The sequence below is a fragment of the Simochromis diagramma genome, unplaced genomic scaffold (assembly GCF_900408965.1).
Source record: "Simochromis diagramma unplaced genomic scaffold, fSimDia1.1 OVJJ01000466.1, whole genome shotgun sequence".
Taxonomy (NCBI): Eukaryota; Metazoa; Chordata; class Actinopteri; order Cichliformes; family Cichlidae; genus Simochromis; species Simochromis diagramma.
In genome coordinates this window covers 1,022,255-1,144,150 of record NW_024387287.1, presented here as the reverse complement: position 1 = coordinate 1,144,150, position 121,896 = coordinate 1,022,255, and the positions used below count along the sequence as shown (strand labels likewise).

At 41.6% G+C, this 121,896-nt stretch overlaps 7 protein-coding genes and 1 long non-coding RNA gene across 14 annotated transcripts; 3 read left to right on the top strand and 5 right to left on the bottom strand.

The window, feature by feature from the left end:
- Positions 1–679: 679 nt before the first annotated feature.
- Positions 680–25,103, bottom strand: kiaa2013 (KIAA2013 ortholog). 2 transcript variants are annotated; one of them, XM_040003673.1, is made up of 4 exons: positions 25,075–25,103; positions 4,877–5,722; positions 3,507–4,360; positions 680–1,020 (listed from the first exon to the last, which is right to left on the bottom strand). In XM_040003673.1, exons 2-4 carry the CDS (start codon positions 5,685–5,687, stop codon positions 970–972), a joined length of 1,716 nt encoding a protein of 571 aa, XP_039859607.1. In that variant the 5' UTR covers positions 5,688–5,722; positions 25,075–25,103; the 3' UTR covers positions 680–969. The 2 variants fall into 2 exon arrangements, with proteins under 2 accessions (XP_039859607.1, XP_039859606.1); XM_040003672.1 differs by lacking the exon at positions 25,075–25,103 and having other exon boundaries at positions 4,877–6,204.
- On the top strand, positions 10,116–39,323 carry plod1a (procollagen-lysine, 2-oxoglutarate 5-dioxygenase 1a). Its single transcript, XM_040003668.1, has 19 exons — positions 10,116–10,492; positions 11,476–11,567; positions 11,841–11,974; positions 14,072–14,235; positions 15,900–16,012; positions 18,633–18,696; positions 23,835–23,932; positions 25,098–25,199; positions 25,337–25,468; positions 27,808–27,929; positions 28,102–28,206; positions 28,362–28,487; positions 30,081–30,216; positions 30,313–30,426; positions 32,202–32,267; positions 32,537–32,641; positions 34,073–34,219; positions 37,918–38,043; positions 38,351–39,323. The coding sequence occupies exons 1-19, from the start codon at positions 10,402–10,404 to the stop codon at positions 38,504–38,506; spliced, it is 2,193 nt and encodes a 730-aa protein (XP_039859602.1). The 5' UTR covers positions 10,116–10,401; the 3' UTR covers positions 38,507–39,323.
- On the bottom strand, positions 39,304–52,586 carry tpx2 (TPX2 microtubule nucleation factor). Of its 3 annotated transcripts, none has more exons than XM_040003669.1 (17): positions 52,495–52,586; positions 51,841–51,992; positions 48,699–48,821; positions 48,482–48,605; positions 47,787–47,849; positions 47,507–47,611; positions 45,574–45,683; positions 44,572–44,717; positions 44,251–44,422; positions 44,016–44,154; positions 43,077–43,299; positions 42,884–42,979; positions 42,636–42,809; positions 42,409–42,555; positions 42,224–42,335; positions 41,386–41,570; positions 39,304–40,353 (listed from the first exon to the last, which is right to left on the bottom strand). In XM_040003669.1, the coding sequence occupies exons 2-17, from the start codon at positions 51,950–51,952 to the stop codon at positions 40,243–40,245; spliced, it is 2,142 nt and encodes a 713-aa protein (XP_039859603.1). In that variant the 5' UTR covers positions 51,953–51,992; positions 52,495–52,586; the 3' UTR covers positions 39,304–40,242. The 3 variants fall into 3 exon arrangements, with proteins under 3 accessions (XP_039859603.1, XP_039859604.1, XP_039859605.1); XM_040003670.1 differs by having other exon boundaries at positions 41,386–41,552; XM_040003671.1 differs by having other exon boundaries at positions 47,507–47,575.
- Positions 52,587–53,738: 1,152 nt separating this feature from the next.
- On the top strand, positions 53,739–66,623 carry rhoaa (ras homolog gene family, member Aa). Of its 2 annotated transcripts, none has more exons than XM_040003707.1 (5): positions 53,739–53,852; positions 59,501–59,656; positions 61,758–61,878; positions 61,972–62,102; positions 64,321–66,623. In XM_040003707.1, exons 1-5 carry the CDS (start codon positions 53,754–53,756, stop codon positions 64,492–64,494), a joined length of 681 nt encoding a protein of 226 aa, XP_039859641.1. In that variant the 5' UTR covers positions 53,739–53,753; the 3' UTR covers positions 64,495–66,623. The 2 variants fall into 2 exon arrangements, with proteins under 2 accessions (XP_039859641.1, XP_039859642.1); XM_040003708.1 differs by having other exon boundaries at positions 53,744–53,830.
- Positions 66,028–84,844, bottom strand: tpk2 (thiamin pyrophosphokinase 2). Of its 3 annotated transcripts, none has more exons than XR_005691855.1 (8): positions 84,658–84,844; positions 84,335–84,576; positions 75,741–75,804; positions 75,530–75,660; positions 75,294–75,412; positions 69,505–69,637; positions 67,594–69,394; positions 66,028–67,539 (listed from the first exon to the last, which is right to left on the bottom strand). XR_005691855.1 is itself a non-coding variant. In XM_040003706.1 (8 exons), exons 1-8 carry the CDS (start codon positions 84,737–84,739, stop codon positions 69,174–69,176), a joined length of 915 nt encoding a protein of 304 aa, XP_039859640.1. In that variant the 5' UTR covers positions 84,740–84,841; the 3' UTR covers positions 66,028–69,173. The 3 variants fall into 3 exon arrangements, 2 of the variants coding, with proteins under 2 accessions (XP_039859640.1, XP_039859639.1); XM_040003706.1 differs by having other exon boundaries at positions 66,028–69,220; positions 69,298–69,394; positions 84,658–84,841; XM_040003705.1 differs by having other exon boundaries at positions 66,028–69,394.
- LOC120716257 lies at positions 80,421–83,875 on the bottom strand. Its single transcript, XR_005691856.1, has 2 exons — positions 82,694–83,875; positions 80,421–82,436 (listed from the first exon to the last, which is right to left on the bottom strand). It is a non-coding gene; the product is annotated as an uncharacterized LOC120716257 (long non-coding RNA).
- Positions 84,845–87,418: 2,574 nt separating the features above from the next.
- Positions 87,419–95,256, top strand: gmeb2 (glucocorticoid modulatory element binding protein 2). Its single transcript, XM_040003773.1, has 10 exons — positions 87,419–87,693; positions 88,140–88,302; positions 88,798–88,877; positions 89,093–89,217; positions 89,292–89,395; positions 91,915–92,072; positions 92,664–92,732; positions 92,829–92,966; positions 93,069–93,191; positions 93,315–95,256. The coding sequence occupies exons 2-10, from the start codon at positions 88,160–88,162 to the stop codon at positions 93,935–93,937; spliced, it is 1,563 nt and encodes a 520-aa protein (XP_039859707.1). The 5' UTR covers positions 87,419–87,693; positions 88,140–88,159; the 3' UTR covers positions 93,938–95,256.
- Positions 95,257–96,608: 1,352 nt separating this feature from the next.
- pdyn (prodynorphin) lies at positions 96,609–98,858 on the bottom strand. Its single transcript, XM_040003775.1, has 3 exons — positions 98,648–98,858; positions 98,265–98,388; positions 96,609–97,937 (listed from the first exon to the last, which is right to left on the bottom strand). Exons 2-3 carry the CDS (start codon positions 98,385–98,387, stop codon positions 97,371–97,373), a joined length of 690 nt encoding a protein of 229 aa, XP_039859709.1. The 5' UTR covers position 98,388; positions 98,648–98,858; the 3' UTR covers positions 96,609–97,370.
- Positions 98,859–121,896: the final 23,038 nt, after the last annotated feature.

The following is a 121,896-nucleotide window of genomic DNA, read 5'->3' as shown; positions in this document are numbered from 1 at the left end:
TGAAGTGCTTCAGTAAAGATAGAAAACAGCAGAGCTACAAGTTACTAATGATGTTGTCATGGCCTCTGACACTGAGCTCTGTGCAGACACTAGAATAAACTGTTGGCATTAAAATAGTTGTGCTGGTCTAATCTCATCTGTCTGATACATCATTTATCTGAATGACGATTTTTCCTCATGCACGAGTTCTGCAGGATTGTGTGTTGGGACCAGTACTTTCCATATTCTACATGCTTCCCTTAGAAATTATTATAATGAAAGTGTTATTATTAAATTATTAGAAACACGTACATTGCACATGATACCTAACAGCTTTTCTGATGAATAAAATGTCTACCATCATCCCCATTTGAACTTAAAAATGTCTGTTCGACACCTTTTCAATAGAATGTCTTCTGTCTCATTACTGACAAACAAAACCTAAAGTGCCAGAATTATTTGAAAAATGCAAGAATCATGTAAACTCAGGTAAACTGACTCAGCTGTAGCTTAAATCTTATCATTTACTTTTAAGAAGCTGGTACCAGAGGTTTGGTCAAACAGCCACAACTCAAAAGCCAGCAGCTACAATCTCTGGTCATAAAAACTGGGAAAAAAAAATAAAATAAAATAAATTATGTGTGTGTATATATATATATATATATATATATAAATAATCTTCATTTGAGTTTCCTTGTTGTTAGTCACAGTCACTTTAACCAACACTGACGATTAGTACTAAACTTTTGCTTTCACTTAGTTTTTGGATCACTGGATCATGCTTTGGGTTTATGAGCTCTATTTTCTGGGTTACCTGGTTGAACAGTCCCATTTCAAAAAATAAACTAAATTCCATTTTAACCAGTTAGTTTTACAGGAGCGCTCTGCAGCAGATGACGGCTGTGACTTACAGGTCAGCACATCCATGTTAATACCCCCCCCCCAAGCTCAAGCAGAACCACATGTGTGTGCATCACACTGCTGCAGCATTCACTCAGTGTCCAAGGAGTCATGGCAGTTATCCTCATGTTTGCTGGTCACCTGGTGAAGTCAGAGGGAAAGGTTAAAACAGCTGGCTACCCCAACCCAACAACTCCACCCAGGAGAAAAACAGACATGCTGAGAGTGACAGGACCCCGACCAAAGCATAGGAACATCTCACAGAGCAGCAGGGAAAAAAAGAGTCAGAGACAAATCCACATATTTCTCATCATTTAATTAAGTGATTTGATATAAAACATCATTAAAACGCAGGGGGAAAAGGAACAGCAGAAAGAGACCTGGCAAAGAAAGCACACGGTTCATGCTGATCTGAGAAACGTTTAACCTGCCTCTCTTGCAACTGTCCAAAAGTCCAAATGTCCAATTTTGGTATTTTATGCTTCCAAATTGATGTGTGTTTGTTTGTTGTGCTGAAAACGTGAAGAAACGAGGAAGAAAGAAATGAGCAGACACCATCAGACAGCAAAGAAAGCTCTCCTGAAATGCCGATAACACCTGACTGCAGAGCTAACACGTTAGCCTTTCATTTGTCTCCACTTAGGTTTGTCTACAAACCAATAAATAAAATGAGAGAATCTACATATTCCAGATCGATATGATACCGATTTGCAGATTTCACAGTTTAACATTTCCTTTCATTATCGGAGCGGTGCTAACGTTGGCTCGTGTTTTCTGTGACTGCCTGTTATTTGTTGTGTATTGTTAATGAACAGAGCGTTTCTGGGCCGATGGTTTAGTCCAAAATGAACTGATGAACTTGTTTCAGTCAAACATTATACTGGGAGCATAAAACTGCTTTTCAAAATGAAAGCACTAACCTGTGGAGTACCTGTCACTGGTTTAAAAATCCTCAATGTTTGACACATATACCCTATAATTACTTTACATGAGCAATGCACTCTGGGTAAATGATGTAAACTGATGGCACTTCAGAGCAGTCTTTATCAACTGCCACTTAACAGGTTACACAAAGTATAAAACATGGCACAGTGTGCTACTTTTGGCTTTGATTTCAAGCTGAAAGGAATCAGGGGAAGTGACACTGGTCTCTTTCTTATTAGAAAGGATTGTGGAAGAAGACAATACCCACAACACTTACTGTGGTGTTCTTGGTACTAATCACCTAAAAGAGCAGACAAATGGCAGATAGAGTCCAAACACCCTTGAATAGTCTGAGAAACATGAAAAATAAGAAATGCTTTCCTGCTGGGTGGTAAACCAATCACAGCCGCAGTTCCTGTTCCTGAAAGCAAACTGGTACTCATCACGACCCTGATCACAGAGGCAGCAATAACTGCAGAGGTTTAGCCAAGTTCAATCAGCTGGTGTATAAAGTATAAGGTGATCATAAAATGATGACCACTCTTCCTCTCAGCAGGGCAGCAGTGGCTGCACTGACATTCTCGCCTTGCTTTAATGTCAGATATGTCTTCCAGCTCAGTTTGAACCATCTGTTCAATTACCCAGACTGCAATGCAACTTAAATAACAATGGCGGCTTGTTATTATTATATCAGGTCTTAATGTTAGTATATCAGGCTGTGCACACATTCAGCCACGGTGCCTTTTAAATGTGAATTCATGTGGGAGGCTGTTCGATTATTGCTGCTCCACATTTAAAACACATGATGTCCTGTCTAATGGACAACTCTCCAAGAGGACTGTTCAGTGTCATGGAACAATGAAACCATCATTTTCATTTCATTCAGAGATCGTTCATCACTACAGGAATGTGGGTAATAAACATGGCATGTTAAGCCTATTTTTAAAAGAAGGGATTATTTGGAAAAGGAGCTCCGAATTTTTGACATTGAAAAGTTGAGAAAGAATTGAGAAAACTGAGATCACATGGTTTCAATTTCAAACATTAAACCAATTTTACTAAATCCAGGTTGGATCAGAAAAATCACAGCACAGATATCTGTTTGTACATTTATTCATTTTTCCTATTCTTTTTCATTTCCCGACTTTTTGTTACTGTTTAACCTGACAACAACCATAAAACTCATTATTGTAGGCGATTAAGACACCAGCCTGGATTGATGGGTAAGCTAGCAGGAGAAAAATAATGAAACAGTAGCCCCTTGTGCTCAAAATCTCACCATTGTAATCAACAATGTTTTACATTCCACAACGAACATGAAGTGCAAACAGATGTGCTAAGAGGACTGCAGACTAAATGATTTACTGCAACTCTGTAAGGACGCTACTCTTTGTTGCTACTCTGCTTTTAACTGAGATCTGACTTTGCCTTCAGCCTCTTAGAGTAAACGTGTGCAGTGAAAATCTTTATCAAGTCATTCAACATGAAACAAAAACTGTAGAAAGAGCTGGAAAGGAGAGGTGTGTAATGTCATTATGCCAAAACGATCCATGTGAGTTTAGAAAACAGTTCATTGACAGAAAAGGTTAAAGTCAAAACTGAGAACCCATCCCACAGAGAGAGCACTGAGCCAGCGACACACACACACACACTCGAGCAGAGAACATCAGGGTTCAGTTCTGCTTCATCTCTGCTGTTTATACCTTGCTCCTGAAGAGAGGCTTAGCTCCGGGCCCACAGTACTCGTTGTATATGAGCTTGAACAGGAAAAGGTGGAAGAGAGTTATGAGCGAGGCCACGCTGAACCAGAAGAGGAAGGGCAGGCCTGGGTACCTGTTGGCCATGTGTTCCTCATGAGCGAGGATGGCCTTGAGGTGCAGAGTGTGGCGGAGGTCCTGCAGATGCCGCAAGTCTGTGGAGATGTAGAGCAGCGGCGTGATGGGCTGCGTCACCATGACGGGGAAGGTGTGGCCTTTGATCTCTGAGGTTAACTCCACGGGCTCGTTGAGGCAGCCGGCCTCACAGGCATACAGCTTCACCGGCTTTTCCTGCGGCTTTACCGACACGTGGAGAAAAGGCTTTCCGTCCACATCCAACAGCACCGCCAAGTTGATGAGGTCCTGGTTGTAGTGAATGCCTCTCAATGCGTAGCTGTTGTGCAGCACGTCTGGGTCGGTCTGGAACTGAAGATGGTTCTCTGTGAACTGAAGGCCACCAAAGCTGAGCACCATGCCCTGCATGACTCCATGGGCCCCAGCAGCTACCAACACCTTGCAGCCTCTTTTGTGCAAAGTCAGAGTCCACAGCGTGACCAGCTGCAGGATCTGAGCAGTGCTGCTTACTCTCTCAGGCCACAGGTTTTCTGCATGCATGGTAGCGTGGCCGCTGAAGCAGTGGTCAGCGTAGTTGAGACTGGATTCGAGACTGGCGCGCTCCTCGCCATTTAGCCTTTGGTCCAGAAGCGGAGCCGCGGAGGAGGACAAGATGTAGTAGAGGGTGGTGTTCACAGTGCGGCTCGATGGCGTGTGGGAGTCGATGATCTTCCTCATTTCAATACCTGAATGGAAACAAAAAGCAGAGTTATAGCTTCACATGACTCCCTGGGCCCCTTCTGAATAACACAGCAGGTGAAAGTAGCTATTGAAAATACATTTAACTGTACACAGAGAGACACTATTGGCTGACAGGAAGCTTTAATAAATTAAAGACAGGGTCACTCACATCCTATTCCAGTGGTAGCTGCTGATTCAGTTCATTTGTTAGTCTTGCTACTTCTGTGTTATTTTTGGTATTTTTGTAGATTCGACTAAAGAAATGGGAACAAATGTTGTGTTTTTGTGACTGCCAATAAAAAACTACAGACACTAAACTGGGTCTTTGCCAAGTCTGTTATAGGCAGACACAATAGTTACTAACTTTAAAAAAAAGCTTCACCTTTGGACGACTTGCAAATCACTGCACTGTTTTTATTTAGCTTTAAAGGAGGTTTGCTTACTCTCACGCTTGCATTATGGCTGTACAGTGACACCATCTGTGATCGTTTTTGGTGCAGCCAGCTACTGCTACTCCTCACCTGAAATGAAGAGCTCCCTCCAGGCTTCCTGGTGGTGTTTGACCAAGTCATCCTCACTGGTCCTCAGCAACTCTTCCAGCTCCTTTTTGGCTCCGTCTTTGAGGGTGCTGAAGGTCTCCTCCAGCATTGAGGACTCGATGGACTCTGAGGTCCACACCACACTCACAATGTTGTCTACGTGCTCTGACTTAGCCAAAACATGGATCCTGCTGCTTAGCTTTTTGGTGACCACCACGACCAGAACCATCCTATTTTTTTCCACCGGCACCCTGCCAGAGGAGAGGACTACCTCTCTGTCCTCCAGTTTCTCCACACTGGTGGAGAACTTGCTACCGAAAGAGGGATTTCCAGACGATAAGTCCAGGTTAAGCGCCCTATCGGAGGGATTGTTGATATGGATTCGCTGCAGAAATACGTTAGGTCTGCTTCTATGAGCAATAAACTCCTCTCTAATAGTGACACAGTCTCGGGTTGACTGCAGGGTGGCTGGTGAGGCGCAGCGGACTGACAGGACCGATCCCTTCCGGAACCACAGCATGTTAGCCTCAGCCTCGGCCAGCGCCCCATCCAGGCTGACGGTGACTCTGGGAGAGTACTCAGTCTGGTGTACCGGAGCCGAGCCGGGCTGTGAGGATGAGGCTACCCAAAGTTTGTTAGACTCAATATCAATCAGAATATGGCCGTTTCCAGTTACAAAAGGCGTGTCTAGCCGTTCCCGAGGTGTGCTGTATATGCCTTCTCCTCGGTCTACCAGAGACCTCCACCTGTAGATCTCAGTCAAGAGACACTGGCCGGCCGCCCCTCCGGGCATGGCCGAGCCACCGAATAACCTCCATCTTCGCTCGGCTCCCAGGTACCAATAGAAAATGAGGAAGAGCAACAGTCCTATAAGGAGTCTTCTCGCCCAGCTGCTCGATAACAAGCCTGGTAGCCCCTTCAGTCGTTGCTGTAGCCACATTTTACGATCAAAACCCGGCTGTGAGTCTGCTAAGGACAGCACCCAGAGGGCTCGGGGTGAACACGCGAGGATGTCTCACATGGAATTTCGCTCGTACTTTCTCCAGGAACGAAAGCTGACAAACAGGATTCAGGCTAAATGAGCTCGTTAGCTAGCACTGTGGACAAAAGCTGCACAAAATGTGCGGACGCTTCTCGCATTGTAAGCTTCTCTCGTATCCTCAGAAGTGAGACATCAAGATCTCCGTTTGACTTCAACTAGAAAAAAAGCGAATAAATAATTAAAACAATTCTCTCCAGAAACAACTTTGCCATAGGCTGACACTTCTGGTTTGTCAAAAATGTCGTAAAGCAAATCGGCAAAAAAAAAAAAAGATCGGCAAACATAACAACCGGAACTGTCGCAAAAACCAGTAACTTTACGACAAACAGCGCTGGACAGGAAAACCCTGCGGAACTGATCATTCAACATCTCCGGCCAGAGCAAAGTGGAGTTACTGGTGCTTTATGCTTGCTGATGTTTGGGTACAACATGAATAACGACAGCTGTAGTCAGAGGAGAGGAGATCAGCGTTTACTTTCCATAACAGCGACTGTCTGTCTGAACTGACAGAGAGAACATGTCAGGTGGTCTGCAGTAAACTCGACTAAGGAACACGAGTCTTCATTTTTATAAATATCATAAAATTATGATATTTCATACCTCAGCAATAATCATTTACCCCAAAAATAAAATGAAAATAGGGGAGATGGACTAGGCTGATGAACAGGATGTTTGAGATAGAAATTAAACTGATGGAATAATTCATATTGGTCTGTTGTCATTTTTAGAAAAAAAAGTTGACTTTTTGGACAAAAATGTCATCTTTTTAGAAACTGTTTTGGTGACCTGTGTGTGTGTGTGTGTGTGTGTGTGTGTGTGTGTGTGTGTGTGTGTGTGTGTGTGAGAGAGAGACAAAATGTGTTGAACCATAAAAAGAAGGTTATTTTTGATTAAATCTGTGCTTTTGTAACAACAGAGGGCAGTGAGGATGGGGGGATTTGGAGGCTGTGTGCTTCGTTGGCTTTGATTTGTTTCATTTGTGTTTGTTTAATCCAAACAAAGAAAATCAAAGTCAGACTTACACACACCTTAGCGTGAGACGGTCGTACCTGAGCAAGGATCCCCAAGTCACACAGCAGCCAGTGTGGGTAAAATGAGGATGTCTCTGACTCACAGTGCGACCCCAAAGCAATTTCAGAAAAGCAGGATCTCACTTTGCTCTCCTCCAGAGAGTGGAGGAGGCCTGGGTTTAACCTGATCCATGTGAAACAGCTGTTTGTGGGGGGATATCTCAACCCCAGCGACCCCGAGTGACTGGAAGTTATTGCTTGCCTGACTTTCACCAACTGGAAATATCCCCCCGACTGTAACCCCACGGCCACAACCTCGAACTCCTCCCAGACCGTCAATAAAGTCATTACAGTGAGTGTCGCTTCAGCCACTGAAACACCAGGGGATGGCTTTGATCTGACCAATGAGCCTAATTTACTGATGAGTGAAGCGTGCAGAGTTTTTGAAATCAACGAAGACAGCTTTGCAGATTCTCCAGAAATACACAAGTCCTTAGCAGCTGCTCCATAACTCAGTATGGTTGGTCCCCTCACCACATTCAGCTGTTTTTCCACTTAAAACATCGCACTGTCAGATATTTTTTGATAAACTGCCATTTTTACCCCCCAGTACAGAAGACTGAGCCTTTAGGTCTGATCCAGCGCACCCAAGGAGAGCAGCGCACAAATGATTGTGAAGAAGTGAAGGACATTTGATGGCAGGTCCTAGCTAATCGTGAGTTATTTTGTCTGATGGTGAAAAGCACAAAGGCACTGTGGAAAAGTAAAGCTGTGTAAGTTCTCTAAAACTGTTTTGTGAACACTTTTCTAAGATTATTATGCTTTGAAAATGTGACACATCTAATGTGATCATCAAAGACTTTTTAATTAACATTTTATTACTATGCTTTGAAACAATGTCAGATTTTCATATAACATTTATTTGTATGTTGTAATGTTTTTCTTACACCGCATGTAATTTTTATAGAAACCTTATTCATTGTATGAATGTGTAATCATGTATCTTTGATAAATAAAATATTTCATCTTTTATTTGTTTACTTTGTGGTTATTAAATAAAGATTAGTCACATATCGCATTGATAAACACAGATGGCAAAAGCAAACACAGTGTTGTGCTGCTAAACTTTGAGGTTCTAAGTCACCAACGTTCAAATAAGAAAAGATCAAGAGGAGACGAGCAGCCCTGAGTCTGCATGTAAAACATGAAAACTCCAAAGCAGCCAACCCAGGTGGCCTTGCATGGAATGGGAAGGAACAGACTCAACACAGTCGTTATCAGGGAGTTTTTGTTCGGCTCCAGCCTTGAGCCCACAGCTGGCGCCGAAGGGGTAGCTGGATTATGATGGTAACATCTTATATCTATTTCCAGGGGCGAGAATGTTGTATGTTAGATTTTGTTTTAAATCAGATGATTATGGGGTAAATTGCAGTACTGAAGGCAGAACATACATATAATACTGAGTGCAGAAAGAGATGGTATCATTTCACAGGTGTGCCTGTCAGGGTTCATTTGTTGCCTTCTTAATGAGGTTGGGACCATCAGTTGTGTTGTGCAGCAGTCAGGTTGGTACACAGCTGACAGCCCTATTTGACAACTGTTAGAATTCATATTATGGCAAGAACCAATCAGCTAAGTAAAGAGAAACAACAGCCCATCATTACTTTAAGAACTGAAGGTCAGTCAGTCTGGAAAACTTTGATTGTGTCCCCGAGTGCAGTCGCAAGAACCAAACGCTATGATGAAACTGTCTCACATGAGGACGCCCCATGAAAGGAAGACCCAGAGTCACCTCTGCTGCTGAGGACACATTCATCCGAGTCACCAGCCTCAGAAATCACAAGTTAACAGCAGCTCAGATTAGAGCCCAGATACATGCCACACAGAGCTCCAGTAGCAGACATCTCTCTACATGTTCAGAGGAGACTGTGTGAATCAGGCCTTTATGGTCAAATAGCTGCTAAGAAACCACGACTAAGGAAAAGCAACAAGCAGAAGAGATTTGTTTGGGCCAAGAAACACGAGGAGTGGACATTAGAGCAGTGGGAATCTGTGCTTTGGTCTGATGGGTCCAAATCTGAGATGTTTGGTTCCACCCGTGACACAGAAAAGATTAACTGATAGTGTCTACATGCATGGAGAAGGAGGTGTGATGGTGTGGGGGTTGCTTTGCGGGGACACTGTTGGAGATTTATTCAAAATTGAAGCCACACTAAACCATCATGGCTACCACACCATCCTGCAGCAACATGCCATCCCATCATTGATTTTTCAACAGCACAATGACCCCAAACACACCTCCAGGCTGTGTCATGGCTGTTTGACCAACAAGGAGAGTGATGGAGTGCTGTTGGAAAACCATTTCAGGTGATGACCTCACGAAGCTCATCGAGAGAATGCCAAGAATGTGCAAAGCAGTAATTATAACAAAGGGCAGCTATTTCGAACCATCTGAGATCTAAAACACGAAGGAAGGATTAATGAGGGATTAATCTCCATCTCATATGTTTCCTCCATCAGGTTAGGGATAGGAATTAATAAGGATTTGGCAATTCCGATTCCATTACCAACATCACTTATCAATTCAATTTCCTGTTGATTATCTTAGCACTTCTCACTGGGTTCTCGTTGGCTGCACTTTGAGAGTGGCCACCATTGTTAAACAGCATAACAAAGACATTACATTCATGCAGATGAATTGCATGTTCTGGGTCGAATGTTTGTACATGTTGGAGGTTACTTAAAAACGTCATTAGTACCGATTTTTCTACCTCTAATAACCTCTAGCTGGACTTTAATGAATGCAATAACACTTTTTAACGTCAATTAAATTAACCACTAACTAACAAAGAACTCGTATACCAGTATTCGCAAATATATCGGATGTCAACACCACATTAGATATACCTCTGTCTAAACTCTTCATTTGGGTTCTAATGTTAGGTTTATGATTACTTTGGATAATGTGATTGGCACTGATGTTTAACATTTCCTTTCTTTCTTTTCATGGTCAAGATATAGTGAGAGCTTTAATTTAACAAACTGAGTTTACCCATAGTCTATGTAAGAAACGTATATACAACCACCGTTTCAGGCTACGTGCAGATACTCATGTCTGCGGAACAGCAGGATCCCCATGTGCACAGTTCTCTCCTGCCCACTGTGGAAGTAGGCGTTTGCGTGCGATTTTAACAAGTGGGCTACTATGTTATAAAAGAGCCTGGATGGCAAATCTTTACACAGATGCCAAACTGCTGTTTTACTACTCTTATTCTTCTACTGTAACTGCTGTATAGACAAATACACGGTTTGTGTGCACACACTGAGAAAGGAGGAGAGAGAAAAGGCAAAGTAGGGAAAAACAAGGCGAGTTAGAGAAGGCTGAGCTGGCAGATCCAACACAGTCGTAGTTGACGTTCGTCCGGTTCAAAAACAGGGACGTTAACCTGGCAAAAATGAGACTTTCATCTTTGCTTTTATTTTCAGCTATTGTTGTCTGCGCGCTTTCCGCTCTGGTAAACTCCGAAGTAGAGGGAATTCCTGAAGGTAAGTCTGGAATGCTGGCAGAGATAACGCTGTGTCCGCACCCTACGGTGTTGGTGGTGCAGTTTGTAGCAAATGTGTAAAGAGACGAGTTGGGCCAGTTAAGCTCGACACAGGGAGACTTAGTTCATTTGATAAACTGGCTGAAAAAAGCTGTGCTGCAACCACGCGTGTCACAGAAATGTGTGAGAAAGAGTTGAAGCCGAACTACAGACAAAACAAGACGATGGCGACAAATTATCTGACTGCATCTTTATGAAAAGCCCGGATCCTTGGATCAGTGTTAGTCTGTTAGAAAAACCGAGATTTCCCCACTTTGTCTCGTAGTGCTTGATGCATGTCGAAAAGTTGTTTTTCAGTTTTCCAAAATAAAAATCACTGTTAATAAAACATGAACGGAGTTTATTAACGTTTCGTCAGCGCTTTCCAATTCAAAGCAAACTGTAGTCGCTCCGGGCTGAGGAGGGCTGCCATGCCGCTGACGTGGACGATGCTCCTCTGAACTGCTGTAATCATTGCCTCTAACACATTCACGTTAGCCTGTGGGAAGCCTATATTATTAATAGTTGCAGGGGATGCGGACTTGATTCTGTGATACACCCACAAAGAATAAAAATCTAAGTTTAGAGACTTTTTTCAGGCTTAATTCATAGCGACATTAACCCTGAGCAGTTCACTGTTACATCGTAACCATAACCATCTTAAAGCCTTTATCACAGCCTGTGCAAGAAACGTATTTGCTCCTCTGTAGAAATGTAACTACATGTCGACATAATCGCACAAGTATAGCTCTGTGTTTAAGTGCAAATATGCGAGCATCAAAATGCCATCATATTACTAATACAGCGCCTCTTCTTTCTGCTAGGTTATTGTACACTATAGTTCACAGTCATACACGCGTTACATAAATACTCTTTATGGTGGTACTGTAAAGTTTTGTCACGCTTAAGTCATTCTGAATTCCTCTGTCATGCTCTGGTTTCCAGACAAACTTCTAGTTGTGACTGTTGCGACCAAAGAGACTGATGGCTACAGGCGTTTTTTGAGGACAGCGAAACACTTTAACTATACTGTCAAGGTAAGAACTTCTGGGACAAAGTTTTCGAAAAAGTTTATTTCATGCTCTGTAGACGTGAGGGCTCACAGTCTCTTTAAAACAAGTCCCTGCTGTGTGCTTTAAGGAGTTTTATCCAAACACAAAAATTGGTCCTTTTCAGTGGATTTCAGTCATACTAATATGTGTTGATAATATAAAGCAGAAAATAAGGACAGACATAACCTTAATGGCTGTATTATTAAAGGATGATGCATTAAAATCTTTAAACGAAAAGATGAGGTGTATGTTTTTAAGGTTCTGGGCCGAGATCAGAAATGGAAGGGAGGTGACTACATGTCAGCCCCAGGAGGAGGCCAGAAAGTACGACTTCTTAAAGAAGGTCTGAAGGAGATGAAGGATGATGACCAAATAATCCTTTTTATTGACAGGTAGAGTGTCTATCTGGATACCTATGCCACTATAATACTGTGTTAGTTATTCAGCTACTGGTTCAATTTCATTTCATGTTACATGAATCTGCCTTGTTCTGCCTTTTGTGAGCACACGAAATATAGTAATGTGTAGTTTGTAATTTTACAGCTTGATGACAAATTAAGGAAGAACTGTATTAGTAGGTGAGAAACATACTCTGTTTGGAAGCTTTTCAGCACTGTGGTGCTCTGCAGGCTGCAGTTAACATCCAGTCATTCTGTGTGGCATTGTGTGTGTAAACTCTAAGCAGGTTGATTCTGATGTATCAAAACGATAAGAAGAAAAGAGCTCAGTGACTGTGACATGACGGTTCACTTTGTGTTTCAGTAGGAACAGTGACTAGAAACACATCTGCATTTAGACATATTGGAAGAACATCAGTCCACATGGTTAGAACAACAGCAAACATTTGATGAGCGTGATATTCGGCATTGATACGTAAGGAAAACATAGAAGCACTAAATATTAGTGCATGATGTAATCAGGCTGTAAGTATGAATAGTCAACAGTTAAAGTGATTGATATTGAACAGCTGCACTGCATTTAACTCTCTTTGTAAAGATGAATGCACATTTGTGACTTCATCATTTGAATAGTTGTGTACAACATGAGTATAGAAGTAAAATTAACAGTAACAGTATTTTGTCTAAGTCCGCCATTGTAGAAATCCATTTCACCGAAACAATAACGTGGCGCACGGTGTGACATCAAAAAAGGCGCACACCTTTGACGCTGCGTTTTCTCCGTTTTCCTCGTTCACACATAAACGCAAAAATGGAGTTTTCGAAAATTTCCACCCTGGCAGTAGTTTTTAAAAATCTCAGTTTTCAGTGATCGAAAACGCCGTTTACGTGTGGATGAAAGGTGCACTTTCGTCCACACGTAAAAAAATCACACTTACAATTATTTCTATTGTGCGCTGCAGTAGATGTGTTTTAGCAGACCTGCAGCTCTTTGTGGTTTTACAGAACTGAATTCAGCCATATGTAAGCAGATGTTTCACGAGATATCTTGGCTGATTGTCTCCCTCTACACTGACAGCACAATGTTTATGCTGGACAGTCTGAAGCTGCTGTGAAGGTGGACTTCAGTGAATGAATCTAAGCATCATCACATAAAATTCATATTATGTAACTTGACACTGACCATGAACACCACAGCTGCTGTGCACCCGTCCAGTACAGTGCTTTACTTAGAATCCATTGTATGACTCTAAGCTAACCTGTTTATCCTGCACTAAAGAGCAGATTCAGTAACACAAAGGTCAAAGGCTACACCTCAGTTTGTCTTGTAGGAAGCCTAAAAAATAAGAAAAAAAAAACAAAAGGTCACATATGCAGAAGCCAGTATCTGATGTAAAAATGAGGACTTACATGTAAACCTAAAATTTCCAGTATATTAAATACCACTGAGCAGTCTTTACCTTTAAATATAACCTCTCTTCTCTTCCACATTTTATACCAAACTAGGCCAACTGACTCAACATGTCCAGTTCAAAATAATGCAAATATCGAGTACAGGTGTATAAGAATAGCCTCGGTATAACTTTAATAGCTACTTATTTAAAATACATTAGCAGTTCTTAACTGTTTCTGCTGTTTCTCTAGTCTTTTAAGGTAGCGTGCTTTGAATTGAGTAACAAGCTCCACTTATAGCAGTTTATTTGCTGCGTTACGATGTTATGAGTCAGTATACTAAATTCAGAAGATATTACTGTTTCAGTGTTTATGCATATTTAATTTAAATGACATGTTTTTGTAGCACATTTGATGCACTTTAGCTGTACATGGCAGCTAAAGGAAAAGTCCTGACATTTTGTAAAGTTGTTAAATTCTTTATGGTGAAGCAAATAATTATAGTGAAATCAAGAAAGTGTGTGTTGTTTTTGTTGCAGTTCCTTTTCTGGTAGTAAACATAGTCACAGGCAAATTAACTCTGGCTGGTATCATATAATAACAACGCCTTCATTTGTTTTAACTGTGTCACTGGCTTCACACAGTGCTGAGCTGCACTGTGTACTAACGTTTTCTGTTTTCACTCCCTTCATGACTTAGCTACGATGTGGTTTTCGCCTCGGGTCCCAAAGAGCTACTCAAGAAGTTCCAGCAGACCAAGCACAGGGTTGTGTTCTCCTCTGAGACCCTCATCTGGCCAGACAGACATCTGGAGGACAAATATCCCCATGTCAGGGAGGGCAACAGGTTCCTGGGCTCAGGGGGTATGTTTATCAGTCTTGTTGTTTCTTGTACTGCTGAGAAAAGTAATATTGCTGTGTAATTTCTGTCTGTTTGTTTTTACCTAACATGAAGTATTTATTCTGAGAAAAAACAATATTTTTATGTCATATTTTTTTTATTAGAGACACCTGCGTCACAGTGTAGCCATGTGTGGAGGGTCACGTAATTTTAGGATGCAGGACACAGCACACAAAGGATTTTTCAAAAAGGGAGCTCTTTAATAGCTAATCCAAAGTGAATCATTGTTCAAGGGAAAAATCCAAAACACAAGAAATTAGAAAACAACAAAGCACAGAAAAGTTACAAAGAACAGTGCATACAATGCCAGAGTGGACAAAGCAACTACAGTTCACACTGTACAGTACTGCTGTATGTAGCCACACTGAGGGCTGATGAAATACTGGAGGCCAGCTCGGCAATGAGATAAATCTAAACATAATAAACACAGGTGAAAACAATCAGGGCAGTCACACAGCAGGGACAGGAGACATCACAGAACAGCCTTCACAGTAAAACAGGCACATTTATAGCATCCTGAATACCAACTCCCACTACCTCTCACTACAGAACAAGGAAACACAAAAAGACCAACGCACAGACACAGAATTGAGACAGTTTCAACAGATTTTGTAATATGTGTTCATATGGGATGGGAATCTATTGGAATTTAGCAATTCCAATTCCATTGTTGATGTCACTTGTCCATTCAGTTCCTTACCAATTATCTTATTGATTCTCTACATAAAAATGGTAAATGGCCTGTATTTATATAGCACTTTACTAGTCCCTAAGGACCCCAAAGCGCTTTACATATCCAGTCATCCACCCATTCACACACACATTCACACTCTGGTGATGGCAAGCTACATTGTAGCCACAGCCACCCTGGGGCGCACTGACAGAGGCGACAGAGGCATAATAGCTCTCTAACCTCGAGTACTAGAAGTTAAACTCAGCAGAAAGCATTTATTAATGAAAATCAACCCAGAGACTGAAGTAGCTCACTAACATACGTAAACAGATCCAAATCCAAATGCAGTGCAGCACTGCACTTAATGTTGTTTTAGTACTTTATTAATCAGTACTTTCTTAACGTTGTTTCAGCATTTGCATACTTAGTCAACTGGTGCCATGTAAGCAATTATAAAAATGTAAATTATAAAAAATAAAAAGTTTTCAGATGGTATTAAATGTTAAGCTGTTGCTGTATCTCTCACATCCAGCAGGAAAACCTGGAAAGTAAATGAACTGGTTCCTATGTAGTGCTTTACTACTCAACCTCAGCACTCAAAGCTCTTTATACAACATGCGTCATTCACCCAATCATAGAAACACTACTCCCCACTTGTGTAAATAAGCAGGTTAAAAGGGTCACTCACCTTCTGGGCTTAAGAAGTACCAGAAAAAAAATCCTTAAAATGTGAGGCTCACAGGTTGCTGATAGATGAGATAGGGCAGATGGTTTTATAGCAGGTCGTTAGTCAGCACTGCACTGGTGACATAAACCTGGTAGAGCTCATTAGACATGCTCCTCGAAACACACGCCTTAACTTTCCCTCACTGTGTCTACATGAAGGTCATGAACAAATGTATACTTCTAATATATGTGATTATTTCCTGTCTCATTTCTCTTGTCTCTTCACAGGTTTCATTGGCTATCTTCCCAACATCAAAGAGCTTGTTGCTAATTGGACAGGAGACGACGGTGACAGTGATCAGCTGTTTTTCACCAAGATTTACACTGATCAATCAAAAAGAGTAAGACTTGTTCCACTGCTGTAACTTTATGAAATTCCACTATTTTTTCATGAATGCCTCTACAGCCACCCCTGGCGTCGTTGCCCACCTCTCAATTTTGAATACACGTAGACATTGAGGGCTAGCAGGAGGGACTATGCGCTTACCTGCTGCTCTCTGGCAGGTAGCTCCATGCCCTCCTGGGTTTTAATTGCACCTTAGAACACACATGCATCAACACTACAATGAGCGGGTGGAGGGAGGTTTGGAGTCTTCTCTCACCCCTGTTCTCTGCGGCCTGCTGGAGCGGGGGGGCTAGGAGGAGGAGTTGGCCGTCCGACTGCGGTCTGGAGTGTGGGGCCTCCCTGCTGCTGCGGAGTCGGGGCGGTCTGCCTCTCCCCACCGCAGGGAAAAGGGTAACACCACCTGGGTCTGGGTGCAGTTCCCCCCTCCAGGGGCAAGGGTACCTAGACCCGGTTCGTAGAGTACGCTTGGGGAGTGTGACCGTGTGTACAGCGTCTCTTTATGTCTGTCTCCATGTTGGTTGAGTGTGGAGTAAGTGCATATGAGAGCATGAGGGTGGGAATGGATGTTTGTGTCTGTGTGTGCCTGTATGTCTGTGTCTATATGTCAGGTTGGGTATCAGACGCCACCTCTCTGGGGACATCTCAGGCCCTCCAAGGTTTGGAGGCCTATCTCCACCCACCACCACTTCCCCTGCCAGTGGCGGACTCCCTCAGGTGTCGGTGCGTTGGTGGTTCTTTGTGTCTGGGGGTGGGCGTCCGGGTACACACCGGCTCACTCCTTGGCGGCCGCTTATCGGGGCCTGGAGCCTGGGGCTCACTCGGGCCACTCCGGAGGTGGGGTGCCCCCGGCCTCTCGGCCTGGGGCTCGGTCACTCAGGCACAGCTGGCTGCCGGCGGAGCTCACGGGCGCGTCACTGCAACTCCCCCTGGCTTCTGCTCCACGGCTGCTGAGTGAGCCCTCATCTGGGACTCTCTTCAGCTCTTACTGGGACAGTGGCGCGGCTGCCCCTCTGTTGGTCTTTCTTGGTCTCTTGTGTTCTGGGGGCCTCTGGATGTCTGGAGTCTTGATCTCCTCCATACCTGCTTCATGCCCTGGAGGACGGGGCTGTGGCTCCCCACACTCCCTAGCAGATCGTTACATGGAGAAATCTTTGGAATGCAAGCATGCTGATCCACACAGGTATGCACACAGGTGTACACACGGGTATTCACAGACGCGGACTACAGCTTTCTTGGCTGCTGCCTCAAAGCACATTGTGCGCTGTCTATCTTGCGTGCTGCACAATATCGTTTATTATTTAGTATCTACTGATATCTACTGCTAGCTAGTTTATTGTGATGGTGCCGTTTTTTTTTTATTTATTATGTTGCTCTTTGTTGTTTGCTTTCTCTTCTGTTTTTTTTTCTCCATACAGGTGACCCAGGAGTTTTGTTCTTTTTTTTTTTTTTTTTTTTTTTTTTTTTTTTTTCTTTCTTCCCCCCCTTCTCACCGTCTCTTCTCCCATTTGGTTTTCTTTCTCTCCCTCTCTTTCTTTCATTCTTTCTCCCTGTCCTATCCTCCAGTCATGTCTGTCCCGTTTGTAGCAACTGAAAATAAAATAAATTCATAATTATAATAAAGTTCAATCAAATGGACCAATATGGCAAGGCCATGACGATCCACTTGGTAAAATAAATCCGCTTGGCATCTTTCTTGGCCTTAAGACAACAATTCTGATGGCTATAGATCCAAACGGGACACAAAAAAAAAAAAAAAAAAAAAAAAAAAAAAAATGAATGCCTCTACAGCACTGTAATTACATGAAGTGATGTTTATAACATCTCCTGCTAACTGAAATTCAGCACTTTCTGTCCACATGGTTCAAATTACAGGTCTTTTAGCTCATTGGACATTTTCCTGGTTCGTGTTAGGCTTTTAATTTGAAACATGTACCAGGGGCTTTTTGATGGTAATGATGAACAATACACAAAACAATAGTGCTGAAAATACATCGTTTTCATGTTGAATGCAGCATAATTCAGGGCAGTACTATTCTGATGTTAGCTATCATGTGAAAGCAGGTAAATATACGCTGCTCGGTGTTAAATGTCAACACTTCACCGAGTTCTTTTGATTCCTCAGAGGCATCCGATGGAAGACAACACACTGCTCAGTAGACAATTTAGCACTTTATTTCTCTTTCACATTACTTCTAGAAGGGAGATGCGTCCTGCATGACACATTGCCGTGGATCTCCAAATAGTGGTGCGCCCCTAACAGTTTTATTACAGAAGCTCTCTATCTCTACTCTAAACAACAGTGTCTCAGTAACTTTCCACTAGAGATGGTCCCCTCTTATCTACATTTTCCCAGGCAAGCGTGAGTGAGTCTGCAGCTTTCTACTCCCCAAGGACACATGGTCTCATGCCTTTATTTTCAGGGCTGTGTCCACTTAATACTACACTATATAACTTTATAACACTTATTAATAAAAAAAAAGCATAGCATTGAGGCACTGAAAAATTATTTATTCCCAACATCGGCCTGAAGAAGCAGCCACAGTTTGTTTGTTCCTGTAGAAGTTTTCATCTTATTGGATACATGTAACATAATAGAATATATTTCTATTTTTCAGAAATCTATAAATATCACCCTGGACAACAAATGCAGACTCTTTCAGAACCTTCATGGAGCACTTGGTGAGTGCATTGAATTTTGTTTTCTTTGACCAGCAGGCCAAGGTTGTTGATAACACACATAACACTGCCCAGCATCTTCTCCTGCTCTTGTTTACCATGCACATTATAACGAAAAATGATAAACAACAGACAATAAATCAGAAAAATCAGAAATCAGAGACACTTTACTTATCCCAAAGGGGCATTTAAGATACAACAGAGCAGCATGACATTGAAGATAAGGACAGGGCATAAACAGGCAATAAGAATGAGAGCGTTGGGTTCATGTCGAAGTGATGGAAACAAGTCTGAAAATCACAAAAATGAGGAAAAGGAAAAGAATACAAAATATACTGAGTAGATGGCGAAAAGCAACAACGAAAAGATCACTGAAGTTAGAAAACAGTAACAGAGTAACAACTTTAACAACCTTTTAAGGAACTTATTGAATTGTAGCATTTTCACTTTGACCTACGGATACATAGATGAGGTGATATTTTTGGATAATAACTGAAAATTCATACACTGATGATGAAGTGGTGATTGTTTTAATACCCCAAAGGTGAAGGGTATAATTATGGTTTGCCAAAGTAATTTTTGTGGCATTATTTCCTTTGCTGAAATGAACAATCATTGGCTACCTTAGCAAGGTGCATAAAAAACAAAACGATGTCAGCAGATGTGGTATGGTGACTAAACTATACACTTCATTTAGATGTTACATTTATTTCCTCTGTTGACAGGTCTGTAGTCACATTGTAAAGTCTCAAGGGGAGTGCTCCATTTACTTTTAATGCATCACCAAAATGTACAAAGATCATTGTAAGAATGAGAGAGTTAAAGTGTCTTTACAGGAATAACAATCATACTGTTTACAGAACAGTTGTCTAGTTGGTGGCAGGTAGTTTTTTGTGTGTAACTGAACAAGTCTAGTAGGGAACACATGTCACAAGGTTTGGCAGGCAAGGCAATATAAGGAAGTCCCTCTCTGGTATTGTGTGGGATCAATTCAAGTTTATTTATACAGCACCAAATAACAACAACAGTCGCTCTCAAGGTGCTTTATAGTGTAAGGTAGAGGCTACAATAATACATACAGAGAAAAAACCCAATAATAATATGACCCACTATGAGCAAGCACTGGTCCAGCCCTAACTATATGCTTTAGCAAAAAGGAAAGTTTGAAGCCTAATCTTAGAAGTAGAGATAGTGTCTGTCTCCTGAATCCAAACTGGAAGCTGGTTCCACAGAAGAGGGGCCTGAAAACTGAAGGCTCTTCCTCCCATTCTACTTTTAAATACTCTAGGAACAACAAGTAGGCCTGCAGTGCGAGAGCGAAGTGCTCTAATAGGGTGATATGGTACTACAAGGTCATTAAGATAAGATGGGGCCTGATTATTTAAGACCTTGTATGTAAGGAGCAGGATTTTGAATTCTGGATTTAACAGGAAGCCAATACAGGAGAAATCTGCTCTCTCTTTCTAGTCCCTGTCAGCACTCTTGCTGCAGCATTTTGGATTAACTGAAGGCTTTTCAGGGAGTTTTTAGGACTTCCTGATAATAATGAGTTACAGTAGTCCAGCCTGGAAGTAATAAATGCATGAACTAGTTTTTCAGCGTCACTCTGAGACAGGATATTTCTAATTTTAGAGATGTTGCACAAATGGAAGAAAGCAGTCTTACATATTTGTTTAATATGTGCATTGAAGGACATGTCCTGGTCAAAAATGACTCCAAGGTTCCTCACAGCGTTACTGGAGGCCAAGGTAATGCCATCCAGAGTAAGGATCTGGTTAGAGACCATATTTCTAAGATTTTCCCCAGAGGTATAGTCGTTTTGGGGGGTTGGGCTATTATCAGCAACCATTTTTGCTAATAGCTAAGTGTTAAGGTATGGAGTCTGTTTCTTTCACTGTTTGCAGAAAGCTCAGGTATATGATGTCTATAGCTGGATATCTATATTTTACTTGGTTCAAGCAGATTGTAATGTTGGTCTGGTGAGGAAGGTCCCGCGGGCATTTGGCATGGAGGTTAGCCGGACAAGTCGGAGCCTAGGCACCAGCCCATTACAATGGGAAGGTCTCTCTAAAACACATGAGCAGAGAGCAGCATGCTCGACTGTAATGGCTGCACTCACACTAGGAGACTCTCCAACTACTACAATAATGGGAAGACACCCCATAACGGTGTTATGCCATAATAATGGTTGTTACAAGATGTAGGCCTTGAAAAGCTCTCACTGGAGCTCCAGTGGTTGCAATGCTCCTATATTGGTCCCCACGTCTACTTCTGTGACTCCAGTTCTTGCATATTTTCATTGTCGAGGAGTGGTTCTTATTGCTTTTTTGCTCAACTGTAGAGGACAATCGGCAGTACCTTCATCGTTTCTTTGTAGATGAGGGTGCATCCCACCATAAGTATGGTGCCATGGTGAGGACACCTTCTGTTGGTCTTTTGAGGAGTTATCTTGATGAGGTGTCACTATGAGAAGGCTACATAACCTTTATCCAGGTGTGGATAAGTTGAGTAGCACAGGTTAGAGCAGAACAAAAAATGTTATCCATGACACACAAGTCATCTTTTCTGTATGAAGTATAAAATGACTTGGTTACATTGGTCTGACAGTAACAACGTGTGAGTGTGTTTTTTGATAAAAGTTGACGTCACTGACATCAACATTGCAGTCCATTTTAGGGCTATTTCTGGGCAGTATTTAGCCAGTTTTTATCCTAACTAGTTCTAGATTGCAGATGATATGGACAGTGGGGTTTCTGGTCAATTCACAGTTTGGTCATTACCTGCCAGTGAAATTACTTCCTCTCTCTGGCATTTCACAGAGCATCAGAACTGATGCTCTGTGAAATGCCATCTCTGTTGCATCTTTCTGGAACAGAGATAAAGTCGACTTTTCTACAAGGCCACACTTCTGCTAGCTTGAGAAGATATCTACACATATGTGTCACACTTTGACATGTGAATGAATAGACCCCACAGTTACCAGCTGATATGGAGTGTGGGTAAAAATGTTGCCAGTTGATTTGGTAGATTTTTACACCAGGTATCCTCCCTGACACAATCTTTTAGGGATTTATGTTTCCTCATGCACCCAAGCCAGGGATCTTCTGCTTGATACTCAAATACCTTAATCACTACACTATGGAGCCACTTGCCCTGAAAGACAAAAATAGTCCACAGTAATCATATTTCCCTGTATGGCATTTGCTTATTATAAATAACATGGCATTCAGACAACAGGGGGTAAGTGTGGGTGAACTGTGGGGCAAACCCATACTTATCCCAGTCTTTTGGTTGCCCACAGCCAACTGTGATAGGGGCCCGTGAAGTAAAACTACTCCTAAACTATTAAAGGGCGAAACTGCTATGGGCCCTTTTTCTTTGCCACACAGCCAGAGCTGCCCACTGTGGGCTCACCGGGCATGTTTGCTGGGATTATTTCTCGGTCTAGTCTAGATTTAAATTGAATTACTGTTATAACACCTTTTCTATTTTCATGAGACACAGGATATTGAGGGATCATTGGAAAGTCTGTATTTTTCTTTAATAGTATCTGTACAGGCTCAGCAGATCTGATCTGACTAACATCACTAGACACAGAGCCGTACTGATGTAGGAAGAGTGGAAACTATTGTGTCATAAAGCTCCTCTGTGAACTGACTCTGATCTAACAGTGTGACAAGTGTGTTGTCCTGGCTGGTTTCAGTAAGTTTGCCGTTCAAAGTATATCATATAACAATGTCTCTGTCACCCTCGGAGGATGGTATGTGTGTATTCCTCAAGCTAAGGTACTCTCAGGTACTGAGCAGTATCTTAGCTGTTCCTAACACTGTGCTCTCCCATGGATAGAGACCTTGGATGTTGTAACTGGAATCTGCTGGAGCCACTCTTCCAGTTTCGTGTTTAGAAGCTAAGGGGGGAATTCCAGTGTGGTACTGTGTGGATGAGTTCTTGAAAACACGTTCAAATCTTTAAGGTGTTTATATCATACCTAGAAAATTAAATATCTATGAGGCTTTTAATCATTTCCTCTCATTCATAATCAGCTGTACCATAAATGCTGTCTCTGTATATATTCTCCACCAAATATTATAAATTCTTATTTATATTGATGAGCCAAAGAGAGGTTTAGAGTAAGTGGGGCTGGTTTACACCCAACTAATATATAGGACAATATATAGATCTCTCCAAAACTAAGATTTTACAAATTTGTTATAAAAATGCTATTAATATTATATTTGTCAAAGGATACTGATATGAACTCAAAGCGTTTGAAGCTTTATAGTCCAGCTATGTATTTGATTAATTCCATGCTGCTGTAACTTCAGCTCTGAAGACAAACAGCAGACGACCTGACAGGAATGAAAGAAAACACACAGACTAAATGCACACAGGAGGCGATCAGGGCAAGTGGAAACACCCGGGGAAACAGCTGACTAGAATGAACATAATGACGCCACGGAGGAAGTGAAACTAAACACAATGAACATGGGCCACCAGACCTCTTCAAAATAAAATAGGAAGCATAATGAGACGCAGACATGACACAAGCTTGACAACATAGGACATGCAGACATGAAAGACATGACAGACTAAGACGCGGATTTACCATGGTGGACTGACGAGGAACGCGAACACCATAAAAACTTACAGAGGATGAAAAAGGGACTGGAGATGCGACATGGACATAACTAAACACGATGACCGGGGGAAAGCACACGTGACAGAAGGAATGGGTCACAGGGGGAAAAACACGTAAACAAGAAGAGGAAACGGGAGACAACACATGAAGGGCGAGGGAGACAGGGGGTGATAAACAAAGAACTAACATGGCGACCTCGTCAAAATAGAAGGATCTTCAGATAACTAAATGAGACTAAAACATAAACAATGAATATCAACATACAAGGAAACACAAAACACTGGGTCACATGACCTAGGACCATGACATACTGTCAGCAGTAACAGTATTGTGTATGTTTTGTGGTAGCTAGGTCTTACAGTAGTTAACTTGTTCTTCTGTCTATCTGATCTATTTATCTTCAGTGTTCTCTTGAAACATTTAAAATGTAAATGTGTAGTTTTGATATTTCAAATCTTAAAAACAAGTCTGATAGTTGTTTTACATCTGTTTATGTTTCCAGATGATGTGGTGCTGAAGTTTGAAGATAGTCAAGTACGAGTCAGAAATGTGTTGTATGATACTCTGCCTGTCATCGTCCACGGGAACGGACCAACAAAGGTACCAACTTATGTGTTCCATGTTATTAAGCTGTAGTCACATCGCACAGTTTTTAATGGAAACAATAAAACCTGCTCGAAAAGTTTGAGTTTGTATTCTCTCAGCGGTTTTCTCAGCTGAAAACTGAAGGCTCTGCCTCCCATTCTACTTTTAAATACTCTAGGAACAATTAGTAAGCCTGCAGTGTGAGAGCGAAGTGCTCTAATAGGGTGATATAGCAACAAACTATTTCTCCAGGCTAAATGATGATCTTCTAAATTTGTGACACGCCATTTCCTCTCCAGCTTACGAGTTATCTGCTTTAGGCTATGTGTTTGAGAATTATACCACGGAGTCAGGTACTTCTGATTTGAGACCTTAGTTTTCACCGGAGCTACAGTATCCAGAGTCGTACGTAGTGAGGAGGTAAAATTATTAACAAGATAATCGACCTCTGTTGGGGTAGCGTTCAGGTAGCTGCTCTGCTCTATGTTGGTACAGGGCATTGAAGATGATAACAGTGGGTGGATTATATTCTTAAACTTAGTTACAGCGCTTTCAGAAAGACATCTACTGTGATAAAGTCTACTCCCCACTGCTGTGTAATCAATTATTGTAAATGTAAATGTTATCAGGAAATGATCAGACAGGAGAGGGTTTTCAGGAAACACTGTTAAATGTTCAGTTTCTATGCCATATGTTAAAACAAGATCTAGAGTGTGATTAAAGTGGTGGGTGGGTTCTTTTACATTTTGAGAGAAGCCAATTGAGTCTAATAACAGATTAAATGCCATGTTGAGTCTGACATGTTTGGTACCTGCCTATAAGGCCCGGGTGGACGATGAATAACAACAAATAAAACCGTTTTTTTTAGTTTGCCTTCTTGGGTGGACTGGGTTAAGTATCAGGCTTTCAAATGAACTGAAACTGTTGGTGTGTTGGTTGATTAATAAGTTGGGTTGGACGATTGTTGCTATCCCCACCTCAGCCTGTGCTTCACTGATTCTGATACATAATATGTATGTAGGGGTCGTTCCAGTAATCTAATGGTAATCTACCTATATGTCTGAGATTCTGAAAATCTGTTACTCTCATCTTTTAGTACGACTAAGAGATTACCAGTGTTAGACTATTAGATATGAGATTGATATAAAATGAACTACAAGAGCACACGACTGTTTTCCAGCTCCAGATCAACTACCTGGGGAACTACATCCCCAACACATGGACATTTGAGTCTGGGTGCACAGTGTGTCATGAGGATCTACGGTCACTCACAGCTCTTCAGGTCTGTTTACATTTCCTGACAAACTGTATCCATATTATTTTCCAAAGCTACCTTTGATGCCTGATAAAAATGGCATAAAGCCTCATCCTGGTAGAACATGACACTTATTTTTTGTTTAATGTGTGTGTTTCTAACAGGAAAATGAATACCCTCTGGTAGTGATTGGCATCTTCATTCAGCAGCCCACTCCATTTGTTACAGTGTTCTTCGAACGGCTGCTGAAGCTCCAGCATCCCAAGAACAAGATCAAACTCTTCATTTTTAACAAGGTAACTACATTTTCCTGACACTCAGCAAAAATATGTCTGATGTAGTCTGACACAAATTAGCATCACACCAGAATACCTCACTAAGATGTAAATACGCTGGCTAAATGAAATACTGTGGAGTTTATTTCATAAAGCTGCTACTTCTATATATATGTACACACACACACACACACACACACACACACACACACACACACACACACACACACACACACACACACACACACACACACACACACACACACACACCAGGTGCTAGTATAAAGTAAAGAAGGATCATTATGTGCTTCACAGCTACTCCAGCAGTCTGTGAATAGAAACTTGCTCTGTGGGACTGTAGTTTTATTATCAGACAAAGCCTTTCAGGTTATTTTACAGAGAAACCCAAAAGTAATGTAACGCGTAGTGTAACAAATTACCTTCTCCTTGGAGTTATTAAGTAATGTACTGTAATGCACCGGTCCCCAACCTTTTTTGCGCCACGGACCGGTTTATGCCCGACAATATTTTCACAGACCGGCCTTTAAGGTGTCGCGGATAAATACAACAAAATAAAACTAGTACTGGTACCGAAAAAAAGAAGATTTATTCATAACACACATGAAAAGACCCAGGAAAACCGAGTTAACGATAAAAACGATAACAAAATAACGCTGAAAAACGATAAAAACCCTGAAAACCATACATTTCACACCTGAGCCTCAACTCTCGCGGCCCAGTACCAAACGACTCACGGACCGGTACTGGTCCGAGGCCCGGGGACCGCTGCTGTAATGTACATATTACACACAAAATGTGTTGTGTGTAATATGTGTAATACACTACTTGCGTTGAATAACAACACCAACACTGATCACAACGAAGAAAGGAAAAACCTCAACAAACACGCACAAACATTTGACCGCATAGCGTGCAAGCATGTGCATGAATGTAATGCTGTTGATGTGTTGCTTAGGGACGGTGGTGACTCTCAAAGCAGAGCCAGTGACAGTCGATAAGTGATATCGATAATGGAATCAGAATGGTTACAGTATCTACTCTTATCACAGCTGCATGACCTTCTTACTTTGACGTTTTTGAGGACTTCTCTTCACATGAAGGTTTATAAGGACATTTTCAGTCCTTCTAAAAATTCTAATTCTAAAAATTATTAACCTGCTGGATTTAACGTAACTTAGTAGGTAATGAACAGATTGATTTAGGCAATTTTAACAGAAGATGGGTTCATGATTTTCTCTGTGACAAAGTCCATGAAACTAGGAGAATAGTTTGTTAGACTGCTGTGTGTGGAACCCAGCAGTGCGTTCAGCCACAGAGAGTTGGAGGGAATCAAGTACTTGTGATTTGTACACAGTGTCCTCAATGTCCAGGCAGCAGTTATCCTTTGGCGCCTCCCCACCTTTGCCATATGAGTTAACCTTTATGCCCTCCTCAGACATTTCTGTACATTCTTTTCAACTTTTTTTTTTGGTTTGGCAAACATTTAGGTGGTGTTATAGCCTGTGACATTTTTGCAGGAAATCTTTTGTCAAATCTTTGAAATCGAGTGTCTTTTACTCTTACATGTAATGAATACGCTGTTGATGCATTTTCACACTCTTTAGACACCTCAAGCAGTTCTGCAGAGCCTCGCTGGCTTCCTGCTTCCACCTCCTTGCAGACTTGGTGGCAACAGGAAGTCTTTAAACAGCAGGAACATACTGAGGTGCTAACTGGACAAGAGTGTGGTCTGATCCACTGAGTGGGAGGAGGTTTATTGTCCCGTGTTTTGCAGTCCACATATTACTGCAAAGTGGGCAGACTGGAGTCCAGACTGGTGTGATTAAACCAGTGATGGTGATTAAAGCCTCTGCGTGTTTATGCAGTAGGTCAGCAACAGTCATGTGTATGATGTCAAATGCTGCTGTACCATTGGCTAATGAAGATCATTTGGTCTTCTGCTTTCTGATTGGCTGACCTGCTCCCTCCACCCCCAACCACCATGCTCCTCACCACTGCCTACAAGCTCGAGTTTTACCACACATCACAGTCGAAGTGCAGATTGTGGATTTGTGACTTGAGAGGATGCAGTCAAGCACTTTTATTGAGATTTGTGATTATAAGAAGTAAACAAATAAATAAATATGAGCAAAATTTGAATTACAAGTTTGCAGTTCTAGTATATTTGTGAAAACATCAATCTATGCATTTTTTCTGTAACCGTAAATTTAAAACACAAGCGTGTAAAAAACGTACAGGTTTCTACACATTCTCACTTTTTATTCTACATTTTGCAACATATTTATCTTCACAGCAATCTTCCTGCTCTGCATATCTTTGTGTTTTCCTTTTCCCTCCAGGAAGCTCATCATCAGCGTCAGGTCCGATCTTTCCTGAAGGATTATGGAAGCCTGTATGAGAATGTCACAGTCATCGAACCTGAAGAAGAGATGGATGGAGCTGCCTCTAGGAACCTAGGCCTGTGAGTACTGTCCAACCAGAACGTGACACATCTTCATTTTAAAATGTTTATCAACTGAGTTGCAGAAGATGATGTGTACTCTTCATTATACAGTATTAAGGTCAATAACAGATTGCTCTTTAAATTCTATTATAATATATGTGCTAATCTATCAGTGTGTTTTCTTCTTCAGCGATCTGTGCCGGAGGGACCAGGACTGTGACTATTTCTTCAGTTTGGACATTGAAGTGGTCTTAAAGAACAAGGATACACTCAAAATTCTGATTGAACAAAACCTGTAAGGAAATGTTTTTATACTGAGTCATTCGCTGATGTGCTGGCAGTAGTCACAGTCACATTTAACTTCTTTAGCTCTAGTGTATTTATGTGAGTTGAGTATATGTCTAGATGAAGAAATGTAACACATAGCACTTCTTGAATGGCCTCCTGCAGTCCTATTGTAGCACCAATGATAACTCGAGCTGGTCGGCTGTGGAGCAACTTTTGGGGAGCCCTCAGTGGAGACGGCTACTACGCCAGGTCTGAGGACTATGTGGACATTGTACAAGGACGGAGAGTGTAAGTTGCTTATTTGCTCCCTAAAACCTTTGTCAGCATTTAGAATTTTTTTTTGCATTCCTCATTTTTGACCATAAAAGGCTGAGGGGGTATTGTCGTCACCCGTGGGTGGTACAGATACCCAAATCTGTGCCTGCAATAACTAGTGTGTCTAGGTGTATCTAGGAAAACTCTCAGACAAGTTTGAATCCTGGTGACTTAAAGGTCAAGGTCAGAGGTCAAGTTTCCAGAAAATCTTGTGAATACAATAACTCAAGAAGGAATTGGGATTTTCAAACTGGTGCTATATGTTCATCTTTTAAAAATCGAATGAGTTTGATTCTCAGCAACCTTAGCCCCAATGTTCACAAGTGTGTGTGAGCACAGGAGCTGGATGAGAATTTAAAATAAATCGAGAGTTTAGGAGAGGTGAGAGGCAGACCTGTCTTGATAAAGATAAAGCGTTGGTAGAAGTTGTCAAATGGCAGGAACTGCTGCGGCTGTTTGTAAGTACAACCCACCTGGACCTTGGCTAGATCCACCTTCACTTGATCCTTCAGAATAATAAAGCTCTGGGATGAAAGTGTGTCATCATGGAGTTCACACTCTGTGATAGCGCAGTTCAGCAGGAACCGGAGAACAGCAACAAAAACCTCAAAACATCAATGTCTTTGAGAATAAAGCAGAAATTTCAAGATTGATGTCTAAATGCAATTTTGAGAAAAAAGGTGAAATGTGGAAATATGGAGATGTTGTATCTATAAAATGCTTTGACTGACAGCATCTGACAGCGATTGTGCTCCCTCTGCTCGACCGTAAATTCAGCTTTCTTTGGCTCTCGTCACCTGTCTGGAGATAGGAGGGATGTCTGATCTGCTGACAATTAATAACTGCAACAACATCAAGAATAAATGAGTATGTTCCTGTAGGATTTCTTATGCTAGAACCATTACTTCAGTTCAAGAGTGAGGCTTCAGGTGAGAAGGGAGAGGATGAGATGGGGATGAGGATGGGAGAAGTGGTGGAGAAGGCAGATGAGAAAGATTAGAAAGAAAAAACTAGAAAGACATAATAAAAATATAACTGTAAGATTTTTAAATGGTCAAATATTATTTGAAACAGATACTGGTGAGTTTAAAAATTGAAATAACTTATAACAAATTCTATGTATACGATGAAGGAGAGGTATAAAAAGATTCTCCTTCTGTCCTTGATGATTGACAGCTGAGTGTAAGCAAGGTGGGCAGTGATCATGTTTATGTAAGAAATGTAGGCGTGATTGGACGTGATCGCCACAGGTTATCACGTCCAACATGGTGGACAGCTCTACAGTGATGTGTGCATTAGTGTATTGTGTTCTTTGCCTCGTTCCCCTGAGACGTTACATTCTCTTTTTTTGTTCGTTTCACGTGTCACGTTCAACATACATCACCAACTAACAGTCAGCTTGCATCAGTGATGACATTTTGTTCAACTCGCCACAAAAAAAAGCACAGCAGGCCTGACAAAAAGTGCCTGTAGGGTGGGCTTGTTAAATAATGACCAACAGAAATTTGTAGCAGCTAAGACTTAATTGGAACATTTGTTGGTACATCAATTATCTGTTGTTTTTAGGGGCGTCTGGAATGTGCCATATGTGTCCAATGTGTACCTGGTGAAAGGCGGCCTCCTCCGTAGAGAGCTGAAAGACTACGAGCTGTTCAGCTCCTCGGACCCTGACATGGCTTTCTGCCACAACATACGCAACAAGGTCAGTAAGAGAAACAGGAAACTGTTTTTTTTTTTTACCTAAAGAAAAGTTCAAAACTGTCCACAGTAGTGACTGACCTGTTGTTTTTGCTCTCAGGGAATCTTCATGTATGTAACCAACATGCACACATTTGGCCGCATCCTGTCTACAGAAAATTACCAGACCGGTCATCTACACAATGATCTGTGGCAGATCTTTGAAAATCCACTGGTGAGATGGTTGAAGAAACACCTGGAAACATTACTAGCTGCTGTAGTGTTTGTGGCAGGCAGAATGGTTATTGCAGTGGCAGAAATGAAGTTGGTGGAATTAAGCTACTATGTACGATATAAAAGCTGTTTTAATTTTATAGTGATGTATAAATGTTAGCTACAAAATCAAAACATTCATATAAGTACACAGTATCTCACCACTCAGACACTATGTGTTATATAGGCTCAGTAAAGGATCCCTGTGTTTATATAAAATCAGAATCACAAATATAAAATGAGACAAAATGGAAAAACAAAGCAAAGGAATAAAACAGTGTAACATATGAAGAGTGTTTAAATAATTAATGTAGTTTGTGTGAATGTATAGACAGTGGGTTTTTAGGTTGGGTTTAAAGAAACACCGCTTGCTATTTTTTACTAGGACACCAAATGATGATATATATCTGCGAGAGAACGTCCACAGTTCCTCCTCGAGGAAACCTTTGATAAACCTAATCTAAAATATGTCGGACTAGCTTAAAATTTCAGGGGAGTAGTTGCCATATCTCAATTTCACCAGTGTATTTTTGCCATGCCACCAAACATGCTAACGTTTCAGTTTTATGACCTTCATCAGAGCATGACAACATGCAGGTCATATCATTTATGTACTGCAATATGGCAGGTTTAAAAAGTCACATGGTAATCCACATCCTGGTCTCATCGGTTTTCCTAATCATTAGATGGATGACAGATGAACACTTCATTGATCCCAAAGGGAAACTGCTGTGTTACAGTTACAGTAAATAATAAATAAACAACAAAGATAGTAAAGGTGCCACAGATGCCTGGTAAGGGCCTCTTATACTATGAGATACAAAAATGTAAAAGTAAAAATGAAGTTAGCTACAAACAGTAGACGTAAGACAGACATTGTGCAGGAAACAAGTGCAAACTGGATTCATAAATCATGTGTTCATGAAGGTATAATACAAAATATGTTTGGGATCTTAAGTGTGACAGGTGTGTTGTCTCACTCTGGTTTGTCTCACTCCCATTTCTTCCTGTTCCATGTTGAAGCTCCACTTGGAACCTTGTTAAGATCCAACCATGCAAAATATGAGTTTTCAAGTGGTCTTAAACTTTTGATCAGGACTGTATCATCTACAGTACACATCCACTTAAATTGTTAAGTATTAAAATGCTTTGCCATGTATACTGTAAAATAAGAGCTATGCTTATTTCCTCCCTCTGTGCGCTTCTTCAGGCACAGTGTCTTCAATCATCTTAGCTCCACACACATATTTGGAATATTTCTCAGAAAAATCCTGAAAAGAAAAATGAAATTTAAAAGTAATTATCTACAGAAAACTGTCTGAGAAAGTCTTTTGTAATGTTCACAGTGAAATTCAGTTTGTGTTTTTTGTGATGTGATGGTAGATAAGATATATTCACAGGTGTGCTGAACCAATCTTCTTTTTTTTTTTTTACAACATTATACGACTTCAGCACAAATGATCCATGAGAACATTGTAGATGTCGTTATAGGGGATTTCCGTGTTACGAGTGCCGACATCAGCATAAAGTATCAAAGTTTTAGTATACATGTCAACATCAACATTACTGAAACAGTCAGTTTAAACGTTTTTTAACGTTACTGTCTAAGCTAAGCCACCGTCTGATCTTCATATGTAAAAGAAGGCAGTCTAGAAGAATTTCTGCGTCTACACGAAGGTTTGATGAGGACACGGTGTGATTTGCAATGAGCAAATCTGTATGTTATATTTATTTCAGGACTGGGAGGAGCGCTACATCCACGAGAACTATACCCGCATCATGAAGGACAAGCTGATTGAAAGTGTAAGTTTAAACTCGAGCTGAGCTGGAGTCAGATTAACCTACTGAATGAGCTGTTGTGTTTAGAAGAGGCAAAAGCAAATACATTGAACTCCTATCAACTTCCATGTTTCTTATAAATATTGTGGCACAGATAAGAAGTTAGTTCAGTTACATCTGCCATAACCAGAGGAACTAACACCGTCCTCAGTTTGTAGGACCTTCCTTTAAGAGGCAGTTCTGTTACAAGCTGTTACTCGGTGCTTAATGCTGTTGTATCTTCTGCCTTCCAGCCTTGCCCAGATGTGTACTGGTTCCCAGTCTTCTCCACTGTTGCTTGTAACCACATGATTGAAGAAATGGAGCACTATGGAAAGTGGTCAGGAGGGGGCAATGTGGTAAGGCATCTTGTTATTAACATTAATCATGTAGTCATGATTATTGATAATAACATGTCAGTCATGTAATAAGACGACATCACTGAGCTCCAGTGTTCCTTATATTCAGTCTTTGTTTGCATTATTTGTCACAAGTTCATGTCATTTGCATCTTCCAGCTACATACCCAACTCTGAAAACGTCGGGACAGCTGCTCGTGTAAAAAAATAAAAAGTGAATGTTGTGATTTTCAAATTTCAGAAACTCATATTTGTATTCAAATAGAACAAAGAAAACATATCAAACGCTTATAAAATGTGCCATTTTAAGAAACATACTAGCTCATATTTAATTTGATGACAGCAACATCTCTCTAAAGGTAAAGACAGCCACTGTGTAGATTCCCTCTTCTTTAACAACAGTCTGTATTTCACTCGCTGAACCCACGTCCTCATTTTAGGTTTTTTTAGTAGATAAAGGCTTAATCAAGAATTGAGCTGCTGTTTGGTGAAGGCCTCGATGGGGCCTGGCGGTGGCTCCCGGGCCTGGCAGATCCCCGCGTACTAATGAGAAGTGAAAGAATTAAAAAGGGGAGGGACGGCTTGTAGACCTGGGGGTAAGACCTGGAAGGGGCGTGTTTGGAGGTGTGGCCCTGCTGCTGAAATTGAGATCATTTATCTCCAATTAAAACTGAGAGTAGTTTAATAATAAAAAGCCAAACGGTCTCTTTTCACTTCAGACCAGAGCAGCATCCATGTTTTCTTCTGCAGTCTGTTTTAAAGCTGCTTGGCCCAGAGAGAGACCTGAACCTGCATCTGTGGACAGCACAGTAAACTGTGTTTGCACTGATTTTCACACAGATTTATCCAGATTCTCTGAATCCTTCGATGATATTCTGTACTGATAACAATTTCAATTTTCACTTCAATTTTATGTATAAAGCGCCAAATCACAATAACAGTCGCCTTATATTGTACTCGCGCTTTATATTGTACAGTAGATCGTACAATAATAACGAGATCAGTTTTGTTGAAGGACATTATTCTGAAGTTGTTTCACAATTTATAGATGCAGTTTTTTGCAGACAGGTAAACCTCTCTCTGCTCGTCTTTATTTGATGTCACTGACCTGTTACTTATTAACCAAGTTCATTCAAATTGTTCCAACAGCTCCAGTTTCTTTTCAGTACTACTTACTTTTTCAGCCTGTTGCTGTCATCAAATCCGAAAAAGGCCATAAATGTCTTTTTTATAAAGTCAGTTTCCCAGTTCATACATTTAATGTTTTCTATATTCTGTTGTGAATAAAATGTGGTTTTAAAATATGGAGATTTACAAATAACTGTATTTGTTTTTATTCACACTGTACAGGCTCCCAACCTTTCTGGAATCTGGTCCTGAATACCTCCTGTACTTTAACTATATACCTGATAGAAGTTTCTTGTTTTTACAGGATAACCGAATCACTGGTGGCTATGAGAATGTCCCCACCATCGACATCCATATGATTCAAATCAACTTTGAAAAAGAATGGCAGAAATTCTTAGTGGAGTATGCGGTACCAATCACAGAAAAAATGTTCCCTGGATACTACACCAAGGTAAGACCATCACTACACACACTTGTGAAATGTTTCAGAGAAAATTCAAGAATCTCCTTCCATGTGAGATCTGTGAAGGATGTTCTCAGCTTTACTGAAGAAGCACACTGTGAACACATTCTCAGCTCATTTACGTCACCTGCTCTTGACATTTTGGTGTCACATGCACTGATTCATTTTTTTTTTATCTTTAGTACACACATATACCTGAGTGTTTGTAGAAACAGGAAGAAATTTCAAGCAATGGCACATGAATACTTCTTTAAGACACTCCAGCTAGGCCGGCCACATCCCACAGCTTACATATAAAACAGCTGACAGACATGAAACCTGTGATCATTTGGTGTGCATGTGTGTACTTTGTGTGGTACCGTGAGTGTGCAGTTCAGTGTGTGGTGACAGTGTGTGTCCGTTTACCTTTGTGGTGAGAACCTTTCTCCGTAGCCTGGCAGGATTTCTGTTACGACCTTTCTGTGTGTCACGTGTCAGCCGGCGAGTGAGAGCTCCCCAGCCTGCAGGACCAGCTTCCCACCCGGCTTTTATATATATATATATATATATATATATATATATATATATATATATATATAAATATATATGTAAGCATTTGTAAAAATATAAAACCATAATATACATAAAACACAATTACTTAAAAGAAATCAATAAATTTTGTTTTGAACTTCAAAGATTTTAAGTTCAATTTTATTTAATCATTTACCATATAGATTAAATAAAATTGGAGACAAAATCCCACCCTGTCTAACACCATTGCTCACACCAAAGGGGGCAGAAATACTGCTTCCTCATTTAACCTGCATGTTCTGATGAGCGTACCAGTAAGAGAGAATCCTCACGATGTATTGAGGAACTCCCCGTCTCTTCAATTTATCAAAAAGTTTTCTGTGGTTCACTCGATCAAAAGCCTTAGAGGCATCAATGAAACACATGAGGACAGATGAATTTTTAGCCCTATACAAACTGACTATTTCCTTGAGTGCATATATGCACATGTCAGTGCCGTGCTTTGGTTTGAAGCCAAACTGATTATCCAGAGAAGAGATGAACACACTAACTCTGTCAAACAAGATTCTTTCTAACACCTCAGATAAAATACTGGCTAGTGCAATCGGCCTAAATTATCCAAACAGCTCACTTTTGCAGCTTTGTCCTTCATAACTGGTACCAGTAAAATACACAGCATTGAGTCTGGTAATATGCCATGAATCATAAACCCAGTGAAACAGAGTGCTAGAAGAGGAGCTAGCCTTAAACTAGCATGTTTTAAATGTTCTGCAGTGATGTGATCCAAACCAGAAGCTTTATTATTAGATAACCTATAATGGCTTCATATACTTCATATGTCCTTACACTTATTGTGTCATTACTCATGTCAAAATTGTCCTCATGTGGTTCACTTTTTATACAGTTAAACAACGCACTGTAATGCTGTCTCCATAATGCTGCAATGTTATCTGCCCCAGAAACACCTTCAACAGTTGATGGTAGAGATGGTTTACAGTTATTAAGTCTCTTTCCAAAAATCTGTCATATTATTACACAGCATTTTCCTGGCCAAAGAATCTGCTCTCAGCATTTGCTCATTTTTAGTTATAAAGCGAACAGCGTACTTATATCTGGCATTCGCACATTTTTTCTGTTCCAATTCTGGGCCTTGTTTAGGTCTTCCAGCCATGGCCCAACATTTATAAGCTATGCGAGCTTCATCATGGTACATGGATACATGTTCTTTCCAGCCAGGTCTGATGTTAGTTCTCTTATGCTTATATTGTTTATCAAGCAGTGTACCACTTTCATACAGAGCAGTCACTATATCATCATACATGGAGCAGAGTAAATGTTTATGCACAGCATTCTTACAGTTGACATCCTTGCACAAAATAGCTTCTTTGGGTAAAGAAATGTTGTTCAGATGTATATCGGTATTACTATGATAAGCTAAGAAATCTTCACTAAATGCTGACCAGTCTAATTTTACACTGGTAGCAATATTAGCAATATTATTTCCAGTTGTTGCTGGCATTTGTTCCACTTTCACAGTAAAACCAAAAGGTATATGGTCTGACACAGTTACCTCATACCTAATAGTCATGTTTGCTAAAGCTGCATGTCCATCAGCTGTACAGCCAAAGCTCCGGCTCCCTGCCTTCCGCGCGGGCCGCCTTTACTTCAACTCCTATCTTATTCATAGCCTTTCCTTTTTTTTGTTTTTCTTTAGGTCACGAGCAGTTGTCCAAGCATTTCACTACATATCGTACTGTGTATGACTGTGTACGTGACAAATAAAATTTGAATTTGAATTTGAATTTGAACTCCCCCACCGCTCCTCTGCGTGTTTCCCCAAGGGAAAGTGGGAAGCAGTCCCCGACCCCCGAGCATTCAGAGTAACAGGCTCAGCCGGCACCTCAGACCTACACTCAAGAGCAGTCACACGTTGGTCGACCTCCACAGCATTGGTCATAACTTGCTCGCAGACATCCGCCTGTAGTTTAACTACATGTTTTAAAGCACCCACCTCAGCGCACAGCTGGTCCATTCGCCGTAGTAGACAACACACATCCATGCTGGAGTATGTAACAGGCGGCAAATCATCCAGGTGATGAGAGACAAATGTTGGGATATTCTCCCCACACTCATTCAGCACTTTAAGACAGAGTTTAATATTGTTGGCGTCTTTATGCTGTCCTTTATATCCAACGCACCGCTGTGAGGTAGTGGGGCAGAGCTCAAACAAAACTTTCTTGGAGGCTTCAATCCCCTCGGATTCAAATGTGTTCGTGGCCAACAACACAATTTCATCCTGACTTAAAGTTTTGATTTTTACAGCAAGGAAATTAAGTAGTTCATCCTCTACAATTACTCTTCCATCAGTTGTTTTATATATCTCTGGTTTTAATCGTGACCGTTTGAAAGTCGGAGCTACGTCTGCACCACCACCTGCTACATCCGCCATCTTAATCATTAGTCTGTTTGGGCTGCCCACGCCATCACGGGTTTACCTGGCCAGTGGGACCCGGCTGTAGCTGATGCATTAGCTCAGCGAGCAAGAGCTTCTCTGTCCTCCTAGGGGAGCCCGGCTTGTTCTCGTGTTGCGAGTTTTACTCAGGCTTCCCAGGTCATAACACATCAAGCATTCCATTCACACCACCATTAACGATAAGAGCAGTGGTTTGGGAACGCTTATATGTAAGCTGTGGGGCATGGCCAGCCTAGCCGGAGTGTCTTAAAAAAGGGCCATGACAGATGTAACTGCATCTCTTCTGAGATGTTGGAAAGTACTGTGTAATGATCAGGTGATGACCAATGATTTTGATATCTGGTTATTTAACTGGTAGAACAACTGGAGGACAAAATCAGCCGTTAAATGTTATGAACTTGTTGAGTAAAACAGGATAACAGTCGACCTCTCATTGTTTCTGTGCTGCTATCCTGTGTGTGTATTACTGACCAGCATGTCTTATCATCAGTGTGTTACACTCCAGTCGATTTAGTGTAGTGGGACAGAAACCTGACCCCTCTCATGCCACATCATGACAGCTACACATTCTGTTCCATCTCTGGAGGTGAATGCTGGACCAAGAACCAGGATTCTGCTTAATTTCAATAAACTAGAGTGTATCTGTGTACAGGGGGCTACAGGCAAACGTTTGCATGATTCTTTTCCCTCTGTGTGTTTGCAGGCTCACTTCGAATTGGCCTTTGTAGTTAGATATAAGCCAGATGAGCAACCCTCCTTAAGGCCGCACCATGATGCCTCCACATTCACTGTAAACATTGCACTCAACCAAGTAGACCTTGATTACCAGGTGAGTGTCAAGTGCTCCATTTCCACCTACGTTTCAGTTAACATGTATTTTGGTTTTATTCGCACAGAGACCAAATCATTACAAATTCATTCTTTTGATCACAGAATGAAATAAACCCATTCTTCATGCAAACATTAAAAGACAAACAGCTGGTTTACCAGCAGCCCAAATCTGAATGTTGATTGTTCTCTTCAGTTTGTGGCAGTGAGGCATAGAAAAAAAGGCTTTTGTATCATTTCTGTTCATGAAGAGCTCAGGAAGTTGTTGAAGGGTTGTTAATGATCATAAAACTGTTTCTTGGCTGCAGGGTGGTGGATGCAGGTTCCTCCGCTATGACTGCTCCATTCAGGCTCCTCGTAAAGGCTGGGCCCTTCTGCACCCGGGCCGCCTCACCCACTACCACGAAGGTCTGCCCACCACCGCTGGTGTCCGCTACATCGCAGTGTCCTTTGTGGATCCCTGAGCTCACAAAGATGGCTGAACTTGACCAAGCGGGACACATACTGACCACATGGTCCAGCATCATTCTCTGCATTATCCGATTTAAAACAGAATTGTTTTTGTTTTCATCAACTCATTTCCTTTAATCTGATATGGCTTCTGTCATACTCACACAGTGATGAACTATTAGCTGCATTAGACAAACTTTTCTGTAGTGAAACATGAAAAACACACAATTTTATCACCACTTAAGATGAGAACTTTTATTTAAAGTGATCTTTTGCCCATGAGTATTTTTCAGCAGCAGTCTGCAGGTGTTACCTATCATATGCTCATTTGTATTCAGGCCAGTAACTATCAAAGGTGTAATTTGAATAATTGTTGACTGGCTCACTGAGGTTTGAAAGGCCTAAGTTACCTATTTGTTCATAGGTTTTGTCATAATTAAGCATTTCTGGAAGGTGCACCACTTCTTGTCAGGTTTTTGAACAGCTTCAAAGGGATATTTAAGAAACCAATAGGTGATGTCACAGCTCACACACTTCTCATGTGAAAGGAGGAAGTGAGGTTGTGGAAAAGCGTGCACATAAAGACGTCACACATCAAGAAAACACATCAGGAGATGACTTTTTTAAAAATACATTTTATAATATGTTCATTTTGACTTTAGAATACTTGCAGTGCTGAAATCACCAAGAGCTCACAGAATGGCAGCATCTGTTGCTGGAGAAGCTGTGTCATTCAGCATTCATGGTGCTGGATAGACGGACAGCTGGATGTTTAATTGGTTTATTTTGTATTTCTTTGATCTCAGTTCTGTTTTTTTTTTTTTTTTTTTTTTTTAAAAGAGGTAACGCTGCAAAAACCAACGTGGGTCAGGCATAGGAAGCCTGTAAATGCTTGGACCCATTAGTTTTATTGGGCCATCCAGATGGCAGTTTGTGTAGTAACACAAGTCATGTCTTCAGCTGAACTTCATTGCAGGCAGCTTACCTTTGATTTGTAAAAATAAGTTGTTTTGCTTGATTTTACTTCAGCAAATATCTCTTTACTGTAGCTAAAGCAGCTTTATTCAGACACTCCAAAGCCTGTTTTGTACTGTATTAGATAAAAGCCACACTAAGAAGTTTCATATTGGAATCACAGCTCACTTTTATTCTTGAAACGGATGTTCATGAGCTTAAATTTGTAGGACAGTGAGGTTCAGTCTCACTGAACGGTCTGACCCAAAACCATCAAGTTGTGTGTATAAACATATTTAAGAATAATGATGATTAAAAGTCTCAGCAGTGCTCAGTGAGAGGGCTCGTCTTATGAAACAGCGCCTCTGGTTTGGTGGTTCAGCTGAGAACACCATCAGGAAACCAGCCAACCAGGAGAAGTCTGATGCCAAGTGTTAAAATTTAGATATTAAACTTTGTAATAATTCTTCCCCATGGACGCACAAGTTATTTTATTTGTATAGCACTCCAGTTCCTGGCCAATCACAAAAAGAGCTCTTTAGCAAATAAACTGGCAACTTTGTGCTGATGTCAAACAATCTGACAGAACAAACTCAGCAGTTAACAGGCCAATAACTATTGGTGGGTGTAGATGACATTTTATTCTGTAATTTAAAACAGTCACATTAATAAGTGTACATCAAGCAGTTAAAATACAAAGCTAAAAATGGAAAAAAGAAAAATGTAAAAGCAATGTAAAAACAACATTTCAGGTCAGAGATTTCTGTGGTAACGTTACATTTCACAACAAAAGTGGTCACAAGCGGAAGCGATCAGAGAAGTTTGGAGACTCCGGGACTGTAAGAGGAACTTCGCTCTTCTTCACAGCTACAGGTTTGTAGTGTCTGATGGGCTGAGCTTTGTGCACCTGCAAAGTGTGACATACACTGTGTCAGACCACAGACAGGCTGTAAAGTACTGATAGAGCAATAACATACAAGTACACAGTATCATTACACGGAGCCCTGTAATGACTGTGCAGCGTTTCACACGACCAGCTCAAACTGTCTGTCACACAGGTCATCCTACTGGGACGTGGCACGGCCTTGTGGTTGATATTTGATATGAAGCACCTTGTGGCGACTGTTGTGATTTGGTGCTGTGTTAATAAAATGATAGATAGATTTTTTTTTAAGGACGACATCTCACCATTATTTGATGTGATTTTATTTCGAGTGATACGACAGGGTTTATAAAAGTATGCTCAGGCAGAAGCTATAAATTAAATCTATTTGTTCCAAATCTGATGAAAAGCAGCGTTTCCATATTAAATATTTCCAATATTACATCATGCCACTTTCTATCCCTCCTCAGCATCAAGTGAGGAACATGACCAAAATATATGGTCTCAAAGTTTAGAGGTATTTGTGTTCTGAATGTCAATGCAGCTTACGTTTTGGGAAATCCCAAAATACACGGTCGTGGTTTGCATCACCTGAACTGCATGGCTCCAACAGAATTTGGGTTCTTAGATTTGTCTTAATGTGGGGTTTTGAAATCTCTGATTACGTTCTTCCAGCAGTGCTCTGTCCAAGTCAGAGGGTTCGCTGAAGAACACTGGAATGTGCAAATGTTACCAAAGACTTCCTCTGATAGTTTCCCAGTAAAGGTTTTAATGGTGACCACAGGAGCAGCGCTGCTGTTTTGGATGATCGTTTTCTTTCACTTAACCTGAGCTCAGCGTCTCAGTAGCAGCTCCGCCTCTTTGCAGTGTATAAACAGACTGTAGCTGCACCTTAAACTGTGCCAGCGTCATCATCATCACTGCTGCTGTTGTGTTAACAGTCTTTGTTCAAAACTGGGGGCTGTGTGAGCTGCCAAACGTGCATTTTTCTATCCATCTGTAGCTCTATATCTACACACACCAGCACCAGGCGCTGCTGATACTTTCTGCAGTTACCTGCTCTTGTCGCAGCCGGGCAACCTCCTCCTTCTGTCTCTGCTCTTCTTCTCGTCTCTGCTCTGCCTCCATGTGCGCCCGCAGAACCTCCTTCTCACTGGTCACTCGCTCGTACTCCTGCCACTCTCGGGCACGCCGCTCTGTTGCCAGTTCAAAGGCCTCTACAACTATGGAAGAATTATTGCCTTCAGAGTGCAGTGACAGATGACAGTGAAGACAGAGGACACAGTGAGTGACAACCTTGAAGAGTGGTTCAGCCTCAGCAAAGCTGAAGCACTCTTCAAGACACATGCAATTTTCAGACAGTATTCAACACCAGCGCTGCACCTGCCCATTACTTTTATCATCCATTAGTCATTCTCAGATCAATCAGACAATAGTGAGATATTTATCAAGAGCCAGTAAATGTGGCTCCAGTGTTTGATAATCAAACTCAAAACTACTTTTCTGATAATTGCACTGAATACTCGCAGCAACAACAAAGTGCAGACATGTGGCTGCAGCTGTATCGCAGCGTTCTACATGTCAGCTGAAGATGGAGGTGAAGCAAACACCTCTGTGCCTAGGTGGAGTCTCCAGGTAATCTGATTTGCTAAGAGCAATATAACGCTCATATTTGTCATTGACATTCCTCAGAGAGAGAAATAAAGCAGTTTATGCTTTATAGTTTGTCAGACTGTCATTTGAACATTTTGGAAAATGTGGCATTCAGCTGAGGAAAGGAGATGTGACAACAGCACAACAGACAATCTCTATACAGCTGCAACCTCCCATCATGCATCACAGCAATGATAATAAACACAAAGGATCTGTTTTAGTCTAAACTGAGCGTCCTTACCCACTGGAGGCCGGGCCTCTTTCTTGGGCCTGAAAGGCTCCTTATGAATGACTGTGTTGGGCCGAGCTTTAAATACTGCTGCTTCCTCTTGATGTTTCTGTTCTTCTTTCACCTGTGAGGTACAGATGTTGTGAGTGTTATTCAAATAAAAAAAAATGAAAATAAAGTGAAAAATCCCATCATACCATCTGCTCCCAGCGACTGTTCTTCACAGTTCCCCGTTCATCCAGAAGCAGCCTAAAAGGCTCAGGCTTGGTAGGCTCCAGCTTCTTTTTCTCTGGCAGGACGACACTGTCAAAGTCAGGCAGCGGCTGGGCCTTAAACTGTGGTACCTGGAAAATATTCAGGCGACAGAGTCACTCAGTAACTCTGTACTGTGAAACTCTCGACGACAGACTGAAAGTCAGACTACCTCTTCGTTTCGCTTTTCCTCCAACTTTTTCTCTCTCAAGGCTTTTCTTTCACGCTCCCTCTGCTCAAAGGAGAAAGGACAGACCTCCACACGGTGGTTCTCAGGTAGCCGGGGCTGAAAGGGCAGGCCGAAGTGAGGCACTGGGGGGGCCTTAACTGGTGATGGCTGCTTGACCTGACAAAGACAGTTTTATGGGTATAGCTGCAGTAGATGGTGCACAGAGCCATAGCAAAGACACACGTCCTTACCTCCTCGACCTTGCGATCTAGTCGAACTCTCTTCTTGAGGGCAAAGGCAGGAGACTCGGGAACAGTCGGATTTGCAACTTTCTTTTCTGGCAGTCCCTGTTGATGAGAGGATTCTTAAAACCGTATTCCCACACAGTAAAATCTGCCTTTCTGCAATGAAAAAACAACTTTGAAACTCAGTGTTTAAACTCACCACAACTCCTTCCAGAACCTTTTTGGGCAGAGGCTTGGCTTTAAAGTTCTGGGGCTTTTCGTCATCCTCCTGGGGCTTCTTTGTGGCCTGCCTCTCCTGGAGCCTTTTTTCAATCTCCAGCTCGAAGCCTTCGGGTACGGTGGGCTCCTTCACTGCTGGCTTTTTTAGGTCCTCTGCACTCTCCAGTATCTTCCTGTTCAGCTCCAGCGCCTTGATTTTAAAGCTGCGTTTAAAAGCCAACATTAGTCAATGGTCACTGGATCAAAATGTAATGCTGTCACAGTGAAGTGACCCAAACGTAGCTTCTGCCACAAACTACAACTGTAGCGGCAAAAACACGTCACATCAATCAAGACATTTCAGCATTTTGGCCTCTGTAACTGTTGAAGCTGCAGCCATGCACATACTGATCCATGACTCCTAAATAATCAGCTGTATTTTGTATAATAACAGTCCTTAAAGAAACCCTGCAATGCCACATTTTCCATGTGTTAGCAAAAGGAGGAAGTTTACAATGGCTCATCTGAAACATCTTAGTGCATTTATTATTTCTATGCTATTGTAAGTCATTATTGTCAGGCTGTCCTAAACACTGCATGAAAAACCTTCAGTTGATGCCAAATACTGCACCAAAAGTACTGACAGGGACTAGAAAGTAAGAGAGCACACACTGGCTTCTCTTTAGTGGCTCCAGATTCTGATTTAAAATCCTTCCCCTCAAACACAAGTTTGGATTCAGGAGGCAGACGCTCTCTACTTTTAAGATTAGGCTTCAAACTTTCCTTTTTGCTTATAGTTAGCACTGGATCAGGTCGACCGAACACTTTAAATACAACGTTTTTTGCAAAACACCAGAAATCTGTTGTGAAACCACGTTTCCCAACACAAAGTGACGGCACATTACAAGAACCTCCAACCAGAAAAAGCCAAGCTTCTCACTTTGCAAGTTTTTCCGCCTCCTCAGCCTCCAGCTCAGCAGAGCACTTAACAGTAGGTGGCCGGCTCCTCTGACGAGTCATCAGGTGTGGGGAGTGGGGCTGAGTGAGCTTCAGGTGGTTCCCCTTTGCTGTGGCGGGTCCTGTTGAAACAGGACGCAGATACAATGAAAACCTGCAATAATGTTTTTTTAAACCCTTATCTGAAGAGTGTCACAGAGAGTCAGCATGCACCACACCTCTCTCTTGACTTCTACGACTGTGCATATGGTAGCGGGTGGGGGTTCGCTTCTGGAACTGCTCGATCTGCTGGGCCATGGGCACATAAGCGCTCGCCTCTTCCGCCTTTCTCTTGTTGCCTGTTGACAGGTTGAAAGGTTTGGGCACTGTGGCACCTTTCCGAGCCTTTGCCTGAAAACAAGTATAATCAGGTTTTTTTCCATCTCACCTTAGCTTAAATATGCAGATGTTTCATCACGTTTCTTTTAGCTGCTGTTAACAAAGATGAACTTTATAGTGGGCTGCAATGAACTGGCAATAAAGCAAGTTGTGCCACTTACTGGGGAGGACGGTTTGCGAAGCTGACTGACAAAGTCCACTTCCTTCTCTGCGTTGCATGAAGTGGAGGACTTAACACGGGTATCTGTACTGAAGTGGAAGTCTTTGGGCACAGTTGTAGACAGGAACATCTTCTTTGGTGGTGGATCTGAAATGACAGTGGTCTGTGGTTTGGTTTTGTTTTTTTAAACCAAACAAGTAAAGTGAACACTTTTAACCCCCAGAACTCTAAACTCAGAACTGCTAACAGGAGTCATTTTGACCTGCAACAACAGTAATGGCAAAGACAGCGCTTCTGGGTCATCTCAGATCCTTTAAAAATGCACATGAGAATAAACCAATAAACAAAGGGTACAACACATAAAACTGACACCTAAACAATTTACTTGAATAAGAACATTATGAAAAGTTAAACATGTGGTAGTACTTGTGCTGAAATAGAGGTGTGAAAACACTGTTAAACAGACCGATCAACTCATTGTCTGCATTGTAAACTTAACCACAGAGCAGGTTACAAAAATGTAAGAAACATTTAATTTCTATAAAAAGTAAAACAGTCAAGTTTCATCCGTTTCCTTCACATCGTCTTTGCTGATCGGACCTGAAACACCACCCACACTGCAGCTCAGTTCTGACACATCTGCTTCACCATCTGATTGGATTAGTTCTCCACACACTTGACTGCTCAGTTCACCCAGCATGCCTAGCAACACTTTCATTTTACTTTAGTCTCTATGGGTCACAATGACATCTTTGACAGTTCAGAGTATGAGTGGTCGTACTATTTCTCCCCTCTTAAAAAACAAATTCACAAAAAAAAAAAACCCAACAAATTTTAGGAATATTTCTGGAAACACAGGCTGATGAAAAAAAAAAAATGATGGGGTTTTATTTTTCACAGCTCGTTTTGTTTAAATGCCAAAGGGTCAAACGTACCCGTTGGCAGTTCTAGAGTTAGAGTGTTACTACTGGCTGTAGCACCACAGTCTGAAACATGTACTCACTCCCAGCTAGAGCAGCCTTGTAGCTGGCCTCATTCTTCTTCCGGTGAAGAGCAACTTCCTTCTGAAGGTTCCTGATGCGCTCCAGCTCCAGCTCCTCAGAGGTGCTCGGCCTGCGGGTCACAGATTTTTGTAGATTTTAATCTTTAGTAAAAGTACATCTGTACCCCCGTCTCTTATTTAGAGGCTCAACATGTCAACGTTCTCTTCATGACCCTACTACTAAAAAAGGCGACTGGCTCAAGCTCCTGCTACCCTATCATCCACCTTCCCACATGTTTGGGTGGGGTACTGTCTTAAAGAAGGATTCCTACAATGTGAGTACTGGAGGTCAGCCCAGTACTCAGAACAAACCTGAACAAGAGAAATTCAAGCACTTCATGACAGACGAGCCCTCAGACTGAGGACACAGGACTGCAACCATTGATCATCGTAATTATTAAGCATCCTATCCTGTCAATTAATCACATAATCAGACAAGAAATGATTTTTACTTATGAGCAATAATCAAAAGAGAAAAAAGGGTTTAAAATGAACTGCTCATTGGTTTCCATTTTACAAATGTCAGTCAAAGAACAGTCAAAGGTCAAAATCAAATAAGGTATACATAAAATCTCTACTCTGACACAAAATAAATGTCTATGGCATTTGGCTGTTCAGCAGCAGACGGATGCAGAGCGACACAGGGCGAGCTTTCTGATGTGAGGGGTTTGTGACATTTAGTGTAATCATCTGTTTTTTGTTTTTTTTTTCAAAACAATGAGGCGACTCCTGAATGTCACAGATTGCTAAGAACCAACCAAAGGCAGGAAGAAATATATAAACACCTGTTTTTGTGAGGCCTGATGTGGCTGTATCGCCTGATACCCGTCCATGAGGAGAACTCTGCAGCGGTTACCTGTGCCTCAACAACAGCCGCACACAGGAGTGACTGATACTGCAGCAGTAAGCAAAACGACCGGGCTGGAGAGTTCAAACAGCTGGAGACCAACTAACTCTCTAACCCCACCCCACACGCCAAATCACACAAATCCCCGTTTCTCCACAATAACTCAGGCTGTCAGTAGCAGCTCATTTACACTGTGGGAATGATTTACCTGACAATGGAAAAATACTTATGACACGACACTAATGTGACAAATGCAAATTTTCTGGCCATACACTGTAACAAAACACAAGATTAATGTATGGTGGGTCTTTTAGCCATTATGTAGCGCTTACCTTTGCTTTAACAATGAACAATTTGTTGTTCCCCTCCGACACGGCGGCATTATTTACCCAGCCAGATCCAAAATGCATGTATCTGTCCCTGCTTTCAAAGCTTTAATCCTGGCAGCAGTGTAAGGTGAGGGGTGCTCTACAAGCTACATGGTGGTGACCAAACTGGTGAGACTCTCACAGAGACATCACAACTTTCAGGGATTCAAATAAAGCTGCACAGTATGATCACAGGTCCCTGAAAAAGTTTCTCTTCACATCTTCATTTTCCCTCCATGGACAGATGATCCAAGCAGTCCGTCTAATACGGTATTTACAGTCATGAATAATGTTTTACCCACGAGGGTAGTGAGTCAGGTCATGTGACTGAAAACTGTGAACACACTTCTCACAAGTCCAGATTCTCTGTTTATAACCACTTTAAGACCGACAAATATCTGATTTTCACCCTTTTCTCTAGTTTTATACTCTCCAGCCTTCCTTCTGTTACCAGTATCAGTTCACCCTCCGTCCTGGTTACAAACTTGGAACCTGCCGTCTATTTTTAGCTGTCTTAAAACCGCTCACTCTACCATGAAGTAAATACATACGAGCCAGTTTTACTTTATCATTCTACACAAATGCTGAACATTTCCAGCCGAGAGCATTTTAACATTAATTTCAAGTTCTTTCTCATTGTACATTCAAGGATAGATAAAGGTGTAAGGCACAGTCTTACTCTGTGAGTGTGGAGGTGGAAGCTGCTGCGTGGGTCTGATGTTCTCTCTTTGAATTTAGCCGCTCACTCCTGCGGGGACCAAACCCGGAAATCAGATGCTCATTCCTGGATTTTTGGGCAACAGGACATCTGCATTAAACAGCTGTAACTGAAAACTCTAAGAAAAAAGCTGAAGGTGAAGAGATGGTTTCTTAGCTTTCTAACTGGTAGAAAGTGTGCATGTGCTGGACTCTCAGCTTTTTCAGGTTTAGAATGATAACAGGATACTTCTAATACTCACTCTTTGCATTTCTTTGATGGCGGTACAGCTGGACCGCTGGTCATCTCTTTACGCTTTGAAACTCTAAAATAAATTAGAACAGAAGCAGTTCTCAAACTTGAACCGATTACACACAGATGCTGTTCTATAACCATCGTGTTTTTTTACACAGGGGCTGGATCAGACAGCGAAGCTGCAGTGTTTAAGGTTTGGACTCTGCATGGTACAAAGAGTACTGCACACCCACTTAGAGGAGTTGCCAATACATACATGCAATGCCACACATTTATATAGTATTTATTAATGTATTTGCACTTGTCTCTTCCACAATGTCAGTCTTACTTTTACTGTTTTGAACCAGCTTCATTTTCACCTTCTTTCCTTCCTGCACTCAGCACCAGTGGCACTTTTATTGTGACGACTATTTTTACTCTTTATCGTTCTGCTGTAACAAAACACTTTTCTTTGTGGGATCAATAAATTATCTGTCCATATTTATCATGTAGGGTTTGTGTAGAACCTATTTAATACAAATGATATACAACAGGAAACTGTCAATGAATGACTGGATGCCAGAGTTTCATGAGTGCCGTCTCGTGTACAGCCCCTTTGGCAAAACCCAACAAGTCTTCTACTGAGTGCATCATGTGGGAAAGAAACCTTTTGTGTGAAAGTTTCACATGGTTACACAAAAGTAACAACTACACCAACTGTACCTGCGTGGCTGTGCAGGGACTTTAATAACAGGCCTTTGCTTTGAACGGACATCGTTCTGTGTGCGACGTTCAGCACCCCAGGACGTCACAATGTTTGCAGGTGGAGATGCCGATATGCTGGGACCTGGAACATAAAAACAATTACAGATAGTCACACATTAACCAAGTTACAAGGACAGAAAATAATGACTAAAGATGCACGGGTGTGTTGACTAACCAGAGTCACCGTCAGTGTTTGTTTGAGACAACATCACATGCTCAGGCTCATCACTTGTCAGACGCAGCTGGTCCGGTCTCGAAGGTGTGATAAGATGATCACTTTCTCCCACAGCGTGCATTTCTGCCCACGAGAGATTCGATGGTCAAAACTTTTCAATTCTGGTCACTAGTACACTACAGGTTCGATTGTAAAGCCCCACTTTTTTAGTTAGAAATCCCACCTGAGGGGCCATTCCAGTTTAGGAGAAAAAGAAAACATTAACCTAATAAAGTCGGACTTTAAATGGAACGCTTAGTCATATCCTCAGGACTGACGATCAAATAGAGCAAGCCTATTCAAATGGTGGCAAACAGGCTACATGCAGCCCAGAAGCAACCTCTGAGTGGCCCTGCCTGTGGTCCTGGCAGAATTTTTTTTTTCCTACAGCATAGTGTAGACTGAATGCAACACTCCTAGTAGGCTAGCAACATTCAACCCACAATGCAGCGTGATGTTGTAAACATTAAGCTATCATGGCACCAGTTCCCTAATGTTAAGAAAGTAGCAGTCGTTATCCTCATCCTCTGTTTAGGTCAACGTACACATGTGAATCAAGCTTTTCACACATGAACTCAATAAAAAGCAGCTCTCGTTGTTCACTGACTGACACTTCACCACTGCCTTTGGATTACACTGACATCTTACGAGCCAAAAGTTGCCGCTCTTGTTCAGAAAAAAGTCACGTCTCCCATTAATAATGTAAGAGGTAACTGTAGCCTACATATCAACATAATGTGGGATGTCTAACAAGCCATGCCTAATTACAGGTGTTGATTTAAAACAAACCTGTATTCCCTCAGTGTGCAGCAGTAAATGTTGTATTCATATGTGTTACTGCTATGGTTTGTGCATTTGATAGGATTGATTGTTCTTTTTTAAATTCTGTTAAATGCTCTTTAAGATGTGTCTGAGTCACCAAAATATTTATTTTATTTTGAAAGGGAATTATCAAAACTTCTGTTGTTTTTTTTATAATTTCAAATGTGAAGAAAAAGTATTGCTACTACTGCAGACGCTATTCAGTTATAGCTCATTTAATGTTTTTTATGGACCTTTAGGTGTGCATTTGTGAGAGGTCACCAGATTTAAAAGGAACAAAGTGAATAAACATTACTTGTTTTTCAATACATTTGTGTTGGTTTGAAATTTATCATGATCTGCTGCTACTGGCTGCAAAAATATCTCTACAAAAAAATTAATAATAATCTAGCCCACATAACTTTTTAGTTGAATAGCCGTGAAATAGAGGATCAAACGCCATTAAACAAAAAGACACTATAGTAGTTTGTTGACCTCGAGTGCTGCTGATCTGACCCAAGCTAAAAACGACTCTTCCTCCCTCCTATTTTAAATATCACAGTCAGGACGTGCTGGTTAGCTCAGTGAGAGACCAGCAAACCATTGGCCACATGGCCAGAGTGCAGCGATGCATGCTAGAGCTGCAGCCCTTTGCTGCATGTCTTCACCCCTACTCTCTACTTTCTTGTCTTCATTGCTCATCTATCCAGGGCAGCTGTGGCTACAATGTAGCTTGCCATCACCAGTGTGTGAATGTGTGTGTGAATGGGTGAATGACTGAATGTAGTGTGAAGCGCTTTGGGGTCCTTAGGGACTAGAAAAGCGCTATACAAATGCAGGCCATTTATCCAATAGAGGCACAAATGCACAAAAAATATTTTTAGAAAACAATTAAAAAAACACCACAGTCAGGACTAACACGTGGTAATATTCCCTAGTCCTCTGGATTACAATGGAGACCCTGCTCTGCAGAAGAATGCCAGAGTTACCAATCTCACAGTTAGTTGTGACAGTTTGTTGAACATGCTTCCTGGAATAGAGCCCTGTTGATGTCTTTGTTTTGGTTTTGCGACCATTATGAGGCAACAAACCACAATGCATTGCCATTCCAAAAACAATCACTGGTGTGTGTTTATATACATCATCGGGAATTCGATGGGGATGTGGCAAACAGCACCTAGAGGCCAACTTCAAGTCTGTAGCACAAATTACCATCAACTGTGGGATTTACCAATGAGATGCTCTGTCCCCACTGCTGTTCTTCACAGGCCTGAACCCTCTCAGCCCGACCATTAACAAGACTCGCTAGGGATACGGACTACAGAATGGAGCCACCTTCGCTTCATGGAGGACACGAAGCTGTATTCAAGGAGTGAACGTGGCATTGATTCACTGATCTATACAACAAGGATCTACAGTAGTGACACAGGTATATAATCCAGACTGCAGATGTGTCGTTGGATGGTAATAAAGAGAGGGGAGGTAGTCAGAATCGAGTGGGTTGCACTACCAGAAGGCAACATTACAGATATCAAGGAAAGTTAAAAGTACTTGGGAATCCCACAGGTAAATGAACGCCACAGTCACCAAATACCCAACATGACAAATCTGAATTTTAAAAAACTGGACTAAATTTCAATAAAACTCATTTTCAATGTAAAAGATACGCACAGGCTACAAAACAGATCTTTTTTTTTTAAAATATATATATATAATACAACACTCTTAAAATACATATGCAGGGACACTGAAGCTCTTGTAAATATGAAATTAAATAGTAAAATGAGGAACTGACTGGTTCATATACAGCGCTTTTCTGCTCTGAGCATTCTATAAAACCGCCTCATTCACACAAGCAACAAATATCAAACATTAGTACCCCAATGGATGCATCAGAGAGCAACCTGGGGTTTGTATCTTGCCCAAGGATATCAGGCAAACAGACTGGAACAGCCCAGCATCAGAGCACCAACTTTCCAACTAAAGATGACCTGCTCTACCTCCTCAGCTTAAACTCTCTCTCTACATTCAAAACACTTGGAGATGACAATATGACCTGCGAGTGGACACTTTGGTTAAAACTGTTAGCCAACATCCTAAGATAAAGGATACTGGCAAATGGTAGGAATGACGTACACAAGTTTTTGTGAAACAAGTCACCAAAATGCCTTCTTCAAAAAGTGATCGCTGCCTGTTAGATCCGCTTTTGTAGCCCTCCATAACAACACCCACTTGCTGTATGCCCAACAGGGTATCCTTTAAAATGCATATTGTTGGATAAAGATGTCCAGAGGACACTTACCAAACCACTTGTCGTCGGTTTCAGCATTCACTAGTTCTTTGAAATCAACGACGTGGGACGGGGCATCAAACTCGTAGCGCTCCGAAGTATCCCCGGACTCGTTCTCGGCCATGTTTTCAGGTTATTTCTTCGACAACTCACTAAACAAGAAACTACGAAGATTGCAAACTTCAAATTATCAATCTTTCAGACAAAAAAACAATTTTATTTGCAACAACCAAATTGAGGTGACTTGCACCCACATAAACCACGGCTAGGTTGCATTCTATCGCTATGGCTTCATGGGAGACTATTGGCCGTGTTAGCCAAGACAACAGACCAAACTGGCTGGAAAAGGTCAAAAGCATTTACTTCTCGTCTCCTACGAGAATTTTTCCCACAGTAATGTCACGTTAGCTTTGTAATTGCGGTTCCGAGTCGCTTTTTTTTTTCATAGAAACAGAATATAAACGGTAACATTGCTGAGAAAGAAACAACTGCCGAGCTAGCGTTACATACGTCTTCACGAGAAGGTACTATTAACATAAATCCAACTATAAACTCACTCCATTATACACATAATAATATGCAACACCATATATTTTTTAGTGAGCTAAAAAACTACATCTGAAAATAAGGCAGCAATAAATAATGTAAATGAGTGCAAAAACTCACCGTCTTTGCTCACTGCGACTAAAAGGGAAAACAAACAAGCCGCGCAGCGCTCAACGGAAGCGTTTAAATTTGCCACTGTTTTGAACCAGCCAATGACAAACGTTGTATTCGCCAACTTGTCACTTATTGGCTTATGCAATGTAAAAACGTATTACGTAACCACGTAATCACAAAACTTAAAATCTGCGTGATTTTGTACAGTGATGTGTGTAATTTTGAATACGCCGGCTCCAGTCCACATAATACGGAATATACGTTGTTATTTTTTAGAAATACACACCCACAAGTTGTTAAATCCAGTGTCACAAACTGAATCATCCAAAAGTACAAATGTTTAATATGTGACTTTCTTTTCGTTCTCTAAAAGATCGTTAAATAGGCAGCCACTTTTCTTCCTCCAAACTTTTATGTCTTATAAACAGTGTAAATGGGTACATTCATCAGCTAAGGAAAAAAAATGCAAAAACTGATGGAACAATAAATAAATAAATAAAAAATCAGCAAACGTTACAGTTACACATCATGATGTCAGTGTATGATAGCACATACAGATAAACGCACACAACTAAATTATAAAATAATGAAATGCACGACTGATTTTGTTCCTGCCTATGTGTTAACCCTGCGACAGACTGGCGACCTGTCCAGTGTGTACCCTGCCTCTCGCCCACAGACAGCTGGGAAAGGCTCCAGCGCCCAGCGACCGTGAAAACGATAAGTGGTAGCGAATGGATGGATGGATGATTTTGTTCCTTCCTATTTTTCTTATGACCATGAAGTTTTCCAAAAGTAATGCACGTTCTTTTCAATTTAGTCCCCAAAAATATGCAACACTATATACCGTTTATTAAATAAATGAAATATTTCATCACAGTCTTGACTTTCAGTCACTTGAAAAAATTCATATGTGCTCTCCAGAATTTTAACTTGTGTGGGTAATATACAGGGTAATACATCTGCAACACAAGCTATCAGCGGTGACCCTTCAGTATATTGAATCAATAACATAGAACTTCAGAAATGATGAAGGGGATACTGTGGGTGTCAGCTAACCTTGTTTCATATAATTTAATAGATAAATGCTTTATATACCAACTGCGCTCTAAACACGAACATCCCTGGGAGGCTGTACTCAGGGGCACAACCTTCAGCCTCTCGGTTAGGGCTAAACAATGTATGGAGACTTTTCATAATATATTATTTTGGTTGGCTAAGTTGCCGTTCACTCATGACTTCAACGTATCCTATTGGCTGAAAGTATGTGGTTTGGCCGGGACAATCCTCGTAGCGCTTTCGGGGGCGGGACTGTTAGTTCTGACAGGAAAACTAAAGAAAGGCGAGTATCTCGCAGGAAAAAGGTAAAACTCTGATTGCTTAGAATCTCCCTTTGCTTTTTAAAATTCCTAGCGTTGAAGCTGGTATCAAGTAATATGCTTCATTCTCTAAAGTGTGTGTGTTTAGGTCGACAAGAGGCCAGCTATCATGAAGAAGTAAGCAAAGTTAGCAAGCTAGTGATTAGCTTCCGTAGACGAAATGGAAACTGCAGCTAGGTAGAAGTTAGCCGACACTCTGGTGACCTAAAGAGGTCAACGGGCTACTTCAGAACTGAAGAAACATTAGCGTGCCAAGTTTTATGTAACTTCATTTCACCAGCGTTGAGCTGAGTTACAAGTGCCCCCTCCATCGGAGGGACGTATCATTAAGGAAGTGAAGTTCTAAAGCAGCATAATATTACAAAATCCCCAGATAACCGAGGCTTAAACTCTCAGCAGTGTATAACGGTAAACTATCTTGTTGTGAAGTAGTTAATGGTTCTTATAGGTATTTACAGAAAAGACTAGTCGTTTATAGTATAACTGGAAAGTTAGTTAGGAGATCGATGTACTCAAAATATGTCTGCCTTTACTGAACTGCGTTTGAGCGGACGTCTGAACCTTCAGGAAATAGTGATGTCACAGAAATACATCCTGAAATTACTGCTTTGGATAAAGAAGAGTCACAGCGCTTGAATGGGTTTATCGAGACAATTTAAAAGCCAAATTGTGGCATTTGTGAGCCAACGTATTTATATTGGGTGCCATATTTAGTCAAAAGGACAGAAACTTGGTCTTAACTATCATAACTGTACTTTATTGTGTAGTGATGTGTTCAGTGTTATTGACACACACACACACACACACACACACACCAAAAATACTATAAGAAGTTTCATTTTTGACATGGTTGTCATATGTAATAAAAACATGTCCACTAATGCTTTTAGCAAAACTCATAATTATTTATGTAAGAGATTAGTTCAGTAGATTCATTTTTCTAAAAAGGCAGCTTGGTCCAAAATAACTTGGAAAGTTGAAAAATAAAATTTAGTTTTTAATAATTTCAATTATCAAGGGGAAAAAAAAAATAACCCAAACTACCTGGCCCTGTGGGGAAAAAGTTATTGGCCCCCTTGAGTTGAATTCGGTTTCACTCACCACAGGGCCTGATTACTGTCAGGCCAGTTTAATCAAGAAATTGCTTAAATACAACCTGTGTCATAACGTGAAGTAGGCTAAAAGAGATCTCAAAAAGTAACAAACCATGCCAAAGTCTAAAGAAACTCAAAAAGAGTTGAGAAACAAAGTAACTGACATCTGTCTGGAAATGTTTACAAAGCCATTTTTAAGGTTTTGGGACTCCAGGGCACCACAGTGAGAGCCATTATCCGCAAATAAAGAACACTTGGAACAGTGGTGAACTTCCCAAAATTGACAATGGGCGATATATTTGCACATGCACAGACTTTTTGATGGGCAGAGCAATGTAATCATGGACTGATTTGCATGTTTTACAATACAGAAGAAGGCCAAACATGGACAAACTAATTTCCCCCCAAAATTAGGGCTGTCAGCCCTAATGCGGTCATCACGATTAATGCGATTAAAATTTTGAATGCGCTCAACCCATCTGGAGCACAGAATGAACAAACTTTGGACTAACTGCTGAAATGCGTTGATAGAGACATTTCAGGGATTTTAATTCAGTCTGCGCTCCAGATGAGTTAATTGTTCATCGCGTTGGTCGTGATGATGGCACGTTAACGCTGACAGCACTAAAAAAAATATATATAAAGTCGCCAATTTGGGATTTCTTTGGCTTTAAACCAGATGACAGAGGTAAACCTAAGGATGTAACCAAAGCGGTGTGCCGCTTGTGCAGACGTATAGTGCTCAAACACGGCTAACTTACATGAGCATGTACGTGTCCACCATCTGGCTGAGTATGCTAGGCTATCACCAGCTTCTGCAGCTCCATCAACAAGCATTTGGGCGCACTCTGAGGAGGGGGCATTTGCTCACAGATGAATGAGGGTGCTGTTAAAGCAGCGCTATTATTTTTCTTTCTGTTGACTGCTTCTATTAGCTCCATCATTATTAGCAAACTTACTCATAGGCAAATCAATCAATCAATCAATAAATAAATACTTTTTTTTTTTTTTTTTTTACGGATCTTGGAAGCTAGCTGACCAAAATGAGTAACATCCAAGCCATCAATACATATCGCCGACTATTCATCTAATGCCCATCTCCACTAGTAAGGTAGCCGCAGTAGAAGATATGTCACTGATAACAAGAACTCCTCACAGTACTTGCAGGTCTTCACCTGAAGTCAAGCTCTTCGAGCCTCTGCGAGCAATGGAAACAGGCAAGGTGAGGATTAGTAAGTGTCAGAACTGCAATCCTTGATGAAACAACGCATTCGAAATACATCAGGAAGATGACCTCCTGAGTTTAGCTGCTCCAAGAATGCCTAAGACAGCTGAAGATGGAGAGTGATGAGGAAGAGGAAGTATGGATGACTGAGCCCCTGCGTGTGATGTACCATTGACGGATGAAGGAAGTGGATGACATCAAGAAATCCTACCAGTTCCTAGAAGAGGCCGGCCTACAGGACAGCACAGAGGCTGTGATCATGGCACATGCCTCTATGGATCTAAGCACCAGATCCATAAAGGCGGCTGTCACAGCTGACAGGACCCAAGTTACAGACTGTGCAAAGGGACCCTGGAAACTGTGAAACACATAGTACCAGGATAAAACCTGGTGAGTGTTGTTCCTGGAATCCAGCACATTCCAGGAACAACATCTGAGACCTCTTTCCAGGAGAAGAGCGCAGTCCTAGGAACAGCTAAGATACAGAACGCATAATAGCAGGATGTCAAGTTGGGACTCAATATGCCTCCTGTCTGGAAAAACTAGTCACATGCATTGTTCAGGTGTGAGTTGGGCCCATTCTTCAAATTCTGTGGTGGTCCTTGGCTCTTGGACGACACTTCTGATAAGTCTTTTCCTGCAGGGAACCATCCGATCCACAAAGGATTGGATGTTTCCCAACATCTGGGAAGAATTTCATGTCAGTAGCGCCTTTACAAATATATTCCCTTTGAAAACTGGTGACATGTTCAATACTTATTTTACCTGCTGTATTTAAAAACTAGTCCACCTACCTAGATACAGCAAACTTCTTTATTTTATTTTTTTAACAAACCTGTGTTGTGCCTAATTTAGGGAAAATATGATTCAGCACCACTTTCCTCCTTGGGACCCTTAAAGGATGTTTTGGAATATAATTCCACTTTTCTTCCATGTTTTCATTCATTGTGTGGTTGAACTTCATGCAGCTGTACACTTTTTTTTTTTTGGTGTTACAAACATACATCACAACGCACGGTTTTCAAAGCTCAACTGTTGAGGATTGACCATGACATGTGTGAGTGCTCACACTCTGCAGGAAACCATTATTTTGCAGCACAAGCAATAGAAAAGAATGTGTTTCAGAGTGTGTGAACGGGCCTATAGGCTTTAAATGTTTTACAAATCCCTGCATTCCATTTTCAGGCAAAGCAGTGGCTCTCTGATACAGTTGTGTCTGGTTTAGTTACAGAGGGACATTAATAATGTCCTCATCAGGCACTCTACCTGCAAAGACAGGAAATAACCACAACTGATGCTACCATCCTTGCGCCTCTCGTGGGGAACACCCCACACCACATCAAGAACTCCACCGACTTCACCGACAAGGTTCAGAAACTTACCCTGGATCCAGATGAAACCATGGTGTCCTTTGATGTAGTCTCTCTCTTCACTTGCATACCCACCACGGAGGCCGTGGAGACTGTCAGAAAACGACTACAAGAAGACAGCTCCTTGGAGGACAGGACCAACTTCACACCCGATCAGATCTGCACACTGTTAGACCTCTGCCTCACCACTACATATTTCAAGTACAACGAAGGCTTTTACAGACAAAAACATGGCTGTGCCATGGGCTCCCCCGTGTCACCTATTGTAGCCAACCTTTACATGGAGGAAGTGGAAAGGAAGGCTCTTGGCTCTTTCAAAGGAAGAGTACCCAGCCACTGGTACAGATATGTGGACGACACCTGGGTCAAAATCAAGACACAAGAAGTGGAATCCTTCACTGCGCACATTAACGCTGTGGATAAAAATATCAAGTTCACCAGGGAAGACACAAAGGACAACTGTTTGCCTTTCCTGGACTGCGCTGTGCACATTGAAGAGAACGGCAAACTCAACATCGAAGTTTACCGGAAGCCCACACACACGGACCAGTACCTCCTTTTTGAATCCCATCACCCTCTGGAACACAAACTTGGAGTAATTAGGACCCTACACCACCGGGCAGAACATGTTCCCTCTAAGCCTGAAGGAAAAAAGAAGGAACACACACATGTAAAGGAAGCACTCAAAACGTGCGGCTATCCTAAATGGGCGTTCTCAAAGTCAGCAAAGAGGCACAGAAAAGAAGACCAGACACCAGCGAAGGAGGATAAGAAGGACAGACGCAACAACATTGTCATCCCCTATGTAGCCGGTGTATCAGAGAAACTCAGGAGAGTTTTCTCCAAGCATGACATCCCGGTGTATTTCAGACCCAGCAACACACTCAGACAGAAACTGGTTCACCCGAAAGACAAAACGCCAAAACACAAACTTAACAATGTGGTGTATGCTGTACAGTGCAGCGAGGAATGCTCAGACCTCTACATTGGAGAGACCAAACAGCCACTTCACAAGCGCATGGCACAACACAGAAGAGCCACCTCCACAGGACAAGACTCAGCAGTCCATCTGCATCTTAAGGATAAAGGACACTCTTTCGAGGATGCCAATGTTCACATTTTGGACAGAGGGGACAGATGGTTTGAAAGAGGAGTGAAAGAAGCCATCTATGTCCACTGTGAGCGACCATCTTTGAACAGAGGCGGTGGTTTACGACACCAACTCTCTGCCATCTATAATCCAGTTTTGAGATCCCTTCCCAGACGCCTTAACGCCCACTCACACCCTGGGCCATCTGACCTCAGGAATTCGCATGATAAGGTGGGGCCAGGTTTCACAATGAACACACCCGAAACTCTGGCTGATTGGGTCCCACACCCAATTTCACACCTTGGCTCAGGCGATTAGAGGATCATCAGGGGGTCCTTTTGTCCCTCTGTGGGGGGTCACTCCCACTAGGTTTATATCTGGGACTCTCCACCATTTGACCTTAGAACTGAAGAAGCTTCTCGGATGAGAGGTGAAACGTCTTCAAGCAACTTAAAGAAGTCCAGACGCTTTTCTTTGCAAGCTCCTTTGACTACGATGACCTGGATGACTGAGAACCTTCACAGACATAACCACAACTGACAAAAGCTAGAACTGTTTTGCCTAACGTTCAAAATAAGCTGTGATGAAACATTACAGTTGAAGTTATTTTGTGATTGTTGAGAAATGTGCAAACATTTTAGGGACCTTACTTCAGCTCTGTCCAAGCACACATTATTTTCTTCTTAGTTTTACGTAGTATTTTCTCACCTTTTCAGATTTCTTATTTCACTGATTTTGTGTTTTCACAAGAGCTCAAACCACTCACCCTAACAAGTTTGTCTTTGGCAATAAACCTTTGTGTTAATTTAAATCTCTAGCTTGGCTGATGGATTCTGTACTTTGACTTTTTTCAGATGGCGGCAATCAGAAAGAAACTGGTGATAGTCGGTGATGGAGCCTGTGGCAAGACTTGCCTCCTCATAGTGTTCAGCAAGGATCAGTTCCCTGAGGTCTATGTTCCTACAGTGTTTGAAAACTACGTGGCAGATATTGAGGTGGATGGTAAACAGGTAAGCTGTTCATTCTAACAATAAATGTCAGATTGTTTTATATTTATTGTAGCACAGTAGCATAGCAGTGTGTGTGCTATGTGTGAGGCTAAGAGTTTTAAGACAGGACATATCTAAAGTACTTTAACACTAGCCAATTTCATAAATAGCACATTATATTGTAACTATTGATTGATGTATGTACGTTAATATTGAAGCTGAAACTAGCTTTAATTATTTTCTCTATCTTGGATAGCTTTATGAGTGTTACTATAGATATAGCTGATAGAGTTGTGTTATTCATTACTGCAAAATTTGCTTTTAACTTTTTGGTCAGCCACCTGCACAAAATGCAGCCACACGGATGATTTCTGTGGTTAATAAGTTCAGAGTTGACTTTAAGTACACCTTGAGTAAAGCTTAACAATAAATAATTTTAACATGGCAGTCTACCACTAATAGATAGTATTAGTCACATGCATTGCTCAGGTGTGATTTTGGTCCATTCTTCCACACAAACAGTCTTCAAGTCCTGAACGTTACATAGGCCCCTTCTATGAACTCTGACCTTTAGTTCTTTCCAAAGATTTTCAGTCAGGTTCAGGTCAGGTGACTGGCTGGACCATTTCAACAGCTTTATTTTCTTTCTTTGAAACCAGTTGACAGGTTCGTTGACAGTGTTGTCTTGCTGAAATATCCACCTTCATCCTGGTAGATGGCAGCAGATTTAATCAAGAACGTCTCGCTTCATTTTTCTATTCATCTTTCCTTCAGTGACATGAAGCGTGTCAGTGCCGTATGCTGAAAAACATCCCCACACCATGATGTTCCAACCTCCAATTTTCAGTGTTGGTATGGTGTTTGTGGGGCGATATGTTGTGACCTCCCAGCATGGTGTGTAGACCAAGTTTGGTATCATCTGACCAGACTAACTTTCCCAGTATTTCACAGGCTTGTTTAAATGTTGTTCAGCAAACTTTCTGTAGCTCCATAAGTGCTCCTTGGCTCTTTGACAACTCTTCTGATAATTCTTTTCACTCTTCTGTCTGAAGTCTTGTGGGGAGCATCTGGTCGTGGCTCGTTGATGGTAAAATGATGTTCTTTTCACTTCCAGATCATGGCCCCAACAGTACTTACTGGATCCTTCAGTAGTTTAGAAATTCTCCTGTAACCCATTCCATCAGTATGGTTGCAAAGGTCTAAAAGAGCTTATTTTACATTATATACATTATTTATGGACATCAGTGGTTTGACTTGTTTGTATGTGTGGATTGGATGGTTACCAACATCTGGTAGGAATTTCTGTCAATAACAACTTTAGAAATATATTTACTTAGAAAATTGGTGACATGTTCAATACTTATTTTACCTGCTGTATGCGAAGTGTTAAGGCCAGTCAAACTTCGATACAAGAGCAATGAATTTAGTTCAGCATAATGAGGCACATCACAAACTAACCACCTCCTATTACCAGTTTTAAATCTCTGTTTATATCTAACTGTACATACTCGTGTACATACCCTTTCAAACTGAATTTCTGTAATACTGCATCTCACTTGCAGTATCTGTGCGGCTCACGCTTTGGATTGACTGATCAAGCAAAACATGATCTGGAGCCGGGTCATAATTTTACAGCTTAGCAAGAAAACAAACAAAAATGAATCCATTTCCCTCCCAGTTGTAAAACTGGAGCGAGGTCTGTCCATCCAAACTATCTATGAATGCAAAATCAAAACAATTATCAATGCATTACTCGGTATAGAAATTACTTGTAGATCACATTAATCTTGAGAGAATGTCTGCCTCCTCAAACAAGGATCTTGGGGGCAGATGTCACCAAGAGGTTGGTGGGTTGTGCTGCTCTTTTCTTCTCTACTGTCGCCCCCTTAAGTTTGTCTGCACCTTCATCAGTCGAGTGCTCATGCCCTCGATTTTAGGACTCTGTGTAAGCTAGAACACTAATCAATGATTTACACCTCATGCACTTACATACATGCCTGAATGGCTTCCATCCACCTGTCTTCATAGCATGCTGTTACATGATAAAAATGGGCCTGTGTTTGATGACCCTAAGCAGAATTGGTGTGTGTAGTAGGAATTAACTATAGTCCCTCTCCTGCAGGTGGAGCTGGCCTTGTGGGACACAGCAGGTCAGGAGGACTATGACCGACTGCGGCCTCTGTCATATCCAGACACAGATGTCATCCTCATGTGCTTTTCCATTGACAGCCCTGACAGTTTAGGTGAGCCTGTTTCTGTTGGTTTCATTAAAAAAAATTAAAAAACTCTTTTATATCTGCTGCATGTTTACCTTGTCCACATTGTACCTGATGCAGAGAATATTCCGGAGAAGTGGACTCCAGAAGTGAAGCACTTCTGTCCCAATGTGCCCATTATTCTTGTGGGAAACAAGAAAGACCTGCGAAATGATGAGCACACGCGCCGAGAGTTGGCTAAAATGAAACAGGTCAGTGACGGCATGCACTCATACAGTTTCATATTAATCCCACCACACAAACACTACACTAACATAACTAATGACAAAAATGTCCATAACTTTTGTGTGTCAGCCTTTAGTCTACTACAGTTTCCACTAACATTCATTAGGTTTTTTTATAGGGCTGCAGCCACTGATAATGAAGACAAATATATTTACTAACTTTTGTTTTGATATAAAGTGTGATTTAAGTGAAAAGTTTGGACACAGCTTCTCATTCAATGGTTTTTCTTTATTTTCATGACTGTTTACATTGTAGATTCTCACTGAAGGCATCAAAACTATGAATGAACACATAAGTGTGAAATAACTGAAAACATGTTTGATATTTTAGATTCTTCCTAACAGCCCCTTTGCTTTGATTCCTGCTTTGCACACTCACCCATTCTTTCCATGAGCTTCATGAGGTCGTTTCCTGAAATGGTTTCCAACAGTCTTGAAGGAGTTCCCAGAGATGCTGAGCACTTGTTGGTCCTTTTGCCTTCACTCTGCGCTCCATCTCATCCCAAACCATCTCCACTGGGTTTAGGTCAGGTGACTGTGGAGGCCAGGCCTCCATCACTCTCTTGGTCAAACAGCTGTGACACAGCCTGGAGGTGTGTTTGGGGTCACTGTGCTGTTGAAAAATCAATGATGGGATGGCATGTTGCTGCAGGATGGTGTGGTAGCCATGCTGGTTCAGTGTGTCGTTAGTTTTGAATAAATCTCCAATAGTGTCACCAGCAAAGCCCCCTGACACAATCACGTCTCCTCCTCCATGCTTCACAGTGCATGCATGTAGAGACCATTGTTCACCATTTCTGCGTCACGGGTGGAACCAAACATCTCAAATTCTGACTCATCAGACCAAAGCACAGATTTCCACTGGTCTAATGTCCATTCCTTGTGTTTCTTGGCCCAAACAAATCTCTTCTGCTTGTTGCCACGACTAAGGAAAACTTAGTCGTGGTTTCTTAGCAGCTGTTTGACCATAAAGGCCTGATTCACACAGTCTCCTCTGAACATGTAGAGAGATGTCTGCTACTGGAGCTCTGTGTGGCATGTATCTGGGCTCTAATCTGAGCTGCTGTTAACTTGTGATTTCTGAGGCTGGTGACTCGGATGAATGTGTCCTCAGCAGCAGAGGTGACTCTGGGTCTGCCTTTCCTGGGGCGTCCTTATGTGAGACAGTTTCATCATAGCGTTTTGTTTTTGCGACTGCACTCGGGGACACAATCAAAGTTTTCCAGACTGACTGACCTTCAGTTCTTGAAGTAATGATGGGCTGTTGTTTCTCTTTACTTAGCTGATTGGTTCTTGCCATAATATGAATTCTAACAGTTGTCAAATAGGGCTGTCAGCTGTGTACCAACCTGACTGCTGCACAACACAACTGATGGTCCCAACCTCATTTAAGAAGGCAACAAATGAACCCTGACAGGCACACCTGTGAAGTGAAACCATGTCAGGTGACGACATCATGAAGCTCACTGAGAGAAGGCCGAGGGTTTGCAGCGCTGTCAACAAAGCAAAAAAAATCATATTTTGCATGGTTGGATCTTAACAAGGTTCCAAGTAGAGCTTCAATATGCAACATGAAGAAATGGGAGTGAGACAAAACAATTATTTTTGAAAACAACATTTAAACTGAAACAGGCTGTTTTACAGCTGATCAAAAGTTTAGGACCACACCTCAAAAAAAACCTGTAAACCCCCCAAAACAGAAATCAAAGGTCCAAACATGAACTCGGTCATGAGCAGCTCCACCGTTAGTGTTGATCACATCAGAAATTAGTTCCGGCATGCTTGATGATTTACTGGTAAACTTAAGACAGGCTTCTGCATATACCATACTGTGGACAGGTGTGCTTTATACATTTACAGTAAAGAGTTCAGATGGGGAGTGTCTGGAATTGATTGATTGTAATCTGTGGGCTAAATGTGCTCACAGCCAATCTGTGGGAGGGATCAAAGACTTATTTCACTCAATGACAAACAAATCAACATTACTTTTATGTTTTTGTTTCTGGACCTTCGGTTACTCTTACTGCTCTCCATTAAAATTAATCTACCATGAACATTAGAGTGTGTTCATTTCTTCTAAGTGAGCAAACGTATAAATCCCACAGAGGGTCGAATAATGATTTCACTTCTTCTTTTTCATTGGATTGAGCTGGTTTTCCTTCATGGTTTTGTTCTTCCCAAACAGGAACCTGTGAAGTCAGAGGAGGCGAGAGAAATGGCCAACCGGATCAATGCCTTTGGTTACTTGGAGTGCTCAGCCAAGACGAAGGATGGTGTGAGGGAGGTGTTTGAGATGGCTACCAGGGCGGCGCTACAGGCCAAGAAACGAGGCAGAAAGAGTGGCTGCCTTCTGCTATAGAGTGTCAAGTTACACAGGTTAGGGAGGACAGGAGGAAAGGATCCTTGCCAACAAAAACATTCCTCCTGTTTCTACGTTGTCACCATGCTGTGCAGAATTGAATGGGGCCTTTTCAGGAATAAGGGAGAAAAATCAAACTAGGTCAAAAGGGGAGTGTAAGCATTCATGTCCAAGGTTTAATCTGCCTTTAATCTGTAATCATATCTTTGGATTCATCAAACCTAAAATCAAGAGAACATGGAAAGAAGGAACCATCTCTCTTAAAGAGGTGCGTTGGGATTTCCAGACCTATGAAGTGGTCTCCGTTATTCTAAATTGCAGCCTGATGGTCTGTACACGAGGCCATCTTTAGAACTGATCCATCCCAGGTGTTCAGTACATTCACAGCTGTGTACCATATGAACAAGTTTCTGGAGGACTTGGCTTATGGCGTTTCTTTTAGTTAACATCCTTTTAGTCTGTACTTTTGTCATTTCCTTTATTTCTCTGCAAAGACCAACCAACTCTATACGGACCTGATTTCCTCCTTTATGATGATGAAGTAACCTGTCGCTGCAGGTTCACATTCAAAATCCACACTACCGCTCAAAAGTACAAGTCGCCAAATGTCAAATTAAATAATTCAATAAAAATCACACTTTTATTCTTTATTATTGATATTAAAAAGTTAGAAATAATGATTTTTGCAAAAATAATTGAGTCTTTCCAGCATTCTACCGTCAGTTTGCTGACATTTTAGTTCATTCTTCCAGAAGCTCCCAGTTTAATGTGGGTGAGAGTGGACTGAGACCCAATGACTGTGCTGGGTTCTCAGCTGCTTCTGTATAGTTTAGAGTCATTCTATGGCTCACTGTGCTGTTGCAGTCAGTCAGCATCCACAGGATCCGATGTTGTCCTGAATTTCCCAGAATTTCCCACTTCACCCCAAAGACCTCCAAAACTTTTACAAAGTGCCACTTGACAGGTGGCAGGCACACCTCCACGATCCTTCAGTCTTTGTCTCAGAAATATTCTTTTTGACCCAAATACCTCTGTTAGGTTTATCTGTTCATAAAACTTTCTCCCTGACTTCCTCTGTCCAACATCTGTTCTTTTTCCCCCACGTTATTTCTAAAGCACTTTAAAAACAACATAACAGCTGACCAAAGTGCTGTACAGAAAATAAGAGAACAAAAGAATAAATCAGTAATAGTACATACAAAGGGTAAGAAGATGACAACTCTCACTGGGTTAAAAGCCAGGTGTGTGGGTTAAAAGGTGTGTTTTTAAACGGGTTTTAAAAACAGTGAGGGATGGAGCCTGCCTGACCTCCAGAGGCAGCTCATCCCACATTTTGGGAGCCAAAGCTGCAGAAGCTGGGTCTCCTTTGGATTTATAAAAGCACCTGGTTAGCTGATGTAAGAGCATGTGACGGCATGTAAGGGTGAAGCAGCTCAGGGGCAAAACCATTAAGAGAATTAAAAACAAAATAATTTTAAAATGGATTCAAAACCTTTACCCATCTATTCATTTTATAAGGTGGTCTCTTTTTTCCCCCACTGTTTTTAAGCAGGCGTTCCTGATCTGCTTCTCAGCTCTTGTTGTTTAGTGTTTAACATGTGTTGTTCTCAGACAGCAGACTCATGTATTTGGCCTGCTGCTCAGTTGGGCTGTTCTATAAAGGGAATAATATTGTGTACAATGTTCTGGGCAGTTTCCTGCATGCAATAGCGTTCACTTTCATAGCACATTATGGTTGAACACACAAAGGATGATGTTTCAGTTACTCAGCTAGCTAAAAGTTTAAAAATGTAATGAATTAACCTTCTAACATGATAAACTTGAATTAGTAACAACATGCCATTGGAACACTGTGTGCTAAGAATCGGCCTTTCTACTCCAATACAGGTATTCCAATAAAATTACAGTAATGCATGATTACATTAGTTGTGTATGATGTAGTCATAGACTGTGGTTCATTTCTGACTTTTTGTTTTTCAAAATAAAAGTCTGCGCTTCTCTTTCAAAACAAGGACTTTGTGTGATGCCAAACCTTGTGTGTAAGATTAAATTACCAGTGTTTTGTACAACTTTTCAAAATTTGATTGCTCAATTTTGTTTTTCAAGTCATTAAACTGATGTGGACTGTCTAACACTGTATGTAGTTGGCTATAGAAGCGCTAACAAAGGCAAATGATCCTGAACAGAGTTTTTGTTAACTGTCAGATATTAAAGAGGCCTTGGTGTACCTCTGACACAGAGGAGTGGATGTTTATAGAAGAAAGGATTGTGTTTGAGTCGAGCAGTTCCAGTTTTAATGCGACACCTCCATGTTTCTGATCCGGTCTTGTTCAACAGCTGTCTTGAAGAGTTAATATAATGTACAATTTCTACAACACTAATTCCATCAGTGCTACAGTTAGACTGTAACTAGAAGGCTTTTAAGACTGGACACACTTGGTAAAGAACAGTGTTTCTCTTCTAATATCTTTGTGTTGTACTGATGGAATTAGGGCTCTGGAAATTTACATTATGCTACTTTAAAGCATGTTGTGAGGCTAATATGTAACTATTATTTAAGTACAAGTTTGAACATTTATAGTGTACCGATATGTTTTGTGTTTCTTTCCTGCTCTGCATTCCATTGTATGCTATTTTAACTATGGGATATTCCATCAGCTTACTTTTGTATTATTTGCACATAGCTTCAAATGTCTGTCATATAAAAACACACAATGTCCAAATTCTGAAATGCAAAATGCAAGGATCTTCTATAGGATTGGTTATTTGTAAGCAAAATATTCTTTTGTATCCAGTAGTCTTTTGTAAAGTTTTCTAAAGGAAATACATTTGAGAATGACCAAATCTGCTGTGTGTGTCACTTCTCATGTGTTTTGTCCTCTTACCCACTTAAGAGTGTCCAAGTCTTGGCTCAAGATGGTGAGCATGATGGTCTGTGTAGATGTCCATGTGTCTGCAAACGTATAACAGGAAAATATTCCCCATCGATGCTATAACCTCATCAACAGCCAAGTTTAATCCCAACTCCATACTGCAAACATTCAACTGTTATAATATTCAAGTATTCCAGATAAGCAATGAGTCTAGTTTTTGCCTCACAAAGGAAAAATAACATAAAAACCATAGTGTAATTACTGGCCAACACTTGGCAGACTTATGATGTAAGTGTGTGTGAGCCCCACATTTAAGGGCTTTAGATGCAGAGAGATGCAGAGAGGCTGGAGAAGGTTATGAAAGCCATTCTAAAAACCTGACAGTTTAGCAGTTCAGCAGATAAAATGACTTGCTGTTTTTGCAAAAACAATGCACTGCACATCAAACCTCATCCCAACAATGACATATGGTGGAGGAAGCGTGTTTTGGGATCAACGCCTGATCTCTTCATCCTCAAATATATTCCATTGTGGACAGAGACAACTGGAGACCCCGAGGAGTCATTACTTTAAAGTCTGACACTAGTGGGCATGCAAGTGGAAGTACATCTGAGGCTTTACAGTCATTAAAGGAACAATAAATTGAATCAATGAGTCTGATTATTTGCACTGGATCTAGCGAGCGATTCACAAGTTGAATCTTAGGACAGTTTGATGAAATAAGATAAATTACCCAAAGCATGGATGTAAATTAATATCAGAATTGTTCAAAAAAAAAATCAGGGAGGCCTGTGCTTAACCCACATGAGGTAGTGTAGCATGATGCGATGATATTTTATAATCAAGATATTCCATAACTGTTGATGAACTGAAACACCTTGCAGAAGGACTGGTCCAAAGTTGTTCTTCGTTACTGTGCAAGTGTCACGAGCAACTGTAGAAAAACCTGTGATGAAGACTGGTCCAGTGAACACTGTTAAGATTTTACAACAGAAAGCACCAATAAATAAAGATGAACTCGCAAGTTCCACTTTATTGCTGTGAGGAATCTCAAAACATTCTTCTTTTGGAGTGTTATATGTGTATATTGTCATATATATCACTGTGTAAACAGTTTTTCAGCAGTACCAAACACAGCTCCAGGCTCTGTCAGGTTTATGTGACCAGTGCTGGATCCCACAAACCACCCGCCTAGACAGCAAATATCCATGTGTGCTTTACTCTAATGAGGTTGCTTATCTTCTCTTTGAGCTCTACATACTCAAAAGAATAACATAACATATTTTTCTTCTCTACATTTTTATCCTATAGACTTGCAGTATATAAGGAGATGACTAGATTTGAATCAAGTATGATTACTGCATTTAATGGGTGGAAGTGCAGAAACTGAAATTGCACTTTGAACTTAAAAGGTCGTACTATGACTATAGATAATATAGAGCATATTTACTCTGAGGTCTGCATGACACCTGCAAAGTGTTGTGCATGATAACTCTTACATGTCATTCTTAGATCCAGCACTCATGTGGTTCAGCCATCCTCTGAACCACTCACCTGCAGTTATCAGGCTGAGCCCACTGAACAAAACTGCATGAAAAACACCTGGGAAATACAATAACTCACTATATTTAATATTAACATGTTGTACAATAAAGTGTATGACTTTTCTTTAGTGTTTCTGAAGAAACACTAAAGAAAAGTTCACATTTTTATGATGTTTCTTGCAACTGTAAATGTGAACAACAATGTCGGCACCACATGACATATGGTGCCTCAGGCACAGTGAGTTTAATCTTCATCTTCTTTCTATAATATCTGGTGGAGTCCTGTCACAAAGTCCTGATAGTACGGCTCTGAAATGATAACAAAAAGAGAACTAAGGCAGTGAGCTGTTTTTTTGACTGTGGACATTTTGCAAACACCCACAAACCTGTGTCAGGGTCAATGTACGAGTGTCTTATGAGAAAGTCCAAGACTACCATGGCAGAGTTGGGTTTGAAGTCATCAGTGGCCAGCAGTTCCTTCACCTGAAACAAGATGCTATATTTTATATCTCTGTGTCATCTATATCTCAACCCATGCAGTACTGGCTCCTAGAAGCTGAATTCCCAAATTATAGTATGAGAAAAACACTAACCTTATCTATGGGGAGGAGGTAAAACTCCTGCACCTCTCCATCCCCTATTATGGGCTTAAACTCCAAAGGAAGTTCCAAATCAAAGACAAACTGGCTTTCTGGAAACACACCCTCTTCATCCTCATATGTGTAGCTTGAAAATAAAATAAAACAAAAGCAGCTAAATTGTCTCTTTGAAAATCCAATTATGTAACTAACTGTTTCATAAAGCAATGATTCTCCAGAACAGGAGGTTCTTCCAGAGGTGTCACTGTGAGGCTGTGATCCAGCCAAACCAAAGCTGCAGTATATCAACACCAGCACCGGTGCCCCTCTACCATTCTGACTACTAAAACGCATGTTTTATTATACCCAGTATTTAATTCATTTTTATCACACTATTCCAATTAATGCAAAAACAGTGTTCACAGAATTGTGTTTGTTCTGCCTGTTACAGCAACACGATCGAGCTGCAGCTGCTGAGAGGTTCTAAGCAGCTGCGCAGGCTTTGAAGTGACAGATCTGTAGATCACAATCAAACAATCAACAATCAAAAATACAATGTAGAAATGTAAAAAGATATTGCAAATAAAAATAATTCTGGTTTTATAGACAGAAGCTGTCCGATGGTTTTCTGTGGTACATCACAGTGGAATGAGCCTTTTCCACAGTGCCTCCTGTTACTGTCCAGCAACAAATATACTGATAAAAATAACAAATTCAACTTCCACATTTTGTATGTATATATATATATATATAGGAGCAGAGGATCGCAAGTTCGATCCCCGCCTGGGGTGTCTGTATCCAGTAAGGGTCCTAAGGCTAGACCCCATATGCTAAGCGAGCCTACCGCAGACATGAGCGAGACACATAAATATGAAGGCATGCCGGCTCGGACGTCGCCCGGATCAACGAGGTCCGCGTCAGGTGTTGAGGAACCAGGGCACCCTGACGAGAAGTGGGCTACTAGAGACGAAAACAGGGCGTTGTTGGAATGCTACTACGCAAGTAACCCTGGCGGAATTGGTTACATGAATAGGATGAGGGACCTATGGATTCTTCAATACCCAACATCTACAATGACGGCGAAACAACTACTAGCTCAGTGTTCCAACATTCGAAAGAAGGGACTGCTCTCACAGCTAGAGATTGACGAGGTACAACATAAATGCTATGGCAAGGGGGAGCCAGGACGCCAGGTCAGGGGGGAGATTGGGTACAAAGCCCCAAGTGCGATAGGAGAAGGATCGTTGAGTGCGAGAGGAACTGACCTGAAAGATAGGATCATGGCCAAGCTTGAAACCTGGATCCCCCGTAGCCGGTTATCAAGATTACGTGAAGTACCCTCAGAAGGTCTGCTAGATGATGTTAATGCAGCACTACGGATGATGACTAGAGCTACGCTTACCGAGACTAACAAGCTGATCTACAATATGGCAGCAGTGATCAGTGAGATGCTTGGCTATAAGTTGAACAGCCACAAGGAGCAGTGCCCTCCATGGAGAAGGAGGCTAGAGGGCAAGATCAAATTAGCACGGAGGGAGGTTAGCCAACTAACAGAATTGCAGAAAGGTGCGACAAAGAAGGTGCATATAAAAAATACAACAAGCTGTCCATACCTGAGGCCTTGGAAACTGCCAAGCAAAGACTCACAGCCTTGGCCAGCCGCTTGAGGAGGTACACCAGAAATAGAAGGCAGGAGAATAAACCAGCTGTTCTCCACAGAACTAGCAAAGGTGTACTCTCAGTGGCAAGGGAACAATAAGAGAACAGCACCACCAAGGCTGGAGACGGAGCAATACTGGAAGAGCATATGGGAGAAGGACGCAACCCATAACAGCAATGCTCAGTGGCTAGTGGATCTGAGGGCAGACCATAGCAACCTCCCTGAACAGGGTCCAGTAACCATCACAGTGGCAGACATCCAAGCAAGGGTCTCCAGTATGAAGAGTTGGACAGTACCAGGGCCCGACATGGTTCACGCCTACTGGCTGAAGAAGCTGACTGCACTCCACGAGTGTCTGGCAGCACAAATGAACCAGCTGCTAGTTAACGAGAGACACCCGGAATGGCTAACCAAAGGTCGGACGGTCCTGATCCTCAAGGACCCCAAGAAGGGACGGGTCCCATCCAACTACCGACCAATAACCTGCCTCAGTACTACATGGAAGCTCCTGTCAAGCATCATATCGGCTAAGATGAACAGGCACATGGGTCAATACATGAGCGGGGCACAGAAAGGGATTGGCAAGAATACCAGAGGCGCAAAACACCAGCTACTGGTAGACAGAACAGTCAGCCGAGACTGCAAGACCAGGCTCACCAACCTGTGCACTGCCTGGATTGATTACAAGAAGGCCTATGACTCAATGCCCCACAGCTGGATACTGGAATGCCTAGAATTGTACAAGATCAACAGGACCCTGAGAGCCTTCATCAGGAACTCAATGGGGATGTGGCGTACAACACTAGAGGCCAACTCTAAGCCCATAGCACAAGTCACCATCAAGTGGGGGATCTACCAAGGAGATGCTCTGTCCCCACTGCTGTTCTGCATAGGCCTGACCCCCCCTCAGTGAGATCATTAACAAGACTGGCTACAGATACCGACTACGGATACCGACTACGGAACGGAGCAGTTGTCAGCCACCTCCTGTACATGGATGACATCAAGCTGTACGCCAAGAGTGAACGAGACATTGATTCACTGAGCCACACTACCAGGATATACAGCAATGACATCGGGATGTCATTCGGGCTGGAGAAGTGTAGTCGGATGATAACAAAGAGAGGGAAGGTAGTCAGAACTGAGGGGATCGAACTACTAGAAGGCAACATTGCAGACATAGAGGACAGTTACAAGTACCTGGGGATCCCGCAGGCGAATGGGAACCATGAAGAGGCAGCTAGGAAAGCTGCAACCATCAAGTACCTGCAGAGGGTCAGGCAAGTCCTGAGGAGTCAGCTGAACGGTAAGACAAGATCCGGGCTATCAACACCTACGCCCTGGCCATGATCAGGTACCCAGCTGGTATAATAAGTTGGCCAAAGGAGGAGATAGAAGCCACTGACATCAAGACAAGAAAGCTCCTTACCATGCATGGAGGGTTTCACCCCAAGTCCAGCACCCTGAGGCTGTACGCTAAGCTGAAGGAAGGTAGCCGGGGACTGGTGAGTGTCAGCACCACAGTCCAGGATGAGACAACAAACATCCAAGAATACATTGGGAAGATGGCCCCAACTGACCGAGTGCTCAGTGAATACCTCAGGCAGCAGAAACCCAAGAAAGAGGAGGGAGACAAGGAACCATCATGGAAGGACAGGCCCCTGCACGGTATGTACCACCGGCAGATAGAGGAGGTGGCTGACATCCAGAAATCCTACCTGTGGCTGGACAAAGCTGGACTGAAAGACAGCACAGAGGCACTAAACATGGCAGCAGAAGAACAAGCTCTGAGTACAAGATCCATAGAGGCTGGGGTCTATCACACCAGGCAAGACCCTAGGTGCAGGCTGTGTAAAGATGCTCCTGAGACAATCCAGCACATAACAGCAGGGTGCAAGATGACAGCAGGCAGGGCATACATGGAATGCCATAACCAAGTGGCCAGCATAGTATACAGAAACATCTGTGCCGAGTATGGCCTGGAAGTTCAGAGGTCAAAATGGGAGACGCCCCCAAGGGTGGTGGAGAATGACCGAGCTAAGATCCTGTGGGACTTCCAGATACAGACGGACAAAATGGTGGTGGCTAACCAACCGGACATAGTGGTGGTAGACAAACAGAAGAAGACGGCCGTAGTGATCGATGTAGCGGTTCTGAATGACAGCAACATCAGAAAGAAGGAACACAAGAAGCTTGAGAAATACCAAGGGCTCAGAGAAGAGCTCGAGAGGATATGGAGGGTGAAGGTAACGGTGGTCCCAGTGGTAATCGGAGCACTAGGTGCGGTGGCTCCCAAGCTAGGCGAGTGGCTCCACCAGATCCCGGGAACAACATCAGAGATCTCTGTCCAGAAGAACGCAGTCCTGGGAACAGCTAAGATACTGTGCAGGACCCTCAAGCTCCCAGGCCTCTGGTAGAGGACCCGAGCTTGAAGGATAAACCGCCCGCAGAGGGTGAGCTGGGTGTTTATATATATACATATATATATATATATATATATATATATATATAACATCATGCTATGGGGCTGTTTTTCTGCCAAGGGGACAGGACGACTGATCCGTGTTAAGGACAGAATGAATGGGGCCATGTATCGTGAGATTTTGAGCCGAAACCTCCTTCCACCAGTGAGAACTTTGAAGATGAAACGAGGCTGGGTCTTCCAACATGACAATGATCCAAAACACACCGCCCGGGCAACAAAGGAGTGTTTGAAAGTTTCATTCAAATTAGTCAACAGGGTTGCAAGAAGCATGTGGAAAAACCAAGGCGCCAAATAACTGCCCATGAACTGAGAAAAGTCAAGCGTGCAGCCGCCAAGATGCCACTTGCCACCAGTTTGGCCATATTTCAGAGCTGCAACATCACTGGAGTGCCCAAAAGCACAAGGTGTGCAATACTCAGAGACATGGCCAAGGTAAGAAAGGCTGAAAGACGACCACCACTGAACAAGACACACAAGCTGAAACGTCAAGACTGGGCCAAGAAATATCTCAAGACTGATTTTTCTAAGGTTTTATGGACTGATGAAATGAGAGTGAGTCTTGATGGGCCAGATGGATGGGCCCGTGGCTGGATTGGTAAAGGGCAGAGAGCTCCAGTCCGACTCAGACGCCAGCAAGGTGGAGGTGGAGTACTGGTTTGGGCTGGTATCATCAAAGATGAGCTTGTGGGGCCTTTTCGGGTTGAGGATGGAGTCAAGCTCAACTCCCAGTCCTACTGCCAGTTTCTGGAAGACACCTTCAAGCAGTGGTACAGGAAGAAGTCTGCATCCTTCAAGAAAAACATGATTTTCATGCAGAACAATGCTCCATCACACGTGTCCAAGTACTCCACAGCGTGGCTGGCAAGAAAGGGTATAAAAGAAGAAAAACTAATGACATGGCCACCTTGTTCACCTGATCTGGACCCCATTGACAACCTGTGGTCCATCATCAAATGTGAGATTTACAAGGAGGGAAAACAGTACACCTCTCTGAACAGTGTCTGGGAGGCTGTGGTTGCTGCTGCACGCAATGTTGATGGTGAACAGATCAAAACACTGACAGAATCCATGGATGGCAGGCTTTTGAGTGTCCTTGCAAAGAAAGGTGGCTATATTGGTCGCTGATTTGTTTTTGTTTTGTTTTTGAATGTCAGAAATGTATATTTGTGAATGTGGAGATGTTATATTGGTTTCACTGGTAAAAATAAATAATTGAAATGGGTATATATTTGTTTTTTGTTAAGTTGCCTAATAATTATGCACAGTAATAGTCACCTGCACACACAAATATCCCCCTAAAATAGCTAAAACTAAAAACAAACTAAAAACTACTTCCAAAAACATTCAGCTTTGATATTAATGAGTTTTTTGGGTTCATTGAGAACATGGTTGTTGTTCAATAATAAAATTATTCCTCAAAAATACAACTTGCCTAATAATTCTGCACTCCCTATATATATATATATATATATATATATATATCCACAGCCCCCTTATATGTGGGGATCTGGAGGCTCTGTTTTTGCCTTTTGATCTGTTACTGTATAATCACTGTTAGTTGGAGTCTTTTCGGGAGATATGTCAGTAAGAAAACAAAGTGTAGACTACCCTTAGCATTGTTCTTTAACCCCCTTCTTCTTAGCAGTGTATCAAGCTCACCTTACTGTTGCAACTGGACGAGCCTTCTTAGCTATGGCTGCTGGAACACAGGCTTCCTCCTGACACTCTTTGACCAGAGTGTGTTTGATACCAACACCAGCAGCCAGCCCACCTGCTGCCTTTGAGGATACAAGCAATACACTGAAGAAACTGAAGTGGAATAGCTTGACATGAGATGCTGCACCAATGCTTTCATCACACTATGGCAGTATGTCAGTGTTTCAGTCTATTCTTACCATGTTATCCAGGAGCCCAGGGTACGTCTGCTTGGTGTGGGAGCGCCGTGCCAACCACATACAAACCTCCTGACTGTCACTGACAGTGTAGCCATTGATATGAACTCCATACCGCTTCACCCCAAAGAGACCTGCAGTGTAGCAGCATGGTCTCATACAGCTCAAACACAGGTATAATATAAAAGCCTGAGACGGTGCTCCAAAAACCTACTTGTAGCTGCTCTTTCCATCCACATCAAAGGGCAGTCTGAAAATCTGGGCATTACACTGTATTTCTGAAAGAACAGATGTTTTAGTGTTATAAGTGAGAACATGTAAGTTGATTTAACCTTGAACATTTTTTCACACCTTCCACCTATATTTAAGACAGTGAAATTATCTTGCTTTGCCCTTTTCATTCCACCTGCTTATAACCATTCAGAGAAGTAAACAACTGAACCCAAAGCCAAAATGTAATGCAATGCAATTTGGTTAGCATGGTGGTTAGTAGTCTTGCCACACAGCAAGAAGCTGCTGGGTTTGACTCCACCATCTGGCCGGGGCTTTTCTTTATGAAGTTTGCATGTTCTCCTTGTGTCTGCATGGGTTCTCTCCAGGTTCTCCGGCTTCTTCCACCAGTCAAAGTCATGCAGTTAGTGGGATTATGTAAATAGATACACTTACATAATCCCATAATCCCACACAACATCCAGCCCTTTATGGGCTGGATGTTGTGTAATTTTCTTCTCCTACAGTCAAATCAAACTGATGCTTTTCTACTTGGTCTTAAATCCTCATAAGCAGGGTTTTTAATCAAATACTGCTAAGGCATTACCTTTGCCTTCATTAACACTGTGATAAATCTTGGAGCTAATTTGACCAGCACATGTCCTTTAACATGCACTTTAATAAAATATGTGGGACTGCTTTTTTTTATTTGCAAGATATTGCAAAAAATTAGAAACATCATTTCTCAGAGTGATGTTGAAAAGCGTGTTCATGTTTATTAATTCTAGGCTGGACTATTATACTCCATTATTATCTGAGCAATCTAATCACTATATGTATGTATATATATATATATATATATATATATATATATATATATATATATATATATTAGGGGTGCAACGATATTCGTATCGATATTGAACCGTTCGATACAGTGCTTTCGGTTCGGTACGCATATGTATCGAACAATACAACATTTGTAATTTATTTTATCAACTTTCCTTCTGACGATGCTGTCTGTGTTGAGCGCTCAGTGAATCTGCATTCGACTACTCCGCCTAGGCTGCACTGTCGAGCGCAGATCCACTGAGTGCTCAACACAGACAGCATAGTCAGAAGGAAGAGCGCAGGGCAAGCTAGCGAGACAGAAGTTAAGCTCTCCTTGCAACATGGACCTCCCCCACCCTCATTCAGATCTGGCGTTTGGAATTATTTTGGTTTTCATGTGACGTATGACCCTGAAGGTAAGCGAGTCATGGACTAAAGTAAAACAGCATGTTGGATGTGCCATGCAATGCTCAATTACATGGGTGGGAACTAGTGTGTTAGCGCAGTTAGCTCGTTAACGTGTTGGCCGTCTAGCCCCATGCACGGGGCGATCAGGAGTAGCTCGTTAACGGAGATTTGCCGTGTTGTGGCGTTAAGGTCATTTCAACGAGATTAACCTGAAAGCACTAGTGGGAACACAACGAATATGACTGCACATTTACGCCGACATCATCCTAGTGCAAAGACCAAAACAACAAGCATGCTACTAACTTTAGCCGAGTCATTTAGACAGCTGTTAGCACATGATTCTCCTTATGCTGCTGAGAATATAGCCCAGAAGAAGCAGATAGTATAGCTTTTATTTTGGAAAGAGACATTTCTCTGTAATAAACTCTCTTTTCCAAAGATGAGTGATTCCTCAATCAGATACAGGGCTTGCAATATCGCTAGCCCGACGTCCTGGAGCTAGCGATTTTTTTCAGTCGGGCTACCAAAATCTATCTCTTCCCTGCCCGTCGGGCTATTGTAGGAAAAATATATGTCAATGCTTTTGCATTCTTTCAGAAATGTAGCTGGGTAATTATGTCATTGGCATCGGTGAGCCACTGTCAATATGTGACATATTGAAATCGCGTTTGAATTTGCGCTTGTTTTTTGCTTTCACTTTGTAATCATGCGAACTGTGTATAGAGAGTGACAGCACTGATCTGTGAGTGATGATAATTTGTGCACCAATTCCTCTGACATCGTCTTATTAATCGTTAGCTTACTATGCAAACATGACAAGTGAAATCTCCCGCAGCAAGCTTAAACATGTGAGAGGTTGATCGCGCAGAGAATCGCTGAGCTTATGTGAGTGCGTGTGTAAAAGCAGCAGGATATATATATTTTAGTTCTGCTGAGCCAAATAAGACAGGTCAGGGTGAAGAAGTGACAGCCAAAGAAAAGCTTACCACAAAACGGAGAAGTTATGACAAATCAGACTATAAGGAATAAAGAAAGTGCAGCTTTATGGTTTCATGGACAAAATAATTTCTGTGGCTGCAATATGATGAGCTATATAACCAGGGCTGCACATAAGTGGTCCGCAGGTGCGCATTCGCTGTCAAAATAAAAAACACGCACAAGGGTTAGGGTTAAATTTAAAAACTGTACTTTTGAGTTAAAATATATATTTATAATTTTAATAAATGACAAATTAAAAAGGCATGAACATTTTTTTTGTATCGAAAAAATATCGAACCGTGACACCAAAGTATCGAACCGAACCGAACCGTGAATTTTGTGTATCGTTGCACCCCTAATATATATATATATATATATATATATATATATATATATATTCTCATCAGGACCATCAAGGACTCAGTGGGGATGTGGCGTACACACTAGAGCCCAACTTCAAGCCAATATCACAAGTTAACATCAAGTGCGGGATCTACTGCTGTTCTGCATAGGCCTGAACCCCCTCAGTGACACCGTTAACAAGACTGGCTACAGATACTGGCTACAGAATGGAGCCGTTGCCACCTCCTCTACATGGATGACATTAAGCTGTATGCCAAGAGTGAACGTGACATTGATTCATTGATCCACACCACCAGGATCTATCTACAGGAACAACATCGGAATGTTGTTAAGACTGGAGAAATGTAGTCTGATGATAACAACGGAAGGTAGCCAGAACTGACAGGATTGAACTACTAGAAGGCAACATTGCAGACATAAAGGACAGCTACAGATACCTGGGGATCCCACAGGTAAATGGAAACCATGAAGAGGCCGCTAGGAAAGCTGCAACCACTGAGTACCTGCAGAGGGTCAGGCAAGTCCTGAGGAGTCAACTGAATGGTAAGAAAAAGATCCAGGCTATCAACACCTACGCCCTGCCCGTGATCAGGCACCCTGCTCGGTTAATAAGCTGGCCAAAGGAGCCACTGACATCAAGACCAGGAAACTTCTGACCATGCATGGAGGGTTTCACCCCAAGTCCAGCACCCTGAGGCTGTATGTTAAGCATAGGGAAGGAGGCCGGGGACTGGTGAGTGTCAGCACCACGGTCCAGGATGAGGCAACAAACATCCATGAATACATCAGGAAGAAGGGGGCCATCTTCCTGACCGAGTGCTCAGTGAATACCTCAGGCAGCAGAAACCCAAGAAAGTAAAGGAAGAGGAGAAACCATCATGGAAGGACAGGCCCCTGCACGGTATGTACCACTGGCAGATAGCAGAGGTGGCTGATATCCAGAAATCCTACCAGTGGCTGGAAAAAGCTGGACTAGAAGACAGCACAGAGGCACTAATCAGGACTTCCAGGTTATACTCGGCACAGATGTTCCTGTATACTATGCCAGCCACTTGGTTATGGTGCTCCATGCTGGCTAGCATCTTGCACCCTGCTGTTATATGCTGGATTGTCTCAGGGGCATCTTTACACAACCTGCACCTGGAGTCTTGCCTGGTGTGGTAGACCCCAGCCTCTATGCGCTCAGAGCTTGTTCCTGTGCTGCCATGATTAGTGCATCTGTGCTGTCTTTCAGTCCGGCTTTGTCCAGCCACTGGTAAGATTTCTGGATGTTAACCACTTCATCTATCTGCCTGTGGTACATACCGTGCAGAGGCCTGTCCTTCCATAATGGTGCCTCCTCTTTCTCTGCATTCTTGGGTTTCTGCTGCCTGAGGTATTCATTGAGCAAGTGAATGAAGGCTCTTAGGATCCTGTTGATCTTTTATATTTCTAGGCATTCCAAGATCCAGGTGTGCGGCATTGAGCCACAGGCCTTCTTGTAATCAATCCAGACAGTGCATAAGTTGGTCAGCCTGGTCTTGCAGTCTCAGGCAACTGCTCTGTCTACCAATAGCTCGCGTTTGGCTCCTCCTCTTGCCAATCCCTTTCTGTGCCCCGCTATCGAGCTATGTGTCTGTTCGTCTTAGCTGCTATGATGCTTGACAGGAGCTTCCACGTGGTACTGAGGCAGGTTATTGGCCGGTAGATGGATGGAACCGGTTCCTTCTGGGGGTTCTTGAGGATCAGGACCGTCCGCCCTTCAGTTAACCATTCTGGGTGTCTCTCATCCACTAGCAGCTGGTTCATTTGTGCTGTCCAACTCTTCATACTGGAGACCTTTTCTTGGATGTCTGCCACTGTAATGGTTACTGGTCTCTGTTCAGGGAGGTTGCTGGGGTTTGCTCTTAGATCCACTAGCCACTGAGCATTGCCGTCATGTGTTGTGTCCTTCTCCCATATGCTCTTCCAGTATTGCTCAGTCTCTGTATACCTTGGATGGCTCTGCCTTCTATCTCTCTGGTGTACCTCTTAAAGCGGCTGGCCAAGGCTGTCAGTCTTTCCTTGGTAGTTTCCAAGGCCTCAGGTAGAGACAGCGTGCTGCACTTCTTAGGCACCTTCTTCATCGCACCATTTTGCAGCTCCTATAGTTGGCTAACTTTCCTCCGTGCTTCCTTGATCTTGGCCTCTAGCCTCCTTTTCCATGGACTGTACTGCTCCTTGTGGCTGTTTTACTTATAGCCAAGCACCTCATTGATCACTGCTGCCATGATGTAGATCAGCTGGTTAGTTTCGGTGATGGTTGCAGTAGGTATGGTCCATAATGCTCCATTCACATCACCTAGTAGATCCTCGAAGGGTATTTTATGTAGTCTTGGTAATCGGCTACAGAGAGTCCAGGTTTTAAGCTTCGCAATGATCCTGTCTTTCAGGTCAGTTCCCAATCTCAGGTGGGCTGTTCCCCCCTTGCCGTTGCATGTGTGTGTGTATATAAAAAATAAAAATAAAAAAAAATACTATTTTGCTATATCATATAGTACTCTGAAACTGAAGTACATGATCCTGCTGTATAACCCATACAGCATGATAATGTTCTAATACACTTGCAAGTGATGACAAATGGTTTGCATTGCAGTTCTCATTGCCAAGGCTAGCACAACCAGTTCTTAGGTTTAGAGGACAAATGAACCTATTTTCCACTAGTACCTACTCATCTTGAGTCAACTCAACTAGACTCAACTTGGATTAGGTTGTTTTCCAATATAACTGAATACCATACCAATATGTTCACACTGTGGGAGTTAGCTAGCTGGGAAAACCTCTTACCAGCTCACATCAAGAACATTTGTGTGGCAGCTATTACATCCTTGGAGACACAGCTTGTCCCTTGCAAGGCTTGTTCTTGAAACCATTTCATGACACTGGACATTTAAAAAAGAAAATCATTTGAGCATGGCTGGTTATTGAAAATGCTTTCAGCAGACTGAAGGGAAGGTGCCGTTGCCTTCCTAGTCATGTCCCCACAAACGTACTCCTGTTTAATGTCACTATGAATTTTGACAATAAAGTTGTGTTCTGTCTCCATCTTTGTTTCTAAGTTTTATTTTTCCCGGTGACCAAGATTCAGTGATACAAATTAAATGTTAAAAGATACATTTAACTTGTTTGTGTTATGTTAAATCCTATTAAACACTAACAGAGTTATAGGAAATGCCGACACCAGTATGACACAGTTTCTTGATATACTGTTGCAATAACTAAAGTGTGCAATATCTTCTGCATTGGCGCATCCAATAATATAGTGTTTTTTGTGATGACTTTACCTGGTGAAGAAGATTATTTATTTTGGTTACTTTTTATTACAGATGAGCTGTCATTGCACCAAAATTTCACTGATAATTGTTTGGTTCATACTTTTTTCCTACTGGTGTTGTAACAGACAAAACCCCCCCCCAAAAAATCACATACACAATGGTCACTGAATTCTTTATTATAGTCAGCAGCAAAATCCAAACGATTTACAATGTGCAAAATTAAGGCTGAAAAGTTAAACTATATACATTTATTGCATTCATGATGTAAAAATACTGGTGACTGCCAGTGCTACCCCTCAGCCTCCTACTAGCCACACCTATGGTATTAATTTCAAAATCCTACATTTTTGAGTTATCGCTTTCACGAGATTTTCAGAAAACTTGACCTCTGACCTTTCAAGTCAAGGTCACTGAGATTTAAACCTGTCCCCGATTTTTAGTAGTTGCACCTATGGTTTCAATTTAAATGTCCTACGTGACTTCCTTCTTGAGTTATCACATTTACAAAATTAGGAGTCCATGCTGCACGCTCGCCAACAGGGTGACGACGATACCACATCAGCCTTTCACAGCTGAGGGGTAAAAATGTCACTCATGCTGGCAACTCATTGCCTGTACAAGCTCACCCAGCACAAAGAGAATGCCTGGATGAAGGTAGCACTCTGTAATCTCCTTCCTCTGGAAGATGGCTTCTTGCTCCATTGCCTTACATCTCTCACTGAGAAGCAAATCGATTGTGCTGTTCATGGTGGGCCAGATTTAGGACACTGAGCATGCATCTCTTCAAGTACACTTGTCAGGTCCGGTTTGGTGTGGGTCCTCTTCCTCTTGCGAAAGGCAGAAATGGGAGATGGTTAATGAAAGCCAGTTTAAAAACAATATTGTGGAAATGCACTTGGAGCTAAAAATATTTTGTTCTTGGAAGTGACTACTTGGAGTTAGAGTTGATAGTTAACCATCTAGGTTATTGTCTGCATATAGGAGACAATGGTATTACCTTTAAAATATTCTTGTGAGTTCAAAGTGAGCTTACCACCAATGGGATAATTAGCATAAAAGACGCATTAACCCATAAAGAACTCACCATCCTCATTATGGTTTCCAACAATGCTGTAGCCGAGTCAAGCCCAATCTTCCTCCTGTTGCTTGCCGGTCAGTGCCTGCAGATGCAGTCCATTTGATTGAACCATTTCCAGTCGAACCACTCTGACTGTGGTGGTCTTTGATGGTCCTGCAATCGCTTTTATATTCGATAGGTTTTTGTTGAGATTGCTCTGGTACGTCCTCTGGTATCCCTGAGCAGCCATCAGCTCACAGATCTCCTGGTACACATTCTCATTTCAGGTTGTTCTGCCTGGTTCCTGCTATCATCAGTCACCAAGACCAAATAAATATGCATATCATGATTGGTCTAAGGTATTGGTATTTGCGTAGACATTTCCCCAATTACAAAAATGGCAGGTTTGATTTTTGTGAAGGACTTGCTTTTATGTGACATTGAGTCAGTGGTTCCCAAACTTTTTTTTTTTTCACTAGGCTCCTTTGTTTTACAAGAAAATCTTCGCACAGCCTCTTAAACTGCAGCCTATTTGTTGAATCAGAGGTTAGATCAATGAACTGTTCCTCCTTGGATGTGCTGAAGTCAGCAGGGGCTGTTCATCCTATTTTCTTGTCTTTGGCTTGGAACGAAGTTGGTTTGGCGATGCTTCATCTTCTGCTTTGCATTTGTGTGGGAGCCCCCCCCCACCCCCACCTTGGGAACCACAGCACTGAGTGATGTCACTGACTGGCAATTGGTGGAATGCAGTCTACCAATGTCACATTTTTGGATCGACTCTGCTCACTTGGAATCCCAACAGATAGTAAAAAAGTACCTGGAATAAGGAACTACTACTTAATGGAAAACCCAAAAAACCGAGTCGAGCCAAGTGGAGCCAAGTAGGTACTAGTGGAACAGAAACATGACGAAAATGAAGAAAATACTTTTTTTTTAAAAATTCACTTTCATGTTGGATTTAGAAAACAGGACAAATTGTATCACAAAACAGAGGACAGTGTAATCCACCCACAACGCCAAAGGAACCCTTCAGTTCCTACAAACACTACTTCCTCTACATTTGCGCGTACTTGAGTCTCAGATGTTGCAGTGAGGACACACTTGCAAACAATTTTCCCTCTAAGCTGCGCGCGTGCGCAATTGCGCACTGCTGGCACAGTCTCTGCACACAAAAAATCTGCGTTGCGCACAAAAAAAAATCTAACCTGATTTGAAATTAAAATTGAAACTTTAACAATTCTGTTTTGCAGTGTTAGTCAGTAAGTGACTGGCTGCGCCTGTGTAAGTGGGCTAAAGCAGTTAATTAAAAGTAGTCTAACATAAATGTAAATGCTGTAATTTGCTTATTTTAATAAACCATGTGACTTGGATGGATTCGATGCTGGCATGACCACAGTAGACATGTCTGCTGTTGCTCACAGTGGTCCAAGGGACCGCTCAGGGAGTTTGTGTGTTCGCTCAGACACATGAAAAATTAGAGGGAACATTGCTTGCAAAGTTGAAACGTTTTAGTAAATTCTGACTTTGGCACAGGGGGTGGGTGGGGGTCAGGCTTGGTTTTACAACTCGTGATACAGTTGGCCACGGGTAAAGAGTATGTAATGCTTCCAGTGAAAAACCACACAAAGACACAATTGTATACGTTGAAGTTTGACCTGCGTGCCTCACCTCATCTCTCCATCCTTTAAGGCAGGTTAAAGAGGGCTCTTGTCTGAGAGCTTGCAGTACATGACTCACAGCCTCGGATCTCTTTTCGTACGAGTCCAGGCCGTGGCAGAGGGTCACTGCACCCTGGTGTGGCGGACTGAACACGTCTGGATAGCGTGCCAAAAGCGAAGCTACGTGAGGAGGTATCCAGCCGACCTGGGCTCCTTCAATCTCAAAACGAAAGCAGCTTGAACGACACGAACCTGTGGAGAGAAAGTTAGACGTGGTTACTTATCAAACTGCCTTCATCCGTTTCATCCTTTCTCTTACTGTCACCCGCATACCTGGTAAATAAAAGTTATTCATTTTACGGAGGAGCTGGAGTATGTTTTCTGCCCAAGAACAACTAGCCATTTTAAATGTCATTAAATAACTGCACACACAACTCAGCTTCTAGCACTGTAGCCACTCTACTGCGCATGCCCACGAGACAGCCGCCGTAGTGAGATTTCTCCCTGAGATCTGCTCGTCAGGCAGCACTTCCTCTGACCCGCTGGGTAACGGGAAAAATGACGGCAACAAAAAGGTCACTGTAGTAAAGATTCTTATTTTATTTTATTTTATTTTTTTGCCCATTCACATCTCATCTCCATCATTTTATCATGAGGTCTCCCTCCCACTAGTGCTATGCGATGATATTGCAAATTTTGGTATTGATCCGATACAGGGCCTGCATATCAGTACTGATACTGTAACTTATAAAGGCAGCTTATTTCGAGGAGAGCAGCCATGATCATCATACATTTGCAAATTTGCAAACACATTATAATGACTACTAAGTTACTGTTATTTCCACTTTCCACAATAATTAATTGACACAATAAACACACCTTTTAACCTTTAGTGTATTTTAAAACTTTTTAAAAAAAACTATTAACCTGGATTTTTAATGTGTCTGCCCTCAAAATACTTGGGGGCAGTTTCTCCTCTTTAAATGTGCTCTGTACATAAAATAGACTTGACAGTCAACACAATATATTTATATATTCCTTATGTGGTGAGAGCAGGAAGGTAGTTCCTGGAGGATGATGGAATTGATACCATTTAATAGAAAACCTCTGGGACTTTATTTTTGGTCTATCCAACACCACCAGGTTACGCCTCAGACTGTGGCTGTATCCCAATTCAGGGTCTGCAGCCTTAAAGTACGCAGCCTCAACGAGCCTCAAGGGCCGCGTACTCAAAGACCGCTAAGGCCGGAAGTGCGAAGCTTGTGTAATGGGACGGTCTAGCCTCCGTTGCGCTGATACTGTTGTTTGTCAATAAAGTTTAAAAAAAAAAAGAGCCTCCGTTGCTCTGCCCAGGTTGCCTAGCAACCATGATACTAACCACTGGAAACGTGTCATAGCTTTGTTTGACAGAAATGAAGGAGAAAATCTTTTGTTCATTTGTTTGTTTGTTTCTACATGAGCTTTGATCATTCTCTGTAAGATTAAGCTCAGCTATTGAACGGCGTATATTTTAAAGTAAAGGCTTTAAAACCAAGTTAGTACAAACGTCACTAATGTCACATAACTTTGCCGACATGTGGCCAACAGTAATGTTTAATGTTCTTCGTTATTAAACATTTGCACATAAATAAGTGACATAATATTCAGTACTTAAAGTGTACTCTTCAGCCGCTCATCCGCCGTTTTTTTCTGCAAATTTATCCACACCCATTGCCGCGCTATGCATTCTGGGATATGTTGGGCCACGAAGTCTACACTGCTACAGCCTTAAAATTCAGGGAAATGAAGGACGCATTTCAGGGCCGCATTTCGAGCAGCCTTTGAATTGGGACAGTCTTCGGCGCGCCGCTGTGACGTAATCGGCCTTGAAATGCGTACTTTAAGGCTGCAGACCCTGAATTGGGATACAGCCTGTTTTGGAGCTCAGTGATTTCCTGGTCCATATGTGGGAGGAGACTCCAGGACTCCATTGGTTGTCTCAATAGGACCATGCCCTGATGTTGTTAGACATGCTTACAAACCACGTTGTTTGCCTGTTGTTGTTTGTTATCAACATTATCCTAGCCTAATGATAATAAGCCCCAAATCTGCCAAGTCTTTGGTGATTGATGCACTTGCATGCTTTCAGGAACAAATTAATTTCATTTATGTTTGCTGATAACACCCATAAATGTCTTGTTTAATCTCTTACTTTAGAAAATTCTGAAACTTCTGTGCTGCTATGGCTGCTAGTGTGTGCTGCCAATTTCTATTGCAAGGCTCTGTGATCTGGCTTTGTTGCAAAATAAATAAATACATTTTAGAAAAGTAATAATCCTTTTGTTCTTATGCTTATAGCATTTTAACTGTTTCCTTCTTATTATTAGCAAGAACAATTAGCTGTACAAAAACTTATAGAAACTTAGTAAATATAGAAACATGTAAAAAGTCTTGATAGCTTTCTTAGTTTTTAATTTGGAGATGGTTTTAATGTAATGCTCCTAAGAGAGAACCATAGGAATGGAGCAATCACTGAACAGAAAATACAACACACACACACATGCACGCACGCACGCATAGGATAGGACAGCAAAGGAAGCCACAAAGAGTCTTTCAGCTGATCTCGCCAAACAGACTCTGTTAGGACAAGGATGAAGGGCATAACAAGACAAGGAATATAGGAAAGGTGGTGAAAGCACTGAAAGGAAGATATGAAGGGACAGTGCTTTTACAAAATTCAAAGGAAAACAGAGAAACGAGAAGCACAAGAAAGTACAGCAGGGAGGAGACAGTGATATCTGGACTTAGACTTGGACACACTGGTACAGAAAAATACCACACAGGAAAATGTGTCTGCAATGGAGAACCATAGAACATGTTTTATTGCAATGCTGGAAATATGAGGGTATGCATAGACAACTGATCCAAAAACTGAAATGAAACTGGACCTTATTGATTTATTTATAAAGAACTGAAGACGTGAAAACTATCAGGCTATATTTCATTTTTAAGACAGCCTAATTTGTTAGGTAGCTTCTGTTTTTTGTATTTTGTGGCATTTCAGCCTCCACACCAATGGAGGGCAGTAATGTACCATCTGGGAGCGCCAACCACCAAGAAAAATAACAAAGGAAGAAGAACTATACAGAAAACTATTCATGCTAGCTGGGTACGAGCAGGAAATCTTAATTGTATTTGTTTTCAAATTTAGGCTTCAGAAATCTTAAAAATAGAGCGGCAGTGTTCTGTATGAAGACGAAAAGAGACGGATATCAGCAGCTTTATATTTTGACAGTAATTTACTGGAATAGGTTCAGATTTACTAGATAGCATCCTTTCTGTCGGGACGACACCAACACACCGTTTTCAACATTACGTCCCAAGGCCAAGGTAAGCTTATTCAGCTCCCTCTATAATACTCTAATCTGCGGGAGCGTCGTTACATCCTGCTCGATCAGGCCAAGAAAGCAAACACGTTCAGTTCATTTCAATATGTATGTTAGTTAGTTAGTTAGTTGCAAACAAATTCAAACCCCAACAATTTAATTCCGTCACAAAACAGTGATGTCTCCTGTAGTTTTTCAGTGTAGACAAAGTACAAAGTAGATGCTGTCAGTGTTTACTACAGCTAGCAGCCATTTAGCCCCCGTATACAGTTACGGACGCTCTGCAGTCATTCCCAGTATTACTGGAATAATTCTGCACATTCCCACCCTTCTCTGAACTATGGTGTGTTTTTGCTATAGTCAGGAGATCATTTATTCTAATTACTAAATCTTTTACAACATTATACAATCAGTAACATCTGTCCACCCCCTGCTGTCACCTGTCTGTAGGTGAGCTCCTCCGAGTCTTCATGGCTTCATCAGAGGTAAACATGCAGGAAATGAATGAGGTTGTGATCGTCACCTTACCGGAGTCGGGGAGCGAGGACCTCCCCTCTGTGGCAGAGGAGGATAAAGCAGTGCTGGTGACTGCAGAGTTGACCCCTCAGACCGGGTAACACATACTCACTGCACACATGGCCTTGTGGTCAAAATGTAAAATAAATGTGAAGGGGCAAATTTACTGAAAGATATAAGATGAGTAATAGTGAGATAGAAATGCAAAACTGCTATAAAGAGATACAGAGACACAAACAGGTCCAAAGATGAGCAAGATGTCAACAAAAACACAAAATAAAAATATGCAAAAGTGCACGCTACAAAGAAATGCAGCAAACACAGAAATGTAAAATCACTCAACATGTACAAAAATGGAAAATAAATAAAATAAAATGACTGTCATACAAAGTGAGAGAGATACAACATTAAAAATAAACTCAAACAACTGTAATAAGATGCAGAATAGCTACATAAAGAACAGAAATACTGTAGGTGGTCTGCCAACTCCACTTACTTGACAGTCATATATATACAAAATAACATATTGTACATGAAATCACATACAGCAGATGTACTGATATGCAGAAGTTTGCTGTTTTTTCCCCCTCAGGGAGAATGTCCTCACAGTAGCACCAATGGAAGCAGAGGCCATCAGAGCAGATTCACTGGCAAAGGAAGACGCAGTCATTGGTAATTTGAACTGAACTTTTCTTTATTAGCTTCAGCTGGATTCATTTTTCTTGTTTTCCACTTTGTTTGAATAATTTTCTGTAAAGAATAAACTGCCGTGCCATTTTTCACTCTTCTGAATTTTTCAGAAGTAAATAAAAGAACGTGTAAGTGGTGGTTTACTTTACAGTTTACTATGTGTCCTTATGAAGATGTTTGCATCTCTGTCTTTGCAGTGAAATTAAGTGAAGAGGTGGATGTGGAAGCTGACGTGTTCTACCCAATCACATGCGGAGACGTCAAAGCCACTCTGATCTGGAAGAAATTCGTCTGCCCTGGGATAAATGTGAAATGTGTCCAGGTACACAGTCGTTTTTAAAGCACTTAGCTTGTCCTGAATCTACACTGACTTGTTTTTCTTTCCTCTCTGATCAGTTCAATGAGCAGCTCATCAGCCCAAAGGAGTTTGTGTGTTTAGCAGGGAAATCCACTCTGAAGGACTGGAAGAGAGCTATCCGACTCAATGGCACCATGCTCAGGTCTGGACTTGTTATTAATAGACAGTAACTGTAGTGGATACAAACCCCACTGTGCAGTATGTTTTTCAACACAATGTAATTTGAGAGAATCCAGTATTTAACCTTTTCAGAGTGCTTGTGTGCAGGACTTCTTATAGCTGCCTTCATCAGACTTGATCGTGTTACATTGTGTGTTAGTTTGCGATCTCAAATCAGCCTTTTGTACTGTCGTCACCTCGCTGGGCGGGTGGGTGCCATGGACACCTAAGTTTGTGAATGCAGTAATTGGAAAAAGAGGCAACGTAGGAGCTTCAAATTGACAGCATAGGTGATTTCACTAAAAATCGTGCACAGGTTTGAATCTCAACACACCCACTGGTCGGACATGTTGACGCTTACATATGAAAGATCTAGCCAGGATCTGGCCTGATGGCTCGATTTTTCCCCCGATATTTAAAATCTTTCACACAAGTTAGCCATCATATGATTCCTTCCAGCGTGGACTGTAATATGATGAGTCTGTCTCAGGTGTAATATGAGAGTATTTAGGTAAAATGAATGCTGCTTGAAATCATGTGGCATCACTGAGCGGCTTAAACTTCCTCTCACTCTCATAACTGGGTTCAACCCATACAAAGGCTAAGTCTCTTTACTCCACCTTTAACATCATCATGTCTTCTGCAAAACTTTGACTTTAATAATAAAAATAATAATAATAATAGACTTTATTTGAGGGCGCCTTTAAAAAGCCAAGGTCACCTTACAAAGAACAACATTAATAAATGGAGCAATAGTCATAAAATACATAAAATAAGTTAAAATTGCAAAACAGAACTTGACAACAGATAAAATCAGCACTAACGCGAATGAGCCAGTTTGAACAGATGTGTTTGGAGCTGTGACTTAAATACAGGAAGAGAGTTTATATTTCTAATGGCTGGAGGCTCTGCTCCTCGGAGTGATGAGACGTGAGGACGGAACAGTAAGATGAATAGCAGATGAGGATCTGAGAAGGCGGGAAACAGTGGTGATATGGAGCAGGTCACACAAATAGGAAGGAGCAGATTTATGGATACACTTGTACGTGAGAAGTAAGATTTTAAAGTTTATCCTTCTATGGGCAACCAGTGAAGCTGCTGAAGAACTCGGGTAATATGAGCTCTGGACGGAGTACGAGTTAGAAGTTGGAGTTTATGAAGGGACCTTTTAGGGAGACCAAATAAGAGGGAATTGCAGTAATCAGTACAGGACGTAATAAGGACAAGGATGGCAGCAGCATGGGTAGGAGGGAAGGGGCGGAGTCGGTTAATATTACGTAAGTGGAAGTATGCAGACAGGGTTATGTAATTAATGTGAGGCTGGAATGAAAGAGTATTATCAAGTATGACACCCAAACTCTTAACCTGAGGGGAGGGAAGGGTGGGAGAACGTTCAATGTTAATGGAAAAACTGTGGGATTTGGTTAAGATAGAGGCCGTGCCAATGAGTAAAACTTCAGTTTTATTACTGTTAAGTTTAAAAAATTGGAGGAGAACCAGGATCTAATCTCGATAAGACCGTTTGAGAGGGAGGTAGGTGGGAGGGATGAATTGGGTTTAGAAGAAATGTAGAGCTGGGTGTCATCGACATAACAGGGAAAATGTATATTATATTTTCAGAATATATGTCCAAGAGGGAGCATGTAAATAATGAATAAAAGAGGCCCTAATACTGAACCCTGGGGCACACCAGCAGAAACAGGATAGAGACTTGAAGAGCGTGATTTCAATTGGATAAACTGAGTGCGGTCTGAGAGATACGAGGCTATCCAAGCAAGGGGGGGGGGGGTATGTGGGGATATTGTGAGAAATGGTATCAAACGCTGTCAAGAAGAATGAGGATATATAGGAGACCAGAATCAGCTGCCATCAGAAGGTCATTGGTAATCCAGAAGACAGGCTTTAACTAACACAGTGGGAAGAGGGTCAAGGTGACAGGTGAACGATGTAGATTTTTTTAATAAGATTAGATACATCAGTTATGGAGGGAAGAGTAAAGCTTGAAAATAACTGTGAGGAAGACAGTGGGGGAAACAGGAAGTCTACTTCAGAGTCAGAAGCTCCTGCAGAGTTAAGTTGACGGTAGATATCTGAGATTTTATGAGTGAAAAAAAGACAAGCCGGCTTGTTGTTCCCGACAGCAACCAGTAGAGGGCCTGGTGGTCTCACAGTCTTGGGTGCAATGTATTAAAAAATAACTTTTTCATTCAAACTAGTAATTTAAAGTGTTTAAATTTCCTTTTTTTGTGTGTGTATATCTTCTTCCCTCCCCTGTTTGCATTTAATTTATTCATAAACTTGTAGAGAATCCCACGCTCTCTGTTTATTTATTTATTTATTGTCTATACTTAAACTCTCCCCTAGATATTTTTTTTGGCCTTTGGTTTGCATTGTAACTTATTTTCAACATGTTTTGCGTCACGATGGCACTCTTCTGTCAGACATGATAGACAGTTACAGCAAATTGTGCCTAACAGACTTTCATCATATTTAATTTCACAGGAAGATCATGGACTCTGGTGAACTGGACTTCTATCACCACACAAAGGTCTGCTCCAACACCTGCCGCAGTACTAAAATAGACCTGGTGGGAACTAAAGTGTCCATGAGCACTGATTCGTCAGACGATGTGATTCCCGCCACGCCTTCATCAGCTGATTGTAAGTCCTTTTACAAAATGATTTGGTGCAAATCAAATACACTACATAAAAAATAATGACTGTGATGAAGCAAAAATAAACACTTTTAAACAGTAAAAATGAACAGATTCTGTACAGTATACTGAAAACAAAAATAACTTTGCAGAGTCTTGGAGTGTGTTACATCTCCATGTGCAGGTTTGCAAACATGATGAGGTCAGAATCATGAAGATTAATCAGTAATATTTTGCATTAGCCTCACTTAATGTAATCCTGCCAACACAGATTTTAGGTTCGGCTCTGGCCCCATGTACGAGTGTGAGCACAGTTTTAAGAGCTTTTTAAAACCTTCATCCAGCAGTATAGTCACAGGCAAACAGAAAACCTGACTTGTTATTTCCAAGCTAGTTTTAGTGAAGACTGGGAAAACATGTTACCTGTGAAAAATCCCATTTGGCAGTAATTCAGTCACAGTGTGAGTGACTTTGCATCCAGGAGTACGTCATTGTTATAAATAAATATAAAGTGAAGCCACGCGCAGCACAGATGAGTGGAGCTTCTGAACCAGCACCACAGTCTGCACTGCAACCACATGTGCCGTCTCTGTTGTAGTGAATGGAGCTGCAGCATCATTTCCAGAGGTGATGGAGGAAGCTTCAGGCTGGGTCACAGCCATCGGAGGTGATCAACAACCTACATACACACAGACACCATCAAGTGGAGTCACCTGACTCAGAGAGGTAATTATGTTACTGATGTGTGTGTTTGTGTGCACAGAGGACTCCATCGCGTTCTGGCGTGCGGTGAAGGAGGCAGGACTGCTGGAAGAGGTGGTAGAGGACTTCCAGAATGAGCTGCAGGAGGTGCTGAAGGGGCTGCAGGAGAGAGTGTGTGACCCACCGCTGCAGGTCAAAGGTTAGAAACACACACAGGTGTGGGTCGGTTAGTCACCTGCCACAGATGACTAATAAAAATACCGATCGTGAAATGACGCAGCGTGACTGCTCTGTTTCTCAGATGCTGTTTTACTCAACAACATAGTGCAGAACTTTGGAATGCTGGACCTTGTGAAAAAGGTTCTGGCAAGTCACAAGAGCCAGATGGACCGTTACAGAGAGCAGTACACTCGCAGCTTAGCCGGTCAGTGCAGAATCCTAAGTGGTCTTCCTTGTGCTTGTGATTTGTGTAACTTTGTAGAAATGACTGCATTCTGCATGAAGGAGTAACAGCAATCTTGTGGTACTTCACCGTCTCCCCCTGTAGCCCTGGAGCAGCAGTGTGACGAGCACAGGAAGCGAGCCAAGGAGCTGAAGAGCAAATCGCAGCACCTCAACAACGTCCTGATGACCCTCACGCCGGTGCCTGCGCCTCCCGGGCCCAAGCGTCCCCGGCTGACGCGTGCTGTCTCCGGTCCTGCCGCAGTCAATGCTGCACCCACCCAGATCACCCTGCCTCTTAGCCAGCTGACCAGCCTCCCACTGGGGAAGGTGCTGACCGTGGCAGGGGCCCAGCCCAGCACCAATGTTGGCGCGTACACCCTCCTGACCTCCTCGCTCTCTGGTTCAGAGCTTTCAGCTGATGGCTCTAACTTGACAGTTTTGTCCACTGCTGCCGGTCAGGAAGGGGCAGCTGGGGCCAGCAGCCAAGCAGCCTCCGGGGCCTTCGTTAAGTTGGTGGGACCTCAGTTCCAGCTGGTGACGCTGCAGGGTCTGGCCACCACACAGGGCGCCGCTGTCCAACAGCAGGTTGGCACCATCAGTGTTGTCGACGCCTTGGCAGCCACTGCCGACGATTCCGAGGAGGCAAACCAGCTAGATGATGATGATAAAGGTCAGCCAGAGCAGGTTAAAGAGGAAGACGGGGACCAGCAGGACCAGCAGCAGTGAAATACAGCCTGGCTGTTTGCTCCCTCGTCTGGCTTCTGATTGGCTTCAGTTTGGAGTGGACTGAAGGTGGAGGTGAAGGCCTATGAACCCTTTGACTTTTCCACACCATTTCATGCATTTCAAGACATCCATAGATCTCCATTAGAAACTGAACAGGTGTTGTGACTGTATATTTCATCCGTAATAAAATATGTATCACGTCTGTCTGTTTATTCCACACAGGAAGATTGTTTAGTTTGATAATAAATGCTTGTTTTTTTTAAAGAAAAGTTCAGGACTTGAGGATTTTTGTAAAACGTATTTTTATAAAAAAGAGTGAAGGGATTTTTAAATTGTCCCGACCTTGGACGACTGTTTGCTGTGATGTTACTGGCTTCATAGATTCTAAATTCACTTGGATTATAAAACACTGTTAATGTACTGGGTCTTATATCGTTCTTTTCTATTCTACTTGAACACTCAAAGCACTTTGTACAACATGCTTTATGCTTTTCTGTCTAACATTCATCCTCTGACACATGCATCCGATAGCATGTTGGGATTTAGCTCCACCAACCTTCCAGTAGATGACCTGCTCCACCTCCTGTTCTTGGGATGCTTTGGGACACTGGGTGTGGTCAGGAGAACACTTTAAAATGGGGTAAAAAAACATTTATGTGAAGCTTAACCAGTACATGACTTATGCTGGCTGGAGTATGTATCATGAACTCAGCATTAACATGTAAATTACAAAAACTTTGTGTTATTTATACTTCACATTGAGGAAAGCAAATGTACAGGTATTTAATTGATTGTTACTCTTGTTGCGTTAAAGTTTTGTGACCCTACTTTGCATTAAAAGCTTTATTCTCCCCTAGAACATGAAGTTTATGAGTAAATCCTTCAGCTTTATAAGCAAAGCAGCAGATTACAGCAGTCATTCCAAACTTAGACACGAGCCCCAGTCATCGGATGGTTGGTGGAAGAACTCTTAACTAGAAGAGATCTGCAGCAGGTTCTTTAGTTTTTGCATTTGCACTCTTACATATTTCAAGCCATAGAACAAATGTTAATATTAGAAAATAGTCTTCTGTTATGAGAAAAAAGTAATTGCACTGTAAACCCAAGAACTGGTTGTGTTACCCTTGACAGAGCAATCAACTGATGACTGGCACTGAGTCATTCACATTACTGTGGAGCAACATTGGTCTGTTTTTCTTTGCAGAATTGTTCTAATTCATCCACACTGAAGGGTTTCTTTCATGAATCACTTGTTTAAGGTCATGCAATTTATTTACTTTCCCTCTGGGGTTAATAAAGTTTCTCTGATTCTGATGCAAGTTTGAGTTTTGATTAAAGAAGTGTAAAACTTTTGGTTTTTTTGGCATTCAGAGGTGGACGTGATGCATAACACAAATGTGCTCGAGCTCCAGGGTACAAACTGATGGCTGGACTTTTTCTGATCAAGAGCAGAATTCACTCTTATCAGTTACAGAAAGTCATCCAGGTGCTGAAGCAGCAAAGCGACCCCAGACTATCACACTACCAGTACCATGTTTGACCAGTTAGTATAATATAATGGGACTCAAACCTTCTCATCGGTGCACAGGATATTTTCCCTAAAGTCTTGGATCATCAGGATGCTCTTTGGCCAACCGTGATTTTCATCGTGGAACTCTCCAGGATGCCATTTTTGTCCAGTCTCTTTCTTTCTGTTGGATCATGAACTCTGACCTCCACTGGGCCAAGTGATACCTGCAGTTCTTTAGATGTTGTTCTGGCTTGTTTTATAACCTCCCAGATGATTCGTCTATGCACTCAGAGTAATTTTGGTAGAACAGCCACTCCTGGGAAGTTTCACCACTGTTCCAAGTTTTCTCCATCTGTGAGATTGGTGAACCACAAATGAATCTCACTAAAGTTTGCTGGAGCTCCAAATCCTTAGAAATGGCTTTGTGATGCTTTCCAGGATGGCGCATGTCAGTTACTTTGTCCATCCAATCACCTATCAGAGTCACAGGAGGGCTAAAACCTTACCCAGCTACCACAGGAGAACAGAAGTGGGTTATCTTTGTCTAGTCTTTGTTTGATCATTTGTCTGCGTATCTTTTTACATGGGCAGCAGGTGGCCCGGTGGGTCGCACTGTTGCCTCACAGTAAAAAGATCCTGAGTGTGACTCCACCTTTCTCCCCCTGTTCTCTCCGGGCACTCTGGCTTCCTCCCACAGTCCAAAGACATGCAGTCAGTGGGGTTCGGTTAGTTCCTCTCAGGAAAAAAGGTTTTGAACCCCCTGATCAGCTGGGCCCTTTTTCTGTGGATTTTTCCTGTACCTTTGTGGGTTTCCTACAGGCACTCCTGGCTTCATCCCACAGCTGTTTAGTTCAACTTGTCATTGTAAATTAGCCATGTACATGAGAATTATACAGTGAAGGAGATATGCTAAAGCTGGTAGTGTAAATAATTTGTTCAGTAAGAATAGAAAAATGTCAAACGAGTCTATTTCTATTTTTTTCTTCTGCTGTTTTTCTTTATAATAAGAAAAGGAATTAATAAAATCTGCATATTCTCCTGTGGTGCAGAAATGAGCTAATTCATACACATTCATTCATCGTGAATGACGCCTTTATTATTAAAGTGCTTTAACTCCTGTTCTGGGGGGAGACTTCTGACGCTTGCCCACACCGTGGCGCAACAGCATCCTGTTTTAATGACTTCACAGATTCATCAGTTTTCTGTCTCAGGATCAAATTCTTGGCATCTGCGCTGCTGTTATATTCATCCTGTAAAACTGTTTATCTATATTTTGGAAAACTTGGCAAAATGTGTAACAACAACAACAACAACAATAATAACCTAAAATAATAATAAATATTCAGGTTGTGTAAAATTTAGTTGGCATTTAGATTCTGTAAAGTGTCCAGTACAGTCCGCAGACAGCAGCGGACTGATGAGCTGGCCTTGATTTTTGGTGTCGTTAGAAGTAAACAGAATTATTTTCATTGTTTGTTAATATTAATTATATATATTGTTTTTTAAAATTAACGTAAGTATCTATTATGTCAAGTATTGTTTTGAATAATAAAACGGGAACATTGACACAAACCCTACATCGTTTTACTGGGAAATTCAAAATCAGGACAAAAACAAGCAGCCTGAGAGTGCAAACAGCGGCCGCAACAAGAGAAACAACGTAAAATTGTTAAATCGCTCTCAAAGCGAACACCGCGCCATATCGTCCTGTGTGCAAAAAATCAAATACATTTAAAAAGAGGGTGAATTTATTTATGATTTTTTTAAACAAGCATTTATTGAAGGAAAGGCGATGATGCAAATTACACAAATGTTACACAGAAGGCAGCCGAATCTAGGCGAGCTCAGCAGGCATATGATACTTCAATTATGGCATTTCAAGTAAACCTGTGCAAGTTCCTTTGAGTTCTCCTACGACTGTGTCTATAGGGTCAGCTCGTCATAGGAGAAATAGGGCTCCTCCACTGAGCGCATAGAGATTTTGAAGTGACGGCGCAGAAACCCTCCGTACCGCTTGTCCCACTTCAGGTTGTTCAACTTTGGTCGGACTCTCCTCATGAAGCCTCCGTAGCGCTTCTGCAGCTCCTCGGGCTCCTGGTCCTCCTGCTCCACGGAGCTACTTCTCTTTGACTTTGGGCCGAATTTCCGTAAAAAGCCGCCGTAACGTTTAACATAACCACGGAGGATGTGATCCTCTGGAGTGTCGTCTGCCTGCTCCTCTGTATCTGCGTCTCTATCTTCCAGCTTCTTCAAAAAAAGCTCATATTTCTTGGGCAGCGAGGCACCTTTCAGGATGTAATTGTCGCGCCACGGAGAGACGAATATTTTGTTCTTGTTCTTGTCGATCCTCTTGATGAAGCCGCCGTAGCGTTTGACCAGATCTGCCTGCTGGCTCTCCTCCTCCTCCGCAGCCTCATCTTGGCTGAAGTCGGCCAACCGCGGAGCCTGGCTGCAGCTCTCCAGCTGGCCCTCACAATCGGCGCTGCACGACTGCAAGACACAGACAAGATCGGGAAACCAGGGGACATCAGCAGGGCGCACTATACCTGAACGCACGTTACATTTCCCACTTGTGAGTTATGTTTGTGGTAAAGCTCGGCGGCTGCGCCTTACTTCCCAGTCGAACGAGAAATTTCAAAACTATATATACACACAGGCTACTGCATATTCCAAGATTTTATTAATGGTTTTGCCTGATTTTTAACTCCAAGATTTAGATGATTACAGTTAGAATAACACACTGAAGAATTTTCTATCATTTTAGATCAGCAACAAGATTATGAAGTCATCTTAAATTTCCCTTTTGAACTTTCTTACCAGGCTGCTGTAAGCTTCATCGGCGCTAAGGATTTGCTGCGCGCATTTCTGACACTGTGAAGAACAATCTGTGTGGATGCAGGGCGGCAAGCTCAGCATCAGCACCAGGACATACCACTCCATTCTTCAAAAACATCCACACACACACACACACACACACACAGAGTCGGTGAGGGGAGAGAAACACCACATCAAATGTTTCACCAGACTGGAATTAAAGAAATTACTGAAACTGAGAATCACGTTAGCGGAGAGCGCACGTATCTGCAAGTTTTTTTTATGTTCCTTCGTCTATTTGTTATCATTACCAATAAAAGGGAAATAAAATGTTCTCTAGTTTAAAGTTTGAGAGAAAGAAAAAGTGTAAAAACCAGACTCGGTACCTCAGGAATCGGACCGATACTTCCAGCCTTGTTAAGAGTCGCAGAGGCACATCTACCACGAAACTGCTCGCTGTCCGCCCTCCGACACCCGTTTCTTTAGCGCGTCTTGGCGTCTATCTTTTTATCACTAGAGATTTGGCTGTGTCATCAGAACAGCTTCTATAATCGGACCAATAGGAGGGAAATATACTGCGTAAATAAACGCACTGCCTCCCCGCTTCAGGAGTTTTAACAACGCCCACACAGAGACAGGAGTAGCAGCGCGGTTCATCCCATCAGCACATCGTTATTGTCATCATTCCATCTCTGAAGTGACCAAACCCCTGGCTGTAAATCATACTGACATCAATAAGAAAATGATTTTTCTTTTTCAGTGGAACACCATATACCTGAACTGAACAGGAAATGGATCCAAAAGTGACCATTGTGCGTCAAAACAGAGCTTTTCACTCAGCGGCAAATCTTCTGGGGTTCAAGGCACATAAGGACCCTCCAGGTTCACCGCCATTGTCTTATGTAAATAATCAGACACCACCACCGTCAAAACAACGCCCTATTAACATTTTACGCTGCTCAAAAAAATTAAAGGAACAATTTAATTAAAAAATCATGCTGGGTATCTAGACTCATATGGACTGGGCACAAAAAGATGCCACATTGTTAGATGGATCTGAGGGCTGAATTCAAAGACACCCTGAAAATCAAAGTGAAAAAAGGATATGGCATGCTAGTTCAGTTTGCCAAAAAAATAAATAAAATGACTGCGGGTACTCAGAAGGGTCCTTAATAGTTTTTATGGCCCCCATGTTCTGGCGGATGGTATCCTGGGGGATCACTGAGCTCCTGAACATTCTGAAGTGCAACCTGGTGCCAGAGGATGGACATGAACATAATGTCCCAGAGGTGTTCTTATAGGTCAGGCAACCATGGGGGCCAGTCACTGGTACCTGCTCCTTCATCCTCCAGGAACTGCCTGCATAATCATGCATCAGGAAGAACCCAGGGCGCACCGCATCAGTGTAGGGTCTGACAGTGGGTCCAAGGATTTCATTGCACAGTTTGTAGAGGTCTTGTGTCCCTCCATGGATGTGCCTCCCCCCCAAAAAAACACTGACCCAGTGATGAGCCAGGCAACATAACGTTCTCATTGGCTTCTTCAAACTCTTTCGTGTGCTAACTGTGAACTTGCTCCCCTCATCTGTGAAAAGCACAGGACACCAGTACTTTTCACCTGCTAATTCCATGACAAATTGGCATTTGCCATAAAATACCACAGTAGTGGGCAGTGAACACAGGGTCCACTAGAGGACATCAAGCCCTCAGACACTGTGCACATTGTCAGTGATGTAGTTTAAGTTTGTCAGCCGTTGGTCCCCACACTGGTCTGGGGTTCCCAACAGTTGCCTGTGTTGACTGATGGCAAGCAGAGTTTCCAGTTTCACCAAAAACTCCTGAAAGCTCAGGTTCCACATGCAACAATTACAGCTTAGAAAAAAACAAACATCACAAAAAAAAAATTTTACTTTTAGTCTATTTTGATGTTTATTGTTTGATTAGGTTCATTAAGTTATTCTAGCTCATTTGTTATTATATTACCCTTGTGTTAAGTCTTCCTTGCCCTTCGTGTGTTTATGTCTGTGTGTCTTATGTTGTCAAGTTCATGTTGTCGTTTCTGTCATCTTCCCCTGTACTCGGTCTCCCTGGTTCGTGCGCCTACCCGTTATGTGTCATGTCTGTGTGGCTCTTGTTGTCTTGTTCGTTTCATGTCTATGTCTCTGTGTTTCCTGTTTTATTTTGAAAGAGTCTGTTTTTTGTTCACTGCATTTAGTTTACTCTCCCCTGTGTTGTCATTATGTTTCATTCTAGTCAGCTGTGTCCCCATGTGTCTCCACTTCCCCTGATCACCTCGTGTGTACTTAGTCCTCAGCCTTGCTGTGTTCAGTGTCGTGTCGTCTGTGTTATCTCCCCTACCCCTTGTCACAGTTTCCCAGCCATAGTAAGTCATAGTTTAGTTATAGTCTAAATTCTCAGTAAGAGTCATAGTTTCCTAGTCTATGTTCAGGTTTTCCCTCAGTTACTTTGTTGTTGTTTTTTCCGTGAGTTTTTGGCCTAAATAAAGGCTCACTTTTTGTTAAGTCCAGTTTTGTCTCCTCGCCTCTGTCTGCTCTTGGGTCCTCAACTCACTCCACATGGTCTGCCCCAGCAGTCCGTGACAGCTTGTGTATACCTGGATAATGAGAACATAAATAGCACCATCCACACTGTGTCCAGTAAACCTGCACACAGTAGCTGAATAACTATAATAATAGTACTTTATCAGAGAGAGAAAAATCTGCTTATTGGTAACTATTTATAATTCTAACTAATTGTTAAATAATAGCTTATGAACTGTGATTCCTCATGACAGTCTGAAGTGTATAGTATTATTTTCAATTCTCTGTTGAGGATAATTTACTGTAATTAATCCAGTTAGAATGTGTGAAAGTCTCTCTTTATTCATGGTCCTGCTGTTGTTTCATGTTGCAGGTGAGTTATTATTCTCATTAAGTGGATTTTTGCAGAACCCCAGATTATTGTCATTATTGTCCAAACTGACCTGTCACACTCTTTTATCACTGTGGTAAAGCTTTATTGTGAAGTTGTATTTTACTAAAAAGGTTTCTGCTGTGAACTGGTGCTAATGATTAAATGTTAACCCTGCATCAGGCGTCATTAATACCAATTAACTCAGTGTTTGAATAAAAATGAAATTGCTTAAAAAATGTAAGTGCTTTTAATGTGAACTGTTACAGTGCTTACTTTTTGTTACTTGAAAAGCTAAGAGTTTGGAGAAAAGCCACAAAAACAGTATTGTGATAGCAAAGCATTAACGCTATGTGTAGAGTTACTAATAATGTTTGAGACCTCATAGAGGTCATCATCTTCTCATAGCACTAACCAGGTAGTTTTGTTGTCTAACCAAATAAAAAAAATGAAATGTTCTCATATGGGAAACAAATGAGGTGATGTGCGGTCTGTGGCTCGGCTGCAGGGCAGGGGTAGTGCAGTGGGTTCAGGGGGCAGTGCCATCTCCAGGGTACAAATGTAGCAACCACTTCATCCTCCCAACAACATCCCTTGACCTTTCGTTCTGTCAAAAAACACATCACATGTCCATGATTTTTCACCACTATTTATTGAGTTGATAATGGTGCATTGAGATCTAGGAGGTGGAGGAGGGTTACTGGGGTGGCTGTAACTGAGCTGTGGCTCAGAAGGCAGAGCAGGTCGTCTACAAGTTGCAATGTTGGTGGTTCAGTGTGTGGCTGCAAAGTGTATGTTTTAGAATTTAAAGGTTTTCAAGTAACAGTAACAATAATAGAGCACAGTTGTCAGGAAGTTAATAAATAAGATTATGTCAACCCCTCCTACCTCTCAGCTGAGTTACACCCACTGTATGTATTGGTTATTCATGTGACCCACATGGTCTGTAAATGCTGTAGCAAATCCAGCCAGTCTTTGTTTTACAGTGAAAGGATCCAGTGAAATAGATCAAGCATGACTGTTCAGGTTCATCAGGTTCAGGTCTGAAGTGTTAAGAGACCACCTGACTGTGAGTCTTCTCAGCATTTCTATATGGAAAAATGATGATGGAATAACAATGTGCTGACACAATCTACATGTGTTTCTGGTATCATACCCAGCCTTTTGGTTAAAAAAGTTCATTTCTTAGTCTAATAAATGTCAGCATTGCACCTACTGACATTTAATTCTATTGGGAGACTTCATTCCATTTAAGACACAACAACACAAAGACAACTCAAAAGTCTAGTTCAGTGACTCCAATTAGATGAGAGAGCTGGTTCCCTATGCCTTTGGTTTGGGGAACGTCCTGTCAGCTCAGAGTCCGTGGCCTTCTTGGAGTCTCTGTGTGGGGTGTTCAAATGTGCTCCACCTGGAGACTCTGTGGTCCTCCTGGGAGAGTTCCACACTCATCCCTATACAACTGCTGCAAGTGCGTCGTCCACATTCAGTTGTATAGGGATTGAAGCAGTGTAATTATCTTTTTAATATTATTATTATTATTATTCACTATAATTATACAATCTTATTCATTAGAGTCACCTCTTTGGGTGTGAGGCAGGATAACCTTCAACAAGCTGCCAGTCTGTCACAAGGCTAACACATAGAGACAAATGATCATATATCATATGTGATTGGGTCATATGATTGTTGGGTTTTTTCACTGTATGTATTATTGTAGGGTCTACCTTACAATCTAAAGCGCCTTGAGGTGAGTGTTGTTGTGATTCGGCGCTTTGTAAATAAAATTTAATTGAATCATTCACTCTGTCCAGTTTAGAATATGCATGCTTTTGGACTATAAGAGGAAACCCACACACAGGGAGAGCATGGGATTGTTTTAGCTTATTAATTAGCCAGCTTCTCTTATTTCTTTTAGTCTTATTTCCTCTTGTCCTGTGTTTGGGTCCTGTTCCCTGTCATAAACAATGATAACTAGTTTCACGATTTTGTCAGTGAGTGGAGGCAAATTAGAGATCAATTTCAATCTTAGGAAAGCAGGGCAGGAAGATACCTATCTGTTACAGGAACAATATATAATTAAACAAAAACCCATGTTAAAATACACAACTTAATGGCAGAAATGAGCCTGCTTTGCAACCTATCCTAACCTACACCAGAGCACCACAGCTTTATGGTGATCAGGCAAATATGGCCTTATGTGTGATTACAACTGGCTCATCGTAAAAGTCTGGCTGAAATTGTATCCATCCATGTATCCATTTTATTTCGCTTATTCAGCGCTGGATTGCAGGAGTAGCAGCCTGAACAAAGAAGCCCAGACCTGAAATTTTACTGTTTTATTTTTTGTCAGTTGACACAAGACACTGACATGTGTCTACTGACACCCTGGTTTATGCTGTTGTCCTCCAGCTCCTGCAGCGAGGCTTGGCCACTCAGCTTTGGTTTTTTAAAGTAAAAGTCTTTTATTAAGGTCTGCAGGTTTCGTTAATCATGAACTGTTGCTGACACAACTGTAGGAAACACCACAGCAGTTTGAGTTCTTCTATCAACATTTGACACTATTTGGTTTCATAGGTGGTAGCTATTTTGATGACGCCACTTAGACCCAGGTGTGTTCGATGTGACTAATCACTTCCTGTCTCATGCACAGAAAAAGAATACACCTTCAGGATTCTACGCCCGTTTTTGTGAAAGATGGTCAGAGCACACAAAATGTTTTTTTTTTCTACCAGCAAGCCCTCCTCCGCACGGAGAAGAACAGACCCTGAAACTCTGAATGCTTTGCTCTACAGAGTACAAGATAAATCTGAGAAACAAAGTAACTCCCTTGGATCTGTAATTGAATTGGAGCATAGAACACAACAGTTACTATGGTTACCATGACATACTTTTTCACCTGCATTCATCTAGCTTTAATTTTTTTTCATTTGGTTTTAATTTCACTGAAAGACTGGTCAAGCTGGAAATTGTAGCTGTTGTAACAGGATGTAATCGTTACAGAAGGTTAATTCTACACTTTTGTAGGATTATGGTTTCCCTACATGACCACATTACAGTACAATATGCAGACTCATAAGTAAAATGTAATCCCCCCTGATTAGTGACCAAAACTGGAGTCTGGAAGTTGTTAAAATAAATGATATGTAACGGTGGGAGAGCTTTACTTTTAACATCATCAGCTATTTTTTTCAATTCATTCTTGGCATAAGATGATGAAATAATTGATTAACTGAAACTAAGAGTTTCACAGCACAGAAACAACAGTAGTTAAAGTTACTTGAATTGGCCTCAGATAGTATTTGTCTGTTTGCTTGTTCTGCCAGATCTTAATGTAACTTCTGATTGCAATATTCAAAGACTATGGTCACTGTTACAGCATAACTTCTGCACTGCCATGAGTCATGTCCTTTTGCTAAATTTCAATTTGTTTATGTATGCAAAGACTCTTCTTCATACACAAACATTAATCATGTAATTCTGCAGCGTTCTGTGTTGGGACCAATACTTTTTTTTATGATATTATTTCACATTATCCCGAGCATCCTCCAGATATTAATAACACGTATGATTCAGTGCAGAGAGGTCCCTGTAAATTGAAGGCCCTGCCTCCCATTCTACTTTTAAATACTCTAGGAACAACAAGTAGGCCTGCAGAGCGAGAGTGAAGTGCTCTAATAGGGTGATATGGTACTACAAGGTCATTAAGATAAGATGGGGCCTGATTATTTAAGACCTTGTATGTGAGGAGCAGGATTTTGAATTCTGGATTTAACAGGGAGCCAATGAAGGGAAGCCACTACAGGAGAAATCTGCTCTCTCTTTCTAGTCCCTGTCAGGCTGCAGCATTTTGGATTAATTGAAGTCTTTTCAGGGAGTTTTTAGGACTTCCTGATAATAATGAGTTACAGTAGTCCAGCCTGGAAGTAATAAATGCATGAACTAGTTTTTCAGCGTCACTCTGAGACAGGATATTTCTAATTTTGGGTGGCTGTAGCTCAGGTGGCAGAGCAGGTCAGCCACTAATCAGAAGGTCGGTGGTTCGATCCCAGGCTGCCTCCTGGCTGCATGCCAAATATCCTTGGGCAAGATACTAACCCCATGTTTGCCTACTGGTGGTGGTCAGAGGGCCCGGTGGCGCCTGTGTCCGGCAGCCATGCCTCTGTCAGTGCGCCCCAGGGCAGCTGTGGCTACAATGTAGCTTGCCAATGGGTGAATGACTGAATGTAGCGTGAAGTGCTTTAGGGTCCTTAAGCACTAGAAAAGCACTATACAAATGCAGGCCATTTAATTGTGCAAATGAAAGAAAGCTCCTGTCTTTTTGTGAATCCTGCTGTCTCCATCCATACATTGTAGCAGGTCTCACTTCCAGCTGGTGTCCAGCTTCTGAGGCATACACACTGTCAACATTCAATATCACACCTTCGACTTCTAGCTTAAAAGTCATGATTCTGTCTAACACTCCCTTCACCTCCACAATACTATTCACATGTTTTCCTTCAGAATTACACCTTCTCCATTTTTCTTCTTTTACATTTCAGTAGAACAGTTTCAATTCACCCTCCATGCTCTTGGCCTTGCTAACAACATTGGAGGTTCAGACTGTGCAGAATGCAACAGTTAAACCCAAAAGTGCTAAAAGTCAGCAGTCACCTCTATGAGCTGTTAAAAGTAAGCCACTGATAATCTTCATAACGGCAGTCTCTCTATAATAAACTGTAAAACCTGAATAAAAATGCTAAAACTATTATTACAATTCCTAAGTGTTATTGACTGGGTTCAAAAATCTTTAGTGAAATAAAAGGTTCTTAAGTTAATATTTAAAAGAATAAAATAAGCAGTTGTAGGAAATATTGATTTAAAACACTTGATTGGGGTGAAGGTTGCAAGGTGTACTCTGTCTCTGAGCGATCAATCAGTGTCAGGCCATTACATGGAGGACTGCAGGAATCTTCTTAACTTTGTACTTTATATCACTGAAAAGTTTTATATAAATAAATGTTACTTATTTAAAATGCTCATGCTACTTTTACACACTACTTAACAAGCACATGAACTAACCTGTGAGGACTGATCGTATAAAACAATAATGACATCAACCACAAAGGGTGCAAAGTCTCACAATGTGTCAGAAGATGACCCTTGAAAAGCAGTCGAATTTCTGCAGTAAGACTTGCAACCAGTTACACAACATGCATAATGTACCTAATATTTGTGCAGCCCTTGGTGATGTGTAGACAACCTTTCATAGTTTTCACAGAAGCGCCACAGTTATGAGTGCATCATTAACATCCTTATGATGCAAACTCACCTTTTCAAAATCTGCTGAAAGAAAAGTGCAGGCATGTTCTGAAATATAATAAATTTGACAAAATCCAACGAAACACGTGTATTCATCATTATTTCTAAGGTTCAGGAATAATAATTCTTTGTCAGTAGGTGCTGCCAAAACAAAGACAGATTCCCACAAATAATAAGGAGGAAAATACACTAAACACTAAATGCTGATAAACCACAGAAATGACCTGTGAGAAGATCAGCAGCATGAAACAATACAAAGAGAAACCAAACAAGTGTTCATAGGAGGGTTGTTCCATATGAACATGATGATTGGTCACTTCATTTTTAGGACCTCTGTTCTGTGAAACCAGCTTCCAGGTTAAATTCCAGTTATTTTCCTAAACATAAGCTGCTCTGACAGCTTTTGTTTCTTATTTTTTCAGCTGCAGGTGTTTAAGGGTTTGAGACTGAGACAAAGATTAGATATAAAAGCATAATTCAATCAGAAGCGTATTTTGTGTACAAATTTGATATGAGATCAGCAAGCAGAGTGTAGGTGCTGTTTTAGCATCATGTATTAATGCTCGTAGAACAATGGAAAAATAAAAATCATGGACTAAAGTTCCATCTATGAATCTGTGTTTATTACTGCTGCACATCAAGGAAACACAAAGACTTTAGACATATATTCCGATCTTCCAGCAACAGGGATGCTATTTTCTCGAGAATCAATCGGCAAACCTGTTGATCTCTAATTTGGAACCTAACCGGCTACTTGGGTCTGCAGCATAAGCTTCCTTTACAATGTACCCCTCTTAGCCTTCTCTCTCTCTTAGCAGGTGCCTCATAGCAAACAACAGAAGTGTTACAACTGAGTTACAACAAAAAAACAAACAAAAAAATACAACAGTCAGTTTTCTTGCTGTTGTTGCCATGACATCATGGATAAATATGGTGTGGTTGAATCTATTTATGGCTTTTGATAAATCATTTCATGGTCAGATGTGGTTAATGTAGTTAGCTGTACTATAAAATAATATGTAATGTTTTCACTGACTGAACTGACGTTTTGTATGCCATCCTCAGCTGTAGTGTTAGCAACACACCCACACTGCTGCAGCCACTTAATATATCTTTTTTAACGGCAAAGTTATTTTGGGAGTAAGCATGGCCTAACAGAGTGACCTTGATATGCAAGTGTGACTCAGGTTCGGAAAAAAGCAAACATTTTTTGACTTGAGGTCAAATGTTTGTGGTGAGATGTGAATCCTTAAACTGGGCTGACTCAAAGGCGACTGCTTATCACCGGTATGATACGTGGATACATCAACAGATTTTATAGACTCAAACTGAACTCACACTGTGTTCATTTTTAAAATAGAGAGTACTTTGCTAAAGTCTTGAGCTATCCTTGTATCTTTTATGTTTTTCTTCTAAGGAGCTAGCATTTGCTATCATTTCAAATGGTCAAGTGGACTTGAGCAAGAAGTTCTCCATACTTTCTAAAAGTATTAAAAAATCTCTTTTGACATTTGCTGCTTTTCCGTTTTTAGTCCAGTCCTTGTACCTGACCTGATCATTTTCAGAGGAATGCTTTAGTTTGTTTGTTAAGCCTCTTAACATTAACCGATGAATCATTCAAGCATATAACTGAAAGGATAAATGAGTGTTGTGTTAGCAAAGAACCAATGTTAAACTGCATTATTATTCACTTTGTTGCTAACAGTCAGTCACTGAGAACTAAAGGAGATATATTATGTGATACAGATAAGCAGTCTGTGAAAGTCTTACAGACATCTGTAGATAATGGTTGAGGCTTTGTCACGTTTTTTGGCTGCATGTCAGTCAGCGGTGTTTGTAGAAACAGTAAGACAGTTTCTACATTACATGTAAGTAAGACTGACCCATCATGCAAAAACATCAGAAATAGTTTTGACTGGCATCAGCTTAAAGAGCCAACAGAAATCGAGAGCTTGATGCTTTTGAATCATTTCCTTGTGGCTGACAGTCAGTTAAAAACACTCCAGGCTCTGATCATCATGTGTTTTTCTTCTTCTTCAGGCTGCTCTCTTTATAGGTCATCAAATCTGCCTCCATCTCATCTTATCCCTTGCATCCTCTGCTGTCACATGCACATCCCCAGTTCCAGCAAAGTTGTGATGAAGTTGTATTTTGTTTACAATAGAACATAGAAAACATAACAAACACACAGAAATGCAGAAAATGTACTATTTTTTTCACAGCTGTGGTGTTTGGTCCATTTAAATCGAACTGTGGTTTATTTTTCCTCTTGATGTGGTTCCTTTTCCAGATGTGAACATTGCACTCGGGTGTGGACCAAAACAACCACACTGAGACCTGTTGGACGAGGTGGTCTGGGGGGGATTCCAAAGCAGTTTGTTTATGGTATGAAGGTGATCTGATCCCAATCTAAGCCGGTATTTGCAGGTTTGAGCTGATGTCTGCAACCCAGCATTTTCTGTTTCTTACGTTATATTGAAATATGTTAAGTTCTTGTGATGTTATTCTTAGTTAGGATTTAGTTGAAGTTTAGTCTAGTTGTGTTATCTCCTTGTCTATGTAGGTTTCTCTCCTATGTGTCCCTCTCCCTCTCTCTTTGTTAAGCTTGTGTGTCCCAGTTCATGTTTCTCCATGTTTCCTGTTTTAGTTTGAAAGTCTTGTGTTTCCACGTTCAGTGTGTTTGGTTTTACTTCCCCTGTGGTGTCTTGTTCATCTGTGTCAGCTGTGTCTCCCCGGGTGTTTCCACTTCCCTCATTACCCTTCTGTGTATTTAAGTCCTCTGTCGTCCTTTGTTCAGTGTCACATTGTCTGTTTTGCTCCCTCCGTGTCATGTTAGTTTTCAAGTGATTCATGTTCATGGTTTGTCTCATAACTTCTCTCATAGTCCTGCTATGAATCATGTTCATGCCTCTCTTGGTCGAAGTTATTATAGTCTAGTTTTTTCCTGTTTAGGTTTCAGTTTTTGCCACTGTTTGTTTTGCCTTGTTTTTGGATTCATGTTATCAGCTAAAATTAAGGCTCACCTTTTGTTTAAACAGCATGTTCATTTCTCCAGTGGCTGCTTTTGGGTCAGCTTCACAAGCACACCGGCCATCCCAGCTGTGACACCTGAAACCTCGACCACGTATGCTTTTCATTCTCAATGTGACAAGATACTATAGATATACAAGGGTCTGTACAGACTAGCAACTAGCTGTGAAATGAACATAAATTCTCCATGTTTTCAAACAGACCAGAACAGCACCTTTTTCCTCTTTTTACTTTTGTTTTCCTGCTCCAGGCGTATCTCTATATTTTGTAGTGACACATTTCGATTCACTTGGAGTTATCTTGGATTTTTCCCCTGTGAAAACAAACCAAACCACAGGAAAAAGCTGCTTGTTTACAAACTCATCAGCTGATTCAGACCAGAGTAAATCAACTATATGTGTAATATTAGCTCATGTTGAATTTGAAGGCAGAAATGAATTGCAAAAATGTTGGGATAGGGACACATTTCCCCCTGTTCTGTTAGCAACAGTCCATAAATGTCAGGTGTCAAAGATGGGCTGCGTGAGAGTTTGGAGATCCAAAAAACAGACAAAACGCAAACTCAAAAAAACCCTTTAATGCGGAGCTCCTACAGAGAAAATAATGCAGGTCAAAGCGACCTGCTTGCCTAGCTTTATCAAGCTAGGCAAGCAGTGTTGCTCTAAAAGTAAACATAAATAAAAAAAAAAACTGACCAAAGTAAATCGATCTCTTTCGCGTTTCATCTCCTGGTTTGTTTACTTCCATCCTTTACATTACTGCCATCTTGTGGCCACAGTCAGCTACTGGAGTTGTGCAAACTGAGGGGCAAACATATTTTCTGGTCATTTGCACATGCACATTACGGACAAACCGGTGGTTTTTCAACCTCTGCTAAGCTGATGGAAGACCAGCGCGCCAGGCAAGCTGGCAACGCCTCCGCTTTCACTGCTCTGAGATCAGTTACAGTCTTCAAATGGAAACACAGCTACCATTAGCAAGTAAAAGAACCTTCAGTGATTTATCATCGTAACAGATACGTTTTGTCTTGCTAACCACCTTGGCCAACACGTGTGATGTAGAGAAGATGAGTTCAAAACTCCTTTAGTACATGAACAAGGAAAGCGCCGAATGTTGGAGAAGGGACGGCAACTCTGACCAGATATCTAGGCAAAACCTGATGTTCATGAGCTCAGACACACAGACTCAACTTTAAAAAAAAATCTGTTTTTACAAAAAAAAGCTCATGAACAATACCTGTGTGTCCTCAGAGGACAGCCGCCAACAGCATATGCTTTATAGAATATGATGATAGAGTTTAAAAAGGATTTAAAGTATTTCAAATAAGCTCTGCCTTAAACATATGGAATCACATTTAAGACAGATGGGGAAGATTTTTCTCAACTTTGTTTTTCTTAATTTTACTATAGAAGTAATAATATTATATAATCCTTTAGCCAGGAAAGAGTGCCGAAAGGCGAAGACCCATGTAGATAACCCAAGGGAATTGATAAGGAATGAAATTGATAATGAAATTGGAATAGCTAAATTCTTACCATGTGCCATACCTTGATGGGTTTTTGTCTAGTTATTTACAGTGCAGTGGACCTCATCGGGATAAAGGACAGTCAGTGGACTGGTTCTTCCAGAGTGCTTTTCTATTTGGAGTACTAAAAGCCCTTTATGCAATTGCCTCATTCATCTATCATTACTTTTCTATCCAACATTCACACACATTCATTCATGCATAGGCGAAGAGATTGGTGTTAGTATCTTGCCTAAGCCTAAGAACTGGCATGGCCATGGATGTGAGTGGGACACCTGATATGGTAAATCGTGAATGGACTGGTTCTTATATAGTGCTTCTCTACACTAGTGCTGGTATCAATAATTTGGCTGTGTGATTCAAATACTTTGGCAATATAGTGTATGGTTTGAAAGGGGAGTAAAGGAGGGGGCCGTTTATGTCCACTGCGAACAGTCATCATTGAAAAGAGGTGGTGGCTACAATGCATCCTTGAGTTCCCCTCCCAGGTGCATCAACCCCCTCAGGTGATCTCGAGAGGTCACATGACTGAGTTGGGGCAGGGTCTACCAGTGGTTTCACCCTTAATGAGTAATGGTAATGACCCATACTTTTTTCACAAACTGCCAGATGTAATGACTGAACAATAGTGGGTCAGTCCTTAGGATCGCATCCAAAAGGGACAACCCACACAGGAGGTTAAATACCTGGGTCACCTTTCAAACTGAAGCTCCTTGTGTGACAGATGAAATATCTTCATAAACCTGGGGAAGTCTGGTTGCCTGTTTCTCAAGCTGTCAATTATAATATTTTGAAGTTCTTCAGCCAGGAAGGTGTGCAGGAAGGTGAATATGTCCAAGGACAATGCAGCCATTTAAATCCACAGTCCCCCATTTGCAGAGAATATTAATTACAAACAAAGCAGACAAAGTTTTGCATTTGCATTTTATAGTTTTTCACTGTAATTTGAAATATGAGGCCCAGAGATATGTTAGTGCAAGTGAGGAGGGTTGAAATAACCAAATAACCAGACTACCAGAGAGGTAAAAGAAACCACTCAGAGCCACTTGAATCTCTGAGGTCGTTATCTCTGATGCTGAGACTTTTCAGAGGAAGCTGATTTCTGCTAATTGATTTTAATTTTAATTTTAATTATTTTTATGAGCTGACAACCCATGAAAAAGTGAAAATTTACCACCAAAACATTCCAACAAAGTACTGGCTGTAGAGAACTGTTTTATTCTCACACACCCACACCCCTCTTCTCTCTCTCACACACATACACACGAGTATCGTATATGGCTCTGGTTTCATAAATGCTCCCCCTTTCTCTGTTTGAGCAGCCTTGTTTGCATTTACATTCCCCAGTAACCTGGAGACACCTGCATGTCACACAGACCAGCCTACTACTCTGACATTCTACTGCTTTCAACAAACACACACACACACACACACACACACACACTACACTATATGGCGTTATCTTGCAAGTCATGGTTTACAGCACAATTAAACAGATAGTAACGCTGTAATGTTTGTCTTGAGTTCAATGAGCATAAACCTTCTTCTTTCCATTTCCCTGCTCTCTCACTGTGATTTACTCCTGTAGGTTCCACATGCACACGATCATTGTGTCAAGGTGGCTGAAAAAGTGCTTTAAAGCCAACCTCTCCTCAGGCTTTTCCATGCATCATCATCATCACACTTACACGCTTACACAGTTTACCTCTATCCCTCCCACCCACCGACTCCTTGGTGACGCCTCACACCTCCGCCAATGAAAAAGATCTGTTGTGAGACAAAAGCGAGGTGAGCACACAAGTGACAACAACACCACCAACCTGAGCTATACACCGTATTTGGTGTGAAAGTAACCATAGCAGCCGTTAAGAAAAGCTGCCACTGTGACCATAAATAAAACTTCCTGATAGGTGGAAGATCATGGTATTTATTTCATAACAGCAAACAGATACGCAGCTACACAATGTAAATACACAATTTAATGCTACAGACTTTAATTTTCATTAATGCCACTCTCCACTTGAACAGAGCTAATGTATTAATAAAAAAAGAGTTTTTTTTTTACTTCTCAGAGTTGCGACTGTAGATGAAAGCTGTGTGTCCAAGGAAAATATTAAGTGCCAGCCTCTGTATGTTTGAATTGAAAACATCAAGTGTGCTTCATGGCAAGAGTGTCTTAAATGCAACAAGATAGATATGCTCCCGAACAAAGCAAAAATAAAGCAGAAGTATGTGAATCAGCAGACTTGATGCTGAATATCAGAAGACTAAGTTTAAAAAAAAGTGCCATGTCAACAACATACTTCACTGAAGATGGATTTTTTTTACATGTATGCCTTTATAGCAGGTATAGTTCTGGGACACGACTTCTGCTGCTAGGAAACTGTTTTTCCCCTTAAATAATGCCACATTTGTGATGAAAATGCATGTGTTTGTTGAGCAGCAGAGCCATGCCCATGAAAAATTAGCCAAATCTTCTCTGCCAATGCCAAATTACTTATTCTGCTATTGACTCTTGTTACAAGATTTTGGTACCCCTGGTCCTGACAATCCGGTTCCTGTTTGGGGGCTGATTAGCACACATGTGAGTGCGTATCCTGCTACAGCAGTCAGTTGGTGTCTGCTCTAGGGATGGGTATCGTTTAGGTTTTATCCGATACCGGTGCCAAACCAGTACTTTTGAAACGGTGCTGGTGCTTAAACGGTGAGAACACAAACTTTGTCCAAAAACCTCTCATGTTCAGCTGTTTTTTTTGTAAAAAGATACAGTTAGCTTTGCAGCTATAGGGTATATATGGTATCACTCTTGGCTGGAAGCAGTGCATAAACAATGGAAAAAACACAAACTTTGTTCAAAAACCTCTCATGTTTAGCTGTTTTCCCACTTTTTCTTTGGTCATTTTAGCCTTTTTGGCCAGGGTGAAGTTAGTATCATCAAACAAGAAGACAGCCGTATGTAACTACGACTCTGTTTGCTAGTTCACCTTATATGCATTAATTTAATAACGTGGTTAGCCTACTCAACGTAAATTACACACGAACAACATTAATAAGCTACTCACGCAGAGAAGAACGGCTGCTGCTGCCATCATCATCCGTCATAATTTCTGCTACACTGGCAGGGCTAGGGGCCAGGACTCTCCTCTTCGGGTTCTTGGGGGATGTTGCTAACTCCGGGGCCAATAACAGGCACCACACCCTGCAGTAGATGTGCTCGGTGTGAGGTCTTGCAGCAAGCTATCAAATACGGTGCATTTCTCGGCTTTTAAAAAAACGCTATGCGTCGCCAGGTGTTTCATCAGATTCGAGGTGTTCCCTCGTTTGCACAGTATCAGCTTAAAGCATTTGTTGCAGGCTGCTGAGTTTACATCTTTTGCTGTGAAGTACAGCCAGACTTTTCACTGCTTCGTCTTGGGCATTTTTAATCTGTAGCTCTGCTCTAAAAGAACGTACGTACCTGGGCCCTCCTACTATCCTTGGAAAGGTAAAATGATTGGCTAGAATCCAAAGTGTATGACATCTCAGGAAAAAAAAAAAAGCACTGAAATAAAGCACCGAAATGTGCGCTGCTTTTCGGTCTGGTTACCACCGTTTATGTCAGAACTGGTGCCATAATGGCACCGGATACTGGTACCCATCCCTAGTCTGCTCCAAGCATGCCACATTTAACTGATCTGGATGGGGGCAACTTCAAGATAGTGTCTGCAAAATCCAAGTTGCTGCATTATTTGGAGTGAGCCCGAGTACAGTCACTAAGTTGAAAGCCAACTTTGATATACAGCCGTCCCTCGCTATAACGCAGTTCACCTTTCGCGGCTTCACTGTTTCACAGATTTTTTGTGTGCAATTTTGCAGGCTTTTTTTTTTTTTTAACAGCGCATTGTGTTCTGCATCCTGATTGGCTGTAGACCATTGTCAATCAATCTCCTCTGTGTCTCCTGTACAGTACAGAATGCGTTCAGCTTGTCAAATTTACATAAATCTTTGATCGCTAGCAGTGTGACTCTGAAGTGCTGCACTGTATGTTTGTAAGTTTTCTCCCCAACAAACACAACAATGTTGACGAAACGTTTTGCACCGTCATCTGGGTACTTAGGACCAGAGTGTGTCTCAACAGCATTTTTCATTTTTCAACTTCCTCCATTTACTTCTTGCCTCTATCTCTCTCTCTCTCACACACACACACACACACACACACACACACGGCAGATTGTTGATTGTTTTCTCCTTTCTTTTCACTTACAGGTGCCTTGGTCATTGTCATACTATACTATGTTACTAGGGGTGCAACAATACTCGTATCGATATTGAACCGTTCGATACAGTGCTTTCGGTTCGGTACGCATATGTATCGAACAATATAAAATTATTTATTTAATTTATTTAATGTACATTCCTCACAAGCCCACCAAGTTCAAGTCTCAGCCTGGCACTCTATTTGCCTACAGGCAAAACCACTCCCTGCTGAACAAAAACAGTGTTGTGCCTGAGCTTGATGAATGTGGGTTGACCAGCACAGATCAAGTATACCTTCCAAGAACCGGGATATCAGTTTAGAGGAAGATGGAGCTCAAGACGTATCTATGAAGCGTCTTGATGCAACTTTTGTTGTGATTTGGCGCTATATAAATAAAATTGAATTGAATTGAATTGAATGTGTAGTGGGTTTTTTTTGTTGTGGATCTGCTTTCGACTACTCCGCCTAGGCTGCACTGTCGAGTGCAGATCCACTGAGCGCAGCGCAAGCTAAGCTCGTTGCAACATGGTAACTGCCTCAACGCTACCCGAAATTGAACCTCCCCCACCCTCTTTCAGATCTGGCCTTTGGAACTATCTTGGTTTTCATGTGAAGCATGACCCTGATGGTAAGCGCGTCATGGACAAAAGTAAAACAGTATGTCGCATGTGCCACGCAATGCTCAATTGGTGGGAACTAGTGCGTTAGTGCAGTTAGCTTGTTAAGGTGTTGACGCCATCCAGCCCCACGCACGGGGCGATCTGCGGTAACTTGTTAACGGAGATTTGCCACGTTATGGCGTTAACGTCATTTCAACGAGATTAACGCTGACAGCACTAGTGTGAACACAACGAATATGACTGCACATTTACGCCGACATCATCCTAGTGCAAAGACAAATGGAAGCAGGCAAAGACAACAAGCACGCATGCTACAAACTTCACCCGAGTCATTTAGACAGCCGTTAGCACATGATTCTCCTTATGGGGACCTGATATGTTTAATATGCTGCTGAGAATGTAGCCCAGAAGAAGTGTATAGTATAGCGTTTATTTTGGAAAGAGACATTTCTCTGTAATAAACTCTCTTTTCCAAAGATGAGTGATTTCTCAATCAGATAGATTTATTTTTATTATTATTATTTTGTTGTTTCAGTAACATTAAATTAACATTAAATCTATATTTATAATTTTAATAAATGACAAATTAAAAAGGCATGAACATTTTTTTGTATCGAAAAAATATCGAACCGTGACACCAAAGTATTGAACCGAACCGAACCGTGAATTTTGTGTATCGTTGCACCCCTATATGTTACATATAATGTAATAACTGAAATAACACTAATAAAAATAATTAAATAAACAGTTAAAAGAGATACATAAACAAGAGAAGCCTATTTATAAAATTTATAGAGCAAATCTTGGAAAAGCAAAATGTGTTTGGGTCAACAAGGCGTTTAGATCACGATTCAGATCTCAAAAGCTGCCAAGACAGGACAGAATTTAGAAAATAAAAGAAAGTTGCACTTTATGCTTAGGTTTTAGCTCCAATTAACTTTCCAATTCTACAACTCTAACCACAAACACTCGGTTTTCATATAAATGTTACAGATAAAAGCACTAACTGGTATTCAGGCCTTGCAGCTGCGGCTTTTGCAGCTGAAATAATCCAAAAAAGTTCCAGTGGAACAAACACAAACATTTATTCCAAGTGTCACAGGTTAAAACTCTGTGGCTAGATGGGACGATGCACAACAAAACACAGTATGGCAAGTGTTTATGTTCAATTGGAAGTTCGGATAATCCACATAATCTGCAGATTTCTTTTCTCATCTATTAATCACATATTTAATCATATCACATTAGTTATAGTAACATCACTTTCTCTGTTGCGACTTTCATCCGTAAATAAAGCCGCGGCCGGCTGAGTTGGTTGTGTCCCTGTGACGCGCCTCCAATAATCCATAATGAGTCGAACTTGTACTTTGCACATTTATTTTAAGAACAAAACAAAAACGAACATTTGCGCTTTCAATCACTTTACAACTAGCGCATGGATTAACTGGTGTGCCAAAAAATGACGGTCAACAGAAAAGTTTGCCCACAAACCACTCACCCAACACACCTGCTGCGAACACCGACATCAGGTAAATAGACTGTGACCACACCCACATACCATCACCTGAGACGCAGGTAAAACTATACACCTGTGCCACCAAAACAAAAAGGAAAAACATAAACATTGACTTTGGCTCTTACAATACCGGCCCCTAATTATTATCTTTTAAATAATAATTACAAAATAATCAAGTCTTACATCATTTTCTTGTTCATAAAACATTTCAATCGCCCTTTAGTGCAACATGCATCAGTACTACTACTTGTGGTTCACCATGTGTGAGGTTAGTAACCCATAACTAAAAGGAGTAGGTCACTTAAAGTTATCCAGTTAGTCCAATATGTTAAATATTCTCTGTTTCCTGCAAAAGACAGACTTTATTTATAGGTCTGTTTAGGAATCCAGTCTTTGTCTTGATCCGAAGATGACGAACAAATCCCCTTTTGTCCTGGATTGTCTCTTCTATTTTTCCAGTTATCCAGGAATTCCGTGGTGCGGAATCATCAACAATGATCACAATGTCTCCTGGCATGAAGTTTCGTTTTGGGTTGCACCATTTCTGTCTTTGTTGCAGTTGTGGAAGATATTCTTTAATCCACCTTTTCCAGAATAAATCTGACATATATTGTACTTGTTTCCATCTGCGACGAGCATATATGTCATCTTTTTGAAAACATCCTGGTGGTAGAGATGGTGCAGTCTTAAGAAGCAACAGGTGGTTTGGAGTAAGTGCTTCAAGGTCATTTGGATCTGTAGAAGCCTTTGTAATAGGACGGCCATTCAAAATAGCTTCAGCTTCACATAAAACAGTCCTGAGGCTCTCTTCATCAAGACTTTGTACATTTAAGGTGGAATTAAGAATCTTTCTCACAGATCTTATAAGTCTTTCCCATACACCTCCATGATGTGAGCCAGCTGGGGGATGGAAAGTCCATTGAATGCCCTTTTGAAGAAGGGTATTGTGTATACGACATTGATTCCAATCTGCTATCATTTCCTTCAGCTCACGATGGGATCCCACAAAGTTGGTGCCGTTGTCAGATCGCAGTTCTTTTACTTGACCACGTCTGGCAATAAAGCGACGAAGGGCATTGATAAAAGAGTCTGTGTCCAGTGATGATGCCATTTCAATATGAATGGCTCTTGACGCTAAACATGTGAATATCACACCATAGCATTTTACAGTAGTCCTTCCACGTTTCACTAGAAACGGTCCGAAATAGTCCACTCCGACATACGTGAATGGTGGTTCATCAGGAGTTACTCTGTGTAGGGGCAGGTCTGCCATTTGCTGTTGTCCTGGTGGGGCATTTACGCGCCGACACACAATGCATTTAGCCACAATTTTTCTTATAGGTACTGTGACACCTAAAATCCAGTATTTTTGACGCAGTTTAGATAACATGTGGTTACGACCTCCATGACCCACCGCTTCATGGACATGTTGAAGGATTAGGTTAGAAATGTGGAAGTCTTTGGCCAGAATAACAGGATGTTTTCTCTCTTCTGGCATTGCAGTTCTACTGAGTCGTCCACCAACTCTCAACACACCTTCTTCCAGGATGGGAGTAAGTTTATAAATGTGACTGGTTCTCTTAACATTCGATCCTTTTGTTAAACAGGAGATTTCATCAGCAAACCGCTTCCTTTGACAAAAGGAGATTATAGCCATTTCAGCGCTAATTAGTTCCTCAACTTTGAGACTGCTGGTGTCCAGACGGTGTTTCTTCATTTGAAGTTCAAGACTTTGTTCAGGGTCATGTTTAATCTGTAGTTTTCTTTTACTGTAATGTAGAAGCAGTTTTTTAACTCTCAGAATCCATGCTACTGCACGCTTCAGCCGAGTCCAGGATGAAAAATACTGAATGAAGTGAGAAACCGGATCCATTTCTTGTGACGTCTGAACAGCATTCACTGTTGTTTTAATTTCTGCATCGCTTGATGAGATTTGTTTCACTTCATCAGGATTCTGAGGCCACTCCTCTTGTGGTAGTAGAAGAAATGGAGGTCCAGAAAGCCAAGTTTGTTTATTTTTCAAAAAGGATTGTACTGTTAAACCTCGAGAAGCCAAATCTGCTGGATTGTTATCCGTGTCCACATATCTCCATTGTTGAGCATTTGAAACTTTGACAATCTCAGAAACTCTGGTGGCGACAAAAGTGCAAGGAACCTTGTTGTTTTATTGTTGATATATTTTAGTACAGAGGTGCTGTCAGTCCAAAATACTGAGTCCTTCAGTTCCATCTGCAGCTCCTTTTTCCACATTACATCCATTCTGCTTGCTTAGGTGGCAGCAGTTAACTCCATTCGAGGGATTGTAACTGGTTTTAAAGGAGCAACACGTGCTTTTCCCATAATGAATGCACAGTGTGCCTGGTCTCGTTCGTTCTTTAGTAACAAATAAGTCAATGTTCCATAGCTGTCCTCAGATGCATCTGCGAAATGATGCAACTGAGCAGTTTTTACAGTTCCAAAACTGTTGGTTTTAAAACAACGATCAACCTTGAACTCCTCCAGCTTGTAGAGCTCTTGCATCCAAATAGTCCATTCCTGTATAACTGCATCAGGTAATGCATCATCCCATCCAATCTTTTTTCGACACAGATTTTGCAGAATCTTTTTAGCAGTTAAGATTACTGGTGCCAACATTCCTAAAGGGTCATAAACAGAGCTGACTACAGAAAGGATGCCACGTCTTGTCAGAGGTCGATCTCTTAGAGTGATTCTGAACTTGAAAACGTCAGACTCCACACATCATTGAACGCCCAAAACTCTTTCCACCGGAAGTTCATCACTGATCAAGTCTAGATCCTTTATTTTGCTTGCTCTGTTACTTTCAGGTATTACATCCAAAACACATTACGACTGTTACTTATCCATTTGTTCAGTGGAAAGCCTCCTTTCAAGCATATGGCACAGAGTTCATGATAGAGATCGATCGCATCCTCTTCTGTGGCTGCTGATACGAGACAATCATCGACGTAAAAGTTGTTCAACATTGCATCCACGGCTTGAAGGCTAAACTGTTGTTTATGATCTTCAGCACATTTCCTTAATGCAAAATTTGCACAACTGGGAGATGATGTTGCTCCAAACACATGTACTGTCATCCTATATTCAACCATGGCTTGAGTGTAATCTCCGTTGGGCCACCAAAGGAATCTCAACATATCTCGATCCTCCTCTGGTATTTTAACCTGGTGAAACATGGCCTTAATGTCTGCAGCAATGACAACAGGTTCTTTACGAAATCTTGTCAGAACTCCAATTAACGTGCTGGTCAAGTCTGGACCTTGTAAGAGCTTGCTATTTAGCGACACTCCTTGATACTTGGCTCCACAGTCAAACACCACTCTAAGGGTTTTCTTTTGCGGATGCAGAACACCATGGTGCGGCAAATACCATTTCCTGCCATCCGTCCGTTCTAAGTTGTCTTCTGGTACCTTTTCTGCATAACCTTCAGAGATCATATCTGACATAAAGTTGTTATAGTCCTGCAGAAAAGTAGAGTTCTTCATAAGTCTTTTCTTCAGATTCTGAAGGCGTTGTTCAGCAACACTTTTATTATCTGGCATGCAGACCTTTAAGTCTTTCAATGGGAGTCCAATATAATAATGACCATTATGTAGCTTAGCAGTATTGGAAACTTTATCCAAAAACTGTTGGTCTTCCTTAGAAGGTTCTTTCTCATCTCTGGCACACTCTGGAAAATCAGTTTTAAACTGCTGATTCCACAGCTCATCAAGTTTCACCACTGAAACTCTATTGACACTTATCTGTGGCTGATTGTGAACTTCAGTTTGAGTCTCACCCAAAGGTCCGTTCACTGTCCAGCCAAGGACAGTTTTAACAGCATACGGTCCATCTCCAACACTTCTAATGACATCCAGTGGTTCCAGAGCCTTTGGCACATTCGAGCCAATTAGCAAATCAATTTCAGAGTCAATTTCTGGCAGATTTACAGACTTCAAATATGGCCACCGGATTATATCGTTCTGGTGAGGAATGTTTCCTTTATGGACAGGCATAGTGAACTGAGTATAAAGAATGGGAAGATCACAAAACTCGTTTCCGTCTAGTCCAGCGACTTCTAAATCTGCAATAATATCCGTTTCAACAACTTTATTTTGTCCCATAGTTCTCAGCAGAATGTTGGATCTTCTTCCATGCATTTTCAGCTTATTCATCAGCTTTACTGTACAAAATGATGCAGTGCTGCCTGGGTCAAGAAATGCATAGGTGTACAATGTTACATTTCCTTTCTTGGCCTTAACTTTCACAGGCACGATGGAAAGTTTAAATTCATCTTTACCGGCCCCAGTAAGAGCACTGGTCTGAATAGAGACTATGGCACGATTTTGTTTGTTCCTTTGATTCTTGTTCTTTACTCATTGTCTTTTGATAGATGTGTAACATTTGAGGATGCTTTAAACCACACGTCTTGCACCTGAGGCGCTTTTTGCAGTCTCTACTAATGTGACCTTTACAAAGACATCCGAAACAGACTCCATT

What these genes read in the sequence shown, in the direction of transcription:
- kiaa2013 (XM_040003672.1), bottom strand. Translation starts at nt 5,834, where the DNA reads ATGTGGCTACAGCAACGACTGAAGGGGCTACCAGGCTTGTTATCGAGC. An exon ending in GAGGGAGCTCTTCATTTCAG is followed by an intron (nt 4,361 to 4,876) that starts GTGAGGAGTAGC and finishes GTTTCCATTCAG; the next exon opens with GTATTGAAATGAGGAAGATC. An exon ending in AGCCTCTCTTCAGGAGCAAG is followed by an intron (nt 1,021 to 3,506) that starts GTATAAACAGCA and finishes TGACTTCACCAG; the next exon opens with GTGACCAGCAAACATGAGGA.
- plod1a (XM_040003668.1), top strand. Translation starts at nt 10,402, where the DNA reads ATGAGACTTTCATCTTTGCTTTTATTTTCAGCTATTGTTGTCTGCGCG. An exon ending in GCCTCTAGGAACCTAGGCCT is followed by an intron (nt 27,930 to 28,101) that starts GTGAGTACTGTC and finishes TTTCTTCTTCAG; the next exon opens with CGATCTGTGCCGGAGGGACC. An exon ending in TCCCTGGATACTACACCAAG is followed by an intron (nt 34,220 to 37,917) that starts GTAAGACCATCA and finishes GTGTGTTTGCAG; the next exon opens with GCTCACTTCGAATTGGCCTT.
- tpx2 (XM_040003669.1), bottom strand. Translation starts at nt 51,952, where the DNA reads ATGGCCGAGAACGAGTCCGGGGATACTTCGGAGCGCTACGAGTTTGAT. An exon ending in GTCCCTGCACAGCCACGCAG is followed by an intron (nt 47,850 to 48,481) that starts GTACAGTTGGTG and finishes AATTTATTTTAG; the next exon opens with AGTTTCAAAGCGTAAAGAGA. An exon ending in TAGATCGCAAGGTCGAGGAG is followed by an intron (nt 42,810 to 42,883) that starts GTAAGGACGTGT and finishes TGTCTTTGTCAG; the next exon opens with GTCAAGCAGCCATCACCAGT.
- rhoaa (XM_040003707.1), top strand. Translation starts at nt 53,754, where the DNA reads ATGTGGTTTGGCCGGGACAATCCTCGTAGCGCTTTCGGGGGCGGGACT. An exon ending in TGACAGCCCTGACAGTTTAG is followed by an intron (nt 61,879 to 61,971) that starts GTGAGCCTGTTT and finishes TACCTGATGCAG; the next exon opens with AGAATATTCCGGAGAAGTGG. An exon ending in AGTTGGCTAAAATGAAACAG is followed by an intron (nt 62,103 to 64,320) that starts GTCAGTGACGGC and finishes CTTCCCAAACAG; the next exon opens with GAACCTGTGAAGTCAGAGGA.
- tpk2 (XM_040003705.1), bottom strand. Translation starts at nt 84,739, where the DNA reads ATGACATTTAAAATGGCTAGTTGTTCTTGGGCAGAAAACATACTCCAG. An exon ending in CTGGGCTCCTGGATAACATG is followed by an intron (nt 75,413 to 75,529) that starts GTAAGAATAGAC and finishes GTATCCTCAAAG; the next exon opens with GCAGCAGGTGGGCTGGCTGC. An exon ending in ACCTCCTCCCCATAGATAAG is followed by an intron (nt 69,395 to 69,504) that starts GTTAGTGTTTTT and finishes ATCTTGTTTCAG; the next exon opens with GTGAAGGAACTGCTGGCCAC.
- gmeb2 (XM_040003773.1), top strand. Translation starts at nt 88,160, where the DNA reads ATGGCTTCATCAGAGGTAAACATGCAGGAAATGAATGAGGTTGTGATC. An exon ending in AAAGGAAGACGCAGTCATTG is followed by an intron (nt 88,878 to 89,092) that starts GTAATTTGAACT and finishes CTGTCTTTGCAG; the next exon opens with TGAAATTAAGTGAAGAGGTG. An exon ending in CTCAATGGCACCATGCTCAG is followed by an intron (nt 89,396 to 91,914) that starts GTCTGGACTTGT and finishes TTAATTTCACAG; the next exon opens with GAAGATCATGGACTCTGGTG.
- pdyn (XM_040003775.1), bottom strand. Translation starts at nt 98,387, where the DNA reads ATGGAGTGGTATGTCCTGGTGCTGATGCTGAGCTTGCCGCCCTGCATC. An exon ending in ATGAAGCTTACAGCAGCCTG is followed by an intron (nt 97,938 to 98,264) that starts GTAAGAAAGTTC and finishes TGTGTCTTGCAG; the next exon opens with TCGTGCAGCGCCGATTGTGA.